Source organism: Astatotilapia calliptera, chromosome 5, assembly GCF_964374335.1.
Source record: "Astatotilapia calliptera chromosome 5, fAstCal68.1, whole genome shotgun sequence".
In the NCBI taxonomy this organism is placed as follows: Eukaryota; Metazoa; Chordata; class Actinopteri; order Cichliformes; family Cichlidae; genus Astatotilapia; species Astatotilapia calliptera.
In genome coordinates, this window is record NC_137426.1 from 8,568,941 (window position 1) to 8,692,213 (window position 123,273).

Genomic DNA, 123,273 nt, shown 5'->3' on the forward strand with positions numbered 1-123,273 from the left:
CTGAATGGAAACTTTCAGATTTGCATGAGATTTATGAAAGAAGAAGAACAGGTCTCAGTCTCTTTTTTCCTTTTATATTTGACTGGGTATTTATTTATTTGCTTAATCTAACCTGCAGTTGGTTCAGGAATGTTTGAATGTTTCTTTTTAATATTTTTACTCTTAACTTTCATATTATGAACAGGGAATGTATTTAATAATTAAACCTTTCCCTTTAATAACTGTTGCTTTTTAACAGAGTCAAAATCTCTGGACTTCACTAATTAGGTTACACGACCTGTTCAAGACTACTAAGAAAACTATAGACACACACACATATATATCTCAGATATACAGCTTATGTCCTATAAATAATGGGCCTATAATAAGATTGTGCTACAGAAACATCCAAGACCCTGTTTAACAGAGAGCAACGTCTTACCCCAGCAATGATGCTCTGATGTTCTTGAGTCAATGACTTGACTGGATGCTGGCAGATGCAGTGTTGTTTCCAGCCAGTGGCCGGTTGCTGCCTGAAGGTGAGGCGCAACAGGCAGCGGGCAACCTTCAGTCGGCTTCTTGCTGGTGACTGTCACTGAGCCCCAAACCCAGGTCTCCTCAAATCTTCTCAGGCTTTTTTGTTTGTTTGGTTGGTTGGTTTTTGGTTTTGGCAGAATTATACTTAACCTGAAAGTCACAGACTAAAACACAACTGCACACTTAGTTCAAGTGGAAGCACCTGCTACGGGTGTGTTCAAAGTGAAGCCAAGAGGACTAGTGGCTGGGTGAGTGAGTGCAAAGGAATTCCACCTCCATTGACTGCAATTTATATTTATAAGGCAGCCATGTTTACTTATGCAGACAACTCTCTCTCTCTCTCTCGCTCTCCCTCTCTCTCTCTCTCTCTCTGTGTGTGTGTGTGTGCGTGTGTGTGTGTGTGTGTGTGTGTGTGTGTGTGTGTCTTTGCTGATTAGCTCAGACCTCCTCAAACACTGCAAGCCAACCTTAGTGTTTAGGTGAGAGAGAATTCAAAGCGATCAGATTAAATAAATAAAAATTGCTGTTTAAAGTAAGTGATTATGTAGCCAAATACAAAATTTTAGTTAGGAATACTTTTCTTATCACGTTTCCATGTGTTGCTGGTTTTTGTTTGTACTCCTACTTTTTACTTCACTACCATTTGAAGACTATAATTACAAACGTACCATTTTTATGCCGTTTATGTTAAAAATAGGAAACATATTATTATTGATCTCTGAGCTGTGAGTAGTAACTTCTCACATAGTGCTAAAAAAAAGTGGATGTAACAGATCAAATGTATCCCTCAAACTCACAGAGTTTAAATGATAAATGTAGCTTCAAAACATGTCCATTTGTAGTGAAGTCTATAAATATAAACAGTCATTGGCTTCTGTTACCCATGACTTTAATGAGCACTTTCCTGAATGCAAGCTCAAAGGCTGACTGAAAACAACATGCTGTTCATTTTGTACATTGTAGTCCTGATTGTCATCACAAGGAAGTTAGAGTTGGAGGTAAGTGATAAGTCGCCAACATAAGTGCACCATGCAGATTCACGCCTCACTTGTGACATCTAGTTTTAAACAGCAATGACAATGAGAGGAAAAATACTGGGCTCTAGGTTTCAAAACCAGACTTTGCAGAACATGGTAGCTATGCCGATCTTTGATATAAAGTATATTAGCAAACCCCTGTCCCCAGTATGGATGATAATAAACAGCTGCTTCTTCTCAAAAATCTAATAATGCCATACTTAATGACTCATTGTTTTCTACAGCACTGCTGTTATTGGTTATGCTGTAAGAACATTTTTAATCTAATATGTTAGTCACCACGAATTAAGTGAGATTTTAAATGTGTGTCACTTTAACGTAAACCACTAATCTGCGTATTTCCATCACTGTCTACTCAAGAACATGGAAGGAGATGCTGTTTAAACAAAAACATTAATTACTAAACACTTAAGATAATAATGTTTGTATATACCATTAAAGTCACAGTTTGATGTTAACATGTTAGCGTTCCGGTGTGCTCACATACAAAGCTGGTGTAATATTTCATTTTGCTTCTAAAAGGATTTCCGTGTAAGAACCCCAAGAGAAACCATAGACTCTTTTCTGTGTTAAGAATATTTGCACAGGCATCCACTGAAGTAATATGATGCTTCAGCAGAATGAAATTTAATATTACCTACAGTTAGTGTTTGCTTGTGTTTCTCCACTGAGCTGCAAAAAGGGAGATATTGAATAGTAAAATAATTCTGGCTTACGCATTTGTCTAACTCAGACTGCTCTTCACTACATGTCTGGTTTTTCCATTTGAATAACTATTTGCAAAAAATTACTGATGCTTTCCTCCCAAAACCTACTTTCTTTGAGACAGGGTCTTCTTGTGGCTTGTTTAAAAGGAATGAATAATTAAAGTGGTTTTAGCTGTCATATGGGAGGGTTGCACCTAAAAAATACGAACCTGTTGAGAATTAGCTGAATAACCTCTCAAAAGCAGATTTACTTTGTATTATTATTACTGCCCCCATAAGCAGCAATTTAAAGATTCTGCACATTAACACCATTGTTGCGTGGACATGACATCACTCTTACTCACCCGAGTTTATTTGCAAGTCATTCTTCTTCTTTAATGCCATGTTGTAATTTATAATCCAGTTAAACTTTGTTTTTCTTAACAATTTACTTATTATTCCTTTGTGATAATGTGCTTAGTTTCAACAGTGGTTTCTCAGCTTAGATATCATGAAACCCAAATAATTCATAACACCTGTGTGGGTGTGCCGGGCTTTCACAATATAACCGACAGAGCTGGAGGTCATTTTTTAACTGCTGAACACTGTTTATCATTACCATCACGTTTTTTCCCCTTATTATTATATTATTAAATGGCAATCACCAAAGTACAGTCACTTGAAAAAGAAGGTACACCTGTTTTATTTCTTACATTAGGTAAAACCTTAGAGGAACTACGACATATGACATACTAAACTGTCTTATTTAACAAAGACTAAGCTAAAATACAAAAGCAGTTAGTAAAAGCCTCAGTAAAGCCTTACTGCTTCCATTAGAATTAAGAGGGTAAGTAGCAGCCAGTTGCTGATAATCACATTCACATGATTAACTGACGATCAGCAAGTGTGAGCACCTCCATAAAAGCAGAAATGTTGGCAGTTTGCTGGTGTGGGACATTCAGATGTCTGTTAACACAGTGCTGAGGGGGAAAGGTTTTAGCAGTGAGCATAAACAAACATCTGTTACTTCCCATCAATCCAAGAAGGTAATTTCCAAACAATTTGACCTCCGTCATTCTGCACTGAGAGAGATTATTCGCAAGTGGAAAAGAATCAAATCACATGACTCTCTTCCCAGGTTTGGACGTAAAAGCAAATTTAACTCAAGATCAGATCATGCAACAATCAGAGAAACTGCAAAAAGCCCAAGAGCTATATCTCAGAATCTGCAGGACTCACTTGCTAAATGTTAAAGACAGTAAAATCAGAAAAAGACTGAACAAGTATGAGTTGTTTGGAGAGGCTGTCAGAAGAAAGCGTTTTCTCTCTCTAAAGAACATGACAGCACAGCTTTGGTGTGCATAGTTGCATCAGAATAAACTACAAGGTTTCTGTAAAATGTCCTTTGGGTAGAAATAACCAAAATGCAGATGAAAATGCACCACAAAGAGCTCATACCAAGTAGGGATGGTAATTAATAAGAATTTAGCAATTTCAATTCTATTATCAATATCACTTATCGATTCTCATTGGGTTTGCATTGCCTCCACTTTGAAAGCCACCACCATCGCTAAGGAGCATGTCAGACATTACATTCATGCAAATTAACTGCATGTACAAAGTAATGCATTGCACATACTACACAGAACAGTTTTCTTAAAAGTACTGGAGTAATTAATTACTCCCAGGAGAAAGTAACTACTCTTTACATTAATTGACAATGTATTGTCTCATTATTACCATTAAACAATATAAACATATAAGCTACAATCCCACTGGTCAACACAAATTCCTATCCTAATGAGGTACACATATGATCTTTCTCTTAGTATTTAGGGATGAAGCCGACAGCACAAAGCAAAGATGGAAACCAGCACAAAGAGGCTTCTAGGCGCTCACCACAGTGATTCTGCTTTAGAAACATGAACAGGTAGAAAAAGCGGCTGCAGCCTGACTGCTTATCAATTTGTTACCTGTTGAGGTTCAGGGTCTGGCTGCTGGGCAGGGGTCGGCATTCACTCAGGTTTGGCATTACTTTGGCTTCTTGGATGGCTTAACATTAGCATGCTGTCTGTGCAGGTGCTTGCAAAGAGCTGAAGTTGTGTTAGCAACATAAAGTGATTGTTTCTGTCCTGGATGCAGTTTGCACTTAACCACCCCACTCTCTTCCTTTTGTGCAATAAAAATAAAAGTAATAAAAGTGTCCATATCCACTCTGCAGACTGCCACAAGAACTGAAATCAGCTGTGCGCAGGTGCAAGTGGAACCGATAAGCGGGATCAATGACAGACTAACAATTCCAAGTAATTGAACTACTGCTGGCCCAGAGTAGTGCAGGCCTTAAAATTCACTAAGTAGCTACATATGGAGCAATCATATTTTTGTATTTTATGACAGTCCCAGATGTAAATCATGACCCAGGGAACTCCATAAACACTATATTTAAGTTCAAACTGAGATCTTTTTTTTTTCATGAACACAAATCAGTGCATTAAATTATCCATTTCACAATTTGAAGTGACACTACATTGCATTCACTACATACTGCTGAATAGCAACATCAACAACTTCTCTGAACAAATAAATAACCTGGTGAAGTTAGTCCACTTTTGTTTCCTACTGCACAGACAAGATAAACAAATAAAAAATAAATAAAATGTTTTCATATGGATGACTGCATGGACTCTGTTTTTATAGTTCATGCATAGAAAAAACACAAGGTGAAACAATCCCCCAAATAATTCCTATTTTGATTACTTGACAGCTATGTGTTAAGTGTTAACATTGCACAGGTTTTATTAAGCTTTTACATAATACTTTGCACTAATATGAGTATTTTATGATTTCTTATGCAAATCCTGGCTTGAAAATAATATTAGCACACTTGTTGTACCTTGACCCGAAAAGGCTCCCAAAATATTGTCAGAGAAATATGAAATATAGAATCAGAATCAGAATCAGGTTTATTGCCAGATGTTGAGGTTTACAACATTAGGAAATTGCTGCGGTGCTTCAGTGCAAACAGTGTCATAAATAGCACTTAAATTTCACACAGAAAAGGGTTTGCAGCAACATAGACAACAAAGTGATATTATGAACATCGATAACAATTGCAGAAAACAAACATATATTCCCAAACTGTACTTACCTGAAGCACCATATCGCTGCTTTTAAACATGCACTTAATTTATTTAGAATCTGTGAATCTCAACCAAAATTCAGAAAACTCTTTGTGTAATTGTGTTTGCTTTAACTGCAAAGTGACTGTAATTAAAAATAAAACCTCTTTCTGCTGGAGGAGTGTTTTGTGTAATTTTAGCCTGTTTGAACAATGTGGATCTGTCAAAACCATAGAAACAGGTGTTTGTGAAAGGGCATTCAATGAAAGCTTGTTATTAGCAGAACAGTGGTAACCCACAACAATAAAAGTACTACTTTATATCTAATCTTTCCCAACTAATCTTGCTTTTAATTTATCGTCGCTAAATGGCCCGTCCTCTGATAGCACCCAGGAAATTCTAAAGATTCCTGTTCTTTTTCAATCCCCGAACACATTTTCTATTCTTTGATTCAGAATGCAAGAGCTCTGAGTTTGATATGGTGAGCCAAACAGTTTGAATGGATTGATTGTGAGATATGGAGAGGGTGTGCACAAACTGCGTCAAGGCTTCTCAGCAACCAAGTGTTTGTAGACACACCAAATCAAACTGTGAGAGATGACAGCCACCATTCATAAGACAGCTCACTTTGAAACTAAATAAGAACGTGTGCATTTGTGCATGGGCATAAATGTGCAAACGTGCATTTAATTACCTAGTATACGAGTGCAAACCTGTGTATGCACACGATAATACAAAGCTGCATTTTACTAATTAAAAACTGGCTTATAGTTGAAGTTAAATTTGCAACATTATTCTAAAAGATAACATTTTAAAAAAATTCTTTCATTAAATGGAAATGATTGGAGATTTGCAGGAAGAAAAATATTTGTTTGCTTTTGGCTTTGCCCACATCCATTCCATGAGCAAAATTTGCATGGCAGTTTCTCTAGCTAGCGTTTGCTTTTTTCCTTGGCTCTAGAACAATATTCTCATGGTTGAAAGACAATGAGCTAAAAGAAACTAACAGACTAAATGTCAAACACAAAGCCACAATCGGTCCATGATGATCTTGATATGACTAATGATTGTGCAGGTGTCCTTACTGTAAACAGGTGCCAATGACCCACCTAAGTTGTCTTAGCAGTGTCAATAAACCCCTGTAGTTGGCCTCAGTGTAATTTTTGTTGCATGAATTTGCTTCATACTGTCATGAATACAAAGTCAGTTGTCTTTCAACTGTGTGGGAGCTTAGTAAGCTGAAAAACGAATTTCACATTGGAAAAATGAAGCATCCCGAAGCCTCATTATTAGTGTATGGGCTTATTTAGTGACTACTTCTTAAAAATAGAGAGATTTATTCACCGAGCTACGCAGTAGATCTGTAGACACTTCCTAGAGATCTACTGCAAACTGGCAGCCTGCCAAGGTGCTGTGCAGCCTGTAAATTACTTGGACCTGCAGGGACATGCCTGATGCTGACTTTGTCCCTAAGTTGGCCCTGTGCACACTGTCTAGCACTGTGGAACCCAACTGGCATTGCCATAGAATACCAGAATTGGCAGGTTCACCAATGGTACCATGTGCTTTTCATAGTTCAGAGATGCCAGTAACATTGCTCATCACATTTGGGGGTGGATCAATGATAATCTGATGAGACATTACCATGAACAGAGACATAGGCCTCTATGTGCTAGGCAACAAAACCCTGACTGCCATTAGGTATCACAATTTAATCCTTAGACCCATTGTCTGGCCCTACAGTGCTGCAGTGGGTCCTTGGTTCTTCCTAGTGTGCAACAATACCCAGCCTCTTGTGGCGAGAGTATGGGGACCGTTCCTGGAGAATGAAGAAATTGATACCACATCTCAGACGTGTTGTATTGGATTTAGGCCACCACGCTTTCCTGACCTAAATCCAGTACAACACCTCTGGGATGATTCCGTCTATGCTGTAAGGTTAGACTGTCCAGAAGCTCAGTCCAGAAGTGGGAGGCAATCCCCCAGGACACCTTCCATTGTCTCATAAGGACATTTATCAGGAATGCATACAAGCAGGCATGAGCCATGCAAACTACTGAATACAATTTTGAATTGCTGCAATAAAATGTCAGCAAAGCATTTACCATCTTGTCTGGTTTTCACTTTCGTTTTCAGGGTGTCTTTGAGTTCAGCCCTCTGTTAGTTGATCAAACAACTTCAAACAATTTCTTTCATAACCAACACCGTAAAAGAGCAATTCTTAATTATACATTTCATTTTAAACCTTCATAATCACACTGACCCTTTGCTCATCAAAACACCAATGTGACAGTATATAAAATGTTCAGGTGTAGGCTTCATAATGGTATGGTGATGGGGTTGTTCGTTTAAAAAGTTGTGTATTAGCCATTACTTTTTTCCTTAAAAGTATCACTTACATGACAGTACATTACATTACTATCAAAGTGTTTTGATAGTAATGGATAGTAAAGTGATTTGTTACACTACTTGATACATTGCTTTCTCATTACTCCGTAGAATAAACTGAAATGCAAATCCATATCATAATGAGGACATACATGCAATCTTTCTATGGTGTTAAAACACAAAACAAAGTTGATAACCAGCCTAAAAGGACTTCACAATGATTCTTCTGCACAAACATGTATTAGTAGAAATGCAAACCTAACCTCTCATCACTTACTCCGTTACCTGTTGAACATCATGCTCTGGCTGCTGGGCTAGGGCCAGCATGAACTCAGCTTTCTAGCTTTGGGTTAGCATGCTGTCTGTTCTGTCTGACCTGTCTCTGCAGATGCTTGCAAAAACTGGATTTCAGAGGCAACAATTAATCTATTTTTTAAGTTGAATAACAGTCAGCTGTTAGTGGTAATATAACAAAGTGGATTCTATTGAGAACAGCAGCAACTCAGTCAGGAAATGGCCACAAAAAATCACAGCGCTGATGCTCCGGCATCAATTTCCTACCAAGTCAATTGCTACAGACCTCCAAACTTTGTGTGGCCTTCAGATTAGTTTAAGAACAGTGTGCAGAACTCTATATAGAATGGGTTTCCTAATTTAATGTGTTTACTAGAAAGAGATAGCATATTTCTCCTAATTTGGCTTCTCTTGATTGGCTCAATGCAGAATCTAATTTAAAATCCTGCTCCTCACATACAAGGTCTTGAATAACCAGGCCCCATCTTACCTTAATGACCTTATAGTACCACATCACCTCATTAGAGCTCTTACACTGCAGGCTTACTTGTGGTTCCTAGCATATTTAAAAGTCGAATAGCATAGCATAGCATCTTTATTTATAACGCAGTTTACATCCAACAATGTTGGCCAAAGTGCTACAAATATAAAACAAGAGAAAACAGTTAAATTACATATAGAATACCTTAAAAAGAAAAAATTAATATGATTAATAACAAACAGATTAAGAGACATCAACAAGTCCTGCTGTGCTGAAAGCCAAGGTAAATAAAGATGCTTTAAGACATGATTTAAAAACAGATAAGGAAGGTGCCTGTCTAACATGTAAAGCCAACTCATTCCACAATTTTGGTGCTGCCACAGCAAATGCCCGATCCCCTCTGAGCTTACGATTAGTCCTGGGCACACTCAGGAGGAGCTGGTCTGCCGACCTGAGGGACCGGGAAGGTATGTATGGATGAAGAAGCTCAGAGAGGTACAGAGGGGCAGCATTGGACAAACATTTAAAAACAAATAAAAGCAGCTTAAAATGGATCCTAAAATGCATGGGGAGCCAATGAAGTGAATATATAACTGGGGTGATATGCTCGCATCTACGAGTGCCAGTTAAAAGACGTGCAGCAGCATTCTGAACTAGCTGCAGTCGAAAAGCAGAAGATCGCCTCACCCCATAATAAAGAGAATTACAGTAATCCAGCCGAACAGTTAGAAAGGCATGGATTACTGTTTCAAACTGCTGTCATGCAAGAAAGTGCTTAATTTTGGCCAGCTGCCTCAGATGAAAGAAACTAGACCTTACAACCGACCAGATCTGGCTTTCAAGCTTAAGTTCAAGATCCATTTTAAAACCCAGATTTACAATCTCTGGTTTACAGAATGATTTCAGGGATTGCAAATCAACACATGGAACACCAGTGGTGGCAGGTCTGAACACCATTACTTCAGCTTTAGAATCATTAAAACAAAGAAAGTTTAGCGCCAACCACGACTTGATGTCCTCCAGACATGTTTGCAGGCGATTTACAGACAACCCATCTTTCTTTTTAAGAGGAACATAAAACTGGCAGTTATCCGCATAACGGTGAAAAGAGAGTCCATGTCTCCTAATAATTGAGCCCAAGGAAAGTAAATAAAGCGAAAACAGGATAGGGCCCAGAATGGAATCCTGTTGTACTCCATGACACAACGGAGCACAGGAGGACTCACTAAGCGAGCTAAAAAGGTTCAATCTGTTAAGTAAGACCTGAACCATTTCAGAGCCACACCTGTTATACACACTGCTCCAAACGTGAGATTGAAATTTCCTGGTTTACGGTGTCAGATGCAGCAGTTAAATCGAGTAAGATAAGAATGACACTTTCACCAGAATCACATGATAAAAATATATAATTAAAAATTCTTAAAAGTGCTGATTCAGTGCTATGCATTGCTTTAAAACCAGATTGGAAAATCTCCTGGACATTTTGTGAATTCAAGTACGGGATCAATTGGTTACATACTACTTTTTCCAAGACTTTAGATTAAAAGGGCAGCTTAGATATTGGTCTAAAGTTTTCAACAGCCTTTGTATCTAGCCCAGGTTTCTTAAGAAGTGGTTGCACAATTGCATCTTTCAAATTCTTTGGAACCACACCTGAGGTAAGGCTGCTATTTAAAATGGTTAAAATAGTTGAACTTATGGTAGAAAAAAAGCACGGGTTTCATCGTTCAACCAGGGTTCAAACTTAGTCTTAGGATGCCTGATTTTTATAGGGGCAACAATATCCAAGGCAGTCTGGCAAGTGGTATGAAACCAAGAAGTGAGTTCCTCTACGTTTTGGAGTGTCTCAGGAATGGAGATTTGATTATAGGTGGAGAACCGTGCTGCAGTGAAAGAATTTAACAAACGAGATGGCTGAGCAGGGACGTGCCCCCTGAATTAATTTCTAGATAAAGAAATGTCAAACAGAACCGGCATATGATTAGAGAAAACAGGGTCAGAGACTTTCAGATTAGAAACAGGCAATGCGTGCACTAAAACCAGATCGACAGTGTGGCCACACTGTTGTGTGGGTGCAGACACACATCGAACTAAATTAAAAGAATCAGTAAGATTCAAAAAGTCTTTAACCAGGGGCTTTTCTGGACAGCATAAGTGAATATTAAGATCCCTGACAATACAAAAGGAGTCATAGTTTATCGTGACTGCAGCAAATTCCTTTATAAAGTCCTTACTGTATTTTGGGGCCCTGTATATTATTGTGCACAGAATGGGAGGCAAATACTTTCCTCCCATGATGCATTGAGTGTTTCTTCTTTATTCACCTTTTTCACTTTTTCACATGTGTTTATACACATCTTTGCATTTAATTCTGAGTTATTGATAATCTCTGGCTCTCTTCCATAGCATGTCTTTGTCTTCATCCACTCACCCCCAAATGGTTGCAGCAAATGGCCACCCCTCCCTGAGCCTGGTTGTGTTGGAGGTTTCCTGTTAAGAGGGAGGTTTCCCTTCCCACTGTCACCAAAACACTTGCACACAAAGGGTCATATGATTGTCGGGGTTTTCTCTCTTTTCTTTTTATTATTGCAGGGTCTTTAACTTACAATATAATGCGCAAAAGGAGAACAGTACTTGTCTGACTGCATTGTGCCAAGTGCAAATTTTGGTGGAGGGTGCACTTATAGAATGTGGTTATTTTTCAGGACTTGAATCCACCCCCTTAGTACTAGTGAAAGGAACTTTTAATGCTTCACCGTACCAAGACATTTTGGACAACTTCATGCTCCAAATTTTGTGAAAAAATTAGGGATGGCCCCTTTGTTTAGAATGAAGAAAAATAACAAATTAGCAGCCTAGCAGTTCATCACTTCAAGCAACAGTAATCATGTCATGGAGTAATCATGGTTTCATAATATCAATAAGATTGAGAACAAAGATAAGTAGTTTCAGTATATCAGCCCTTCTCTTTTCCCTCACCCCAATTAATCAGGGTGAGGGAGGGCAAATTGACAGGTTTTGCCGTCTTTGTTGTGAAAATGTTTAAATAATTACATTCTGATGAATTCCAAACTGAAAACAATTTTGTTTCTGTCAGCGTTAGAACTGTAATGACTATCACTGATGGAGACGAGAGCAGGATCACTTCCTGCTTCAGGGAAAAAAAATTTGCATTAGTATACATATATCCGTGTTTGAAGGCGAATTGTGCTAAGGGGATGTTTACTTAAAAGGACTTATTTTGACTTGTTTTCGTTTTGTTTTGTTTTTTAAGCAGAAACTGAGGGCGAAAAGAGGCATTCAGGAAGTTATAACTGTTTGCGGATCAGGACATGTAACATAAAGTTTATGTATATAAGATGCCCAGGTGCTGTCTTCTTGTTAAACACACTCGCTGCTCTCTGGTTCTCTTCTGTCTCAGGCTTGGAATTTATTAGCTGTTCTTCATATGAGATTGAAGAGCCTTTCAGCCTGTTGCAGCAATGCTTTGAAATACTCTACCACTCCAGCTCTGTTTATAATGATTAATCCGAGTTTTCGTTTTACAGGCTTTGTGACAAGATGTCTGTGAAAAGCGCTTGTAATTAAACGTTACTTACATGATATTTACTTCCTTGGTGCTGAAATACTGTGTTTGGTTTTCACCAAACGTGATGCTGTGCATTATGGCCAAACATCTCCACTTTGGACTCATCTATCTAAACGACATTGTTCCAGAAATCTTGTGGTTCATGTGAAAAACAAAGATGTGTTGCTCTTTTTAGAGAGAAAAGGTCAAGTCTTCCAAACAAGCCGTGCTGGTTCAGTGTTTTTCTAATTGCATTGTCATGAACTTTAACTTTTAACATGCTTAATGACGCCTTAGTATTGCTAGGTCTTGTTTTTTTGTTTGTTTGTTTGTTTGTTTGTTTTTTAAATATATTGTATTTTCTCTGAGCATTGCTGTGTCTGACCTTTAGGAGAATTTTCTGGAACTTCCAGTTCGCCTTGTAATCGGAAGGTTGCCGGTTCGAGCCCCGGCTTGGACAGTCTCGGTCGTTGTGTCCTTGGGCAAGACACTTCACCCATTGCCTACTGGTGGTAGTCAGAGGGCCCGGTGCGCCAGTGTCCGGCAGCCTCGCCTCTGTCAGTGCGCCCCAGGGTGGCTGTGGTTGCAATGTAGCTGCCATCACCAGTGTGTGAATGTGTGTGTGAATGGGTGGATGACTGGATATGTAAAGCGCTTTGGGGTCCTTAGGGACTAGTAAAGCGCTATATAAATACAGGCCATTTACCATTTCCACCCCTAAAGATTATCATCTAAACTGAACATTTTTCACAATTGAATAAATCTTTGTTATTCTGGAATGACAGACCAAATTGTTTAGGAATGGTCTTACGTTTGTAAGACTGTAAGACCATTAGTAAGTCCTGATTATTTGGCAGCAACAACTGTGTTAACACACACCTGAATGTCAGCAAAGCTGCAAATTTCTCCTGTTATAGAGGTGGTCTTCTGGATGTTCACAGTGGGATGCAAAAGTTTGGGAAACCTTGTTAATAGTCATTATTTTCCTGTATAAATCGTTGGTTGTTACAATAAAAAAAATGTCAGTTAAATATATCATATAGGAGACACACACAGTGAAATGAAGTTTGTTGGATTTACAGAAAGTGTCCAATAATTGTTTAAACAAAATCAGGCAGGTGGATAAATTTGGGCACCACAAAAAAAGAAATGAAATCAATTTGTAGTAGATCCGCTTTTTGCAGAAATTACAGCCTCTAAACGCCTGCTGTAGGTTCCAATGAGAGCCTGGATTGTGGTTGAAGGTATTTTGGACCATTTCTCTTTACAAAACATCTCTAGTTCATTCAGGTTTGATGGCTTCTGAGCATGGACAGCTCTCTTTAACTCACCTCACAGATTTTCAATAATATTCAGGTCTGGGGACTGAGATGGCTGTTCCAGAACGTTGTACTTGTTCCTCTGCATGAATGCCTTAGTGGATTTTGAGCAGTGTTTCGTGTCATTGTCTTGAAAGATCCAGCCCCAGCGCAGCTTCAGCTTTGTCACTGATTCCTGGACATTGGTCTCCAGAATCTGCTGATACTGAGTGGAATCCATGTGTCCCTCAACTTTGACAAGATTCCCAGTCCCTGCACTGGCCACACAGCCCCACAGCATGATGGAACCACCACCGTATTTTACTGTAAGTAGCAGGTGTTTTTCTTGGGATGCTGTGTTCTTTTTCCTCCATGCATAACGCCCCTTGTTATGCCCAAATAACTCAATTTTCGTTTCTTCAGTCCACAGCATCTTATTCCAGAATGAAGCTGACTTGTCCAAATGTGCTTTAGCAAACCTCAAGCGGCTCTGTTTGTGCTGGAGAAAAGGCTTCTCTGCATCACTCTCACATACAGCATCTCCTTGTGTAAAGTGCGCCGAATGGTTGAACGATGCACAGTGACTCCATATGCTGCAAGATGATGTTGTAGGTCTTTGGTGCTGGTCTGTGGGTTGACTGACTGTTCTCACCATTTGTCGCTTCTGTCTATCCGAGATTTTTATTCGAGCCTTAACTTGAACTGAGCCTGTGGTCTTCCATTTTCTCAATATGTTCTTAACTGTGGAAACAGACAGCTTAAATCTCCGAGACATCTTTCTGTATCCTTCCCCTAAACCATGATGGTGAACAATCTTTGTCCTCAGGTCATTTGAGAGTTGTTTTGAGACCCCCATGTTGCTACTCTTCAGAAAAAATGTAGGTCAGGTGTTACTGAGCTTACCAAGCCAATTTGAGTTCCAATAATTAGTTCTAAAGGTTTTTGAATCAATAAAATGATAACAGTGCCCAAATTTATGCACCTGCTTGATTTTGTTTAAACAATTATTGCACACCTTCTGTAAATCCAACAAACTTCATTTCACTTCTCAAATATCACTGTGTGTGTCTCCTATATGATATATTTAACTGACATTTTTTATTGTAACAACCAACGATTTATACAGGAAAATAATGACTATTAACAAGGTTGCCCAAACTTTTGCATCCCACTGTATGTAACACCTGGGTTTTACTTGCCTTCTTTAGTCCTATGGAATCAGTACTGGTTTGTCTAGGTTTTAACTCACTGCTGCTTCATTTTAGCTTAATTTTTGTTAAATAAATAAAGACAAGATCTAATGTGTTATGCGTTGTTGTTCATCTGAGGTTGTATTTTCCTTATTCTTGACAATTTTTATTCTGTCCTGACACCTTGTTAAAATAACTGACGTTACTCACTGTGCCCGTTTGTACACTGCTCAAAAAATAAAGGGAACACAAAAACAAGACATCCCAGATCTGAATTATTGAAATATTCTTATTAAATACTCTGGTCTTTACATACTTGAATGTACTGACAGCAAATCACACAACAATTATCAATGGAAATCAAATTTAGCAACCCACAGAGGTCTGGATTTGGAGTCACACTCAAAATTAAAGTGGAAAAAACACACTACATGTGCATCCAAATTTGATGTAATGTCCTTAAAACAAGTCAAAATGAGGCTCAGTAGTGTGTGTGGTCTCCACGTGCCTGTTTGACCTCCATAAAATGCCTGGGCATGCTCTTGATGAGATCGCAGATGGTCTTCTGAGGGATCTCCTCCCAGAAATGGACTAAAGCATCCGCCAACTCCTGGACAGTCTGTGGTGCAACGTGGAGTTGGTGGATGGAGCCAGACATGATGTCCCAGATGTGCCTAATTGGACTCAGGTCTGCAGGGTCAGGTCAGTCCATAGCATCAATGCCTTCGTCTTGCAGGAACTGCTGACACACTCCAGCCACATGAGATCTAGCATTGTCCTGGATTAGAAGGAACCCTGGGCCAACCGCACAAACATATGAGCTGTGTCCAAATTCATGGGCTGCATCCTCCTGAGGACCCGGCCTTCGCGGTCTACGTGGGCCGGGTCCTCAGAAGGTCGGGTAGGCCGGAAGTAAACGGCTGGGGAAATTGGACGATCTAGCCTTCTGATTAGCGTCACCGCTGTCTCGGCCGAGTTTAATAAACTCGGCCGTCTGCTCCTTGCTATCTAAAATATAACAGGACACTGGCGTAAATTCTCGACCATCTCACACTTCTGTTTATTCAGTTTTCTGTTTGACGTATATTCAACTGTGTAAAAACCAAAGAAGAACCCACCCGGGGGATTAATAAAGTTTTATTTTATCTAATCTAATAACTTTAATCTCAGCCAAACCGATTTACTCACGAACAAATAAAACACTGAAAAAAAGACAAACAATAACATTTTTAGGTTGTCTAAGTGACTTATTTATTACATTTAACCTGAGTAGCAAAAGTCCGATGTGATCTGAAAATGATGTGCCGAGAGTTGGCCCGTTCTCGGCGGCTTCAGTAACCCTCGAGCTCTCGGCTAGCTATCGAGCTGGTGGGTAACAGACGTCTCCGAAAACGTCGAAGCACTTTTGCAAATATGCGATATCTTGATAAGCCGAGCAGATATTTGAAGTTTACATACCCACATTCTCGCCTGAAAATATGTTAAAAGTTTATTTTGTGACCCAGAAAGACTAGTAAGAGTAATTTTAAAACTTAGTTGCGGCCGCCATTGCCAGAAACTGGAGTTTGGCTGGGCCGCGCTATGAATTCTGGGATATGGTGGGCCACGAAGGACACACCCGACCCATCCTTCAAATTCGGGGAAAAGGAGGACGCATTTGTCGGCTGCATTTGGAGGAGTCTACAAATTTGGACAGCCTTCGGCGTGTTGCTGTGACGTAATCGGTCTACAAATGCGTCCTCAGGAGGATGCAGCCCATGAATTTGGACACAGCTATGGTCTCACAAGGGGTCTAAGGATCTTATCTCAGTACCTAATGGCAGTCAATCTACCTCTGGCGAGCACATGGAGGGCTGTGTGGCCCCCCCAGAGAAATGCCACTCCACACCATTACTGACCCACTGCCAAACCGGTCATGCTGGAGGATGTTGCAGGCAGCAGAACATTCTCCGCAGTGTCTCCAGACTCTGTCACATGTGCTCAGTGTGAACCTGTTTTCATGTGTGAAGAGCACTGGGCGCCAGTGGCAAAGCTGCCAATTTTGGTATTCTCTGGCAAATGCCAAACATCCTGCAGGGTGTTGGGACGTAAGCACAACCCCCACCTGTGGACATCGGGCCCTCATGCCACCCTAATGGATTCTGTTTCTGACCGTTTGAGCAGACACATACATATTTGTGGCCTGCTGGAGGTCATTTTGCAGGGCTCTGGCAGTACTCTTCCTGTTCCTCCTTGCACAAAGGTAGCAGTCCTACTGCTGGGTTGTTGCCCTCCTACGGCCTCCTTCACATCTCCTGATGTACCAACCTGTCTCCTGGTAGTGCCTCCATGCTCTGGAAACTACGCTGACAGACACAGGAAACGTTCTTGCCACAGCTCGCATTCATGTGCCATCCTGGATGAGCTGCACTACCTGAGCCATGTGTGTGGGTTGTAGTCTGTCTCAAGCTACCACTAGAGTGAAATCACCCCAGCATTCAAAAGTGACCAAAACATCAGCCAGAAAGCACAGGTACTGAAAAGTGGTCTGTGGTCACCAGTCCTTGATTGGGGATGTCTCGCTAATTGCCTATAATTTCCACCTGTTGTCTATTCCATTTGCACAACAGCATGTGAAACTGATTGTTAATCAGTGTTGCTTCCTAAGTGGACAGTTTGATTTCACAGAAGTGTGATTGACTTTGAGTTACATTGCGTTATTTAAGTGTTCCCTTTATTTTTTGAGCAGTGTATTTTGGCAGAGCATGTGCAATCAGTTTATCAGAGCTGAAAACAGGAGAAGTGACCCAACACAGAAAAGTTAGCACTGGAAAAATAAAACAATTATTTTAAAGAGATTTCAAATGTTCTCCTTCTCATAAAGTGTCCTTTGTTATAAAGTCCATCTTATAAAAATGCTGATTTCAGTACAGTACCTGAGACACAACGCCTGGTTTCTCATGTATTTAAAAATTATATGTTTAAATCTGCAGCTGCAGGATAATAAGAGGCTACATGACATTTTTCAAGTGAGCAAATTTTCTTGTAAGGCAGTACTATTTAACTTCAGGAAATGCTTTCCCACTATTTACTTTTCGTAGTTCCCGATGCTCAAGACTTACCATCATTTAAAGTTGCCTGTCATTTATAACGCCTGCAGTGCTCCCCACCCACACAAATAAAATCCATAATCTAATCACATTGATAGCTCCAAAGGCAGCAAATTCCCCATTAACCAGATGGTGTTTGAAAACATATGGCAGCTTCCTGTCCCTAACGCTGACTCTCTCTCTCTCTCTTTTTATTGTACTAAAAATGCAAGAGTTGTACTTTAAACCTTTATTTTACATTAAATGGCTGACTTTGAGGACTCTCGTCACATGTCACATGTCACTGACAAGAGATCCCCAGGAAAAACTGCAGCAAGCTATTCTTCTTTAAACATTTTATATAAATTTGAGTTGTAAACATACCATCCTAAACATAAATATGACAAATTAAAACATTATCTATAAACACAGACATTTTTTCAACATTAACTTAAAACCAAGTCAGTAAAATGTATTCCATTTTAATTACTTTAATATTAAAGTAAAGTTTTCAAGACAAAAACATTATCTGTCACATCTGACTTTCATTCTTTCACTAAAACAGTTGAAGCCTCACATTAAAGACCTCATTAACCTAATAGAAATGACAGAAAAAAGGAAAATAGAAAAACAGTGACTCAAGCGCAATGAGAGATGATAGACATGATGGGATGTTTGCTGAATTAACGCTGCAAAAGTCAATATTTGTCCTCAGTCACCCTGGCACACAAGACACATTCAAACAATTGCCTCAGTGCTGGCTTGCCTGAATGCACATGGACATCTCGCCTTCCCACACATAAACACACACACCTTGATATACTGCCAAAATAATAGATACAGACATAGACATATCACACCTTATCAACATATCTTATCACCATAAGACTAGCTGCTGTCATATGAGGCTTTCGTGCAAAAAGACTTACTGCTTCCACAGGAATTAAGATGATATCAGTAGTCATGTGCTGCTAGCTGATGAACGGCAAGTGTGAGCAAGACCTGCAAGACTTCTATTAAAAAAAGCAATGTTGGCAATTCACATGTCTTAAGCATTCACATATATGATAACACAATGTCACATTCACAGCAAATTTATCCCAAGATCAGACCGTGCGCATTTAGAGAAAATGCAAAAAGATCCAAGAGCTGCATGCAGACTCCAGTTATGTTAACTGTTAGAGTTCATGACAGTACAACGAGAAAAAAACCCTGAACAATTATGGCTTGTTTGGAAGTTTTGCCTTCTCTCTAAAAATAACACGACAGCACAGGTCAAAATTAAAAATAAAAATAAAAAACAATGAAAAAAATAGAACACCTAATAACTCTGCCAATACATGCACACCATCTATCTTGAAGATAGGTGTGGCCCCAAAATACACTGGCATCAAAGCCTGACAGCTCAACCACGATGACTGACAGATGTGCTGACATTGGCAGCTGTAGGTGCTGGCGCATCCCTGGTGCTAATTAGAATCACTGATCTGCACCTGTTTACCATGTGCATGCTAATGGTGCCTTTTATAGAACTTTTAATGAAACACAATGTGGCTCTGTGTGTGACACAGATCATCCAAGAGGCTTTGGTTTTGTGGTTGAAATTTTATTACTATTTAATAATTTGCTTGGCATTAATTAAAGAACGCGTGTCTATGTGTTGTACTTTTTGTGTTAATGGATGCAGCTTGCTACCTTAAAACTCCACACGTTCATCCAAGTACAGAAAGCTGTGGCTAAAACTCATTTTGAAGATCTGAAGTGGGACTTTGCGTGATGTTACTGTGGCTACACAATGCATCTTTTGTGCTGTCGATGGATGTGAAACTGTAGCTCAACGATTACATGATACTGTTTGTGTTGGGTGTAGCTTAAGGTTAAAGCGCAGCTGGAGTATAGAGTGATTTTATGCAAAGATGGCATTTACTTTGACCCCATGAAAAAAACAAACACTGAAGTCATTGTTTCAGTGTTAATTTAATCATACAAATGCTTAATTATAGTTACAGGAGGAAAAAAAAAAACAACTTAATTTTGACAATTTCTCTTCAGATAAATGTGCTATCTTAGGACTATGTAAACTTTCATCTCATCCACTCACTCTGCCACCCATCTCAAGTCCAAACATAGTCACAAACTAAAACTAAAGAATGGATCCAGCAGTATTTTCTCACCATTTTTCTCTTCCTCACACACACACAAGCAAGCCAACAAGAAGGAAGCTCACGCATGCACGCACACATGCACGCACACATGCACGCACACACGAAAAGAAGGAAAAGACAGACGTGAATAATCGAAGCAGTGCAGAACAGTGTATACTGTTTGGGAGGAGGACTGTCAGATGACTCAATACAAACAGAGAAGAGCTGCAACACAGAATGCTGGTGAATTTTAAAGATAAACATACATTATAATAGAAGAAACAATCCCCTTGATAATTAACCATCAAAAGTTGTTTCTAATAATCCTGTTTGAACACTTCCTTATAAAAACTGTAACACTATAATGGCGTTCTATGGACCACCCATTTTATTTTTAGGCCAAAAAGATACACAGAAAAAAAACCAAACAAACAAACAAAAAAAAAACCATGGACATAATGAAGGCAGCAAAGCTGAAGTAGAAATTCAGGTGTAACAGCAGACAAACTCATTCATGTGATCAGAAGAGAAAAACAAACAAACCCAAAAAACATACAATAACCTTCACAGTCAACATCAGACACTGGTGTAGGAATGAAACTAGTGTTTAACATTGAAACCTTTCATTTCAGGATATATAAAAAAAAAAACCTGAAGCTGTGAGGAATACACAAATCAATATTTTGAGGAGGGGGGAATGCTGGTGTCACGATCCACAATAAGCCAAAGAAAACCTTAACTGACCCTCAGTGCTAACAATGCTGATAACAAACATCTACATTCTTCAGACAATCTGCTAGGCTCACACTACAACTCATCACCTTTCCCCCCTCATTCAGTATACTCAGCACTCATGACAAGTCTGGTGTAGTTTGGTCTTCTGATTTTTAGCACCACCTGCTGGCTATGAATGGGAATTATTAAATCTGCAGCACAGACAAAAAGACAAAATAAATAACATCTGGGACATTTTTGATGCGTGAATTTTTGGTGCAGAATCACTCAAAAATACTTCTGAGGTACACACTTATTAAAGCTCTCTCAGTAATGATGTGCATGTGTCAAGTCATCCTTTCCCCAAGTAGTATACACCATTTATGTCAGTTCAATCCAAAGAGAAACCATTAACATTTACACGCACACACGCACCAGGCAGGCACATACATACATACATAGACATGGACTCAGTCATTCATCATGCAAAATAGATTTAGATGGCTTTATCAACCTTTCCTCACAACTCACATATTCAAGCTTACTCACATCCATTTGCGCTTCAGCCTCCATTAAAAGCGAAACCCACCCTAAACAAAACAAAACAAAAATAATAATAATAAAATAAACTCCACCCTTGTCCCATGCAGTTTCAATTATGCACCTGCAGACTATGCAGCGGATGATGCCACCCGTTAGTGTCTGGTCTCTCTGGATTTTGTCTTTGGAAGAAACTGGGTTCCTACACAAGAATGACAAATATTTATATGCAGAAGGGCAGGAAGTCTTAGCTTTTAATAGTCTATGTAAACTTGGATAATAAGACTTGTTTCTTTAGATATTTTGTCAGACGACACAAGTCAAATGCATGTTGTCTGACTTGAATTGAATGGCATCCTGGATTCACAAAGTCCAACCCTGCTTAGTTTGAAGTTAACTGCAGTAACGAGAGAAAACGGCTTCTGTTGGAAGCATCCAAGCCATCTTACAGTGCAAATCTGTATGACAGCAGAACATAAAATCTCCAAATTATCAAGGATGAGTGCTAAACTCAAATCAAGGACTGCAAAGAAAAGGGGAAAAAAAAGTGACTGAATGTGGAGCAATCAGTCTAACAAGCCAAGTCGTAGCAGGGGGGAAAGTGTGTTGCTGCAATGCAGTAACTGCTGGAGTCATATTGAAGTTTTGAGAATTTCAAGTTTCCAGCTTGTGAATTTCTTAAAATTTGAATTACAAATGGAAATGTGTGATTTTTCTGGAGCTTTAACCAAACAAATGCGGACGACTCACTTTAGCCAAAGTCAGATATTCAATGTTGCCAAAGCCAAAATTAAAGTGCCCCTATTGTGCTTTCTCCTTCCCTCCAGTGTGTTACATATCTTCTGCGCATGGAAATAGTTTGCAGAGTTAAAAAGGCCAAACTGAATTATTCCAACTCCAAAAAAAAAGCTGTCCTCATTTACACATTTCACACATGTAATAGTGACACAAACACAGCACAGTACAGGACTAATCAGCCATTTTCACAAGGCTAAAAATCCTTGTGTTTTAACAGTAACGATCAACATTATCATAGCTAGCAGACAACAGCTGTGCTGATGAGTCAAAGTAAAAGGCAGAAGCGATACAATGTATTTCTAACAGTTTTAAAAACCTTTTGTTAGCAGTCAACAGCTTTCAGACGGTTTCCTCACTTGTCATGAGAGGGGCCTCAAAAAGCTGTGAGCGTGCCAAAAATGTGAACATTATTTTGAACACTGAAATCATGTAAAACAATTCAGGCTGTAAATGAGCATAACAGGGGCACTTTAGACATAGTGTTACATTTTAAACATGGCATCACCATATCCATTACGACCAGTTGTCTGGTGATGCAAAATTGGTTGATGATGGGAAAGATTCCCATCTCTCTCATACATGAATGCAACTTTGAGGCTTACATTTTTATACGCACTTAAGTGATGATTTTCCAGAGCTGGCAAAGACCTGTGCATGTTTTCTTTCTTTCCTTTCTTATGTGTAGTTTTCTGCTTCTGTGTTTTACCTAAAGGAGTTTGAAACTTCTGCACATTTAGATTTTTTACATTTTTTTGAGGGGGATGGTGAATAAAAGATAACACCTTTTTTGAAATACTGTGTAAAACCTCAACATGAATGACCACTAGAATTTCCTGTACTACTCTAACATATTTAAAAAAATAAATAAAAAAATTTCTAGACCTGGGTAGGAACCCAAAAGAGAGAAAGCATTCAACTGCCCACGGGAATACCAAACTGTTTAGGGTGACTTTCACTTTAATTAGGCACGTTTTTACCACGTAAATAAAAAATAGTCAGGTGTATCTATTCGTAAAGGTTTATAGCTCTCTTAAATGAAGCATTCACACATGCGAGTCCAGGTGTTGATGTCAGGTGGGATGTTTCACGGCAGCTGATGTAATCCATCACCTCACTGTCCTCTGTGTTTCTGTGGAAAGGGTCACGGGTTGTTTTTGGAAGAGGGTTGTCATGAGTCAATATAAAACAACTGTTCCTCTCCCCCTCCAACTCCTCTGTGTTTAAGGACTCCCAGGGTGCTAAGCTCTTCATTCACCGTGGGGGAGAGGGGTCTTTGTCATTCTAGCTCTGTCCAAATGGGTAGGGTCCCTGTGGGGGAAGACAAAAAAAAAAATGAGAGAAAGCCTTTTGGTTTAGTTTCTATTACAACACAAAGGGGAAAGAAAAGCATAAGCTCCACCATGTCTGTGTTTATCTTCAGTTTCAGGGCGGTAATAAAAGGTGACAAAACCAAACCGCCCAGGCAGTCTTCTTTCGAATTAATGCATCGCTTAAAAAGCCACAAAAGATTCACACAGCTAGTTGACTCTAATTATTCCAGTGTAACAAACCCTGAAAAGGTTGAGAGGTCAAACTGTGAACAAAGCTTTGCCTATGAAAAGTACTGGACCACACCTCTTAACCTTTGAATTCTGATATTTGCATTTCTACAGGTGTATAAGATGATGGACGTAGCCATGCAGTGTGCCTTTACAAGCATATATAAAATAATGGGTTGTTCTAAAGAGCTTACTAAATTTGAGTGTGGTACTGTAACAGGATGCCACCACTGCAACAAGTCGGCTCATGCAAATTTCTTCCCTCCTAGAGAGTCCACGATCGGCTTTAAGTGGAAAGTGGAAGCATTGCGGAACCACAGCGCTTCAGCCATGTGCATAAAAGTCGCCAGCTCTCTGCTGACCCAGAAAGTGCAGACGCCAAAACTTCCACTGGCATAAACATCAGCATAATAACTGCATGCATGGAGCTCCGTGGCATGGGCGATCAGCTCCTCCAGGTGTAATGTGTAGGTGGTTCAGTCCATACAGTGTTTGAGGAGAGAATACCATAGAACAAAAAGGTCTCATCTAAAAGATTTAACTGTAATTTTTTTCTTCAACAAAGACCACTGAGGGAGTTTAACAACGCTGTAACATAGAGGTTTACACGTGTCACAAATAATTACCTGTCAGCCAAACTGTAGCAACAATCCATATCATCTCTGATTTTAACAGGCTGTTTAGCCACACTAGAATTGCAATTACAGTAATTAAGAATAAAAGTAAGAACTTAACAAGAAATGAGGAGCTCGCTTTGCTTTTCTCTGATACTTACCACCAACACTGCAAGAAAATACAAAACCTGGCCAAAACTAAAACTCTATAGCATTCCCAGTTGAAAAAGTGGGGCTTTTCATTCCTTTGGAATGTTCAGGCCTTCCACTGTAATTAAAAAATATATATTTAAGTGAGGTTTATTTACTCAAACTTACAAAAGAAAAAAAAAAAAAAAAGGGAAAGCGGTTTTGGCTTTGACCATTTGCAGACCAACCGCTGATTTGAATGTAGCTACCGCCAAAGCGCGCGCACGCACACACACACACACACACACACACACACACACACACACACACACACACACACACACACACACACACACACACACACACACACACACACACACACACACACACACACACCTACTTTGTCTGTAAAATTAGAACATTTTTTTTTTAATATTCAAACTTTGTTCTGCATCATCAGACGATTGCGCAATATGCTTCGCCAAACTGTACCGTAAGACTAAAATGGATTAAGTCACAGAAACTCTTTTCTGTTTTAAGTAATCCATCTCAAGTTACAACTAATTAGAATAAAGTTTTAAACCCTGAGGCTCGTCTAACTGTCCACAACCTGATATGCCGACAGCTGCAGAGCAGACTGCCAAGAAGACGGTTAGTGTCTAACCACAATCCCCCGAGTAAAGATATCTAATCATCTAATTACTCACGTGAACTTTCCTTTGGCAACATTTTACTCAGTGCGAAGTATATGTAGGTGAATTGAATATATTAAATTTGTGTTAAAATGTGTGCAAATATGTGTAGTCCCAAGAGGAAGAAAATGATAAATGCAATTATCACATTCATGCCCATAAAAAGAGAGAGAGGAAAAAAAGACATCTGATACTTGGGACCAGCTTCACAGGTTAAGTGGAACTAAACTAAACACTGATAATGTAATAGAATTTAATTTTACAGAGAAATAATGATCATTATCGCTTCTTCTTTTTTTTTGTATAAAGAAAAAAATCCACGTAGCATTGCTGAAAGAAGGTTTCAGTCTCACAATTCAGCACTGATATGATTTCCACATCTCCTTCTTGGTGGGACAGCGTCAGAGCTGAAAGCAGCACGTAAAGGTTACTTAGTGCTTTGTTTAAATGGATCAAGTTTAAGAGCTCTAATGTGCAGCTGTCACGTTATAAATAAACAGCGACATGGAGGGTACACGAGTGGTAAAATACAGTGGGGCAAAAAAGTATTTAGTCAGCCACCGATTGTGCAAGTTCCCCCACCTAAAATGATGACAGAGGTCAGTAATTTGCACCAGAGGTACACTTCAACTGTGAGAGACAGAATGTGAAAAAAAAAAATCCATGAATCCACATGGTAGGATTTGTAAAGAATTTATTCGTAAATCAGGGTGGAAAATAAGTATTTGGTCAATAACAAAAATATAACTCAATACTTTGTAACATAACCTTTGTTGGCAATAACAGAGGTCAAACGTTTACTATAGGTCTTTACCAGGTTTGCACACACAGTAGCTGGTATTTTGGCCCATTCCTCCATGCAGATCTTCTCGAGAGCAGTGATGTTTTGGGGCTGTCGCCGAGCAACACGGACTTTCAACTCCCGCCACAGATTTTCTATGGGGTTGAGGTCTGGAGACTGGCTAGGCCACTCCAGGACTTTCAAATGCTTCTTACGGAGCCACTCCTTTGTTGCCCGGGCGGTGTGTTTTGGATCATTGTCATGTTGGAAGACCCAGCCTCGTTTCATCTTCAAAGTTCTCACTGATGGAAGGAGGTTTTGGCTCAAAATCTCACGATACATGGCCCCATTCATTCTGTCCTTAACACGGATCAGTCGTCCTGTCCCCTTGGCAGAAAAACAGCCCCATAGCATGATGTTTCCACCCCCATGCTTCACAGTAGGTATGGTGTTCTTGGGATGCAACTCAGTATTCTTCTTCCTCCAAACACGACGAGTTGAGTTTATACCAAAAAGTTCTACTTTGGTTTCATCTGACCACATGACATTCTCCCAATCCTCTGCTGTATCATCCATGTGCTCTCTGGCAAACTTCAGACGGGCCTGGACATGCGCTGGCTTCAGCAGCGGAACACGTCTGGCACTGCGGGATTTGATTCCCTGCCGTTGTAGTGTGTTACTGATGGTGACCTTTGTTACTTTGGTCCCAGCTCTCTGCAGGTCATTCACCAGGTCCCCCCGTGTGGTTCTGGGATCTTTGCTCACCGTTCTCATGATCATTTTGACCCCACGGGATGAGATCTTGCGTGGAGCCCCAGATCGAGGGAGATTATCAGTGGTCTTGTATGTCTTCCATTTTCTGATGATTGCTCCCACAGTTGATTTTTTCACACCAAGCTGCTTGCCTATTGTAGATTCACTCTTCCCAGTCTGGTGCAGGTCTACAATACTTTTCCTGGTGTCCTTCGAAAGCTCTTTGGTCTTGGCCATGGCGGCGTTTGGAGTCTGACTGTTTGAGGCTGTGGACAGGTGTCTTTATACAGATGATGAGTTCAAACAGGTGCCATTCATACAGGTAACGAGTGGGGGACAGAAAAGCTTCTTACAGAAGACGTTACAGATCTGTGAGAGCCAGAGATTTTCCTTGTTTGAGGTGACCAAATACTTATTTTCCACCCTGATTTACGAATAAATTCTTTACAAATCCTACCATGTGGATTCATGGATTTTTTTTCACATTCTGTCTCTCACAGTTGAAGTGTACCTCTGGTGCAAATTACTGACCTCTGTCATCATTTTAAGTGGGGGAACTTGCACAATCGGTGGCTGACTAAATACTTTTTTGCCCCACTGTAAATAACTTACAAATTCCAGAGATTAATCTTTTTCTTGCCAGCACTGCTCTCTTATTTGCAACGCCAGTGTTGCATTTTTCCATTATATTCTTTGTTATAATCTCTAGTGAACACAGGCAGAATCCAAACATGTGTTAACAAAGAAAGCTGATAACTGCCACTGTGATACCTGTCAGGGGTTTGAGGTTTATGTGAAACACACAGATGCAAAGACATCCTGGCAATGTCGAACACTTCGTAAGCTACACCCTATAGAGCCATAGAACTGCATAAAGCTCAATATTTAAACATTTTGTACAAGTCAAAACAACTGCTCATCTGCTGCCCATCACCTGTAGAACAGAGTATATAGTTTTTACAAAAACTTGCATATGGTACTTAAAAGTATAAAGGAGTGAATGTAGTGATGTAGGCTTAAAGGTGAGAGCAGATCTGTGATGAGTTCATTTTTACATATACATACCTGTCCATAAGTTACCACAGAAAGATTAGTTTGGAGACCATTTGACGCCCTATTTACAGCATTATGAGACAGTCCATTCTGATCTTGCTGGATTGGCTCTTGCGTGCGTTCCCAGGCTCCACCTGGATCTCTGAAACTGTTGTCAGTGGCATCATGCTTGTTCTTCTGTGGTGAGGCAAAAGGGTTGAAGTCTCCCTGCACATTGCGCTGGGGCTGAGTGTTGAATTCTGTCTCGAAGGAAGATAGCTGCTGGGTCACTCCAAGAAGACCTCCAACTTCTACACTAAGAATCACCCATATTACATCTGTGGAGATAACAAACAAGCACAAAAGTGACCTGACTGTGTAAGACTCAAATGTTTTGCCAGTTTGACAACTTTCTTAGTGTTAAATTGCCATTAAGAGAATATGTAGAATCACAATTGCTTTTATTACCAAGCTTGTACACAAACAGGAATTTGTTGCTGTATGTTGGTGCCAAAAAAACAAAAAAAAGAGTATGCAGCTAGTAAGGTTTTTAACGGGTAACTTTTCTGCTCTTTTCCAACTGTTTATATGGATTTATATGTACTCTTTTAGAGCATTTTTGCATGCTTTACAGCTGGTGAAACACTGGTTTTTGGAGGTTATCCCCTAAAGCATGCACTGCATTGCTGTTTTGAAGCTTTTAGAAAATAATTACTGAAACTATTATCTTCCACTTTGTATTGTGACCTCTTCCAACACTAACACTGTTACCAGCAATGTAACTAATGGTGCTGACATAATTGCATAATTTCCTTAGGGATTAATAAAGTTTTCTGATTCTGATAACAACAACAAGGGAGAGGTAGATGTAAGCACAGGAGTGCATGATGAGGAAGGAGATAAGAGACTGCTGTGAACAGGTTTCACAGGCTAAGGTGTGAATATCTACAGCTGAGGGTGATGTTGATTCTCTGCTGGGCATTTGTGGAGCTCCCCAGGTGACCTTCTGTCAGAAACATGCAGATTTCACTCCCTTCCCCCTTCACTTTAAACCAGCTTTCTTCTGATTGTCTGTCCCTCTAAAATAAAAGACTGAGATAGCGGGTGGGACCTCTGTGCTCACAGCCAGAGCTACATGCTTGAGACAACAATATGAAGTAGGTTTGTTACAAGTCTCAAATGAAGGCTTAAACCACGGGCATCCTCAACATTGTCTGGTGTCTGGTTAAAGCCTGACAGTCTGATGAAATTTTGTTGTTCGTCTTATTTTATGAGAAACTGAAGTATGCGCCAACCAGCGTGCAGCCTGTTACAGTCGCTCCTGCTTTTCTCTTAGTTTAGCTTTTTTTTTCTTACGTATTCTTTTTTTTTTCTGACTTGTATTTTCATCCGTTTATTATCTTTTACTCAATCATGTGGATTGAGAGAGTTTTTGTTCTTCTGGTGGCCGTGGAACTGTTACTTTTATCAAGGAATGGGACCGCGGCACATCTCTTACACTCACGGACTGTTTACTCCAGAGATCAGCTGATCGCCCTGATGCCGGCCGGTTCGCTGGCCAGGCCCGCAGAAGTACCAGCTGAAATTTGGAGGAAAACACATCGGGGATGCAGAGGTCAAGGACAGAAGAGAAGAAAGAAGGAGACGGTGAGACAGCGGAGGCTCGAAGCGAGGAGGAGGTATAAACCATGTCTGCAGTCTATCATGATGGGAAATGTGCGATCGTTGGCAAATAAAATCGACGAGCTCTCAACACTGGTACGGAGTCAGAGGGAATACCGAGAGTGTAGCCTGATGTGTTTCACCGAATCATGGATGCACCAGGACATTCCCGATGAGAATGCTTCCGTGGAAGGCTTCCACACTGTTCGGGCGGACAGGGACAGCATCGCTAGCGGTAAGCGTAAAGGAGGTGGGCTTGCTGTTTTAGTTAACAACCGGTGGTGTAACCCTGCCAACATAACAATCAAAGAAAAGATTTGTTGCCCGGACATTGAACTGTGTGCTGTTGGACTCAGGCCGTATTATTTACCCAGGGAATTCTCTCACGTCATCTTGGTGGCTGTCTATGTTCCCCCCTCTGCTAACCCCACAGCTGCATGTGACACTATCCACTCTGCCATAGCTCGGTTACAGACTCAGCACCCGAGTGCCTTTATTGTGATCTCGGGTGACTTCAACCATGTATCACTGGACAATACACTAACAACATTCAAACAATATGTGGACTGTCCCACCAGGGGAGAGAAAATCTTAGACTTACTGTATGCTAACGTCAAGGATGCATACAGCTCCTCCTCCCTCCCCCCACTTGGTAGGTCAGATCATAACCTGATTCACCTCACCCCCCGCTATGTGCCAATTGTGAGGAGGGAACCTGTGACCACCAGGACTGTCAGGAGGTGGTCAGAGGAGGCCTTAGCAGAACTACAGGGCTGTTTCGAGGTGACCAACTGGGAAACACTCTGTGAGCCTCACGCCGAGGACATCAATGAGCTTACTGAATGTATCACAGACTACATAACTTTCTGCACCGACTCCATTGTTCCAGCTCAGACTGTTCATTGTTACCCAAATAACAAGCCGTGGGTGACTAAGGACATCAAAGCCCTCCTCAACAACAAGAAGAGGGCTTTCAGAGGGGGCAACAAAGAGGAGGTGAGGAAGATCCAGGTGTTACTAAAGGACAAGATCAGAGAGGCTAAGGACAATTACAGGAGGAAGCTGGAGTGGAAACTCCAGCAGAACAGCATGAGAGAGGTGTGGAGGGGCATGAAGACCATCACTGGATTCAGGCCAACCAACAGCAGGGGAACTGAGGGAGGTGAGAATAGAGCCGACGAGTTGAATCTGTTTTTCAATAGATTCGACACCACAGTGTCTGCTCCCACCCCCACAACCTCACCTGTAGTTAGCCTGGAATCCAGAGCCACACCACTGTGCCAGCCTCTCTCTTCACATGTTGCCTCCTGTGAGATTCCTGACACCCCTCCCCCACCCATCACCTTCACTCAATACCAGGTTGAGATGCAAATGAGGAGACTTCACTCAGGCAAGTCTGCTGGACCAGACGGAGTGAGTCCCCTTGTCCTCAAGACCTGTGCCCCCCAGCTGTGTGGAGTCTTTCATAAACTGTTTATGCTGAGTCTGAGTCTGCAGAGGGTCCCGGTGATGTGGAAGACATCATGCCTCGTCCCTGTACCAAAGACGCCACGTCCCAGTGGCCCCCAGGATTACAGGCCCGTGGCACTGACCTCCCACATCATGAAGACCCTGGAAAGGCTCATCCTGGACCAGCTGCGACCCATAGTAAGACCACATCTGGATCCCCTTCAGTTCGCTTATCAGCCTCGTCTCGGAACTGAGGACGCCATCATCTACCTGCTCAATCGTGTCTACACCCATCTGGACCAGCCGGCGAGCACTGTGAGGGTCATGTTTTTTGACTTTTCTAGTGCTTTCAATACCATCAGGCCGACCCTCCTGGGTGATAAGTTAGCAGCGATGCAGGTGGATGCTTCTCTGGTGTCCTGGATTGTTGATTACCTGACAGGAAGACCACAATATGTACGTCTCCCACAGTGTGTGTCTGACAAGGTGATCAGCAACACAGGGGCACCACAGGGGACTGTCCTCTCCCCCTTCCTCTTCACCCTCTACACCACAGACTTCAGCCACTGCACAGAGACCTGCCATCTTCAGAAGTTTTCTGATGACTCTGCGGTGGTTGGATGCATCAGCAGGGATGATGAGACAGAGTACCGGGCTGTGGTCGACTCCTTTGTCACGTGGTGTGAGCAGAATCATCTGCATCTCAATGTGGCAAAGACCAAGGAACTGATCGTGGACTTCAGGAAGACCAGGAAACACTTGACCCCTGTTTCAATCCAGGGGGTCAGTGTTGACATTGTGGAGGACTATAAATACCTTGGAGTACACATTGACAATAAACTGGACTGGGCTAAAAACACCACAGCACTTTACAGGAAGGGCCAGAGTCGTCTCTATTTTTTGAGGCGACTGAGGTCCTTCTGCCAGAAAATGCTGAGGATTTTCTATGAGTCTGTTGTGGCCAGTGCGATCCTCTATGCTGTTGCATGCTGGGGGAGCAGGCTGAGGGTCGCAGATGCCAACAGACTTAATAAAGTAATCCGTAAGGCCAGTAATGTCGTGGGGATGGAGCTGGACTCCCTCAAGGTGGTGTCGGAGAGGCGGATGCTGTCCAAGATAAAGACAATGTTGGATAACACCTCCCACCCACTCCATGACATGCTGGTCAGTCACAGGAGCACGTTCAGTGAGAGACTGAGATTACCGAAAAGCACCACTGAACGACACAGGAAATCTTTCCTGCCTGTGGCTCCCTGTACAACGCATCCACTTAACACACTGGTTACTGCTACAACTACACGTTTCTTTTCCAGCTATTTATTTATGAGTGACTTATGTATATATATATATATATGTATATATTGTACTATTCTTAGTTAGCGTATTGTCTGTCTTGTCTTACTGTTGGTTTATGTTGGTTTATAATGGAGCACTGTAACAAAAAAATAATTTCCCCCAAGGATCAATAAAGTATTCTGATTCTGATTACAGACTAAGGCAGTTCAATTATGGCAAAAGTCATAATCATGGGGGGTGAGGAACAGTGTTAGGCCTTGACCAGGGGGCAATTTTTTGTCTCCGGTAGCTATTGGTTCCTGCCAACCTGCCTCCGCTGTGGGAAGTCTGCCGGCACAGATGGAGGCCAAGAGGGCACAGAGTGACAGTGAGCTCAAGTGGCTCAGAGACCTGCAAAGCAGTCACAGAGGCGAGAAAAAAACCAAAGCCGACAGCAAATTGTCGCACACTGTTGAAAGTGGGCTGAGTGAAAGACCGTCGGATCTGCAGAAACAGGGAGCCACACACAACTGATAATCCTGCAGTTTTTGACTACAAAAACTTGAGTCTTACTTTCTCTAGATCAGGGCTGCCCAATCCCAGTCCTCGAGAGCTACTATCCTGCAGCTTTTAGATGCATCCCTACTCCAACACAGCTGAATCAAATGGTTTGATTACCTCTTCAGCATGCCATCGTGTTTGGCAAAGGCCTGATAACAAGCCATTCATTTGATTCGGGTGTGTGGGAACAAGGATGCATCTAAAAGCTGCAGGACGGTAGCTCTCGAGGACCAGGATTGGGCACCCCTGCTCTAGATTGATGTCTCTTAATGAGCTTTTCTGAAGCTGCAGTAAAAAGCGACTGACTTTAAGTTATTAGGATGAGCAAAGAACACAGCTATGAAGAAAAGGGGAGCCTAATGTATTACAGAGTACCTAAACAAGACCTTTGTTCTGAACATGAAAGCAAAATACTAACAGTTGTATTATAATGTTGTTTTTAATCATCACGGGAACCGAAAATTGTAAATGAGATATAAATCTGATTAATTATCTTGGCTTAGTATGAACTGAAATTATTATTTACTATTATTAGTCATAGGTCTCATAAATGTACTTGATAGTTAATCAAAGTAGTAGTGGTTCTTACCTCCATAAAATAATCCAGTGGCAGTACACATCCTCCACTGGCCCTGGTACATGCCAGGAGTTGTGGGACTTCGCATCTGCACACTCACATCTGATATTTCCTGGGGATCTAGCGACTTCACAATAACTGTGTTTACATGCCCAAACTGATCGCCTCCAATGTACTTGAGACAAACGCCCGGTGGCCATGACTCTGCACCTACAAGACACCAAGAAGAATTCATTCAAAATACATCTCAACAAAATCCATGAACACGTTACAGATTTATAAAGACTATCTACATGTATACAATGTGAAGGTGTAAATGTAAAGCCCATATACCTGTGTTTTGTATCCTCCAGGTCTTAGTGAACAGCGTATCTGGAGGGACAGACTCTCCTTCCCCAATTGTCACATCCTCAACAAAGGACATAGATGGGGTGTTGACATTGGGACTTTCAAAGTCATAATATGCACCAATAGCAGCCTGCAGATTCCTGTTCCAATGCAAAAGAAGCGAGCATAGAGTTAATACACATCAGCAATACCTATCGATCCTGGTTATTAAACTTGAAATCATAGTGCTGAAGTATAAAGTAAAATCTGTCCAAGTGTTTTTGTTTGTCTTTGCAAAGCCTGCCCTACTTTTACAATTAGCATTATTTGTAACATATTTGCCAGATCAGCTTGTCCTCATAACATATTTGACTACTTCAACATGCACCTCCTGAGTACAGTACTGTTAAAAAGTATCTGCCTTTTCTGATTTCTTACATTTTGGATATTACACTTACATGTTTTCAGATCAAACAAATTTTAATTAGTCAAAAAGAACAAATACATTTTAAATGATGATTTCATGTATTAAGGGGGGGGGGGGGGGGGGGGCTATCCAAACTAAAATCCCTCCAAGAACATCATCTAAGGAACTGCAGGCCACACTTGGCTCACGTAATGTCAGAGTGTATGACTCAACAAAAAACAGAGACTGGGCAAAAACACTTCTGACCAAAAATGGATTCTTATATGGCACTTTTCTACTCTTCCACAGCACAAAGCGTTTTGTATAACATGCCTCATTCACACACTCCTATTCATTTTTCTATGCTTAAGTGCTTTCTATCTAAATTTTACACACATTCATACTCTGATGCATCCATTCTAGTATGCATAGTTAGTATCTTGCCCACAGATATCTGGCATGCAGACTGGAGCTGCCAGGGACCAAACCACCAACTTTCCAATTATTAGATGACCTGCTCTACCTACTGAGCTACCAAAAAAATCCCCACAAAGGCTTGCCAAATGCACCTGATGATCCCCAAAACAGAAAATATTCAGTGGAATGATGAGACTGGTTCAGTTTTTTGGAAAGTTTATATCTGGCATAAACTAACACAATATTTGATAAGAAATAACATCACACCAATAGTCAATCATGGTGGTGGTAGTATAATAATGGCCTTGGGCTGCTTTGCTGCTTTAGGAGCTGGACGACTTGCCATTATTGATGGAATCGTGAATTCCAATCTATACTAGAAAAACCTGAAGCCATCGGTTTTTTGTCCTGAAGCAGAAGCACACCCAGGTTATGCAGCAGGACAACAACAAAATATCAGAAAGATCAAAATAAATAAGATAAAAAGAAAACAAATGTTTTGGAGTGGCTTAGTTAAAGTCTGAATTTAAATCTGATTAAGATGCTTTGGCATAACCTTAAACAGGCTGCTCATGATCGAAAAGCCTCTAATGTGGCTGAATTAAAGAGTGGGCCATAATTCCTCCACAGCTGTGTAAAAGACTCATTGCCAGTTACTGCAGACTCTTAATTGTAGTTCTTACTGCCAAGGGTGGCAAAACTAGTTATTAGGTTTGTCTCAGATAGGTTTGGATAACTTTTCCCCCCTTAATTAAATTGTCATATAAAAACTGTATTTTGTATTAACTCTGATTATCTTTGTCTACTCACATTTTTTGCTGATCTGAAGCATGTAAGTGTGAAAAATACACAACAAAAAGAAGTAAAAACAAAGTTGTACAGTCCTACATAGTCATCTTAGTGGCACTTCTCTTAGTTTAGCTTTGCCAGTAAGAGAGAAATAAGGCTGCCTGGTTTAGTGGTTTGCTACCTCTGAGCCATTGCTCATATACTAGCCATAAATTCATGTTTACTTAGAACTTCCAAATCTTGGATTCAGGGGACAGATTCAAACAACTGCCGCGCAATGATGCCTTCTTTCCATTATGACCTCCTAAGCTCCATTCCCCTATACAGAAGCTATGTGAAATCAAGTTTTATCTTTCAAAATTGATCCAATAAAGGGCATGAATCGCTGACAAACTAAAGAACGTGAGCATAGCTGGCCAGGAGCACAAAGGCGTTGTGATCAAGACCACTTGTTGTCGGCCGCTGATAGATCACGACTGGTTACGTCATCAGAATAACGTGAAGTGAGCGACGCTGCCTTGAGTTTTGGCTTCCCGATGAGCACGGTTTAACTGGCTCTGTGCGCTGTTATGTAACATGGCTGACGATCCGGGAGGGAGAGTTCCCTGTGCTTAAATTAGCCTGCTAGCTATTTGGTTCCTCGGTGACTTCACCTTACTGTTTCCTCTGCGGTCACGGCAAACTTTACCGTTTCACTTCCGTTTGCCAGTGATGATAGCTTGGAGTTAACAGTCATCCCATAGAATGGGAATGGTGATATGATTACCTTCAGGGTTCAACATCACCTCCATAGCGCTCTATTTTGAACATTTTTTTATCTATGTAGGCTAACAAGCTAATTATAAAGCTAGGTTAGCGTCATACTCCTGTCCTCCCCACAGCGGGCCCTCCAATCCCCGCACTCACCAGTTGGTCATGTCCAGGAAGAAGGCGCAGCCGGCAGGGTTGAGCTGAAAGCCCAGCAGCCTCTGGAACTCCGAAATAAGGACGTCCTTGTCCGTGGTGCCCATGCAGCTGAACTTCTGCATGAGCTCCGCGTCCACGTCCATGTCCGTGCCCTCCATGGGTGCCAGGTGTCCCGTGGCGGAGACGGGGGTGGTACGGGGGTCCTCTCTCAATTGAGTCCGAGGCCTTGTTCAGCCATAACAACCAGTTCAACAACAACAACCGTTAATGCGCATGGCACAACTAGGGGGACGATGTTTGACGTTGCAACAGCGCGCTCGTCGCCCTCCGCCAATCACTTGGTGGGCGTCGACGTCATCTGTTGCTATTTGTAGCCACCTTTTCATTGGTTTATCAATGAAATCTGTTTCCCATCTATCTGTTCAATGTAAAATATGGACAGTATGACTACCGATGTACATGAAAACTGAATATATTAATTATATAAAATTTGAATTAGAATTAGAATTTAATTACACATATAAAGTTTTTCAGAATTATAAAAACTCACTTTTTTAAAGATGTCACCTTTCTCACTCACTATGTATTAATAGACCTCTCTGCATTGAATCATATCTGTTATTAACCTCTGTCTCTCTTCCACAGCATGTCTTTATCCTGTCTTCCTTCTCTCACCCCAACCGGTCGCAGCAGATGGCCGCCCCTCCCTGAGCCTGGTTCTGCCGGAGGTTTCTTCCTGTTAAAAGGGAGTTTTTCCTTCCCACTGTCGCCAAAGTGCTTGCTCATAGGGGGTCATATGATTGTTGGGTTTTTCTCTGTATCTATGAAGCGCCTTGAGGCGACTTTTGTTGTGATTTGGCGCTATATAAATAAAATTGAATTGAATTGAATGTACTTTTCCTTAACCTTTCTATGAAGTGATTATGCTTGAAAGCAAAATTCAACATACAGGAAAGAAATATATAAATCAATAACGATCTGTATATATCATTTACATATATCAAATTTTCACAGTTTAACATTATACCTCATGTACCTAATCTTTTATCTATTCACATAATCATATTTTATGTATCAATGTCATGCTTCAAAATCCCCATTTTTCAATTTTATAAATGATAAATGAATACAAAGTTTTAAAAAACTTGTGTTGTTCATTATCAATATAAGGGGTTATATGAATATAGTGCTTTTGACAACATTTCCTGTCCAGTGTCTTGGGAGAAATGAACACATTTATTTTATTTATGTTGGGGTTTTTTTTGTTTTTGTTTTGAACAACACTGAATCTACTACATACATGTAAATGGTGCCCTTTATCTGCACCACCTTCTTTTTTTTAACTGGATTGCAAAATATAATTGTTTTATTATTGGTACAAATAATATGGTGGGTTTAAAAAATGTAATTAGTTTGTTTGTTTGAAAGTTGCTGATTTTGGTTGCACTTACGAATGTAATTACGTCATTTACATGCAGGGGTAGTATGTACTGCCTAATAGTAATGGAAATCACTAAATGTCAAAAAATTATTATTATTATTATTATTATTATCATTGTACTTTTCATCTACTGTATTTAAATCACAACTAACTTGTGAGTTCATCAATAACTAAAGAAAAAGCACATACAACACATACAAAATTCAATTCATGTCATTTGCAGTTAACAAACTACTAAATCTAATATATGGTTTTAGAAACTGGGTTAACAAGTTAAAGCCAATACATGCCACATACATGCTAATTTGTGACTTAAGCCATGGCTGTGATAACAACTAAATACCAACAGAAGAAAGAAAACCATGTAATTTTCCATAGCACGATTTTAGGCGGAACTAAATTTGTGTAGGTCTCCATATCTTGTCGGAACGCTTATTGGGAGCACCGGCGTCGCGCTTTCTGGTGGAGGTTCCTGTGAAACATGCCGAAGTAAGTTCACATAAAATTTGTTTTTACTGATAAGTCTTCTACCTATTTCGTTTAACAGCATTGGTGTGCGTTTGTATTTAAATTAAGTAAGAAATGGTGGTAAGAAAAACCCTGGAGACTAATAACCGGGGTATGCTCAGACCGAGGCTGTAAGCTGTGTCTGGGCTCTGGCTATTTGCTGGAGCGAAAGCCAACATAAACGTTTACCAGCAAATATCGACAGATAGTGAAGTCATGGGTCTGTGATATTGAACAGATCAGTCTCTCAATGGTTTCTATTGAGGCTTACGTAATTTGTGTAATACGCTTAACAAATATCTAAACTACAGAGCAATTCACTGTTTTGTTCGAGTTTTCTCGCGGTTCCTAATGGTCCAACAAACAAATGTGTATTTAGTTCAAACTTTTCATTGTTTTTTCCCGCAGAATTACAGTGGCGTTTGCCTTTTTTTTAAAAGTCTTTTTAAGCTAAAATTAGTGAGTCATCTGGCCCGAGAATATCTTATCTATTTCTGAAAAATAAGAATAATGTAAACATTTCTTGCATGACCACAGAAGTATACATGCTATCCTTTGTGAAAGGTAAATATTTCCAGCCGGGAGGGACTTCTAGGTGGACATTTTCTAACACCTGCATGGAGCATATGTTACTTAAAAAATGCATTCTCCTTTACAACACACTTCTAATATACAAAAGGATATATTAGAGGGAATATTTTGTGTAGTGGTGATTTGAGCTGACATGTGACATGGTGTTACCCTGTTGGAAAACTGTGGTTTCTAAAGGGCTGGACATTACTCAGGTTCACCATGTTGTTTAAAAGTTGATTCATTTTATTTGGATGCAGCATTTTCAGTGGGTGAATAGTTTAATTTCTCATCCATACTTTTCCCACTGAAAAATGTTATTTACAGATGAACTCAATAAACCTTATGGGATTTCCTTACCTGGATTATTGACCATCAAACCGTGAACCATTGATACAAGGCAGGATGGATCCAGCATTTTATGCTGCTTCCACCAGTCTCTGACCGTTCAAATATCACAACAGAAGTAGCGACTCGTCAGACCAGAAAACATATTTTCAATCTTTTGTCTGCCAAGGCAACGATTTGGTGTGAATTGTTGCCTCATTTTCCTGTTCTTAGCAGACTTTAGTGACACCCAGTATGGTCTTCTTTTGCTGTAGTCCATTTGCTTCAAGGTTTGATGTGCTGAGCATCCCAAGAAAATCAAACCAGCGTGCCTGTGTAGAATATCCACAAAACTTAAAAAGAGGTTATACACACACAATACGGTAATATCAGAATCAGAATCAGAATACTTTATTGATCCCTGGGGGAAATTATTTTTTGTTACAGTGCTCCATTTTAAACCAACATTAAGACAAGACAGACAATACACTAACTAAGAATAGTACAATACATACATACATACATACATACATACATACATACATACATACATACATACATACATACATACATAAGTCACTCATAAATAAATAGTTGGAAAAGAAACATGTGTAGTTGTAGCAGTAACCAGTGTGTTAAGTGGATGCGTTGTACAGGGAGATGGCCACAGGCAGGAAAGATTCCCTGTGTCGTTCAGTGGTGCTTTTCGGTAATCTCAGTCTCTCACTGAACGTGCTCCTGTGACTGACCAGCATGTCATGGAGTGGGTGGGAGGTGTTATCCAACATTGTCTTTATCTTGGACAGCATCCGCCTCTCCGACACCACCTTGAGGGAGTCCAGCTCCATCCCCACAACATTGCTGGCCTTACGGATTAGTTTATTAAGTCTGTTGGCATCTGCAACCCTCAGCCTGCTCCCCCAGCATGCAACAGCATAGAGGATCGCACTGGCCACAACAGACTCATAGAAAATCCTGAGCATTTTCTGGCAGAAGGACCTCAGTCGCCTCAAAAAATAGAGACGACTCTGGCCCTTCCTGTAAAGTGCTGTGGTGTTTTTAGCCCAGTCCAGTTTATTGTCAATGTGTACTCCAAGGTATTTATAGTCCTCCACAATGTCAACACTGACCCCCTGGATTGAAACAGGGGTCAAGTGTTTCCTGGTCTTCCTGAAGTCCACGATCAGTTCCTTGGTCTTTGCCACGTTGAGCTGCAGATGATTCTGCTCACACCACGTGACAAAGGAGTCGACCACAGCCCGGTACTCTGTCACATCATCCCTGCTGATGCATCCAACCACCGCAGAGTCATCAGAAAACTTCTGAAGATGGCAGGTCTCTGTGCAGTGGCTGAAGTCTGTGGTGTAGAGGGTGAAGAGGAAGGGGGAGAGGACAGTCCCCTGTGGTGCCCCTGTGTTGCTGATCACCTTGTCAGACACACACTGTGGGAGACGTACATATTGTGGTCTTCCTGTCAGGTAATCAACAATCCAGGACACCAGAGAAGCATCCACCTGCATCGCTGCTAACTTATCACCCAGGAGGGTCGGCCTGATGGTGTTGAAAGCACTAGAAAAGTAAAAAAACATGACCCTCACAGTGCTCGCCGGCTGGTCCAGATGGGTGTAGACACGATTGAGCAGGTAGATGATGGCGTCCTCAGTTCCGAGACGAGGCTGATAAGCGAACTGAAGGGGATCCAGATGTGGTCTTACTATGGGTCGCAGCTGGTCCAGGATGAGCCTTTCCAGGGTCTTCATGATGTGGGAGGTCAATGCCACGGGCCTGTAATCCTGGGGGCCACTGGGACGTGGCGTCTTTGGTACAGGGACGAGGCATGATGTCTTCCACATCACTGGGACCCTCTGCAGACTCAGACTCAGCATAAACAGTTTATGAAAGACTCCACACAGCTGGGGGGCACAGGTCTTGAGGACAAGGGGACTCACTCAGTCTGGTCCAGCAGACTTGCCTGAGTGAAGTCTCCTCATTTGCATCTCAACCTGGTATTGAGTGAAGGTGATGGGTGGGGGAGGGGTGTCAGGAATCTCACAGGAGGCAACAGCGCCATGTGAAGAGAGAGGCTGGCACAGTGGTGTGGCTCTGGATTCCAGGCTGACTACAGGTGAGGTTGTGGGGGTAGGAGCAGACACTGTGGTGTCGAATCTATTGAAAAACAGATTCAACTCATTGGCTCTATTCTCACCTCCCTCAGCTCCCCTGCTGTTGGTTGGCCTGAATCCAGTGATGGTCTTCATGCCCCTCCACACCTCTCTCATGCTGTTCTGCTGGAGTTTCCACTCCAGCTTCCTCCTGTAATTGTCCTTAGCCTCTCTGATCTTGTCCTTTAGTAACACCTGGATCTTCCTCACCTCCTCTTTGTTGCCCCCTCTGAAAGCCCTCTTCTTGTTGTTGAGGGGGGCTTTGATGTCCTTAGTCACCCACGGCTTGTTATTTGGGTAACAATGAACAGTCTGAGCTGGAACAATGGAGTCGGTGCAGAAAGTTATGTAGTCTGTGATACACTCAGTAAGCTCATTGATGTCCTCGGCGTGAGGCTCACAGAGTGTTTCCCAGTCGGTCACCTCGAAACAGCCCTGTAGTTCTGCTAAGGCCTCCTCTGACCACCTCCTGACAGTCCTGGTGGTCACAGGTTCCCTCCTCACAATTGGCACATAGCGGGGGGTGAGGTGAATCAGGTTATGATCTGACCTACCAAGTGGGGGGAGGGAGGAGGAGCTGTATGCATCCTTGACGTTAGCATACAGTAAGTCTAAAGTTTTCTCTCCCCTGGTGGGACAGTCCACATATTGTTTGAATGTTGGTAGTGTATTGTCCAGTGATACATGGTTGAAGTCACCCGAGATCACAATAAAGGCACTCGGGTGCTGAGTCTGTAGCCGAGCTATGGCAGAGTGGATAGTGTCACATGCAGCTGTGGGGTTAGCAGAGGGGGGTACATAAACAGCCACCAAGATGACGTGAGAGAATTCCCTGGGTAAATAATACGGCCTGAGTCCAACAGCACACAGTTCAGTGTCCGGGCAACAAATCCTTTCTTTGATTGTTATGTTGGCAGGGTTACACCACCGGTTAACTAAAACAGCAAGCCCACCTCCTTTCCGCTTACCGCTAGCGATGCTGTCCCTGTCCGCCCAAACAGTGTGGAAGCCTTCCACGGAAGCATTCTCATCGGGAATGTCCTGGTGCATCCATGATTCGGTGAAACACATCAGGCTACACTCTCGGTATTCCCTCTGACTCCGTACCAGTGCTGAGAGCTCGTCGATTTTAATTGCCAACGATCGCACATTACCCATCACGATAGACGGCAGACATGGTTTAAACCTCCTCCTCGCTTCGAGCCTCCGCTGTCTCACCGTCTCCTTCTTTCTTCTCTTCTGTCCTTGACCTCTGCATCCCCGATGTGTTTTCCTCCAAATTTCAGCTGGTACTTCTGCGGGCCTGGCCAGCGGGCCTGGCCAGCGAACCGGCCGGCATCAGGGCGATCAGCTGATCTCTGGAGTAAACAGTCCGTGCGTGTAGGAGATGTGCCGCGGTCCCGTTCCTTGATAAAAGTAACAGTTCCACGGCCACCAGAAGAACAAAAACTCTCTCAATCCACATGATTGATTAAGAGATAGAAAACGGAGGAAAATACAAGTCAGGAAAAAAAAGAATACGTAAGAAAAAAAAAAGCTAAACTAAGAGAAAAGCAGGAGCGACTGTAACAGGCTGCACGCTGGTTGGCGCATGCGCACTAAAAGATATTGTGTGTGTATACCACATAAAATCGTTTTGAGGTCAGTAAACACAACCAGAATTCATACATAAGGCACACGGGATTTTATTAGGGGCACTGCCGATTTTCAGAAAAATCAAAGGATTTATTTTAAGTGTGTCATATTTTCCAAAAAACACAGTAATAACGACAGCCCGCTAGCACGCGCTACCAAATACAGAGCTTTGTTGTGTATCTGACGGGCGAAAGCTAAACCAGTTCCACACCACTGAAGTTGCAGCATTTTTACAAACCAATTCTGGTTCATCCGTTTCAACGATCCGCGTTCGCCCTTCTCATTCGCTGTCACCGGCACTCTTTTTCCTCCATGTGCATATGTAAAGAAAGGCACTGCGCATGTGCGTTTTACCCATATTCTATTGCAATATTTCATTTTCTTATCATTGCCCGAAATTATACCGGTATTACTGTGAATGGTATGATATGGCCCAGTCCTATTTTAAATATACATGTATTTTGCCAGAAACACCAGGATTTCAGGTTAAAGCTCAACAAACTATTAAAAAAAAAAAAAAAACGCCAAACAGCTAAAACGGCAAATGAGAGCAGGTAAACTGATTCAGCAAAAAGATGTAAACACAAAGCGCGTTTGTTTGTTTTTATTTTATTTATTGACCTCTGGCAAGAAAGCCAAATTTTTGCTCTTCAGTACTGAAGAAATTAAACCTTTACAAATTATGCAAAATTTCAAAACGCTTAGCTGCGTCTCTAATAAAACCGCTGTAACTTTACCTTCAAAAGCATAAGGTAATATTCATATGTTGATTCATGGTATTTGTCTGTTGTTGATCTACTGCAGAATATTTTTAAAGGTGTCATCTGCTATAAAATGCCAGGACAGGAAAATCTCCTTCATGTTCTTCTGTATTGTATCCTCAGTTACTTTGACACAAAGGCAAGTCTCACAAGTGTCAGCTTTAGTTTTTATACATAGATATAGAAATATGGATATGTACTGATAAATGATCAGAATTATAATATCTCCGATTGGTCATATTTAAAAGGTCTGGATTTAAAAAAACAAAAAAAAACAACACAAATACTAAAAAGTTAACCTCTGGGTTTTTTGGTTTTGTTTTTTTAATCCTCAGGTTTTACTGTGACTACTGTGATACCTACCTTACACATGATTCGGTAAGTTTTGTTTGTATCATATCAAATTGTTGAAAGGCATTAGCGTGTGCGTGCGTGCGCGCGTGTGTGTGTGTGTCTTTTCTGTTCCAGTTAAATATCTCATGGTTTTACTCTGTTTCTGTTTAAGCCGTCAGTGAGGAAAACCCACTGCAGTGGCCGAAAGCACAAAGAAAATGTGAAAGATTACTACCAGAAATGGATGGAGGAGCAAGCACAGAGTCTGATTGATAAAACAAGTAAGAATATTATTGTCTGAATGTCTTGTGTCAAGAATAAAATTACTATAGGCTTTGGTTTGAGGTAAGATTAGGAAGCTTGAGTCATAGTCTCCTGATGACAAAACATGTTTTGATCAGGGGAGAAACTCTGTTCTGACTCTGAGCTCTTCTGGATACAGATCACTTGTCCAACAAGCCTATCGTAAATGTGAAAGTGCCCTCTAGTGGCAGTATCAGTGATGTTTTTATTTGCTTGTACAGTGGTCCGTCGTTTATCGCGGGAGTTGCGTTCTAAAAATAACCTGCGATAGGTGAAATCCGCGAAGTAGCCAACTTTATTTTTTACTGTTATTATAGATGTTTTAAGGCTGTAAAACCCCTCACTACACACACTTTTCTCAGACAGGCAAGAAGATTTTCACACTTTTCTCTCTTGTTTAAACACCCTCAAAGTTCAAATCTTCGTAGAAAAATAAGTCCAGTATTATATTATAATCCGAAAAATACGGTAACTTCTACCTTCCTTTAGCATGTCCAGAAGTCCAACTTTTTGTGCGATGGTGAGCATCTTCCTCTGCCTTTTGGGTGCTACTGCAGGTGCCGTTGACGGTGCAAAACGTTTCGTCGACATTGTTGTGCTTGTTGGGGAGAAAACTTACAAACATATAGTACAGCACTTCAGAGTCACACTGCTAGCGATCGAAGATTTATTTAAATTTGACAAGCTGAACACATTCTGTACTGGACAGGTGACACGGCATGGCGGAGATTGTTTGACGATTGTCTACAACCGATCAGGACGCAGAACACAATGCACTGTAATTTAAAAAAAAAAAAGCATGCAAAATTGCACAAAAAAAATCCGCGAAACGTGAACCACGTTATAACGAGGGACCACTGTACAGCAAACCGTCTATATGCTTAATGTAGGCACCGCATGCTCTTTTCCATATTTAGTAAGCTGGTTTAGAGGCAGACAGTAAAAGCCTGTTACATATCCCACACGGGCATGCTTTTGCACTCATGTAGGATATCCAAGTTCCCTGCTTAACCAGTGGGCTCTATACACCAGCTTACTTGGGCCTATGAGATTACATACCACTAATCCATATATAAAATGCAAAGCTCATGAGTGTTTTTGTCCACTGTGGAGGAATCTGTTGTTTTACAGACTAAGTTCTTCTTTGTGGCTTTTAAACATGACACATGATTTAGTTTTTTGAAGTCACTTTTATGTTACTTCCTCTCCCATTTAAAAAGATCCCATTTGTTGGACTCCATATGTAGAGCATTGCACTGAAGTTAGATTGGGATCTGTACAGGATTCATAATCTTCATGAAAAATGTCTTTTTTTTTTTGTGTGTGTGTGTGTTTTTAATTTTGTCTTTTCTGCCAACAGCGGCCGCATTTCAACAGGGAAAGATTCCTCCCACACCGTTCCCAGGTGGCCCTCCCCCAGGTGAGTCCATCTTTACACTTGGTACTAATCTAATTTAATTAACCAACCATAACATGGACACTGGCTTTTTATAAATTCATAACCATATGGGAAATTTTGTTAACATTTTCTTTTTAATTGGAATGAAGTGAATTTAACTAGACTAACAAGAAGCCATACATGTGGAGCTTTAGCAGTCATATCCACAGGATAACTAACAATTAATTTGCATGAATAAAGCATCTCATGACATGAAAAAAAAATATTCAGTATTTTTATATATATTTCCTGAAAGCTGGATTTATGACTCAGGTTGGGATTGCTTAAACGTGTATTAAGTCCAGACTATGTGCCAATTATTAGCGTTTTAAAGCTTTTAAATAAGAGCCTTTGTATTCAGCATCTAAACTTATTACATGCATCTAGCGTGTATGCTAGAGATGCATCTGACCCTGTGAGATCAGACAAAAGCACACATTCCTTAAGTAATGTCAGATTGAGTTCATATGTAACTAGTCCCTGTAAAGTTGAGTAAATTCACTTTAAGGTGCTTCTTGGGTAGCGCTTGCAGGAGACAGAACATGATGTGCCTCCTGCAAGTGCTATCCAAGAAGCACCTTTTGCTTATATTATTGTATTATTGCCAGTAGTGAGAATGCATTTGAAGCAGATTGTCTCTTGTTATGTGTTTATGTGCAAGGAAGGGCAACTACGAGCAATTTCTCAGTGTTGTGTGAAAATAAATTATTATATATATATATTTTTTTTGGTAAATAAAATGTTGTTTTGTTTGGTTTTTAAATTCCAAATTGTGGTAAAACTGTGACCACAAACCTGCACGACAAAGTTAATGGTAAACATATGTTGAGTTACCCCCACTCTAACTGACTGTGGCAACTCTAATCACATAAATTAATAAATAAATAGTTTATTAATGTTTATTAATCTTGTGGTTGCAAGATGTTAAGAGGCCGTACACCATCATCCACCACTGCAGCCCTAACAGACAGCAGCAGCTCTTTCTCTGTTAGTGTAGGTTGAAAACAAGCAAAGTGGGAGGTAAAAGAAATGATGGTTGAACATACTGGTGGGTGTGGTTCTACAGTACTTTAACCTAGAAATAAACAGTTGCATGTTTGGTTTACTTCCAACACGGCAGTGTGTAACCATATTCTGCACAGTTATGTGCAGATTAGCCTGCAAGGAAAGATGGCTACTGGTGCTAGCACTAACATTAGCATAGGCAAACTGTTAGGTGTTATGCAGTGTAAAGTACTGCACTTATCAGTGAGATTTAAAAACCCTGAATTTAATACTGAATAATGTAATTATTAGTTATTAAATGCTGCTTAAATACACATCCAGTATTTTTAACATGTTTAACCTCATCCATTCGCTGGTACTCTATTTTGGCTGTATGCTGAGTGTTGTCTTTTAGAAAAGTTGACTAATCTATTTTCCCCCCCCACCAGGAAGCACCTCGCTTCAATTATTTTATGATTTCCAGGAGTGAGAATGCATCTAAGTGAACGGTCGCCTGCTGTGGTGCTACAGGGAAACTCTTTAAAATTTCCCAACATTGAGCTCATGCGTGAAAATGAATTAAGGGGAACAACAAAACTGACAAGTTTGCAGATTTATTGATGAAAGAGAAGGAGGAAAAAAAAAAAAAACAAGGTCAAAGATAGTGATGATAAAACTGCAACCAATAAAACGATCCCTTAGAGCTGTAGTGAGCATAAGCTTTGTCTGTTGTTGGATATTTGTTTTCTCTTGTTGGTCAAATATCACTGTAAATGAGGCTCTTTGCATATACTGTGATTCACTCTATGGGATTTTGACATGTAAATTTCTGTGCACTTGTACAGAGTCTTAACATTAATTGTGCACTGGCATTTTTCTGTCTCAAATGCAGCTGGTCCTCCTCGTCCAGGCATGCTACCAACACCCCCAATGGGAGGTCCTCCAATGATGCCTATGATGGGGCCTCCACCACATGGCATGATGCCCGGTGGGCCTGGTAAGAAACATTTTTCCTTAATTTTTTTTTCTTTTCTTTTTTTAAACCCCAACAGTTGCTGTTGTTTTAACTTTTGTTTCTTTTAAATCTTACTGCCAATACTACAGCATTGTAAATAAGGATGTGCTATAAATGCCTCGCCGGTTAAGTAAAGGTGTCATTAAACTTGTTGCGCCATCTTGTGATAAAATTTGGTATTACCTGAAGGTGTGGCCTGGCCCTAGTTCCATTTTTAATTGATATTTATTCAACATGATACAGAAACATTTGAACATAGTCAAGTCATTTGAAAAGTTTGTTAAACAAGAGTGTGTTCATAAGCAATGACCACACATGCAGATGAAGCTGTTGACCACACAGGGTTATTTGAATATTTATTTATTATTCTATTGTGTGTGAATTCTCTTTCCTGATTGGCAGCCTTTCTTTTGCTTTTATATCACTGTAAAATCAATATCTTTTGAATCAGTTTTGGCAAAATTTAAATATCTTAAGCAATCACACATTTCTGTGCCTTGGTGGCCCGATGAGACAAAAGACAAGGAGGTTATTTAAAAAAGTCTGTCAGCGCACTGATGTGGGCGTTTGGGTAAACTGGTGTAATGAATAATACCTAAAGCTGTGTATGCCATCACCATTACATCTAGGAGGCATGAGGCCACCAATGGGAGGACCCATGCAGATGATGCCAGGACCACCAAACATGATGCGTCATCCTCGACCGATGATGATGCCGCCGGTGAGGCCGGGCATGATGAGACCAGACAGATAAGGCTGAGTGGACTTTGTGCTTTGTTTGTTTCCATCAAGAGCCGCTGTGTACGGAGGACACTTGGCTTAAACTCTTTTTATTTTTTTATTTTTTTTTTAAGCCTGCTCAGCCTGTCTTCAACCTTGAACATACATTTAAATTATGTCATTTCTGTATAAATACTTCATTTCCTGGTATTTGTGATAATATCCATACAAATCTTGTCATTTTGAAGTGTATGATTGGAAGAACTTTTTTTTTTTTTCCCCTGATATTCAACGAACACATAAGAGAAGCAGGTTTGATTTGACAATGTTCATCACTAAGGTTTTGCTTTGTTTTAGATTTTAAATGTTTTTGTACTTTGTTACAATGGTTGGAGGAATAAAATGTTGATTTAAAAACCTGTTTCCTTGTAATTATTTAAACCTTTATGTTCAGACTCTAAGCCAAGCCAGTATTAAAGCATTTACTTTATCAATCAAAAATTTTAATAAAACTCGTAATGTTGCCTCCGTACAACACCACTGTTGATTGTAAGTCAGTCACAATCTAACCATTTCTGTAGTATTAACTGATGTGACTTTAACTGATGTGTGATTTTCAGAGGCTCAATTTGATTGGACAAAACAATCATTTTTAATACTATGAAAATCATTTGCAGTCAGTAACTAGTTGAAATCCACAGCTCATGGACATCACTAAATGCTGTTACTTGCCAGGCCTGGCAGAGCATCACATTCAGTTGCTTCTTGCTTGTGATGTTTTCTCTGCCTTCAGTTTTGTTGTCAGTGAATGAAAGCCGTGCGCTACTGGGTTGAAATCAAGTGATGGATTTGGACATAGAACAATATCCAATTTCTTTGGGTTACTTTTGCAGTGCGCTTTGTGTCATACATGGGAGTGAAACGCTGGTTTGTTTGAATCAGGGTAGTAAGTATATCTCTGTACACTGCAGAATTCATCCTGCTGTGTCAATCAGCAGTCACAACATAAAACACTGGTAACTAGATGCTCATCTGTTTCACGGATGCAGCATGCTTCCGATAATGAGATGTTCCTTTTCCAGTCATTCTGAAAATTGCAAAGATTTTGGACATGATACACTTTCCTCCTCAAGAGTTTTCTTTACTTGCAAGATGTCACTAGATTAGATGTTGTGAAGTTGTTTTTATTAACCAAAGAATAAAACTTGCAATCATCCTTGTGGTCTTTCAAGCTTTTTGGTGGTCCTGAGCTGGCCAGTTCTTTCAGTCTTAAGACTATAACAGTCTGTGGATTTGACCGCTAATTTTCCTCTGATAGGTTTATATTGGATTATATTTGGTTTTTCAGCTTCACTTACATTGACATCTTTTTGGACATCGCGGTCAGAGTTGAATAGCTACCAAAAGCAAGTTGAACACTTGGAATCAAGATCCACATCTTTTATCTTCTTAATTCATCATAAAACAAGGGCACAGGCGTCACCTTGCTTTGAAACTGCTCTTGAGCCAATTGCCCAATTACTAATCAGAAATATTGCCTTAATATTTCAGCTTCAATATTTCAGACTCTGTGCTTATAATTTTAATTTGTACAGCATACTTTGTGCAGAAAATATTTAAAACTTTATACGACAGGAATCAAGGCGATTCACAGTATCTGTACACCATAACGCAACAAAGATAGTGAAGAATGTGGAGCATTTAGGAGCTAAAAAGTAGATCAATTCAGTTCAATATGTTTTTCTTTTTACTAAAGAGTTTTATTCACAACAGTCACCTCAAGGTGCTTAATAATGTGAGGAAAGACCCTACAATAACAGAAACCCCAACAATCATACCACCTCCTATGAACAAGCATGTTGGCGACAGTGGGAAGGATAAACTCTGTTTCAACAGGAAGAAACAAAGCCAGGCTCAGGGAGGGACAGCCACGGGGAGAGTTAGAGATTATTAGTAACTCACAATTAAATACAGAGATGTGTATAAACATACGCTACAAAGGGAGCGAGAGAAGAAAGAAAAGTGCATCACAGAAATTCCCCAGTTGCCTAAGTCTAATGCAGCGTAACTAAGAAAGGATTCCAGGTCCCCTGATCCAGATTTAACTATATGCTTTATCAAAAAGCAAAGTTTTGAGCCTAATCTTAAAAGTAGAGAAGGTCTGTCTCTTGAATCCAAGCTGGAAGGTGGAAGAGGAGCCTAAAAGCTGAAGGCTCTGCCTCCCATTCTACTTTTAAATACCATAGGAAACAGAGGTAAGCCCGCAGTCTGAGAGCAAAGTGCTCTATTGGGGTGATACGAAAGCAGCTGGGCAGCAGTGCAACTCAAATGTATTTTTAATGTTTATTTGAAAAGGGACAATGCACATTAATTAACGTGAGCACTTGGGTCCATCATTTAAATGCCCCAGATGTAGCCATACACAGTAATTATCATCTGCAGTCCCTGATGGGTTGATGGTATTTCTAAAAAGTAACAAAGCCAAAAATGCAAAAACATCTTTGCATAGATAAGTGCAGCTGAAGCATTTGGAATAAACAAAGATTAAAGACCACTAATATAGCTCACATGCCAAAACCCCCTGTAATTAAACACTAATGTAGACTATGGCAATGTTGTTTTATACATTTGGAAAAAGAGTTGACAGATTTTTATTTCCTGAATGTTTCAGTCAACCCTTTGCTAACGGGTTTGGCATATGAACTCAAGTAGGTGACACAGAGCCGGTATATCTGCCTAGATATTGCTTTTAAAATTAAACTGTGTCTTTGAAATTAAAGCTCATAGTTGGCAGCTGAATGTTGTTTTGAGCTGCTTACAGAATTACATGGTGTGGATTGTGTGTGTGTTCAAAAATGGATTTGACACAGCATCGCTCAAAAGAAAAAAAGTGTTTGCTTCTGCTCTCAAAAGAGGAAAAGCGGAAAACTAGAATGCAATTATTGCGACTGTAATACACTCTGAACTCTACCTGCTCGTGTCCCGGTTTGTTATTCGACGCAAACATTTAGAGAATTTTAAACCAGAAATTGTAGAAAGAAGTTTCAAGGTTTGCCCCTCCCGTACTTGGTTCATCCTACATGCGAGGGGCACGTTGTCTCCGCCTGCAGGTATTAATGTGTTGGTTAATGTGTTAGCCTCTCTCAGCATTGCAAGCAGAGAAACACAACAGATGGATATTTCTAATATTGTTTCACAAGACAAATGAGAAAGTTCACCCACCCTCATTAGTTTACCCAGTCAAGCATGTTTGAAGAATTACAGCTCTTACATAAGAATCTGCAGCAGATAGTGAATCATTATCTCAGCTGACATTTGTATCTTCCACGCCTTGCAAGAATTCACTTCTGTCCTCTAGCTGGGCTCTAACCTCCCTATCCGTTAACACAAACCTCTGCCCATAGTTATGAAATTTTCTCAACAGATGGAGCTAGAGAGTCGTAATGCTTTCCAATTAGAGCCAAGACACTGGAATGATGTGCAGTGACTGATTTTTGTGCTTCCATGGACTGTCAAATTTCTTTGTATCTCACACTCCCAGAGGACATTTATGTGGCTTTATGGTTTAGGAAATTTCTAGGCCACGTACAAAAAAGAAACAAATTTGTTGGGGGGCAATAGCCATATGCTTCACGCTGCGTTTGCCAATTTATAGACTTGCAGAGCAGAGGGAAGGCACTGCAAAGACAATCCAAACTGTTACAGTGCTGTGCACCACATCAGATAACTTTTGGGAGCTGTCAGTTATGCATGGTGTAAATTGTAATCTTCAAAGAGACTCCGATAGATTACATGCATTCTTTAGGACACTCTAAAGGATAGATTTCATTAAGTGTCACATAAACATTCACTCTCCACATCAGTGAGACAGAAATAAAACCATGTTAATGCACATTTTATGCATATGTCGAGCATAGGCGGATGCCCCTGTGTCATCTGAAATCCACAGACTCTTTATGAATATTCAATCCAGCCATGAAGTGGAGCGTTGCCCTGAAGGGGAGGAAGTGGAGTGGCGAAAAGTGTTTATGATTAGAGCTCAGGAGTTGAGGAAATCATGAGAAATATGTATTATAACGAAATCTACAGAAGCAAAGCAGCTCGTGAGCATCCACCGCATTGTCGGATTGAGTGAAATTAGGCCCTGAAAAAAACATTTATGCAGAGATATTTTCAACAATGCAGGCAAAGGGAGCTTTGGGAGAAAGTATTCCCTTGATGTTTCCATCACTGGAGCTCTGTTTTGCACTATAAAACACTATCATATACACTCACTGACCACTTTGTTCGGTACAACTTGCCAGCACCAGGTTGGACCCTTTTCGCCTTTAGAACATATGTCAGGGAGTGAATCTCCCAGGGTATCAGATTTCGCATTTTTAATTCATATATAACACACAACACTGCTCATTAAGAAATAAATCTGAAAGTAAAATTTTTACTTTGGTTTTAACAAATTCACCAATATCAGAGTTGCACATCGGCAAAACGTGAAACTGCATTACAAACATGGAAAACAAAACAGACCTCCTGAATTTATTTACTCAGCTGATATGCAACAGTGTGAAATAAATTCAATTTCTTTTCTTCTTCTTTTTTTTTTTATCTCACTAGAGAAATAAATGGTGCTTTAGCCACTAAATGCTCAACAAATGTCACCAGTTAGGAGCTAACACTACCAATTGAAGCTGCACAGCTAGTGTTGGGTGTTTTTGTGGAACACACTTTAAACACACAGTTTAAATCTATGTAGCTTTGGAGTTAGATTCCTATCTGCTCCATACCGCATGCCAAACTATCCTTAAGCCAGATACTGAACCCCAAGTTGCTCTCTCATGGGTTCATCGAAGTGTGAATGTTAGATTGAAAGCAAAAAGAAGTGCTTGTAAGAATGTGTGTGAATGAGGCCTGTTGTATAAAGACCTTTCAGTGCTGAAGTAGAGTAGAAAAGCACTATATGAGAACCAGTCCACTTTAAACCAAAACAATGAGCTGAAAGGTGCTGCAGAGCTCTGCAAAGCTTCACAGTGTTGGGTTATAGTTCTCTGTGGGTTCATTGCAACAAACTTATTAATGTAAGGATGTTTGATTTATCTTGGTTAAATGTAACTAACTTAACTTTATATTCTTTTGATGTTTGCTAACTCTTCTCATCTTTTTCCGTTTTTTACAGTGCAGCTCGCATTCACCTTTTTGATATTCCTGTCACAAGTCAACGCATTAATGTCACGAATATCAACACTCAGAGCTCACAGAGAGGCACTCGGAAAGCTATTCTCTGCAGACCCCCAGACCCATTGGCGAGGCCTCAGCACAGAGGGGCTTAAGCAGAACTGCTGATTGATTAACCGTTCATACCAAACAGGTTAGACTGCGGCAGACAGCCAGCTACCTCCGCCCAGATTTACGCTCTTTGCAAGATAGTTTGGCTTCTGTATTCATGATGGTGCATCTCCTTTCACTCCCAGCATGCACTTGGCACTCTTTCCATCCAGCAGCCTTGGCTGAATAGAAAATAATAATCCCCTGACCAGCAATTCCTCTAAAACCATTTGGCTCATAACTGCATGAAGACCAGGGTGATGCTTCAGTACGGCATGCAGGGGATGATTGCACAGAGCTACTGGGTGGACTATTGTTTAAAAGAATCAGGGAGAAAGAAAGCAGTCTGCAAGGCAAAGGTTTGGGTAGAGTTCTTTAATACCCCTTGTCTCTCCCTTTCCTCCTCCCTTTTGTCTCTTCCTCCAACTCTTCTACCTCCTCTCCTCCTCCTCCTCCTCTCTCTTGCCTCATTCTCTCTGCTGCCCTGCTACCAACACTACTCTGTAATTTAATCCATTTAGTCATGGCTCCAGATCAATATCCATTTTCCTTGGCCTTAGGGAGAGCCTCTTGAATCTGCTTGTTTCAAACAGTGGTTGTGTTGGCCAGCAGGGGCTCCCGTGGGCCTGCTGGCTGATACAGATGTACTACACAACAGTATCTGGGAAAACAAAGCTCGCTCTTTGAACTTGCATCTCATCTCTCACTTGCCTCACATTTTAACCTGTGTTTTGTTCCACAACCTACACTTCTTCTAAGATTTCCTTCTTGATTACTCTAAACAATACTCTTCCTGAGAGAGGATGAAATGCAACCCCTAGTTGGTTAGTAAATAAATGACACTGAATCAGATTCAATTAAAGCTAATTTGATGAGTGGACCGTGCCAGTGACCAGGAAGGAAGTTGGAATTATTATTTCTTCTCCCTCCAGGATTGATTTAGACCCACTGTCAGCACAGTGGAGCATACTGGGATGGGAAATGAAGAGTATTTACTATTACTATACTGCATTGAGGAGATTCAATCATGAACAGCCTGTTAAAGTGTCCTTGAGCAAAATGACGACACACCATCAGATAAATGTCTATATTTAGCTGAAGAACTAGTCATTCGCTGCCACTGGGCAAACATTTTGATCACACATAACATTGTTAGTTGCCCTGCTTCAGTATAAACTGTCTTAAGCCCACCCCACGGGTGCCACCGGCCAGCTGTACGCTCTGTGGACACTGACAGTGATTCTCCTTCACCTGCTCAACTGCGTTGTGCATTGCCATGTTTTATAAATAACTGTGTGTTAAATATTCATCTGTTAGCATTTGCATACAAGTATTTTGCACTTTACAGATGAGTTTCATAAAGTCAAAAGGACAGCCAAATAATTTACCCTCAACTACTGATATGGTTGGAACTGTCAGACCTTACTGCACTTTAAGTTAGTACAAAAAGGCCTGAATAAAACGCTACTCTCACCTGCCACTATGTTATTTATAGTTTAACTGCTCGTTACTAAAAAAAATCTAATCAGCCAGTCGCATGGCAACAACTTACTGCATTTAGGCATGTAGAAATGGTCAAGACAACCTGCTTGAAGTTCACTGAGTGAGGAAAAGTGATTTAGGGTAAGTGACTTTGAACGTGGCATGCTTGTTGGTGACAGATGGCTTGGTCTGAGTATTTCAGAAACTGATGATTTACTTGGATTTTCTCACACAACCATCTCGAGTGTTTACAGAGAATGGTCCAAAAAGAGATAATATCCAGTGAGCAGAAGTTCTTGGGTTGAAAATGCCTTGTTCATGGCAGAAGTCAAAGGAGAATAACCAGAAAGCTTTAAGCAGATAGGAAGGGATCGATTGTCAAATAAGCATTTGCAATACAATCAACAGTGTTGGGAAGGTTACTTTTAAAATGTATTCCATTACAGAATACATGCCCAAAAATGTATTCTGTAACGTATTCCGTTACGTTACTCGATGGGAGTAACGTATTCTGAATACTTTGGATTACTTAATATATGCTGCTTACAACTACGTGAATGTACTATTGCTGTGATTTATTACTGTTACTGAAGGTCCGCGGCTCCGAACCGTAGCAAAGGGACCTCTGGCTAATATGGTGAGTTCCATGTCGGGCTCATAGCTGAAAACTAGCTTTACTTTGTTGTCTGGGTCAACTTTGCAGCGAGAGACAGAGAGAGGCGTTGAAAGGCTGCTGCAACGAAACTTATTGTTTCAGAGGAAAACACGAACACAGTGTACAGTCGAGTCTTAATAACTTACTTACAACTGGGCTCGTCAGACTCTCTTCTTCTTGGCTGCAGTCATTATTATTACATGCTTCCAGCTCCCGTTTCTGCTCGGTGACAGCTCGTACTTTTCCTTTTTCTCCCTCCCTCGCTCACAGACACATAAGGGTATGGCAGTCCATTCTCCCAGCAGCACGGACTACATTCTTTAGAGCTATACCTGTAGCATTCTGCCTATTAGCTTAGCACAACAAAAACAACAACAAAAAGGCACTCTCTCACCCAGGAAACACGCAGAGAGAGCGTCACCCTGTAACCATGGCAACCGTAACGCTGCCGCCTGGAACAACAGAACATAGCTGTCAAACAAAACCCAAACAGTCCTGACCCGCCACAATATGAAACAGGAAAGTACCGCCGTGTAATCCATTTATTTCAACTAAGTAACTGTATTCTAAATACCACCTTTTTAAACGGTAACTGTAACGGAATACAGTTACTCATATTTTGTATTTTAAATACGTAACAGCGGTACATGTATTCCGTACGGAACACTCCCCAACACTGACAATCAAGGTATGCAGAAGAGCGTCTTTGAACATACACCATATTGATCCTCAAAGCAGATGCGCTACTGTAGCAAAAGAGCAAACTGGATGCCAGTGCTGTCAGCTAAGAACAGGAAACAGAGGCTAAAATTTGCGCAGGCTCACCACAATTTTGCAATAGAAGATCACATCATGTTAATAGGGAGCAAAACCTCTGAGGAATGTGTCCACCACCTTGTTGAATGTATACCATGAAGAATTCTAAATGCAAAAAGATGTCTGAGCTGGTACAGGCAAGGTGTACCTAATAAAATGACCAGTAAATATAAATGATCAGCTCCATGAATCAATATTTAAGTCAGAAATTCATTCATTCTTTCTCTTTTGTAAGGATTTGAAATTTACAACCATATTAAACTGTATGTTCAAACTTTGTACCATAAAAGTTTCATGCAAATTAGAGACTGTCAAGCAGGAAATGCTCTAAAAATACTATCTGACACGAATGGACCCAGTGATGCTTAGCAAGTGGTGTTGACTACGTTTACATTTGACTATGCAAGCATCTCCAAATGCATGTCAGCTGCTTAAAATACATAAAAACGATTTCCAACAACTTAAAAGCCTCATCTTTTTAAAAGCTTTTCTGAGTTTTCTTCCTAATACGGCAAGATTATAATGCCAACCGTTTAAATATATGAAGTATTCCTTTAAGATAACAGATCCTAATGAATTCAAATGAATGAATGAATGTTTAACCTTTAAAATCAAGTATCAAGTTATTCCTATTCTTATGATTGTTTACATGGATAGACACTTCATATCTAAGGCATGAACCTCTCTAACAGTCAAGCTGAATTTAAAAGCTACAGAAAAAGAAACATCCAGGAACATAGAGGCCGATCTTCTCTTCTGGAGTGTTTTTGTTTTCCCCAATTCCAAAAGTCTAAATTTGGAATAAAGTCACCTGATAAATTTTTCATATAACCTCACCTCCAACTAAAGGACTTGAATTTTTTATCAAGGTCCTCATCACCTCAAACATATGGTTCCCGTCCATACATGCATTTAAAAGCAGTTGCAAATTTCTGCCTTTTAAGAGTGTCCCAAGTCAATTGTTGATGTGGCATCACAAGATTATTTTTGTGCTTTTCTTAGGAAACCTCATTTTCTGGCTTTTTAAAGCACATCTGCCCCTCTGTTCATATGATGTTGCTCCAGCGTACTCAGAACATTTCTAGTTTGAGCATCAGAATGGGAGGAAAGGTGATTTAAGCGACTCTGTAAATGCACACAATTGTTGGTGACAGCTGGCTAGTCTGAGGTTTATAGAAACTTAATCTGCACAACAATCGCTAGGTGTACAGAGAAAGAGAAATCATGGTTGTTCTCTGATAGAAAAAGTTTGTTGAAACCACAAGTCATATTAAATTGGCCAGATTTCTTTGAGGTGATTGAAGGGAACAGTTTCTCAAATAACTAACTGTTACAACTGAGGTATTTAGAAGAGCATCTTTGAATGCAAAGCAGCAGAAAACCACACCAGGTGCCTCTCATGTAAGCTAAGTTGGGAAAAGGGGGGCTACAATTCACACAGGGTCACCAAAATTGGACAGTATCAGATTGCTGAAGCTCAGTTGGGCACCAGTTTGCCTTCAGAACTGCTTTAATTTGTCATAACACTGACAATACTGGATTTTAGTTCATACTGACATGATAGTATAATGATTGCATAATCTGTGTTTTCCTGTTCCACCAGCTCCCAAATTGGACAGATCTTGTTGGAGGCCATCTGAGTACAGTGAATTTACTGTCATGTTCAAGAAACCAGTTTGAGATCATTTGAACATTGTGACATGACACTTTATCCTCCTGGAAGCAGTCATCAGAAGATGGGTACAGTGTGGTTATGAAGGGATGAACATGATAAAGCAACACTTGTGAGGTAGTTGATTCTGTTCATCTGGCTGTACCGGGGTTTTTTTGTTTATAAAATCGTTCTCTGTAAACCATAGAGATGGTTGTGTGGGAAAATCCCAGTAAACTTGCAGCTATTGAATTACTCAGAGCAGCCCATCTGGCAACAGTAACCATGCCACATTCAGAATGTCTTAAATCACATTTCTTCACCTTTCTGACATTCAGTCTGAACATCAGCATTTTGTCTTGATCATATCTACATGCCCAAATGAACTGATTTTCTGCCATGCGACTGGCCGATTAGATGTGTGTTAATGCACAGTTGAATTCGTGTACCTAATAAAGTGTCCAATGACTGTTTTTGGCTATTCTGGATAAACTATGTAAATTATATAAAGGAACTTTTTCCAAATGCAGGATGTAGTATATTCATTTATATACATAATAACCTCAAAAGCCTAAAAAATAAGGCATTTTAAATGTTTGTCACCAAATGCTGAAAACGTTAAAATTTTTTCTCTCTTCTGTCTTCTCTTTTAAAAATAGAATGATAATACTCACTTGACTGACAGCAGCCCCACATGGTGCAGGCATTAAGGCTTTCCTGTTCATGTTCATTCTGTGTTCTTATCATCAGGATCATGAACAACTTAATGCCCTCCAGTACAGTCCTTTTCACTTGCTCATGCACACAGAAGATGAAACGAACAAAGCGAAGGTGCAAAATCTGCAGTTTTATCCATAATGGCTGTGGAAGATTAACAGCAGAAAAGAAAGAAGTCTGAAAAATCTTTGCCTCAGAGGCACATGTGAAACTGCCTCAAGTTTTGCAAATTGTTTCTGCTGGGTGCTGTCTTTGCAATCAAATAGCTTATCTCTCCTATAGAAATTTCTCTTGTTCTCTTCTGCCAGTCAATATGCACCGATGTGGAAATTGAAAAAGCCATCATCTGTTACTATCTCACTCATGCATGTGATGGTGTTTAATACAAGCACTTGGCTCTTGTTAGAAATTAGCTAAGGCCCATCTTTATCAAAGTGTACTTTAGACTGCTTGTCCACTCTGTGCTTTCTTTTCTCTCTCGTCTCTCATTTGCCAAAGATTTGTTGATCCGATAATCAGCTTTCTGCTAAATTAACATATTCAGTCCCTTAAAACAAAACTGAAACAATTTTCTAGGCACAATTTGTGAGAATTCAGAGTTTTTACTGTCATTAGTGTCTTCGAATTGCCAAGGCAAGCTTCTCTGAGGAGATACTAATTTGCACATTTGCAGCTATTACTGACTAAAAAAATGTGTTTTATACACATAAAACAACAGAGACATTTCTCCTTCTAAAAATAAGAACAAGCAGGTAAATCAAGGTTCAAACAAAACATTTCCTGTAATGTCACCTTTTAAATCTGAAGATGTCATCATCACAGCGAGGATGAATGCTAGAGTGCTGTGCCGCCTTTTACTCCAGCAACAAGTAAAGTTGTTTCTAAAAATGTGCTCAATATAGAGTCAAGGGCAGAGTCTATTTTTGTAGAAGGAGAGGATTCTTGCTCTCTTTGTTGTTGAGAAAGTTTGAAAAGGCTAAAAGCACTGGAGTTAGTGTTGCGTATCTAAAGATGAAGGCAGATTTAGCCAGGGTTTTGGACCAGAGTTTGTCCAACAAAGAGCTGACGATAGAAAGCAGCTCCTGTAGTATTTTGTACCTTAAACATGTGCAAACCTTTCTTTTATAAATGGATTTTTTTCTTCAGCTATCAACAGTGATTAATGTCTTTATTCTCAACTTGTGTTCTTAATCTATCTTAAAGTGCTGTGTGAGCCGGTTCATAATGGAAGTGCATTGTCTGACACTATCACATCGCTGAGAATAAATTTCTCGACTCTCTTGCTGAATATATTGAGCATGTCTCATTGATTCATGACTGCCAATATCATTACTATCATTTAGACATACATTTCCGGTGCTCAGTGAATATGGAGCTTGTCAAGGGCAGCTATTATGGTGATGTTACACTGAAAGTGACCTGGCTGTGAACCGTCAGCGTTATCTGTGGATTAATTACTCTGCCCTCTCATCCTCACTCTACCTGTGTAGGGTGAGGATGAGATTGCGTCTTCTCCCTTTGTCCCATCTTTCCTCTGAATATAAATGTGTTCCCCATTCAATGCCTCACCATGTACCTCCAGTAAGAAGCAGAAAATTGTTAGCACTTAAATACAATTGGAAAATCTGTGGTGTTCCTTTTTCTTCTCTTTAACCGTGATATTCTGAGCCAGCCGCAGTAAAAACAGTGAATGTGTGAGTCTGTCAGTGGTGATTGTCATCATCGTCCCCCTGATGGGAAATTCAGAAACATGGAGCTGTGCCCATTGTTTTCACTGAGAGCGGCACAGGGAGCATTAACCTAACACAGGAAGCTCTGCATGCCTCTGGCTCTCCAACACAAACATTTACCCTGCATGCATACATACGTACACGTGCGGCCATAAAATGCGTGCATTCATGCATGACGACACTGCAGGTAAACACCCACCCACCCGACACACACGCCAACATACTACTGTTTCTGTTCTTGCATGCAAATGACAGAGATACAGTTAGAATTCAGGTTGTGTTTTGATTCTGATCTTTCCGGCCTGTTATGTTTATCTGTTAATTTTATCTTTGTCCTTTTGTGGCCGGCAGCATTTACTGTTTCACACGACTCCTCGCAGTGTGAAAGCAAAGAATGAGCAATCCCTTATCACACCACACCGAAAAAGTATTTTATATCCTTTTGACAATGATGGCATATGAAACCTGTAATGGCATTGATCATATAAGCAGATTTCGCTGGTACATTTCTTGGAATCAATCCTTAAATGTCTGCTGAGGATACAGCTCTCACTGTTTCTCACCATCACAACAACTTGTTCAAAGGCATCTGCTGCCTATCAATCTGTCTGATAAAAACATAAATCTACTATTAAAAGAAGAAATACAGATATTTCAACAAACATCTGAAGGCAAGACAAAGCTTATCTAAATATGAATTCTCAAGAATCCCTCAAATGAATTATCCTTATTTGTCCTGTGATATAGAATACAGTTTTAATATCTTAAGTAATATAATTCATTTAAAATTGTTCTGCAACGAGACTATTTCCTTATGAACACACAAACACAGCATACTGTATATACTGACATACAGTATACTGCAAATAACCATTTCATCCAGTTTGGTTGTTAATCTTAACCTAATCAGACTAACACCCCCATATTTTTGATTAGTTTACTGAAGCCATATATTTAAAATGGCAAATCAAGTACGTGATTTCAGCATAGTATTCATGTATAAGTTACTGCATATCAATGCCACCATGCATTGCGTACAATATCCTCTAGTGGAGTCCAAGTATAATATTATGAAACTTACCCAAACCCCAAGTACATAAATGTCCATCTAATTAGAAATGTGTAAAAAACTTACCATGGATTAAAGAGCAGGAGCCCACGAGCAGATGAAAGGCTCGTTTATTTTGTGATGTACTTCTGGTAAAGTCAAGAATAATCAAATAAATTCTACTTACATTTCAACTGTAAAACACACACAAAGAACTCTCATTTCAACCTTGACACATCAGATGTTTAATGATTGTAATCAGTCAGAGGAGGGAAAATAGGAATATTTTCATGAATGGAAAGAAATTTGACACTGAGCAAGATATTAACTACCATTAAAGGTAATTAATAATTGTAAAATATCTACAGCGAGACCAGTAAGATCAGTAAGAGTAAAAACTTGCATGGAGTATACTGGAAAACAAAACAACACAGCATAGGGTTGAGGTATCATTGTTAACTCTTATAAAAGATTTACTCATCCCTCCTACAGAAATGAATATATCCAGGTCTATAATTATACATTACTTATGCATTATTTACCCTTGGTATTAAGGATGCAAAAAAGTAGTTCTGCAAATGGTATTTCTGAGGATGTGTTGCTTATTAAGTTTAATTTATACATTAGAATTGCCTAAATTTGGATATACGTTCTTAAGAAATATTTGATTTCTCTTTAATATAATGCACCCTAAATGGTACTTGCTTTGTGGTGCCCAAAGTGCCAAAAAATAAATAAATAAGTGAAAATAATAAATAAGTGAAAAGTCTCTTTCCATAAATCATGAACATGCTGTGAGCTGTTTCATGTATTCAAGTATTTTCTCTTTTACTACACCTGCCAACAACTTCACTCATTCTGCAGATTAAAGCCCCTGTAGACAGCAAAAACAAAATAATAAAGCATAAAATAAAAATAAAGCATAAAAATGCTCACAATAAGGTCTTTGGAAACATGTCATGATTTCTGGAAAGAGACATGCCTGCTGAGTTTTTCAATTGCATTTTTATGGTGTTTTGAAGACCACAAGGTCTGCCATCTAGTTCCATCTTAGAAGAGGCAGCTGTAGTTCAGGAATCACTGGAGTTCATTTCTTGGGTGTGGTCTGGCTGTACACATACCATGCGTGGAAAAACTTATTTAAGCAACTCAGGGTGCTGTACACTTAACCACGCCTGGACGTGGCATGCAGCAGCCATACTTGTCAAACAAACTGGACTTTGGGATTATACTCAGTTGCAGATACGGACTGCAGCGCACAGAGTCATCATTCCTGTAATGCTTCTTTAAAATCTGACTGAAGGGCACATGTTCAATCAGTAAAGTGTAGTATCACAATGTGTCACAAAAAACAGCAGGCACGCAGACATCTACACACAGATCCTAGCACTTGCTGTCCAATGATGAAATTTACATCTCAGATATAAAAGGATCCTTTTCCATGTGAAAACCAAAACACACATTCAACAGAAGGGCGATATCTCCAAAAACGGGAAACCTACGTCAAAAATAGTCTAAACAAGAAGCACTCCAAGACTGCAAACCTCCACTGGGGCAGCTCACTCTCTGGGCAGTATTTACTTTTAAGGGAATCGTATTGTTTTTTGTATATTCATTTTGTGTTCTTTATTATTTTTAAGCATAATTTAAGAGGTTTGTAGTGCAGTAAAAATAACATATTTGGGGGCCAACATGAAAGAAAGGCAGATGTAAAATGAAAAAATGAGGTCAGAGGTCAAATGTGACATGATATTTGGATACAAACTCTGACGGGATACTTAGAACCCCCATATATCATTCCCTATATGGCTACATGTTGTCAATACAAACATTGGATGTAAGAAACATCTTACTTATGATTGGTCTATTGACCTTGAAGGAGAGGTCAGAGGTCGCTTTATAAGGTACGTATTATTCGTTGACAATAGCACACTTGTAAAAATCATAGGTTCTAAGTTATAAGGCTTTTTGTCAGTTTTCGATGAATAAATCATTAAGCTGACTCTGAAGACCTTGAAGGACGTAAGCCAAGTTTAAAAGGATTGTTGACATGAGTCAAGTCTACACCTCTGCAAAGTGTTATCAGATTCCATTTAAAACTTTTTGAGCTATTGTGTTTACAGACAGAAAGAATGACATGTATATATGCATGCAAATGCTACCCCCTTGGCAGAGGTACAGTAATAAATTAATAGCTGCACATGTTCGGTAAAAAAAATGGACTTTTTTTGGAGTGGTGATCCACTCTTTTACCACACTTTACAAAATAGGTGAAAACTGTTAACCACCAAACTCTTTGGCTATCACCATTTCCAAGCTGTTTAATTAGAAACACACTAGCAGGTAGCCAACTGTTGCCTCCTTCAGTTTAGGAAACCTAATTTCCCATATCCTTCAAATATTTCAGATCTTACTGGTAAAAGAGAGTCTGATAAAATTCACAAAACAGCAAAGTGAGATTACTGACAAAACCCCACTAAACTCTGAGAAAAGATCGTATCTCTACCCTCTAGTCTCTCTTTCTCATGCCGTCCTCCTCTAACGCTGACGGATATCCAGCACTACGTCTTCACTCAGCCGTGCACACTTGCCCTCCCATTTCCCTGCTGAGAGGTCAGTGCTGTTCGTGTCTGCTGGAAAGCTTTCACAGGAGCCTCATCTTTAGCTACTCTGAGCTAACAGCAGGTAGTTTTGCTGTTGCCTCTATTTGAAGTGATTCATTTCATCCCTTGACTTTGAAGTGTACAATGAAGGAACATTTGTAGTGTTGCCGAGTGTTGATTCAGAGAGAAACACTTGTTCTCAGTAGCTCCAAAATGATGGCAAACGCATGACTTTTGCTGCTGAGGTCCCGAACGTGTTTCGGGGTTATTTCAGAATGTGTATCTGCTGCGTTGTTGCCCTCTAAATGACCTTTTTTCTAGTCTGCTAAGCACAACTGGATTGAGTATGATATCAATCCTTGGACTGCTCTGCTACACCAATGATAAATAGTAATAATTCCCACTTTTGGGGTATGTGAAAATGATAGCATGGATGAATGGCATCCCTGCTGCCTTTGGGAGCAGAGGACCTCAGAGGTTAGCATCAAAGCATTTGGGTCCATGACTCTCGGGTTAATGTACTCTAAATCTCTCCAAGGCAAACAAGTGAAAAAATGCCATTTGGATCTACGCATTCACAGGCATGCAGGGAGCTGTATTTCACTTTTTTACGATTTTCATCAGATGCTGATTTGCAGCACTTGTTTTGGAACTTATCTGAAGGTAATAGCGTCCTCGGTTGATTAACTTTATTAGATCTTTACCCAGTGGCCTCATTCTCTGTGCCTGTAATGCCGACTGATTAGGTGGGAACTGCAGGGCACCAAATTGCAGAGAAGGATAATGATTTACATGCGGGAGTGATGAGAAAATGGTATTAGAAGTTTTGAAATGTTATTAAAAATGTCAGTTGTAGACCTGGATACACATACAGCAGGTGCAGATAGAACAAGAAGAATCAGAGGAATCCTAAAGAGGCATTCATGTGTCACGGTGTGCAAACAATTTAGAAGCACAAAATCCACATTCACAGGCACAAACCCCGTGCACTTGAAAACACTGCACTTCAGCATGTGCGTTTACTGTATACACTGCCTCTCTGTGACTTGCACAGTGTGCATGTCTTTGTTAGAAGAGTGTTCATGAGTCACCACTGTCTTTACCCTAAGGCTCAGCATCCAGCCAGCTGAAGGAGGGGATGCATGTTTTATTTTTGTCTCTCTAATATGGCGTGAAGACATCATTATCTCGTAACGTTTTTTTTTTCCAGAGCTTTTATTGTTTAAAATGGCACTGAATACGTGTATAACTTAAACTGTTTCATCATTAGACGTTCAATCCAGCGTGCGTCATTAGGAAAGGGTTTTGTTATTGCGAGCCTAAGCAGCGTGTGGCTGTATGAACCCTCCTCGGAGAACGAAGGATGTTATCTTTTCTGTCATGCTCATACCAGCACTGCCCATGGGGAAGAGGTGAGCATGCAAGGAACTTGGCTGATTGAGGGCACAGGGCACAGAGGCGAGCTGTGCACTGCTATGGCTGCCTGTGAATACTAAGGATGTCTCACAAGAGAATCTTTTGTCAGCGTCAGCGCCCTTTGAGAAGAGTCATAAATAGCACAGGGGGTGTGAGATCTTGTCTACATTCCTGCCATATCATCAAGATTTCCTATTTCAGTGTTTAAAACCTTTGTACTTAACAAAAACTCATACATATAATCGATAAATTATGTAAAGCTAAAAATTTTCTAACTTTCTGACACGGTGAGGGGCGATCATATTAAAAATCGCCACATTTCGAAAGAATTTCTCATGAAGTCACAGTTCAGGTGACTATAAGCCCTCAATTTTAGCTACATTTTGATACATTTTTTCACCTTTTGGCTCTGTTCGATGAAAGAGCCTTCTTCTTTTGCCTGCTCTCTTTAGGGGTTGCCACAGTGGATCATCTGCCTCCCTCACCCTCACTCCCTCTAACCCTATCCCAGCCATCCTCCTCTGTCGCATCAACCCTCTGCATGTGTTATGGTCCTGGGTGTTTGACCCACCTCTTTGAGTTTGGGGCTTTCACGTTCTTTTGGAGATTATGTATCGGAATTTCAGGAGCAGGACCAAGCATCCAAACACACTCCTTCCGGTTGTCATCTATATAGGTTCGTGCCCCACCCTCCCTGCCTCCTTGTTCTCCATTCTTTAACTTCTTCACTTCTATTTAGTACATGGGGATCTGCCAGGCCCGGGAGCCATCGCCAGTCCTCTTCGATGCCTTCCCCAAACCGCAGCTCAATTCATGTCAAAGCATTCACTTTTACCTACTAAAACGCTGTTAAACCTAAAATGAGGACGTGGGCCCAGCTAGTGAATTTATTGTTAAATATTTTCTGTTTGTCAGTTAGTTTGCTCATTATTTATGCTGTCATCTTTGTGTTATTCCTTAGCATTTTCAGTCTTCAGTGTTTAGTTCCATTTACTTTCTCTGTTTCCTATCTTATTCATTGTTCCTGCATTCTCCATTTAGTTATGGTCCTCACTTCCTGTTTTATTTTTATAGTTTCTCATTTCTAGTGTCTTGAGTTTAATTCACTTCCTCTCCTGTGTAATTGTATTTGATTACTGTGACTCTTGACCCTCCTGTGTCCACTTCCCCATAACGACTTTGTATGTAGGTAAGTTTATTTAAATAGTGCTCTTCACAGACACAAAGGTCACAAAGTGAGACAATTAAAACACAACTAATATCAACGGAGAGCCTTTAAACCAGAAGACAAATAAATAAATGAATTTAAATAAGTTTTTCAAAGACTCCACAGAGTCAGCTAAACGAAGCTGGAGTGGTAAACCGTTCCCGAGGCTTGGAGCCACAGACTGAAAAGCTTTGTCCACCCAGTTTTTTTCTTGTGTGTACTCAAGCTCTTCCTTTGTCTTTTGTCGCAGCATCTGTTAACCTCCTCTCTCTGTTTCCAGACAGTTTGGGAGTTTGTTTAGTTTTCTGATAGACTTTGTTTATGAACTTTTCACCAGCCAAAATAAAGGCTCACTTTTGATTCTGCACTAGATCCATGAGCCTTCTCCATCTTTTATTTCTGAGCTTCATATTCACCATCTGTTGTCCAGAGCATCAACTACTGGTTCGAACCATCTCAACCCTGCCTCTTTAAGTCACCAAGTCCAAAGGGCTCAACCTGAGCTCCCTCTCTGATCTACGCATGTCTAATCTTCTCCTGTCTTTTTTTTGTCAGTGCCGCCGTCAACAAACCATACAGCGTGGTAGGTCTCACTACCATCTTGTAAATATTCCCTTTCACTCTTGCTGTTCTCTTTCTGTCACAAATCATCCCTGACGCTCATCTCTACCCTGTCTGAAGAGTGATATTTTCTAGCAGAAACACTGTCTGGTGTCATCTTAAACTCTCCTCACATGTAAAATGAAATCCACTCAGCTTTTTTTTTTAATCATTACTTTACATGGTTCTAAAATTGTGTTACTATCTCACTATGCCTCTACCTCTCTCTCTTCAAAGACTCACATTTACCAGTTAGCAAAATATCAAATGAAATTTGGTATTTATTTTAAATTCCTAGTCCTGCTTTCCTCTGAGGCCAAAAAAAGAGTTGTTCCCAGGGCTTTTATGTCTGTGCTGGATTATGTTGACGTTATTCGTCTGCAGGCATCCTCGCGGTGTTTACACAAGCTTGATGGATTCATCACAAAACTCAAAACTCTTGCTGTTGCACATTGTATGCTTGAAGTGGATGAACTGTTTTGTCCTCTTGTAAACTCATGAACAAGAACATTTGGTTTTGCAGAGCCTACAGAGTTATATCCTTCAAAAAAGTATACAAAAAATATGTTTTTGGTCTTATGGATGAATTACAAAAACGAAGGGGACTTTTAAAGATGCTGCTTGGGATCAGTAGCAAAAATCTGTTCAATCTTAGTGAGTTGGTCTCACCAAATGACTAGAAGAAGCAGTCACATCTGTCTGCAGCTGTATGCATGACCCTTATTACCCCTGTTTTATGCTTAGTTGATGTTTCAAATCCATTTGCATACGTGTTTAATGTGAATACCTGTGTGCACACTGGATGTGTATTGCACATAATCCTGATTGAGCTGCTGCCTACAACTTAGTGAGTGCTCTTGCAAAGAAGATTAGATTAAAAATATAATCATAAATGATAGTAACAATGAAAATGGCACCAAAATCAGTTTCACTGAACTGTGAATATTTGGGCCTCAAATGGATTTGTGATTATAATATATGAATATGTAAGCGTGTTAGCGATAAAGCTTCAGGTCAGGGAGAATTTGCAGAGGTAAGAAAATGGGAGAAGCTCCGGGAGGAGCATCCTTACTTTTTTGCCAAGATTTTAGGTCACAACATCAGAAAAGAGTTAGGCCAAGAAAAGAGTTTTAGATAGGAATACGCTGTGTATAAATAGGTATACTGCACAAAGGTACAACGCTAGAAATCTCATTGGTATTCCATACAGGTTCAGTAAAGGTTTGAAATACTTTTTAGACTCTTTCTGCTCTACAGTAACAAAGCTAAGTAACTCAATAACCTCAATCTCTTCCATGCACCCACACTGGTAGACACACATGAACGACAACGCAGGAATCCCGACTCTCCCTCCTTTTCTAATGGAGCAGCCACCCAGTGCGTCAGTAACCTGATTACCCCAGCTGTCAGTCTGAATAAGGCCAGGCTTCGGGATCCTCCCGTCGTCTGATCCTCACTACAGGATAGAAGCAGTCCTCCTTGAGATTTTGGAGCAGAGCAGGACGGACACAATCACAGGGAAGGGAAAGAACTGGTAGGACCAGAAAAAGCCAGCAGGTAAGATGCAGTAGTTAAAACTTTGATTCTGGCTTCTTTGGTTCTGGTAAGTCTAAGTTTCTTAAATATTTGGGAGAAGATTATATTTTAAGGTAGACACATTATGTTTTATATTTACAGTATAAACACATGTGCTTCTTGCTCTATCTAAACCTGAGTTACCCTTCCAGATTTCTTTGGGAGTATTCACTTTTAGGCTTTGCATAACTAAATAAATGACTTGAACTGATGATAAAAACGGAATTATTTATTTTTTAAAAAGGCTGCATGTGTGGATAAAAGCAAGTGTAGGAGTATCAAAGTGAGCAGCCAGTTAGTAAGGGGAGGGCTACAGGATACAACTAGTGGGTGGACCTTGATTATTGTTTCCGTGCACAACAAGTCTCTCATTTGTGCCGTCTTTACCTCAAAACAGGAGAACTTTGAATGACTTTGAATAAGCTGCTGCGCAGAAAGATTAACTGATCCTTCAACATCTATATTTTATTAATCTGCATCTTCCAGTACATCTGTTGGCTTTCCACAACTACAAGCTTAAAAACTCCACAAAGACTTTGGATCACTCTCTGGACTGACTGAACAAGTTAGAGTACGGCAGAAAAACAGTGAAGGCACTGAGCTGCACTTGGCAGCTCCAGGAGCAATGGCAGAGTGCACACCGGATGTAAACCCCACCAACGTAATCCAGAATCCAGAGGCTGACATAAAGGAGCTGAGTGAGGTTTCGGCTGAGTCTGCATCAGCAGGAGCAGCCAAAGTCAGACCTGCAGACGCGGGGCTGATTCGAAGTTTGTCCAAGTCAGACTCTGATTTGTTGGCATCGCCACTTGGAGAGGAGGATGGAGGTCTGGTTGGCCGAAGTGGGTCTGTGTCTAACTGCAGCTCTGGGCAGCCATCCATGGAGCGCATGCCTTCCTTTGCCTCTGAGTGGGATGAGGTAATACTCAAGTTCTAGGGATGGGGAAAAAGTGGGAGGGTGTAGAGGACAGAGGGAGTGGTACTGTCACTATTCAGGCATGGACAGGCTTTCGAATGGAGCGTGTTAATGTCTTTAAGAGAGAGTGTGTTAGCAAGTGTGAATGTGTGAGGGGGAAAACAGAAAACCAATAAGAGAAGTAACTCTGGATTAGTGTGAAAAAAGACAAATGAGAACGGGCGAGGCAGTGCATTTCATGCTAGAGGAAGGAAGGAAGGAAGGGAGAGGGGGAGAGCGGAGGCAGCGCAATGAGAGCGATCAGGAGTCCAGCAGAAGCAGTGATAGAGTAACTTTACCCAGGCTGTTGGCGGAGAATGCCTGCGGGCGAGTGCTTGAATGCATGAATGGCTTGATCACTTGCACCGACCTCCCTGTAGCAGCCCTGGCATCCAAGACTAATTGGGCTTGTGCTGTCATTCCATATCCACTCAGTACATGTCTCAAGGGCCGACCCACGCTTCCACTGTATCCGGCTCTCTTCTGGCTCCTTTTCTACGTCTTGCGCCATCTACTTTCAGCCCAATGTGAATGGTCCTCCACCCCCCCATTATCCCCAAAAGCCTTAACTTGTGATTTCTGAGCACTTTGGAGCATCAATGCAGTACACCCTAAAGCACTGCAAAAACCACGGAATGAATAATCATTTCTTAGCAGAACTTAAATGGTTGGAGACAACGAAGACAATGGCTGACGACTGATAATATATTATTAAATTATACAGCTTAGAGGCAGAGCAGTACAATTTTTTAAAATGTCCACAGCAAAGTAGAACATATCTGACGCTTCATGCCTGGTGATTATTCCCCATCACAATAATAACGTGAAGGATTTTAATCAGATTATCAGATTAAGTTTTGGCATAGTGCCATATGTCATCAAACCCAGCTGATATCTTGGCTAGCAAATGGTTTAAGTCGAACTGAAATGGCTCTTAAGAAAAGGCTTTAGTTGTCTGCAATTTATTTGGGGCACTCAGTTCTTCCTGCTTGCATGAATTTTTTGCTATCAGTGCTTAAGCAAAAGCTATTGGCTCCACTGATAATTACAACTTGACCGATTCGTTTCTTAAAAATCAATCTTTTTTATGCAAAACAGAAGAGAAACTACAATTGGGCAGCCAAATGAGCAATACGAAACCCTTTATTTTGTGGATACTCTTTCATTACATCCACTAAGACTTTATATAAAAGATGGATCTAAAAAGTCACTGTAATGCAAATGTGCATTCCTTAATGTCCAGCAGGGAAGAATGGTTGCAAAACAAGGTCACATTATACACATGTCTTTGAGGAAACACTGCTTCTGCTCTTTTACTCAATTTTATTTTTATTTACTCATTTGCTAGCTTCAAGTGTTATTGAATACATCATCATGCTCAAGTTGTAACTTGTGGGTCCAAAAAGAAGGTAAAGCAGGATATAGTATCCTGTAACTGTTAGATCTCGCTTGTTACATCCAGTTTAAAGCCCATAGATCAGCTAATGTTTCACAACAGGACTTCACTTAACATTGGGTCACATTGTGCTCACTACATCCATCTTTTATATTCAGTCTGTCATCCATTATTTTTGGTTAGGCTGGGACTATTCCAAAGTCCAGCATCTGAAGACACTGCTGTCAGGTTACAGTTATCCAAAAAGAAAGTTTTCCTCACATTCTGCTCTCTGTGATTGTAAACCAATGCCTGTGATTCTTGTTTTCCATATATTATCAGTTGTAAGTAAATCTAACACAAAACAAAGTAAAATTCATTTTTAAGATTTTAGAATTTGTAACGTGCACCAGAAGGACAGCACTTTTTAGTTTCTTTTAGATTTCACTGATTTCATAATTTTATATATCTAATTATTTAAGATTGCAAATTCAAAGAAGACTTATGTTTGTATGTATGACTTTTAAATGACAATTAAACACAAAATGCCTTCCCTTGATGTCAATGATGGCCCTACAGGCTCCAGAAATCACGACTGCTTCCTAAAAGTTTAAAAGCCTTTACTGTTATTTTAAGTGTATGTATACTGACTGCACTGGAAAGTGCCATATGCCTGTTGGGGAAATCAGTTTTCTTTTCATTTTTTCTTCTATATTTGTAATTAATTTACAGCACTTTAAGCTTTTCTTAAAGAATGCTCAGAGTGAGTTGTTACAGTAAACGTTGCCTAAATCTGTCTCACTGTGACCATCAGTAAGACAGCTGACTTGTTTGTCCTTTTCTTGACTCAGTTTCGAGCCTGTTTGGACTTGATTCAATTTTAAAAGATTTATCTTAAACTAATCTTGCCTCATGTTTTAATGAAAGCATTTAAAAAAAATATGTTCACATTAAAAACGTATGGTTTGTACCATATGTTACAACAAGGGCTGCAATGAAGCAGTTTAGGGGTCCGAGACATCTTGAACTTGGATCTCTCTCTTTGTCAGCCCTGCATGCCCTGTGCCTGTTCTCCACTCCACCCCTGTTCTCTGACAGGCCTGTTTACCCAGGCTATGTTGGGTGGGGTGTCCTGTTCTCAAGGGCATCCTGTTTTGCAGCTGTCCTGGAGTGTCTGTTTCTCTTCCACATGTCAAGGGATTTGTTTGGGTTGGGGATATGGGTGTGGGTGAGGCTCAGGGCAAAAGTTAAATCAGTTTGTGCATACATGTGTTTATATACACTATGTGTATATATACAATAGCACCAACACTTAGGGAGACTTACACCACATTTTTATTGCATTAGCAAATAAAAAACAGCTATCAAAGGCATTACATTAAGCACAAAATGTTTGTTATGCTTAAGTTCAAATAAGGACAAAAAAGTACTTGGATGCTCTCTGTTAGCATCAAAGTCATAATATTTTAGTCTTTGCTTTCTGTGTTTTTACTTGTAGATCAGCTTGACAGCTTTCTGTTAATAGCTATGGTGAAGTTTTTCCATCATGTTTCAGTCAGGAAAGCTTTCAGTTCATGCAGACAAGCATGTCAACAAGCTGGCTTTTTTCTCTCCCTTAGGTGCTCTAAGGACTCTTTAAGAGTCTCTTTTGAGTCATCATCTTGATAAAAAAAAAAAAAAAGAAGAAGAAGCTTATTTTGGTTGCTGCCCTTAAAATGCAGAGTTCATGATTCCTTCAGTGAATAGATACAAGTTCACCTGAACACTGCCTCAAACCTGCATGCATCCACCACCTTGCTTTGTCATAACGTGCCAAAGCAAGGTGGCCTGACTGAAGATTCCCCCCCTGGCTTTCTCCATACCAGCTTTCTAGCATTAGATCCTTGTAGGTTGAATTTAAAACCATCCAAAAATAACACAAGTTTTAAAAAGCCTTACTGTGCATGTTCTTTTGCAAATTTAATCCTTGCTGCCTTATTCTTTAGGCCTACAAACGGTTTCTGTCATATCACTCTCCCTCTGTGCTTGCTCTTTCTACTCAAATGGCCTGTGAGCTGAATTTGTCTTGTTATTCCTGTTGATGCGTGATATGATTCTTGTGTTTACCAAATTTGCAGTTGCTAGGCAAAGATCTTTTATAGTAAATGTACAAAACCAATGACCCTATGAAATTGCCTTATGGATCTTTCTGAAAGTCTGCTGATCCAATTATTGAGCCAATGTATGTCATAATGCAATCAACCACCACATTAAACATGAAAACATCAATGCAACGTACCAGGCCTAGAGGGGGACTGGGCTTCAGGTCATATAAATAAAATCACTTTTGTGGCAGTACATGCACACAAAGAAAGCCAAACTGTGTACACATACTGGCATTCAGATGATCTCATTAAAAAAAGAAACCTGATACATTTAAAACATTATTATATCTGGTATGTTATATAATTATAAAGCATTTTTTGTTCTCCTTTATTGTGAAAAGACTTGTTATTCTATGAAAGTTTTATTTAAACAAAGGCAGGCATTAGTTTTTGTGATGAGAAAGCTTTCCTTTCTGATACTGTGGATCAAAAATCTTCAGATTAGCCATTAGTTCAGCACTTAACGTTGTTGGTGTAGAGAGTGATACTACTGTGTAATGCTTTGACGCATACAAATCCTTGTGGATTTGTCTGTAGTGTGATTAAACTAAGCTTTAATTAAGGAAAATACTCAGCAGAAAACCTCAGAGCCCTGAAATGGCAGACATCTGCAGGGTGAGTGGTGCTGCTGCATCTGTTGTTTCACATTTATGACATGAATCATAATGTCCTGTGCTTGTCCTGTCAGCTGTTGCTCGATTACTAAATGATATTGCTGACATGTGCCTAGGACTTGCACCCTTCATCAGAATTTCTGCCTAAAGTAAGATTGTTTTGACTCCATATAATTTTATTTTATTGAAAATTCATAAAACAGATGAACAATTACATTTCCTGCATCCTTCATATTTTTGTAATTGTCCCAAATTCAGTTTAAATATGTAAACTGTATTAGTCGATATACCTTGGTTGTAAAGTTGTTTTATTTCCTTTCTGTCAAACACAATAACCACAGGTGAGGTTTTTTTTTTCAATGTTTAGAACAGGTTTCATGACTTTGTAATGAAGTATTTCCTTTTGATTTTCTAAAATATTTTTCCTTTGTGAATTTGACTCTGTTAGCCACTTCTCCATTTTAGTTCTTTCCCACTACAAATAAGCTGTAAGACCAGGAAATGCTGCCTGCTTCACTGTCACTCTGGAAAGCTGAGGAATATAACAGCCGGGTGTTCTGAGAAACCGTCCTACTTTGGCAAATTGTAGGCTACCTGTAGGCAAATTTGACTTCTGACAAACCCTAACCATAACCATAACAAATATTCACAATAGCTTAAAAAAATGAAGTAAATTTGGGTTTTGTGTTGTGCGCATATGCAGAGCATGCGCAGAAACAAGGGGTAGGATAGTTTGTAAGGTAGGATGGATTCCCTCACCTAGTGGGGGTGAGGGGTCATAGTTTGGTCCCGCCTTCACTGTTGTGATTGGTGTGGGGGTAGGGACAGGCTTAGGGAGTCGGGGGGTTCCCCGGAGGCATCTTCCTTGGGGGGCTCAACCCGGGGTAGCGGTCATGTCCGGTTAGGGGCTCTGTTGGTTCTCAGGTGACTGTTTCCTCGTGGCTGCGTGCAGCGGGGCTAGGGGAGGGTCTGTGCTGACGGACGTGGGTTACTGACCTGGTAGCCTGGCTGCCCCTGGGTGGGTCCGGGATGGGCGTGAGGTTCTGGGGGCGCTCCGTCTCTGGGCTGGGGCCCTGGCCAGGCCTCGGGGGATTGGGTCCTGGTTGGTGTGTTGCCAGGGTTGTGGGCGGGTGGGTGCATGGGGGCCCAGGTGCCGCCGGTGCGTCGAGCCACCTGGGGGGCACTTCAACTGGTGGGGGAGATTGTCACATCTTGCAGGAGCTTTCCTCTCTTCAGGAACTCTCTCTGCAGGAGGGGGAGATACAGGAGAGGTGGAGGAAGATCTCAGCCTGGGCATCTATTGTCTCATGTAGTCTGGAAGATGAGTGGATGGTGGGGTGGGTGAAATTTTCTCTGTGGTGGGGTTGGGTGGACTGTCCCGGGCCCTGTGGGGCCGGGAGGTGCTGCTGCACTGGGCCCCGGTCTGGATGGGCCTGGGCCCCCTTTCCCTGGCGGGTCGCGGAATATGGGGGTGCCTACTGGGAGGGGTCACTTGCCCCTCCCTTCCTTCCCTCCCCATCTCCAGCTGCCTCCCTCATCCTGCTCCACCACAACCACCCACACATGCAGGGCCTTGGAGTAGGGGTATGTCACCAGGGTGCAGAGGAGGCTATGCATTTTTTCCCTTTTTTTTCCTGCCCATTCTGTTGGTTTTTGTTTTTTGCCAAAAATAAATAAATAAATAAATAAAATAAATAAATAAATAAAAAGACTTAATTAACAAAAAAAAAAGAAAAGAAAAAAAAAGGATGGATTCCCAGGACACCGGCATTAACTTCAACACCACTGATGACAGCAAAGTTTGAACTACTTCTGATTTGTGGTGTCTTGTAAAACAAAATTCAAGTTCAAATTTGGTTTTAATTGTTTGTGTAAAACAAAATTACTTATGCATACATATCTAGGTTAAATCTTACAGCCCAAATTAGCTAAACTAGTAGCTAGCTAGCTTAAAACAGGTGCAGCTGAAGTTTGCTAACATTAAAAAACAAAATGTCTCATAAATCAAATAAAATTGTAGCAAGTGTTAATATTTTATGGTAAGGGTTATGGTAATTATTATTAATTGAGAATCATTTAAATGGCTTGTAAGTGGTGATATTTATTTTAAAACCTGATTTACACTTTTTTTTCAAGCACAACTATATGTTTTATGAACATCCCACCAAATCTAAATATTCCAGTACATGATTTTATGTCAGCATCCTGCACTATTTTCGTTTGAATGTATATTTTAATTATACAGGAACAAGCAAGTTTTTTCTTCTTTCTTTGAGGATAGGGAAAAAAGCACTAGCCTGTTAATAAAAAAAAAAAAAAGATTATCTGTCAGTGATGTGATTTGAGCGTCTACGTTAAGCTTCAAAAATGCATCTTAGACTACATCTTGCAGGCCTTAATAACATTTATTAATAACTACTCAAAGATAAACTACTATCCAGTTTTACCATTACTGTTCCTGTAAAATTAAACAACATTTTTAAATTGGTTTGATGGTTATTATCAGTAGCAGGCATTTAGCAAATTTCTCCCAGTAAACTGACTACTTTCACCTTTTACTACTTTTACATGTGGATTTAGTTGTGAATTTCTCCTTTTCCCTTTTTGACATAATGCTACAAATAACTTCAATTATAAAGTAATTTTCACTTCAGTCATCTTAATGTCGTTAAGGTGATTGGCATCGTCAGTACATGTGTTGAACGCTCAAAAGCCAAAGGTTAAGCAGCCACATATTGCAGATGCTTAATTGGGTTCATTTCTGCATGTACTCAAAGTTTCCCAGTGGTATTTCTGGGGTTTCAAATTATTCTGTGGTTATAAATCACACAAGCTGATGTGGCCCTCCAATATATTTTTATCTTGTTAATTTCGTTCTGTTAAATATTCACATGCTTTATGCATGTCATAAAAAAAATGAAAAGGGCACAAAAATATCTTAATGTTGTAGATTACAGCTGGTGCCAAGTTTTTTACAGTATGTGCAAGCTGGTTCATAATTTATACAGCGAGCTACAGCAGAGTGAACACATTCCAAGATCTGGTTTGACAGATGTGGTACATTAATATGAGAGTAATGGTGTTTTCAGGGGGCTTGGTGGGGTGAGGCACAGTCCTGCTTCTGATGCCGTGTTGTCTGTAACATTTCACAACAGGTGTATCAGAAGCAGGAGACTGCTTCCACACTGCTTCCAAACTGCTTTTAATGCAGTTTTTGCACATGTGCAAGAGCTGAAACTATAATTCCTTTCAAAAATGGGAGTTTAAAATTTTGAAAATAGAAATTTCAGATTGTACATTTTAAGATGTCCCAAACTGTCGAGCCTAATCAGCATCCTCTCCTATTACCTGATTCCACTCTTTCCAGGCCTCCTCTAGCATTAAGATCACCACAAAAACTGTGACCTATGATCTTCATGGCATGAGTTCAGCTCCATTAGCAGGTCCATGTAGCATAGTTTTAATTATAAAACTGCACCAATTTAACATCTATGATTTAGAGTAACAGAAAAAAAAACATATTAGCACCCTTTTGTATGTTTTCTGGTATTTCACTGGAGAAATCTGCATTTGCATAAAAGTGAACACCCTTTTTTCAAATTTGGTTGATTTTGTGACTTGGCACAGATATTTATTTGGAGGGTTTTTTTGACAAGCAGGATTGAATAAAACTTTATTATGAAAGTTACATTTAAGTGGCCCTTAAATTTATTGCAATGTGAGCTCAACCTAAGCTAGCAGCTTTCACAATAAATCTTAAAATATTTCTTCCTCAAAAGAATTTTAGAATCTTGTGAAAAAATAGTTTCAAACCTGTTCAATATAACTATATTTACATCATATGGATTCTTAAATGATACTTGAAAAGATGAATAAGCTGAACCATAAAGGCATTCTTGACTTTACTGTTACTATTCTCGCAGGCTTTATTTATGCTGTGTGGTTTCAGAGCTGTCAAATAAAATCCGGTGGATAGAATTATGTGTTGCTGGTCTTGTATACTGTGGAGCTGCTGGGCCATCTGTCTTTATTGACAGTGATACTGAGGCGCTAATCCTGTTTCCAGACAAGGGACAGTGAAGGAGGCAGCCTTTCTAAGTAGTCTTTTTAGTATTTCTATATTCAGCCATCTATTTCTTTGTCTTTTCTGTTCTGGATTTGCAGCCATCATTTATGCGCATTCAGACTCTGGCTCAGTGAACAATAATGCTCTCTAAAGGGCATTGTTTAGGATCATTTCACATTATCTCAAACATGTTAGCTAGTATGTAGTTTGTGGAATTTAAATGCCTACTGTTGTTACAAAACTAGCTGAACTGCAAATATTTGTATATTGTAGCATTTTTATACTTTTTTGTGTTCTTGCTGCACAGAAAAAGGGAAATTAAGAAAGGATGGTGCTGATCAAGTGTGTGACACTTGCCAAGCTTAGCTTGTCATCGGGTCTTTAATATAGCTTATACCTCTTCAGCAATGGCCCCATCTGATCAATCACAGTCATGAACAGTGTTGGTCAAGTTACTTGAAAAAAGTAATCAGTAACTAATTACTGATTACTTCCCCAAAAAAGTAATCCCGTTACTTTACTGATTACTTATTTTCAAAAGTAATTAGTTATTTAGTTACTTAGTTACTTTTTAAAAACACGATTTACAACCTGAACAGGTGATAAAGCGATAGATCTTTCAGCCCAATTCTACTTTTTCTACATAATCCATCATACAAAATGTAATCAAATGGAAAGGTCCCTTTTTAAAACTTGTTTTATTAGTTTTAATCTTTTAACTTTATGCATCAAGCAAAAATTTAATTATGCAACATTCTCTGACTGGAAGAGATTTGTTTAATATTTAAACCTATTTTCTGCACATTCCGGCACATAATTTTTCTTTTTTGTGTGTGTTTACACTCACTCTTTCAAATAGATGCAAGAAAACACAGCAAAAAAGAAATAAAGTCAAAAACTAGCGGTCCTTTTGCTCTATTTTCACCTGTAAAGCAGGAGCAGGGTAGGCGGAGGTTTACCCTGGTGCAGGTGTGCCGCATAGGTCAGTTGAAGAATCCGCGAGTTTCTCTGTGAATTTCCCATTACGTCGTTGCGCACTCGGTGCTTGTTTGGAAGTTTGGGGAGGGGGGTTTTCGCTGTAAAAAGAAGTTTTCTTCCCACGCACAACGGACGCTAATGTTTTTGTCACGTTTTATGGAATCAAACTTAAAGGAAGGTCAGTACTTCCACGCTTTAAACGCTGCACGCTCATACTCTCTCCCGGACTCCATGTATTATCCACTGTTGATTTTTTTTTTTTGAATACGTTTTATTGACAAAGCACAAAATACAGATATACAAATACAAAATAGCAAACACAATGTCAGGGGGTTCGTATAAAAAAGCAAAATAGACACAGTCTATTATAGAATCACATGATATTGAACAGGGAACATAGGTTTATGGTTTTGACAGCTTTTTGATTGAGAATGTTGTATGGTTTTAACATATTGTTTGGTTTCATTTAAAAAGCACCGAAAGGATGGTTTTTTGCTTTAGATTATCCACTGTTGATCTGCAGACAGCTGTTGTCACAAATGTCGCACTTGTTTACGTCACTGTCATGAGACATTCTTGCAAAAAAATCACGGTTTTAGTAAGGCAGTAACGCAGCGTTCCTACGGGAAAGTAACGGTAATCTAATTACCGTTTTTGCAATAGTAATCCCTTACTTTACTCGTTACTTGAAAAGTAATTGGATTACAGTAACGCGTTACAAGTAACAAGTATTCAATCAATCAATCAAATCAGTTTTATATTTCTATAAGCCTCAATATATAACCCGTTACAAGTAACGCGTTACTGCCCATCTCTGGTCATGAATAAGTCTGCTTACAACAGACTGATGCATGCTACAAAGAAAGATAAATCTAGAATGTTAGAAAAATATGAATATGTTAAATATGTAGAGCCAGCAAGTATTACATCTTCTGCAGACAAATTAGTGGTGTTTGTGTGTATAATTGAAATAGTGCTGTACAGTAGTTATTAATGTGTGTGTGTGTGTGTGTGTGTGTGTGTGTGTGTGTGTGTGTGTGTGTGTGTGTGTGTGTGTGTGTGTGTGCTTTACTATTTTGGCAAGTGAAAATGTGCTACTATATTAATGATTTTTGCCTTTTTGAGCCAGACAAAACCAAAAAATATAACTGTAAGTTAACAGACTGCTCTGTCAGTAAGACATACCACTTGCACAGGGAAAATATGATAGATTATAATTGTTATTCAGTTAAATTGATGCTCAGTTTGAGTTTTTATTCTTTCTTCTGCAGCGCTGGTGGTGTTTGATGGTCTCAGACCAAGTAAAGAGTATGTGTAAAAATAGAAAATGCAGGCTTAGTCTAATTTAGACTAATTAATTTAGGCAAATTTAGGGTCAACAAGTAAAAATAGGGTTCCTGTTTTAGGGTTATATATTGAGGCTTATAGAAATATAAAACTGATTTGATTGATTGATTGATTGAATGAACAGGAAAAAAAGGATTTTAAGGAATTAATTAAGGATTAAAGTTGAATTTTTATTTATTACTGATGTTTAGCAAAGATAGACAAAGATTTTAGACGTTCAAAAGAAATATGAGACTCATTCTTGGTATCTATGAGAGGTCAGAGGGATGTCGCAGGACTGTTGACACTATTTTCTAGAGAACTGATTGGTCAGAAGGTGATGATTTTGCAGCTTTTTGTTCTCTTTTCTTAAATATAACCTGCTCTAGACCGGCTTTTTTAATCATGCTTTTAAATCTAAGCCCTTTTCGTGGGACATTTTTTTAAGGGACATAAAACATAGTAAATACACACATCTATACTGTGATAAAGATGCAGTATGTCTGCCAGCACAAAACTGGAGCTGCCTTAGCTGTTTGCTGACTTGTACTTCCCACTTTGCCTGTTGATTGGTTTTTTTGGTGGAAGGGACAGGACAACCGAATAGAATATTAATTGTCACTTTGTGCATTTGACATGTTGCGTTTGTAATAATTTCAATTAAATATAGATTTTAAATGTTTTGAAATTAATTAATTGCATTCTGTTTTTATTTATGTTTGACACAGTGTCCCCAGACAAGCAGGTCCAACAGCAACTAAACCCTCTGTAATTTTTGCCGCTAGCTGAAGTTGGGGAATTTTCCATTTTTATTCTATAAACATTAAAATATTCCATCTCCTGGTTTCCAGCAGTACTTGAGGGTCTAGAATCTCTTGGAATGTCATCACACGTGTATTTATTTCTCATCTTGTGTGCACTAAAGCACCCATGATGAGAGTTAGTATCTAAAGACTGTAGAGTAACACTCACTCAGGCTGACTACCCCAGGATAAAATTGTCCAAACCCTGGCAAATAACAGGCCTGTCTTAAAGATAACAGGCTCAGTCACCAGCATGTTAAAGTGCCATTGATTTAAGTCAGCAATGTGTTATTTGTATTGATTTGTCAGTGATATAAAGGATACACAATACATCCCAGGCTGTAAAGCAACACAACTGAGTTATTGTTACAGTTCTGATAACTGACTTTCTGCTGATGATAAAATGTAGGCTGTTGCAGAGGTGTGGTCCCTGGGTTTCGGCACCACTTGTAAAATGCACTTCACGCACACACAGTTTGATATAGCGAGATATCACGTTTATTTCTGACTATGCTTTTTGTGACAGTTCACAGTCTGGTCAGCTCCGGTCTCAGCTGTTTCAAGCTTCTCTCCTCTCGTGTCCCGTCTCACTAAAAAAGGGGAAAAACTGTCATCAGACCAAACGCCACCAGCTGTGTTCTCACCTGCCTTCCCAGCACCGCCCCGTTGAGCTCACTGCACCACCCCTCCCCTGCAGCCAAGCCAGGGACCACACCTTCTCCACATAGGCAAACCTGATTTCTAACGTGATTTTTGTGTTTCTTTTCCTGCGTGCAAAACGTCTCACTCACGAGTAAAGCAGCACCAAGAGATCAAAAATGACTTGATGTTATGTCTTCCTAATTAGCTCACTTGAGTTGAGCATCATCCTCTGTAGTTAAAGCGCTGCTCCTTCCATATTTACAGCAGTTTTACTGTCCTCTTATATGAATAAACATCATATCACCTGGTTTCTAATTAAATAGCTTTGTAAGTGTCTTAAATAAACTTGCAGATGGGAGCAGGTAAAAAGTTGCTTTTCTTTGAAAGGATACTTTTGGCCTTTTACCAGCAGAGGTCTTGATTCTGATTACAGTAAGGGGCATTGTTCTTGTAACGACAGCAATGCCTCTTTGCTGTTTGCTGTGTCTGAGGGGCGAGGCTCCAGTTCCACCATAAACTACAACATCATCCCCACTGCTGCTGTGTTGTAAACCTTTTTGTTGAGAAAAACCAACCAGCTTGAGTGGAGTATATTACATTTTATTCACACCTATGCTTCTAAATACATTTTGCAGTATGCACACATCTAATTTTAGATGCATGCAAGAAAAATCCTCATGCTGTTGTGCCTTCCTCCTTAGTTTTCCGTGCAGCTAAGAACAGCCTCTTTATCTCAGTATCCCCAACTGCTTCCTTTAAAATGAAAATAGGCTACAGACAACAGGAAAATAAAAATTGCAAAGCATTTCTTAGTACTGTTATTGACAGAAAGCAATCATTGGCCTGAATGGGGAGAAAAATTGGGCAATCAAGTTGCCTGATATACTTTTTTACCCACAGTTGGTTGAGAATTGTCAAACAAACGTCTCTAAACCAACAAAACCTGCCTTTATATCACCCACACAGAGTGGGGGTGAGTTAAGGAGTTAAATTATTTAATCACCTTGGATTTGTGTTCAAGTCTTAATCTCCTAAATTAGATCAAGACCAGTCCTCCAAAAATTTGGTCTCTGAGACAAAGTGGAGAAAAACATTGTTGTGGCAAGTGTAATTCAAAAAATGTTGATCTTAACTTGTCCTTTTGGTCAATAATTAGGATTTAAAACCTCTTCAGAAAAAAGCTTGTTTCAAGATTGAGAGGAATAAGTCATGATATCTGGAGGTGTTACAGAGTAAGTGCCAAGGACTGAAGGAGTGATCACAGGAATTCAGCAGGGCAGTTGATTGCATTGGAAAGAAGCAAAATTATTTCACCTTTACCATCAGATCTTTTTCATTGAAGCACTCGAGCATGAAAAGGTGGCACAGAGTGGATAATTTTTTGCAATATGTGCATGAACTGAGGAGCGGCTTAAACTGTATTAACATCTAAATCACTTCAGGATTTAGTGCTATCATTCAGCTGAGCACCGATTTTTATGATACAGCCCACTCAAACCTCCAAGTGCTTCATAACAGCATTATCAGTAGCATTTCAGTGTGAATACATCTACTTGATCATATCCCTTCTGACTCCCAGACATTTTCTAGAAAATACGGTATGAGTTAAACTTAATACCATTGAGAAAAGGCTGGGTTAACTTCACCTTTCAGATATAATACTTAAGGAAAAAGCAGTGCTTAACTGGATTCAGAGAACAAACTGTGACTTTATAAATTGTTATTTTATACCTATTTGGTTAGGTTGATGCACGCTAGTTATACTGCTGTATTAGGCCAACAGAGCACTGCTTCCAAACTCCAGCATTACTTCAGGTCCCTGGAGTTTCCATTGTGGGTCAAAGCCTTTATCTTTATCAGGCTGGGTTCAGGTGTCAGACACTGTGTCTATTATAAATATTAGAATTCAAATATATAACTTTTTGATAAAGCTAGTAATTGACCTATTCCTTAGTTATGCTGCTGTAGGCTTAAGCTGTAGGCAGATCTCCCATAATGCACCGAGCACCTTTCCTCTCTTCCACTCCCCATGTATTTGTACACCGTTACTGCATGTAATTAGCTTTGTGTCTTCTCTCTCTTGTAGTTTGCGCTTTGTTCTGTGATTTGTTTGTTGTGTTTCTTCCTTCACCCCAGCCGGTCGTGGCAGATGGCTGCCCTCCCTTACCCTGGTTCTGCCGGAGGTTTCTTCCTGTTAAAATAGAGCTTTGTTTTTTTCTTTTCAGTAATGCAAAGCCCTTACTTCTAGGCTATTGTTGGGTTTCTGTGTCTCATGTTATGGTGCCTTTACCTTATACTATATAAAGCATCTTGAGATTGGTTTTTTTAATAATTAATTTTTTTGTGATTGGACACTGTATAAATAAACTGAATTAAAGTAGGTTTTGCTTTGTGTTGATGCAGAAAGTCTGTGAGGTGTGTCTTAATATGAGTTAGATTGGTGTTACACTGAGTGATAGAACAGCCTGCTGCTGGTTATCTTGGCATTAAACCTACAAACAGGTTTAATTGGCTATATTAGTTTTGTCTAAAACCAACAAAATATTCCATCGAGCAACTGTTATGCTTATTTTTATCACCAATTAATATATTATATAATAAAATCAGATATTTTATTCATGCAAAAACCAAAGTTTGGAAATAGAGACTATGTGTTTTGGCTGTTGGTGATTTCGTTGCTGACTTCTTGGGAGCTGTTCCTGGGAGTGTTCATTTTCTGTATGGAGTCGAGATTTAACAATTACTGAGAATTTGAGGTGCTGGTGGGCAGATTTTGTGGACTTTAGACAGAGCGAGGCTTATTTGTTCCCTGTGTCCCACCTTTATTCTAACCTGAAGAAGCCAAATTGTAGGTATAACTTCATATTTTGTGTGCAGATTTGAGCGTTTTATTGATCCTCTCTTCTAACTCACGGCAAGAAAGCCAACAAGCACATTTTCCCAAATGTAGAACTATTGCTTTAATTTTTCTTGTGGTGTAAAGATTCCTCTGTAACATCAGTCTTTCGTTACCACCATTTTTAGCTTTGGCTTAGGGATAAAGTAGACTTACTTGTTAGTGGATAAGTACATTTGGTACAGTTCACATGGTAACTGTTTCGTGAGAAATACCTTCAATATACATTACAGTGCAAAACATTTTGGGCACCAGGTAAGGGTACAAACAGTAAACACAGAGCCAGAATAAAAGCCAAAGAATAAAGCCCTGATTTTATGGCGCCTAAGTGTGGGAAGAAGAGATAGGACGAACTATGGCAAGCACTCCAAGATATTGGGAACATCCTACTCGCTCTATAAAACTATGTAAAAGTGTACCTGGGAGAATTAATGCAGTTTTAAAAGCAACAGATGGACTTTATATGAACTTAATCGACAAACTATTCATGCCTTTGTTTTTGAAAGCAATCTTTACTTCTGGTGGGTGCAATGTTTGCACAGTTCTGTGTGTTTTAACGTATATGATGGCAACTTTCTCTTTTTGAAATCACATAAAATACCCTAAAGGTTTTTTGCAACTATTGTTTGGGGAATTGTATGCACCGGATGAGGCCATATGCACATGAAGACATTTCAGCACTTTAGTTATTACGTAATTAATTTCCTCAGAAGCAGCATTTTTTGGTGACGGGTCTTAATAAAGGTGCACTTAAGCTTAGATGTAATGCACTCCTGATGAGTGTGTCTATGTGATATAGAATGTAACTGGGTTAATTCATAAAGTAATGTGCGGTCTGTATTGCTGGAGGCATATGCTGTGTGTCCCACGTGCCTGACTTCCAAATGAATCAAGGCAATCCACAGTGTTGATGCCACTAGCGAAGTGCATAGGGCTTTTTCAAACACTAAATATTACATCAAATAAGCCTGGCTGTGTCTCTGGTGTCACTAGTGGAAGCAGAATCAGTTTTTCAGGCTTGCAAAAATCTTCATGCTGATTATGAATAGACTACTCCAGTGTTTCTAAATATAGTCTCTAGCCTGATTCGCAATACTGTGTTCATACATTTTAAGGTGACCCCAGCCTGTTAATTGGCTTGCTTGAAGTTGTCAGAACTTGTAGCTGGATTTACACTTGTCTGTAATAGCTGAAGGATATTGAATGTTATTTTTGTAGTAGATTCTTTTATAACAGAGTGACTGGTACAGATCATTTGCCTTGTTGTTCTTGATGCATGACTATACACCTGGCCAGTGGTAGGGCTGCCACGATTAGTCGACTAGTCACGATAGTCGACGACTAATTTAATAGTCGACGCGTCGTTTGAAGCTTTGTAAGATCCCAAAAGACGCAGGAATAAGTAGTAGGATTTAAGAGTGTAATAACGGACTGAAACAGAAGATGGCAGCACTGCATGTACAAGGATGCCAGCTGCCGTTAAACCCCGAAGAAGAAGAAGAAGCTGTGTCCCAGAATTCATAGCGCGGCCCTGCTCAGTTTCCAACAATGGCAGCAGCTAGTTAGTTTTAATATTACTCTTATTATTCTTTCTGAGTCATAAAATAAACGTTTAACGTGTTTTCAGGCGAGAATGTAGCTGTGTAAACCTCAAATATATGTTCAGTTTATCAAGACACCACATATTTTCAAAAGCGCTCCGACGTTTTCAGAGACGTCTGTTACCCACCAGCTCGATAGCGAGCCAGGGTTCAAGCCTCACTAGAGCCCGTGAGAACACCGGACTCTGGGCAAATCGTTTTCAAACCCACCGCCGTCTTTCGCTACTCAGGTTAAACATGAAATATAAGTCACTTAGATAACTTAAAATTGTTATTGTTTGGCTTTTTTCAGTATTTTATTTGTTCCTGAGTAAATCGGCTGAGTTTATTGAACTCCACCGCAACAATCTGCACATTTCATTAAAATTTAATAAACTTCCATCTTGTCTTTAATTTTAGGCATACCTTAAACACTTCAAGCTGTAAGCTAGTGATAGTTATATAAGAGCAGATGCATGCTGGTGCAATAAGTCTGTTTAACTACAATAGATGCATGATCTGATTAGTCGACTAATTGCAAAAATAATCGGTGGACTAACAAAATAATCGTTTGTGGCAGCCCTAGATTACAGTGATTATTATTCATAGGAACGGGGAATAGGGTTGTAATAAATAAAATATAAGGATGTCCATTTGATGGCCCTGTAATGTACTGGCAGTCTGTCCAGGATGTACTTTTTCTTTTGTCCTCTGACCAGTGTCGCCAACTCCAGAGTAAGGAAAATCGCTATTGGCTGTCCTAAAAGTCGCTAGAAGTCGCTAAATTATGTCATCGCCTAATTTGCATAATTGGTCATGCTAATGTATTGTAACCTATGCAGTTGGAGAGAGAAATAACATCGAGGAAGAGAGATAAAGTCAGTAAAAACGTCTTAAATCCATTTATAATTTATATTTTTTGGCAATTATTGTTTTTTTAATGTCACAATTCCAAACCTGCTCCTTTATCCGGGCTTGGACCGTCAAAAGTGACCCGAAATAGGCACTCTGTTGGAGTTACTTTGTGTGTGTGTGTTTATAAGTATTTTAAAACCTTGTGGTCCACAAAACAACATAACAGTAAAAGAACTGACTGCGTTACAGTCAGTGCGGGAGCAGCGGCTTCGCTCATGCGCGATTCATTTGCAGTTTGGACGCATAGGTTTGAACGTCTCCTGCCCTGATAGCAGCTGGGGGTGAGCGCTTTGGCATGGGCGAGGTGCTCATGGCAGCACCCGCTGCTTATTGAGAGTAAGGGCGATATGCGTTTTCACGTCAAAAAGTCGTCATAAATAAGGCTCCAATAACACCAGAAGAAGTCGCCAGATTTGTCGCTAGTCGCTTTTTATAAAAAAAAAGTCGCAACACTGCCTGTGAAAGCTAAGATAGAACACATCCCGCCCACAGCCCTAGGTTGGAGAAGTAGTTAACAAAATGCAGAAGTAGACTAATAAAATTCACATCTATTTCATCTTTGGACGTCTATTTTTATTTTTTAAGCTTCAACCAAATTTCTTTAGCAGGTGAAGGCTCCAAATACACAGGTCTAGAAACCAGTTGGCGACCCAATGGCAAATCACTGGTCACTAGGAAAAATGTTTTTTCCCCGGCCATTTGGTGAGTGATTGTGCAAAATTAGCCTCACAGATTTGCTTTGATTGCTAGCAAATTTGCAAGGTTGTCTATAGTTTGTAATGAACCGACCCGTCAGCAAACAGATCAAACGTTTTCAAGTTTTACTTCCACTCAGCCAGTAGTATGCAAGTGTCTGCCGGCAAGTTGGTGTGGGTAAGTTGGTGTAAACTGTGGGTAACGGCAACAATCTGCTAGTGACCAATCACAATGAGGTGTTTGGTGCAAAACTTCCTTTGTAACTTTGTAACTCACCTACACATTTTTCCATAGCACCAGAGATTGTCAAGGTGTTGTCGACTGAGCGCTTAGCTTGGTGTTTAGGGTAGTTTAGGTAGTACCAAAACCATGACTGATTGAATAAAATTGATAGTGGACATAAGTGTATTTGGAACAACAGTAAGCTTCGGTTCAATAAGAAGCGATCATTAGAATGAACTGAACATGATTTATTGATGTACAAAATTCAATTTGAGGTATTTGGCGTTCAGACCCCGATGGCCTAGCACAGCAGAACATAATCCCAGCTGTGATAGGGATAAGGGCAGGACCCCCCCCCCCCCCAGAGTTTAGACGCTGGTGGTGGAGATGAAGATGGAGGCTTGAATGGAGCCTGAGTGATGAGAGGCGGTGATAGGGAGGAGGTGAGTTGCATGAAGGCGACTGCAAGGAAGAATAACAGATGCGCAGTGAGATTTAAAGTAGCCGAGTAAAGGCTGATCGGCCTGAAGGAGGCCAGCAGAAAACTGATTGGACTAGACATGTGATGTCATAATCAACTTGACAGCGTGGGAAAGTGGAATTGATGTAAAGCTTAGATTATCCGTCAACACCTGGGAAGCAGACAGATGGGTGACGACAGATCTTCCTTATTGAACTTACGCATAAGCTTCATTTAAATGTCAGTCTCATGAAGAGGATGTTTCAGAGCCATTTCAGCTTATTTCACCGGGCTAAAGTCCAAACTTTAGATATTTTTTTCTTTTTCACATTTCCTAAAATTGTAAAACTTCTAGATTAACATGCAAAAACAGATTTAATTTTATTAGTTTATTTTCTATGAATTTCAACTTGAAGATGTCAAACTGTTCCATTTTTGAATTATTGTGTTTAGTAACAATGCAATAGTCTCTCTCAGATAATTAAACTACTGATAAAAACAAGAAATCGCAGATAATCCACACAGGGTTATCACCTCTGGCTAAAGCTGGAAAAATCTCCAGCATCGCTAAGGCTGCAAATTTCACTAGCTGGCAGGCCAAGTTGCACCTCTAAACTACCTTTATGCCAGTGAAGATAAAAAAAAAACACTTGGAAAGTCCTGCTATTCTTGATTGCGTCATTTCTTGACTGTTTTTGTGCACAGCTGGGATGCTCTGTCTCGAGTATATAGCAAATGCTGTGTTTCAAACTTTGGAGTGTAGAGTGTAAAGCTTGTTTATTATCATTTTTATGCAATGAAAAATGTAGAAAGTAATTCTATCTTGCCTTTCTCAGTGCTTCAATTTTTGACAAACTTTAAATCAAGTCTATGAAGTGCAATAATAAAATACTGGAGTTTTCTTCAACTGCTGAAATGTATATTCCTATATATCTGTGCATATTCATTTCTATTGGGATGAAAAAAAATAATGTTCATAGCTTGTCTTCCTTGCCTTTCAAATATCAGCTGTGATACCTTTATCAGTCTCCAAAAGCATTTCACTAGAATCTGCACAAATGTTCTGTTACTCAGCAAAATAAACAAAAACAAACAACCTTAAAATATATTTTGGCTCTGGAAAATCAGAGTCCTCTTAAATAAACACGCTCAGCTCTAAGCCCCAGAACAACTCTTTTTTGAGTTGTTCTGTAATCTCCTGCATGCAGCATTGTGCACACTTAATCTTGCAGTAAGCTATTGCTTTATTCTCTGAAGCCTAAATAACACAGGTCTGAGGGGGCAATCAGTTACTCCCTGAAACAGTCAACAGCAGCTCTCATTCTCTTGGGGCTTAGTTTATGCATTTTGGACCTGGTTACAGAACTTCCTAGATATTCTTGCTTCACCTTAATCAACCGTCTGTGTTTTTGCTGAGTGAAGCATTAGTCATTGAATTGCTGTCCACGTTGGACTGTTGCTCGTAATCCATCAATGCAAAGTAGCCTGCCTTCTCTCCAACACTCCCAGCAGTAGCAGTGCACAGACCTAACTCTTCAGGCAGTCTCACTCCTTCCTGTTTTATAATTGGTTTGGCTCAGGTAGGATAAAGGAAGGTTGGATGTGTGTTTTACATTAATGCATTAAAGTCGATCCATTATGATTCTGTTTTAAAGTCATGAGTTAATATGTCAGTCTCGGGTAAGGTAATTTTTCACCAGTGTTTCACGTTTATTTCTCTTCAACAGATTGAGAAGATCATGAATTTAATTGGAGCAGGAATTGAAACATCCAAAAACAAGCAGCCCATACCAAGTTCAGGTAATCCATCAGTAACCAACTTGAATTTGGAGTCTTTTCTTCTCCACAGATTTGACTTTGTGGTGTAAATGCAAAATAACAACACTGTCTGAGGTATTAAGGAATGTTACTCATTTACCACTGATGAGTTAATTGAGCACGATTTATATAGAATATTATCTGCAACCAGTCATTTTACACCAGCAAGAGCTCCTTCATGGCATTTAAACACGCCTTCAGAAAGGACGAAGAGCTCTTTTATTGTTCTCACAAGTTACAGTGATTCATGCTGACTTTTGTTTGGCACATCATTGTTGTTATTTATTACTCACAAGGTTTCCACTTCATGGGAAATCAAATTCTAAATTCCCCTCAGTGTTGTAATTTTTTTTCTCGTGGTACTGTAGATCTCAATAGGGCTTGATTTGATAGTACGCTTCATCAACTGTCCTTCAGGCAGTACAGAGGGAGAAGCCAGCTGGCATCATCTCAGTTTGTTTAGATAACGCAACTGAGTTGATACAGTGTAAACCTACCCCCATTACATACTCTGTAGGAAAGGAGGCTTTGTCGTACAGGACTGTGTAAGGGTGTTTTTCTGCACAGGACTGCGTTTTACGTGTCTCATCAGATTTATTGGGATAACATTTTCATTAGTAATGTGCAGTATGCTTTATGGGCTGCAGTGTCTGCTAACGAGAGAGTTTCTTTCATCATATTTCTGATTCAATGCTGTCATTTCTTCCATAACATCTTCCTGTATTCCTCTTACAAATGTCCATTTGGTGTATTTATGTGATTGCTTTGACCACTTTTAATATAAAATAGTGAAGATTGTAAATTTTCTGTTTTGGATTTAGCATTAAATTTTATTTTCAGTCGTCATGTCAGGAAGACAATTGATTTCTGTTAGCCTTGAGAAGTAAAACCTATATTGTAAAAGTAAATAAACATTATACAGCTTTTTGAGTGGCAACAATATGGTGAAAATTCTCAATGTTTATGATTTCCCCTAAAGTAAAAAAATGCCGATCAAAGTGCTTTTAAGAAACTCACAATTTAGAAATGTACATTTTCAAAAGAAGAGGACGAAAGTATATCAAAAACAATAAAAATAAACTGTTCTTAGAAATCATTAAATGTACTTATTTCATCACAATTCAATTCTTATAAGGATAATTTCTGTTCATTCATTATCTTTAAGCTCAAATATATCTTTTTTTAAGGAAAGCTTGTTAATTTATCATTTTAATTTTGACTTAAATTCCAGCTCAGTGAGCAGTGTTGGATTAAATGCTATCTAAGCAATTAAGACCTGGAGTTATTCCACATTACGTAAGAGCAAATATGGTGTTTGTTTTCGCTACACTTATAGGTGTGTACTATTAATAGTCCTTGTTTGAAGAATGACATGCTGAAAGTGTCCCAGATTCAGCTGAGTCATACACTTGCTGCTCCGATTTAAATCGGAGATTGTGCACAACTAGTTCTGATGGTTGCCAGGATGCTTTTTTTGTGTCTCTCTTAATAAAAAGGTCATATTTCCTTTTTTCACTGCGTAAGGGAAGGATCGGCTACCCTTCAGAGTAATCACATGGGGAAGGAGGTACACATAGATAGGAGGGGAGAGATGTAGGAGGGATTATGCAAAGATGGAAACCTAAATTGTAAATCTTTATTCCACTTTTAGCTTTTGTTGTGACAGGATGAGGAAAAACTTATCCACTTCATAACACAAGTGAAGGATGGTCATTCATCTTCTCGAAGCAATTTCTGAAAAGAATCAGATTTTCTCGGCTAGCAAAATGTTAATGCAGTTTTGTACCATATAAATCCTCAAAGATAATGATGTTTGTGTTGTGTGCCCATCACAAGTGCCTTGATTGTATGAAAGAGTTCACTGAGTAAATGTGCTTAGAATAAGAGAGGGACTGGAGAGAGACCGCACAGCTAACAGCACACAGGAGGCATCGGCTTGGTTTGTGTACAGGCACACTCTGACGTTCAAAGGAAAAGAGTCCGCCTTCAGTTTCTCTGAATTAATTCAGCTTTGCGGCTCATTTTCTCCAGTGCTTGGGTGTGTTGACAAGGAGCTACTGCTTTTCTCCTGCTCTGATAAAAAGGCATGGCTTTATCTACACACAACCTCTACCTCTTCTTCGGTAAATAGGCCATTCGGGGTGTTCCGTGGAGCCAAGTCTAGACCTCGTAGTGCTCACACAGCACAGAAACCCACTTGGACAGATTTGACAGCTTGGGCTGTTTAACAGGGGATAAGACAGTGACCCATTTCCCCCCACCCCCCATAGGAGAATTGGATCCTCTGTCAGTCAGTAATTAGGTTTTACTATCGTGGGAGGTGTTCCTGTCCCAAAAGAATGAAAAAAATTGGGTGGGGTGGATGGTATTTTGAGCAGTTTTGTTGTATCGTAAAAGCTGAGATTGGTATGAGGCTTAGAAGAAAAGTGTAAAGTATGAGAAGGAGGAGTTGTGGGATCTTGTAGTGAATCATAATTAGTCCACTTCAATCCTTCTTACTTCCTATTACCATCTTATCTCACCCATATGTTTCATCGCCGCCTCCTCTATTAGTCTTTTTCCGTCTTATCTCTCTTGCACATTCTCTCCTTCTCCCTTCCTTTCTCCTTCCCCCTATCCATCATTCTTGTCCTCAGTCACAGAAAATTTAATAGCAGCCTCTTTTCCTGATAACGAATGATGAGCATCGGTCCTTGTGGATGACTGACAGGTCATTGAGACCTGACTTGGCCTTTCACCTAATTGTTAAGGGCGAAGAAACAAAGGTATACGTGGCCAATTAAAGAGAAGGTTCAATCAATAGCCCTTCACTTTGCCTCCCTGTGTTGTCATTGCTTCTCCTCGCCCTCTCTACCTTACTGACTGGCTGGCTACCCATTGGGGAATGTGTGAGGTGATTGCAGGCTGCTTGAAAGCCTGCATAATAATGCTTTGCCTGGAGCTGTACTGGGATAACACCACTGGACACCCTGCATAAGTGAGTGAGAGAGTCTTTCAAGCCTTGTTCACCTGTCATTAACATGCATTTTTGGTCAAGATCACAAGTGGACAGTTCTAATTACAGGTGTGAATATACTCAAGATGTACCGAGATCACATAGCTCAGACCTCCATTGAAGGTGGTTTGATTCACCTTTTTTGTATATAAAAGATGAACGTAACATTTGGGACATCAGGGATTGGTTTGTGTAGACTGCATTTCAAAGCTCAGGTGTTGGGTTAGTGGGTCCTGACATGTTGTGGAAAAAAGACAGAATAATGAAAGATGGACATATTTAGATGAAAAAATGAAGTGCTAAACTTGGTTAGCAAATGCTTCCATAAACCGTGGAGGTGCAAAGCACATACCACACATATTCACAATTTAGTTCTAATAGTACATAAAATAATAGATTTTTATGCAATAAAACTGAGGCACAGACTCTTGAACTGTTTAAATGTCAAAAGGTCACCAACACCACAAAGAAAGTTACAGTTCAATAACTATAAGCTATCCACTTCAGGTACTTTAGCATTGGCTTCATTTTTCAGCCACTTGACTGCAGAGTTGCACTTGTCAACTGAAGCTTTGCTAGTCACTAAAATACAGCTGTGCATCTGCCATTGGCTTTAGCAGTTTGAACACCTGTGGCTATTATTTATTATTACTTCTGCGAAAGACTGTTGGATGATTTTGTAATTTGTGAAAGGCACTTTAATGCAATTCAATTCAGTTCAGCTCAATTTTATTTACATAACACCAAATCACAACAGTAGTTGCGTCAAGGCACTTTATATTGTAAAGCCTACAATAATACAAAGAAAGAAAAAGCCCCTCTGAGAAAGTTCTTTGGTGACAGTGAAGGAAAAGCTCCCTTCTAACAAGAAGAAACCTCTGGCAGTACCTGGCTCAGGAAGGTACTGCCATCTACTTAGTGATAGCTTACAGTAATCTGCTGTTGTGTAGAGCAGTGAGATGCTGGTTTGAAAAATTAGACTGCAGCAGGAATCTGGTATTTGGTCTTATCATTAGTTTTTGTCATTGTCTCTCTTTTTCCCCTTATTCTCTTTCCCCTCAACCCCCAAACCAGTCGAGGCACATGCCTGCCCCTTCCTGATACTGGTTCTACAGTGTGTCTTTTCCAGTTAAACAAGGTTCCTTACTTCCCACCATCATGAAGAGTTAGCTCACAGGGGGCTCAATCATTGGGGTTATATTGTATTGTCTTTACCTCCAATTCAAATGTCTTGGGATGTTGCAAATGATTAAAAGTGATAGCTTGGCATTCAAATGCCAAGTGTGAACTTCTGCAGTTGTCCAGTTGTGATCAGATTACTAAAGACATGTTAATGCCACACATGACCTGATTTGTTTATTTTTAACCCCAATTCTAAAAATTTTATGTCATCTTACTTTCTTATGCCGGCTTTTTCCTGTAAGAAGCCTCTGTTGTGCTCTAAAAATGGTTGACATGACATGAGCATCTGGAAGTACATAATGGAATTTGCCTCTTTTCTGTCATGCTGGATGAGATGGAGAAGAGGCAGGTCTCGACATGTCCTCTTCTCTTCTCTTCTCTTCTCTTCTCTTCTCTTCTCTTCTCTTCTCTTCTCTTCTCTTCTCTTCTCTTCTCTTCTCTTCTCTTCTCTTCTCTTCTCTTCTCCAAGTGTATTAAAAACTCTGCTGACTTGAATCAATGCTGCCCCCCCTTGTCCTATCATCAAAGTAAGATGTAAATGAATTAAAGCCTTCTGGTAATAAGCAGGGATTTGAGCAGAGTCTTTGTTTCAATATCCCATGTTAGCCAAAAAAACTGGCGTGGCTCCTGCAGAACTGGATCGAGGTCCCATCATCCCTTTAAATTCTAGTCATTCTTAGCTGGAAAAGACTGTGATTTGGGGCTTTCGGAGCTTGTTCCTCGCCTCTGATGGTGGTGTCCTTTCTCCACTGGCAAGATCAGAGTGCTTCTGTGCAATTCTAATCAGTGCAGTGGAGGGGGAGAGAGGGGGAGAGGTACGTTAAGGTTAGAAAGGCACTGCCAGAAAAGAGTGAGTATGTGTGCATTTTATTGAGAGAGAAAGAGGAGCAAGATATAATGGGAAGGGGTAGACAGACAGACGATGAGTCGAGAGAGAAAGTGTGCGTGCGTTTGCATCTGTCTGTGTGTTTGAGAACGAGAGGCAAGGAGCAAGACAGAGTGAGGGAGAGTGCAAGCCAGAGAGGGAGAGAGAGGCAGAGGGAGGGGAAGTGATATAGTGGGAGAGAGGTGGTTACGTGGAGCAGCACCCCACTTCATCAGGCAGCATACGGCAGCCCTGCAGTGCGATCACACAGTATGGGTATGGGGCTATGAGATTGAGAGAAAGAAAGCTGAGAGAAGCGAGAGAGACAAGAGGGGGGGGGGGAGTTACAAAGAAGAGCTTGAGGGATTTGCTTGGATGAGAAGGGGGGGGGATGAACAGTGAGTCTGTTGGCTGTCGTGGATGTGAGAAGGACGTGGCGGCAGTGGCTGAGCTTAAGGCAGATCGTTGGTCTCCTGTGTAGAAGTAGCCAGCGTGAGGACGCTATGCCCTGTGAGCAGTGAGGGGTAGCGTGTGTGAGCCAGGAGCAGCTGCTGTGACTGCATCTGCGCTGCCTGCGTGTCTCCGACAGGCAGGGGATGCAGCAAACCTCTGCCCTGAGCACAGAGGCTGCTAGCTGCACCCAGCAAGGGGAAGAACCAGGTGGGCTGGGGAGGGAGTGGGGGGCGCCTGCCTCAGGAAGGAGCTACCTTAACCGGCACTGTGGTCCTGCAGTGATCCTCGCTTCAGAGTCAAGAGGCTCACCTGCCATCTGTTGGATCTGAACCTGGATTTACTGCTTTCAGAGATGAGAAGCACGTTCTTTGGCTTAGCCGCACATCCAGCAGCTTGCTGAAAAGTGTGAATGTGGGCAGCACAGGGAGCACTGGTACCACCAAGGACATTGAGCCTTTTTCCTTTGGCAGACAGCTTACCTGGAGCTTTATCAAGGAATCTAAACTTGGATTTTATTATGAATTGAGGAGTTTGGAATCAGCACACTGTGGAAAGCCTAAGCCAACGTTTCTTTGATGTAGGATTTACAATATGTCTACCTGACCGTACTCCGTGTGGCTGTGGAGTAAGGACGAAATATGATTTAAGCAAATGTCTATTCCTTGATCAAAAATTACACGCGTACCTCAACAGTACTTTAGAATGCTGCTACCTTCATTGTATGAGCCTTGTCCTAGCTCTCAAAGAGGTTGACCAATGAAGCCATGGGACTCAGCCAGAGCTTTACAAGTATGTGGTGAAAACCCTGACAGATTCATTTTGGGGGAGCTGAGTATTTCTGTGTTACATCCTGATGGAGTAGTTTCTGATTTTAGAATAAGTGACGGGGATATTTTTAACAGAGTAAATAATGTCAGGTATATGAAAATGTCTTATTTAGTGAAACATAATTTCCATTTCCACTCAGTCTGAAAATGATCTAGTCTCTTGACTTGTAGTGGTGTGTTGTAATGATTTTGGACGAACTAGGCACTTGTTTTTACACTTGCTCATCTGCTCACTAAAGGAATGCTTAGTGAGCTCGGTTTGTTGGAAGATGCTGTAGTGGCTCAGTCCAACATAACTTAACAATACAGAGCTTCAGATGGGCTCCCTTCCCCGCACTACCTCCACCCTTGCCTGACATATCTAGTCAGTCACACTAACACACAGTGGGTGTATATTAGCCTAGTCAGTCCCCTGCAGGGCTTGAGCGGTGCCTGCAGCACTTCCTTTCCTCCTCCTGTGTTTGAGTTTAGCCGGGCCCCCGCCTGTACTGTGGGAGCCCCTCACCCCCGGCCTGGACCCTGTCTCCCCCCTACCCTGCCTGGTGCTGCTGCACTCGGCTCTGCTTCTGCTGGCCGAGGATGATGTGGCAATGCCATGTGTCGTCCTCTGAGTGCCGCTGCTACCGGCTGAACGGCTTCTCCCTGCTGAAGCGCTTCCCTCTCTCGGCAGATGGGGCCTGTGGTAAAGCCCTGGACCAGCCGGTGGGAGAGTGGCTGGAGCACGTGGGGCTGCCGCAGTACGAGAGCAAGCTCCTGCTCAATGGCTTTGATGACCTACGATTCATGGTGAGTCACCTGCAGCATGTCATCTCAAGGGTCGGTTCCACTTTACATCACCCTGTCTCTCCACTGTCAAACAAGCTGCATTAGTCTTTTTATGTCACCACTCTGCTTGTCTCTTGGTAACTCCACGCCCCCTTATTTCTGTCTCTCACTCACCCTTCCACTCTCTCTCTTCCTTTATAACACTTTCCCATCTCCTCTCCATAACTCCTCCTCACCTCTGTGCAACGCATGACCCAGCTAAAATTTATGGCCTCTTCCTGAATCCCTATAAAGAGTATGAGCTGTCACCAGTGGGAACACACAGACAGCCAACATTCATTAACTTTTTCCCAGCATTCCCAGTCATCTCATTTACTGCAAAATTCAAATGTCTGTCTCCACATCGATTCCCTTGATTTACAGCCACTGTACTTGACCTCTGTTTAGGTATAGTCACTTAACCAGGACAAACAATTCTTAATATAAGCACAGCATGTTTTATCCTAGATACACTTTGCATGGTTGATTGCTAAATCTTATTAAATCCTCCACAGATTATTCTCTGTACTATCCATATGGTGGGCCTATCTTGCATTTACTGTACAAGAGATGATTACACTGCAGCAGCATGCTGTTGTGCTGTATTTTTTTTTACAATGATATGCTGCAATTGCATTACATATGTTTGCATGCATCTATTTTTCTATTTTCAAATTTTTTATTTATACTGTAAAAAATGATCAAAATCACAGTTTTTTCCACTGTGGTGGCTAAAAAATGATGCCAGAGATAAGTTTTCCTAAAACATAAAAAGTTATTGAAGAATTATATACAATTTAGCATTTTTTTTATGCAACAGTAAGAATCTAATATTAATATATTCATACTAAAGTGATGTCCACAATCTGTCTGAAAGCTTTATCATGTTTCCCGTAAAGAACATTGTGAGGAAACCTGATATTGCATTTGACAGGGATAGCCAAAAACACCACTTTCCATCTGATAGTCATGTTTCTCTGAAAACATGGCTATATGCTGTAAATAAGTAGGCCTTGGGGTAACATTTCTCAGGCCACAGAGTTGCAATAGCACCATGGGTTATATGATACAGTGCGTCTGATGTCACAGTGGAATTCAGTCAAGTGAGACCAGTGAGGTCAGAAAAAAAGAGTGGTTGTATTGACAAATCAGTATAGTTTATAAGTGCTACTGTCTTTTCTGGATTTCTTTTCCCATTTTGGGTAGAAATGAGATTGCAGTATAGTGGAAATTTGTAAGAATGTGACCATTCAGATGGACTCAGCTTTATATTTGTTTATGAGGCGATAACACAACTATAAGAGCATGGTTGTAAAAAATAAAGGAATACAGTATTTGGTAGGTGATTACAGCTACACTAATAAATCAGTTATCTCCAGAATAATACACTGGAGTTAATTAAGTTGGAAGTAATTTACACACTGAGAGATTTGGAAATGCTGTTATGTAATTAACACTAGTAACAAAAGGGCAAGTTGACTTTTTTCAGTCAGAAAATGTCCAGCAAAAAACACATTATGGATTCAGCCAGTTGTACTGTACTAGACAAAACTCAGGTCATCTGTATTAAATTCAGACTTCAGTGCATAAGATTTGAGGGGATGAGTCCTTTGGCACTAAAAAAGGATGATTTCTAACCTTGACTGATTAAATCTAATCTTTATATGTTTTTAGTCCTCTTGCAAATGACCATGTGGGAGCAGGTACTTCATTTAGTTGATGGAGAAATCTGTTCTTCTTATTGATTTGTTACATAGGCAACATAAGCCAACAAAAGCCAGATGCAACACCAGGTAGAATAACTGTCATCCTCAATTGACTAAGCAATATCTCTGCCTGTATTTTGTTATTTTGCCCAAAATGTAACATTCATCATTTAGTAGATATAGTAGACTTAGAGAACAAAAAGCGAGCTTTACCGTCTGATTGGGATTGAATGAATCCATGTAGATCAAGATTTCCAGGATACAGTGTGATGTGGACTTGGTTCATTAGCCTTTCTGATGTTCATGTTCATGCCACAGTTAATGTGTCTGCTAGACTTGATGCATCAAGGAAATAAATCATTAGCTTCACAAGGCAAATTAGCCATGGATATTTACAAGGATGTGGAGGTTGCAAACAAGAAGAAAGGTCAGAGTAGGCAGGCACTGTGAATGTTTAATATTGACCTTTTAGATTGTGCTAGGCTTGCTTCAGATGTCATCAATCTAACTGAACTAAAATATCAGAACTCATTTGTGGGATTCATTGCAAATTTGAGTAAAGTGATCAGTAGAGGGCAGTACTGTGGCTCCTTTTTAATTCCCCGTCATGTTTGATTTCATTTATGTATTAACACTGTATTTAGGAACAATGCAATGGAGCCCAGAGGAACATGTAGTAATATTTAACCATTTCTGGAAATCAGCTGACATAAAAACAGGGTAAACCCAGAGCAGATTTTACTTTAAACACTATATCGTTTGTGAGCCCAGAGGGGATTGAAAGCTCTTCCCAGTTTAATTCTGCAGTGACAGGAGTCTCAGCACGCAAGCCTTTCTGTGCCCACAACCCACTGCTGTCACAGCTTAAGATACACTGTATAGTCCTGCTTGGAAAGTTTCCTTGTGTCCGCCCGTCAGCGCACAAGAGCAGCCGCTCACATGAGTCGGCAAGGCTCTCTGCATGTGATGATTGCTCTGAGATGCAGCTTTTGAGGGATCATAAATTATGAACAGCTGTGTGCCCATTCTCATAATTTTTACACGATGATAATCATTTTTGCACTACCAAAAGTGGGGCACCCGTAGCTTTCACTCTCTTGGCCTTCATGGCCACACATTTCATTTGAGTGAAAAAATACACAAATTATTATTATTTTTTTTAGATAAACAATCTAGTGGAGGAGAACATCTTAGAAGTCTGTCCATCATCATCCACTTGTATTGCATCTCTTCTGCATTAATATTGCATCAGGCGCTACATTCCCCCCCATTTTCGAATATCGTAATATGGAGCTGAACATCAACATTCTGATCCGTAAACTCTTTATTCTTTATCATTTCCCTGTTACGTCTGCTTTAAAAATGGAAAATCTTTATGCTTCCAAACTATTCCTCTGTGGAGAAGGGGAATGGAGCAGTTCTAATTCACTGTTGCCTTAACTGAGTGCATTTAGTGAGATGAAGGACTTCTACCATGGCTACATCTGCAAGGCATATCAGATCAAATCACACTACCATAGCTTATAAGCTATGTAAGAACTGAACCATACATTCCTGTCACATGTTTCAAATGCGGCATGAAATAACAAGTTTGCAAAGTCTCCCGAGGCATCATCAAACTTCCAACCGTGTTAATAAAAGTGGAGGATCTATTTTTGGACCTCCCTTACATCAGGCCCGCTTCATTTTGACCTTTTATTCTTGCGATCAGTGAGTAATCTCCCAACTGCACCCTGATAGAGGCCTGTGAATACTGCTGCATTGTGCTCTGAAACCAATCCAGAGAGAGCAGATTGAGTAAAGACTACAGAACATTTTAACATTCTTGGCCAGAGAGAATCAATCTGCAGCAGTCCTCAGGGAAAAACGCTTAGCTCTTCATTTTCATGGTTCTCCTTGTATTTACATTCCTACCTATAAACCAGTAGAAGATGATGAAGCAAGTGGGGCTGTGATTTGAATAAGGGAAGAATTTTCTTTTTGAAGCTTTCAGGATGTGAGAAAAAAATCTATTGTTCATTGTTTCCACACCCTAAATTAACAAATAGTCTCAAATTGTTGTGGAATACTTCCTCTTGGACTGTTTGGTGTCCCTGGATGAAGCACAGCAGCACAGGGATCCTGGAGACGCAGCAGCAATTCTGAAGGCTTTGTTCCTGCTGAGTCGCACCAGATCAGATTGATTACTCTTGGCACGCACAATTTATTTGACTTCATTGTCCTCCCACTCTGCTGTTACTGCTTGTGTCAGAGATGTGCATATTCTGCGTGTTTGCGCATGCGGTGTGTGTTAAGAGCAAGTGTGTATTTTTTCAGTCACAGTTTTACCCTTGCAGTAAGGCTGTGGAGCAAGTCATGATACTTTTGAGTGGATTGTTTATTTCTGTGCAAATATGTACACGGTATTATAAATGATTTTTCTTGCATACTGTTGTTCTGTATATCCATTTTCATTCTGCGTACTGTCTATGTGCTTGTGTGTATGTGATTGTTTGCATGCACGTATGTCTGATGACTACGCCTTTGGGTGTGCCTGTGTGTGAATGTGTTTATTTGTGTGTCTCTCCTGTGTTTGTGCACATGCAGGGAAGTAACGTGATGGAGGACCAGGATCTCAGAGACATCGGGATCACTGATCCAGGACATCGAAAGAAAATCCTCCACGCGGCACGCAACTTGCCCAAGGTGCTTAATATCGTAGGTTATCTTCAGCACTAAGGAGACCAGCAACTGACAGGATCTCAAATAACAAAAAAACCCCAATAAGGACAAGTACTTCACTAACAATAGCAAATAAGCTAAAAATAGATAAATGGCACCCTGATATGTGTTATAGTGTTGAAGGAGTATTCATGCTGTCCATAGAGTGGGTTAAGCCTGAAGCAACAAAGCTGTCTAAGCAAACAAAATGACAGAGTGGGTTCATTTAAAACCTATTATCTTTCATTCAGGAATACACACTTTTCACTCTATGATAGCTGGGATGGGCTCCAGTTCAATGACCCTCAACTGGACAACTGATTAAGAGGATAGTTGAATGAATGAATGGATGGATGAGTGGCTTTATTTGTGTTTGTTATACTCTGATATCTGTTTGATATCACTGCAAATGAAAAAACGAGTCATAAAACACTAGTTATTACTTTTTTTTTAGACAACTATCCATTTTTAAAAGACAATTTTTCTCCTCATTTACAATAAAAAAAATAAATATAAGGTATGCTTGAGGGAATTATGTTTTATACTATGCTAGTATTATTTTAACATTAATCCACAAATTAACCGGTGACTCTGTTAAAAACATTAAAATGATAGCATTATGATGCAAGTCCTGTTTTAGTTCACAGATGCTTTCTGTGAGATTGAACTCTGGTTAATATGGAAATCATTACAGTTTAATGAACTCATTTGGCCTCTTTCACTACGATGTTTGTAGAAATGTTGTTAAACTGAACAAAAACCAACTGTGCATGCAAAATTACTGTTAAATTCATGTAACGGTTGCACTGGCCAATTTTGTTCTTACCATCGTGAGTACGATAGTGAATCATTCTGATCTTGCCTTCTACATTCTGCATACGGCGACACCTCCATTTCTCCAAGGTCCATTTCTTGCATATTTACTTTGAGGTGGACTATGAAGGAAGCTGATGAAGTTATTTTAAGAATGGAACAATATTATCCAAACTGCTTTATTAAAAGCAACTCTTTTCCATGTTCTTGGTTTGAACTTGGTTTGAGCAGATCTTGACTATGTCTACGTGCCACTGATTTACTGTTACAAATCTCTGTCTGTGTGTTTGTTTTTTTTGGCTGCTAACTCCTCCTACACAGTCAGGAGTTGAGCAACCAAACTTGGCACGCAGGTACATCATAGGCTCCTGAAGGTTATTATGTATATCAGGTTTCTGATGTCATCAGATTCCCTAGCAATTACTGTACTAAGCAACAGGCTAAAATGACTTGTTTTTAGTGTTTAACAATTATAACACCATCTAAAAGTATTGTATCTTTTTTTGTCATCATAGTAGCATCTCATTTATATCCACAAAAACTGAATTATACATGATCTATGGTATGTTGCCTAGCAACCACATAGCAGTTAGCTAAACTTACCTATTTACGTGCCTACAGCAAAGCATCATATCATTTTCATTTCATGGCCACCAGCATGAACAGGTCAAACAATGCTATAGCATGGGCATGTACTAGTTCCTTTAGACCACCACTTGAACAAGTGTACCTAAAGAAGTGGAAGCAGTTGTCACCTAAGATCATAAGCTTTGCAGTGTTGTACAAATTACATTTTTGTTCTGGAGATGAGAAAAGTTTAGATGGAATATGTAGGGATCAGCAAAGTCAGGAGTAACCTTCCCCGGGGATTATAAATGATGATTTCACAGCACTCCATCCGGCAATCGTTGATGTTCCAGTCAAGAGCTGAACTGACATTGCTGTTTTTTAAGCTACTTGCCTAGCATGGCCGCTGCAGCAGTCAGCTTTAGTTGGGTAGAAAACCCAAATTGTCCTTCCATAAAGTCACAGTTCTTGCTTACTTAGATGCATCTGTCTCCGTAGGTAAAAGCACTGGGGTGTGATGGCAGCACATCTCTTGCCACTTGGTTGGATGGCCTTGGTCTGCATGAATATCTGCCCAACTTTCTTGCCAGCGGCTACCGCACACTGGAGTGTGTTAAGAACCTGTGGGAACTGGAGATCATCAATGTAAGAGGCCACTGATTACTCAAATTATAAATGCATGCACTACGAGTAATTAAATGCATAAAGTAGCAAAAAAATTACTTTTACTTATTTTTTTCTACTAACATTTTGCAATGTTTTATGACATTTTTCCCTTTCTGAGTCCGAAAACATTTTTTTTCGATAAAATGAATGTTACCTAAAAATATAATTAAGTAAGTATTAAGTATTTAACTGTGTCTACAATAGTCAGTGCTCACCCATTAATATTGTATGCGCTACTCTCCTTAGTACTTCTATATTTGTACCATTATGTTTACAGTTCAGTTGCTTGGGTCGTGTTTTATTTACCTTCATGTTTGAATAACAAAGCTGTCATGGCTGAGGTGGGTAGGTGAGCTAGTGACTAACACTGTGGCACCGCAAGGAGTGAGCATGCTCTGCTCATTGTTAAGGAAGAAAATCTTTAAAGTTAATATTTTTAAGCTGTCTTGCTGATGTTCATCAAGAGCATGCAATCATACAGGTCATTGTATTATATAAAGCTATTCTTTAACCAGGAAGTTAAATTCTTCAGATTCTGATTATATCTTTCATAAGAGTGTTGTGGGCTGACATAAGCAGGATTAACATAGCGTGTTTTCTAATGTCAGGTAAAACCATAGATGCAAGAAAAAACACTCTGCACCAGGAAAACATGCACTCAGGGACACAGAAACTATATTTTATAGCTACAAAACTAATTTCAAAACGGTAGAGGAAATGTAGTTTGTTTTCGTTTGTCACTTGTCATTCTGGCAATTGTTTTTAACACAGCTAGCATGAAGTTTTTTTGAGACTGAGAGGTCTGTGTGAGTGTTTCTGGATTCATTCGGTACATTAGAGAGAGCAGTCTAAAGAAACTGAAAAAGGTAAGTTTGTATGATAATATATTATATTGCAATCATATTCTCAAATTATACATGCCCTGTCTGTAACATCTGAAAATAAAATATAATAAATAATTAAAACAAAGATCGACCAAATGGACCAATACGGCAATGCCACGATGATCCATTTGGCAAAGTAAATCCATTGGGTATCCTTGTTGGTCTTCAGACAACAATTCTGATGGCTAAAGAACCAAATGGGACAGGCGGAAAAAAAACAAAACAAAACAAAACAAAAAACAAATTATACATGCCCGTCATAACTAAGACTAAATGAAAGAAAACTAAAATAAATTGAGACATTTTTTAATAATAAATAATCACATAATCACTCACCATACCTTTTATACAAGACAAGAGTAATGAATATTGATTGTATTTAAATGTGACATTCAAAAATGGATATAGAATACAATTTAATAATCCTTTAGTTGTCCCACAGGGGGAAATTTGGTTGGAACAGCAGCAAAAAAAAAAACACATATACAAACAGAACAGGACACAGGACATAGAACAGAAACACACAAACATTTTTATATATTTACATCATGGACAATAGTTACCAAAGCAGTAGTGTACAGTTATTAAAATTAAAGTACAGATATATAGCATGTACTTGGAAAATAATTCAGAAAACATTTGATTTAAGTTTGCCTTAGTTGATAATTAGTTGCTTTTGTATTAAGCTCTATGAACTTTTGAGGGTTTACAGTCCAGCACTGATTAACTCTGTGGATGGATGAAGTCGAGCCAGTTCTCATAGCCTTAATAACAAGGCCATCCTAATATGTGGCTCCCAACGAAGTTAAGCAGTACTTTAAAATGCTGAGCCGAAATATCAGAAATGCTTCGTGATGGAAGCATTTGCATAAAACTACAGCAGAGACAAAATCACCACACAGTAATTAGTGGATAATTAACAGATGTGTGTAAATTAAGAGACAAAGTTGTGACTGATGACATGGAGAAATGTAATTTGGTTTTATCCGTATGGAAATAGTGTAACATTTTATGATAATTTGTAATTAGAGAGGCGGTCTTATTAATTTTGCCTAGAAACATGGGTGCAACATGTGTAGGAGGATTGATTTCTCAGATTGTGTGTACATGGAGAACAGTGTTTTTCTGACAGGTTTGAAACATTATTACTAGAATATGGAAGTAGAAAAACACATGATCATTAGTTAGAGATTTTTCAAGACGGTGCTCTTTTTAAAAAATAATTTATAATGAAATATTGATAATATTGGCTACATGTAAATTATCCAAATGGATTAATCTGCCTGTGATGACGATTTGCAAATAGCCATGGCCTTGTCTGCTGGAGTCACAAATCAAAGCGCTTAAGCAGTATTGAGCTGCAACAACTTTATAGGCATCCTTTTGATGTTTTTCCATTTGCCACTTGATACCTGGTTTATTCACATTGTATTCACATTTCACTTTTTATAACTGATGCTAGAGATCTTGCAAAGTGGAAGTTTATTGTTGATCAATTGCTTTAATATGAAAGCTGTGCAATGTCTGCAGCATTATCTCCTTTTTGCACTTTATAAGAAGGAGAAGCTTGTGTAAATTCAGTGTTATGATATCATCTTGCTCATGTGAAGAGCAAGAAACTCATAAAAAGGTAATTTACCATGAGAGAGTGGTGATCTCTTGCCTATATCATAGTGGATACATATATATATATATATAGTAAATGTCCAAACTAGAACATGTCTGAAGTGGGCTGTTTCCTTATGTATGCTGCATGTGAGAGATGACAACTGGAAAATATCCCAACTTGATTTTCCTAAAACTGTCCAAACTTCATATGTGAAAATAGGATAATCCAAACGTGTCATAGGGTTATGTTGCTGACATCGGAGCAGCAGAGACACAAGGGTTGTGAGAGTCAATACAAGCAAGTTTGTCAGACAGAATGTGATGAGACAGGAATGTGCGTTATATAAAGCAATACATAAATCCCATCTATATGCCAATACAATTTTTTGTGTTGTGCAGCTGTCTGAATGCAGCCATCTCATTTGACCAAATGGTTGTCAATCAATCAACAGTATTGTGCATTTCCTTTGTTCACTGCAATAATGTGATCAATATTTCTTACTCTGAGAAAGGGTCTGACTGGATCACTGATGTATATGGAATCAAAATCTGTCTGTCAGTTTTTAATGTGGTGATAATGTTTCCGTGTTTTCTAATTTATAACAGATTGTGTTGAAAATATTATTTATTTTTCTTGTTGTGACTCATAAAAAAATACCAGCAATGAGATGATCCAATATGGCTCATACGCAAAGACAGCACCGCAACAAAGCTGATACTGAGTCATCATTTTTCTTTTTGTTTTGTTTTTTTTTTGCACTTCTCACTCAGTTTGTTTGTGTGCATAGTTATGAAAAACACAAAAAACTGTGGCGGTAAATTAGCAGAAACCAGCAACAGCTGCAGTCACAGCAGCAGCAGCAGCAGCAGCAACAGTCGAGCAGCAGCCAAGCATACTGTCCATGCAGTGTGTGAGAGATGGTGTCCAGCAGACTGCGATGCAGAAGGATGGGGGTGTGAGTGCAGGGCACATTACTTTCAGTGTGCAGAGTAGCAGAACTGCCTCTCAGCATCTGAACTCACTTTGCCCATCACATCTCCGACATCCTCCTCAGCGTCTCACTGCAAACAGCATCGAGCACTGAGATGATCTATGAGCTGGTTCCCTGTATAATCCCAAGGTGTTCTTTATTACTATTTAAATTCCGTCTCATTTCACAGGCCTCGTGCACACTGGCCTCACTGGGATTCTGCACATAGTTTTGATGAAAACAGCACCAGAAATCCAGCACACAAACCAGTTGCCTCTTCTGCCTCCGACTCCCACTGAATAAATAATTGAAGCTTTAGACAAAGAATCATATGAGCCTGTTATGGAATATTTTGTACCCGTGACATAATTGCAAATGTAACATTAATCACTCAACATCCACCTTTACTGGATGAGCATGAATGTTAATAGCCGATTATGCAAATTGTCAGTTTTGGGGTGATGGGTTTTGACTATATAAAATTAGCTTATTGTTCCTTTTGTGATGATTTGAGTCTCACTAGCTGCAGCGGCCTTTGTAAAAAAAAAAAAAGTTTAGCGAGACAGATGCTGTGGATAGACGAGCAGTGTTTTTATACTGTGAATGGCAAACACAGTGTGTATTTACATAGTGACACTGTTATGCTTTATCCTTTTCATATGTCACATGTTATCCTACATAAATCAGTAAAGTCTTGTGTGTTTTTTAAGCACTATGTCCAAAAATGGGTCGTAAATTATAGAGCGTCCCGAGAAGGAGACAGTGCGGTACTTCAAGCTTACGGCAAAACAGATTGAGGTTGAATTATTGACGAGAGTCATTTCTGTTTGCCTGTGGATGCCTGCCAGTGAGGGGTGCTTGCCACCAACTCTGTGTCAGTTTATTTTGAATATAAAGTATCTATATTATTTTAGTCTAGATAAACTCCTGTATGTAAGATATGGATCTAAGAGTACAGGAAAGTCTCATGCTATGCCCTGATGTTGTCCTCTCTAGGTTATTAAGGTTGGTCCTCTGGGTCACAGGAAGAGGATCATTGCCTCTCTAGCAGAGAGACCCTACGAAGAGGCTCCATCTAAGTCCCGTCGTCTGTCCCCAATTATGGTAATGCATTTCATATTTTCTCACATTTTCTCTAGAATTCACAAAAATACGGTCAGCTCTAAAAGATGGAAGATGTTTTTATTTAAAGCACCAGCCAGACTGCAGCAGTGTTAGTGCTGCTATTTAACCACTGTCGACACTTATTCGATTAATAGATCAGATATGCTTAATGTGCTTAGTAAGAAGGATAGCTCTGCTCATACCCTCGGTATAACACACATATTGTGTCACTCTTGTCTGTTATGAGATTTTTTTTTCCCTCAGCATGTTTAGCCTCGTTCCTGTGTGCTGTTATATTTTAGTTTATTTTTTTCTTACTCTACAACAATCCAGACAGAGCTGAAGTGTAAAGCAGCATGGCACGGTTGAGCTGTTTTTCTATACCGACATCATTTTGTGAGAAAATGGATCCTTTTTCTTTCTGCAGCGGAAATCTAATTTTGGAATGAGATTCTTCAATATCATTATGTTCACAACAGTTAAATACTGAGGGCTGATTTCCCAGGCAGATTAAACTGGGCTAAAAAGAATTGAGAATCTCCATGGAAGAGGCTCTTTTTGTCGAGGATTAGGCTTGGATGTAGATCAGGAAAACCAGCCTGTGTAGACAGTGCTTTCAAATCATTAATCTGTGTGTGTGTGTGTGTGTGTGTGTGTGTGTGTGTGTGTGTGTGGATGCGTATGGCAGTTCCATGACCTCCTATCCCAGACCACATCTCCCCTGAGTCAGCTGGACCCCTACACCAGTCGCTCCATGGACATGCTCCTTCCCCTGACCGAGTCAGATCGGAGGCGAAGAGGAGTTGACCAAGACTGTAGTGTATCTCTGCGTTCTTATAGCGAGAGGCCACGTTCTGTAGTGAGTGCCACCTTCTTTTACCTAAATGCTTTTCTCCAACAATGTCTGTAGCTTTCAGCAGATGCAGGAGCACAATCAGGCACAAAGAAATGACAAAGATGCAAAGAAAACAGCCTGTTCTCTGTTTCCGCACACAGAAAACCATTGACAATAAGTCAGTCAGATTAATTGCAAGCCTTTTCTACAAACCCTTGTTTGACCTTCAATCTAACATACATAATATTTACAGTATATTTAGTCTTTCTAGCCATAGGTTTGACATCATTTGTCTTATCCAGTGTCTAACATTTGGGTTTTTCTTGGTACTGAGGCTCATATTGTTTCCTGCTTGTTATCAATTAGAAATAACTTTGGGGGTATTGGTATTCCGTTTTAAATAATCACATCACTCTGACCTCTTCTTTCTTTTTTAAATAAATAAAAGAAACAAATAAATAAATGCTGCCGAAAGTTAAATGTGTTGTGCTGGTCCGGATGTAAAACGAAGTTTTGCATTGAAGGGTGGATGTGCAGAGTGATTGATTAAAGCAAAATGTAACTAGAACCAGTGAAAAAAGCAGAGGTGCATTCAAGGTTGTTGGGTTTTTACATTGTATTTTTGCTGCGTAGCCAGGTCTAAGCAGAGATGTTCAGACATCCTTCCACTCAGCCACCTCCTACAGCTCTTGCTTAGTCCTTAATCTTGGAGATATATAAACTCTCCAGTATGTCCTGGGTCTGCCTGAGGCTCTCCTCTTGATTAGACATACCTGATAAACCTCAACTAGGAGATGTCCTGGAGATATCCTGATCAGCTCATACCACCTTGTGGCTCTAATCTTAAGGATGTGCTCAGATGTACGTAGAAAATACAGTCGATGGAAAGTTTTGGAAACCCACATTTTGGAGCTGACATTTTGAATCAATATAGTTGGAAAACTCAATGTCATATTTAATCATCTGTCTGCTATTTTCTCCCTGTCCAAATAAACATTTGAAGCACTGCTGATTCTTAATGAACAAAAACTTGAGTTTATTTCTTATATATAAATATGTGTAATTTTAGCTAATTAAGCTAATCTTAACTTCCATTAAGTCCCCAAACTGATAAATAGAATATAGAAAATATGTGTAAAATATAAAAAAAATAAATTGATGATCATTGTGATGAAGTAGTCTAAGGAAGAAAAAACAAAAAAGACATGAAGTGCCATTGAGCATTTTTTTTTTTTTGTAGACTATTGTTTCTTCTTTAAGAGAAGAAACCAAGAATAACACAGTGATCAAATCTTAGCATTTGTTAAAGGTCAAACTACAACACAAACAGTGAAGCTGGCATAGCTGCTTTCTGACTCACTGAGGCCAATCTGGAAGCACACGGGAGCATCCACAAATAAGGAAAGGGAATATGGTACCACTGCTGTATAAAAATCAATACTTACAATTTCCATAAAATCTTAGTGTGTAATGATCATCATAAGTATATTTTACTCTGACAGTGATTCATGAAAGCACTGAGCACAGCCTACACTGACCTTAAGGCCCAGCATGCATAATATTTATTCGTTTCCTAGCATAAAAGACTTGCATTAAACTGCTGACCAGACATCTGCCTTCACACTAATGTTCAGCGGTCAGAAACCCTTTACCTTGCCAACTTGATGGATGCACAAATTAGTATTTGAAATGAGTGTGGTTACAAAGATCCTGCAAAACATTGAAAAAATAGCATTTTATCCCCTTTAATATCTACAAAAATTGAACACAAGGCAGAGAATATTTTGTTCTTGGATCAGTCTCTTCTCTTCATTGCATTTAGCAGCCTGTTCATTTGCATTGCAGGACAGACACAGCGACCGGCATAAAGAGTCTCGTCTAAACCTCCGGCCGCCGAGCCACTCTGCTACCTATGCCACGGTCTCCGCCTGGCATCACCAGCCTGAGAAACTCATTCTGGACTCCTGCGGGTACGAGGCAACAGTAAGTCACTTTTACTGTCTTCAGCATAGATGCCAGAATATGCTGTAAATATGTTATAGATGGACTATTAAACACTATTAAACAAGAAATAGTGTAGAACACTTTTATTCAAATACATCCTGTGCTTGCGATGGCCCGTCTGTGTCTGTAGTTGACTTCGTTTGCCAGCACCAACTTTTAAATCATTTTTTAAATTGTGTTTTGACTCTTTCCTCTAGTATCTAGGATCATTGATAATCAGGGATCTACGAGGGATTGAGTCCACACAAGATGCCTGTGCAAAAATTAGGGTAAGTATTTGCCAATGTCCTTCTAAGAGCAAATGTAAAAGCCATCGTGGTAACACCCAACGCTGACGCGTGGTTGGGGAGAGAGCTATAACTTTATGTATAGAATAACCAGTTAAACATACTTTTTTTTTTTTAATTTGAAAAAATTGGTGGTATTTTCCCAAAATAAGGTTTAAAAAGCCTTTTTTTTTCTTACAGGTTCTTGCCGGTTGATTTTTTTTTTTTACTACTTTAATTTACATTGTGGGCACACACCATGCTAGTTCATGCCATCAATCCAATAATAAATAAATTTTTAAGTCCACTAAAATACAATAAAGTAACAACTAGATGTATCTGGCAGCAAACAGCTGAAACTAAACCTTTAACTTGCTTTCATGTGAGCAGCAATACTGTTGGTTCATGATCTGTGTTCAGGTTATTATAAAGGAGATGATCAGGCATATTGGTTCAAAAGAGCCGATGTTCGGGGGTTGGGAGGCAGTCGTCTGCTGCGACTGGTGAAAACATGAGGGGAAAGAAGAGAGAAAAAAGAAGTATGAAACAGGACAAAGCCTAAATTGTAATAACAATAACTGAAAAGTGTTTTTATCCGTCATAACAATTAATAAACTCCCCAAAACAGGCAGTGATTTTTTTTCTTTATTCTCACTTATTCTTTTTGTATCTATTCCAGAAATCCAAGGACTCCAAAAAGGGTCCAGTTGTCATACTGTCCATTACCTATAGAGGTGTTAAGTTCATCGATGCAGCCACAAAGGTAATGGGAATTATTGATTATTGACCTGTCCAATGCAAACACTGCTGTTGACTTTCTCACTGTCCATTAGTGGTTGATTCCCATTTAGCGCTCACTTCATTCCTGTCTTCATTAGACTATAGTAGCAGAACATGAGATCAGGAACATCTCATGTGCCGCGCAAGACCCAGATGACCTCTGCACATTTGCATACATTACCAAGGATCTGAAGAGCGGCCACCACTTCTGTCATGTCTTCAGCACTGTGGAAGTGGTGAGTAACATCAGCCCTGTGATTGATTTAATAGAATTAGAACTATAAGCATAATACACTGTAATTATGCTAATATATTAAAATAATCCACTACAGACAGCCCCATATTTTCATATCATTGTGGAACATTTTGCAAATTTTGGGGTAAATAAAGAAAGAAAACCAAAATGTCCCATTGTAGGACGTCATATATCCTGCAGTTAAACCTGCCTTGAGCATCCTATGGATTATTTTCTTGATTGGCTCATCAAATAGCTTGATTAAAGACCCACTCCTGCTATGCATGGCATTTCCATGCACAAGCACAAATTATGTTGTCATTTGAGTCGAAAGGTCTGTTAAAAGGTCAGCAGTGAGGTTTCATTTTTGGCAGCTCGACCACTGTGGGGGCACTTTAACTGCAGGGAAAAAATTTTTGTTTGTGGGTTTGTTTGTTTGTTTTTAATGAACTGCATTGAAAAAGATCTTTACAGGACCAAAAAAAACACTGCTGAGCCTCGATTATTTATACTTCACACAGTTCCTCCATGCACAGAATGTCAGATTAAAAACTGCTTTAGCTTTTCTCTGTAAATGCATCATATTTAAACAAGAGCCTGTGGATAATTATGCAAAGTAATTATCCTAAAAATGTGAAGAGCAGCGCTTTTGTGTGCTGCGAATTTGCTGAAAACAAGTGTTTGCTAACCAAATTGAATAGTGGTTAACTCAAAACAAATACTGTAACACGTTCAGAAGACTTTTTTAGTCCAAGCTTTGTAGCGTAACTAATACAAGGTGCTTAGTTGTGTTTTTTTATGGAAATTAAATGTTTACTGAGCACACAAGCAAAGTGCATAAAGATTTTGTCTTTGTTGTGTGCGGTCATTTAAAGTCAGCTGTTAAAAAGTTGTTTTTGCCTGCTTTGCTTTTCCTCACATATTTCAGTACAATGAATCTTTATTTTCCACTCACACAGACACAGACCTACGAGATCATCCTAACGCTGGGACAGGCATTTGAGGTGGCTTATCAGATGGCGATTCAGTCCAGGGCGAGACACTACATGCCTCCTTCATCTCTGGGCTCTGAGGTCATAGACACCAAAACCAGCCGTCCTGTATCTCAGTCCTGGAGCAGCATGCGAAGATCAGCAGTGAGTACCAGCCTATAAAACCTTAAGAAAATCGTGGCGAATGTGTGCATCTCTGAGTGCATTTGAGTGGTGAGGTTGCTCTACACGTTAAAAGGAAAGCGGGTGTGAAGGAACATATTGTGCAGTCATACTTCAAAATAGGTAGACAGACCCTGTGACCCACTTTTTCTCCACTGCTGAACCCCTAATGGGCCACCTACAAAGGAGGATTTGCTGTGCGTGTGGTAGAAAGTGATGAGTCATTACTTTGCTCTGTGAGTCACTCCAATCAGAGGAGACTTTCTTTTTGTGCATATGTGAAGCGTGATGAATGATTCCTTTTATTTGTTGCTAACAGTGGGGTGGGAGGAGGTGTGTGATTTCCTCTGGGATTTTTCTAAGCTTGTGCACAGCCTCGTTGGTCAGAACCACCCGCTGCTTCCTCACTTCTGATTGAGTGTGCTGCATAAATGTTCAGGTATACCCTGAGCATTGATGTATTGACCTTTCAGGCTGCATATAATAAGCACTCAGTGATCACTGTCACCTGAGAGCGCTGCACAGCCACCACTAGGAGCATGCACGCACACACACTGCTGGACCACTTGCTTATTCAGAGACACAAATCACATTGTTTTACTACCTGCCTGCAAGGATAATATATGGAGTGATCACAGAGCTGCATAATGAGCCTGCTGGTTGTTTAAGTTTTAGATGAGAAGAGTGGGGGGGGGGGGGGGGGGGGGGCTGATTTCTGTCAGCTGCGATTTGTTTTAATACACTTCGCTGCTACCAAGTGAAGTGAAACAAAAACTGTGACAATCATGAAGGTTTCTTATGTATTTTACCTAAGAAGAGATTGACTGTTTGCTAAGCCCTGTCCTCTGTAGTTTGCATAAAGACAATATTTCCTAAAACAAAAAATATTTATCAACTGTTACTGTCAGGTTTTTCCCCCCTCTGGTTTTAAAACAAAAATATTGTAAAGGAATCTTAAGTATGCATCTCAAAATGAAAAAAAAAAAAGTCCAGTGTATGCCCATTGGCCAGATTCGTTAATGGCTGTTTCCCTTAAAGAAATCCAGTTGCGATTGGTCGGTGTATTTCTTACGCCAGGAAAAGCCCCACCCTACTATTATCATTAAAATACATATTTTATCAGAAATAATGCAGTGACTAAAACATATGTCATTAGATGACATGTATACATTACTGTTATTGGGTTAAATAGTACTCAATCACATGACATATTAGGAAACCAAAATATTTGAGTGTTTGCCCATTTAGTGTCAGAGCTTTGAAATAAAGCAGAAAATGGTAAACATAAGTGAAAACAACTGTTAAACCAGTGTGCTAAGACAGATTCAAAAGCTGCACACCTCTGGCTCAATTTCACAAACTTCGCCAGCTCATCATCTATGCACAAATATTTTTTGTTGTCTCTAAAGCTAGCTAACCCTAGTATTTTATCTGTGCTGTGGATAGAATATTTCTAAAAATGCTTTACAAAGCTTCCACTGTTAATTAGCGTGATGATCAAATGTTGCTTACTTGAGTAACTTTAGCTGGAGTGTAAATGTGCCCATATTCAATAAAGAAAAGGGCCTAGCCAGTAATGTTAACCTTTGACAGACCCCAGGATGCACTCAGTAAAGGAACAGTGCAAAGTGGATTTCTTAATAATGATGTATGTTCTTGAGTTTCTTGGCTTTGGGAATAAGTTTGTAATCTTTGGTGTGTTTGTTTGCTTTTTAAATTGGAATATAGGAACAACACTGATGCAACCTTCATAGCTGTTTCCAGTATATAATCGCTTCACCGAGATCACTGACAAATATTGATATGTGAATTTGAACAATTTATAGAAATACTGTTACCCTGGACAGTTAATTTCTCAAATCAGATGCATGCACAGTTATTGTAGGTTTGTAGGTACTAAACTAGTCTTCTGGGCATGCTGCTGATTTCTTTAAACAGTAAAAACACTCGTAAATGAATTCCTCACACTTTGCTCCATCTTTACTATAGCCACATGCACGCCACTTGAGCAAGTGGAGAAATCCAACGCTTCACAGACCTGCCATATGGAGGGCCAAAAATGACACAAGTATAAATAAATACTGCCATGCCTAGCTGGAGCTACTAAGCTATAATTGGACCGTCAGTATTCATGGACAGGGTTAAGTAAACAGTCAATGACAAGAAAACTCAAAGATGCTGAGAAATTTGCCCTCTTGAGCTTTAAGGACAGATAATGAACTGCTCGTTCTGCTGCTTCTAGATTTCTACACTGTCTGTTTAGTGCATATAAATTCTCTGTCCCTCTGCGCTCTTCTTTTTTTTAACATGTCTTTATTCTTGTCTTCTTGGTCCTCCTGCTTCCCAGGGTGCCCCTCTGCTCGAATGCCGCTGCTGTCACTGTCACACGTGTACTACCCACCGTCCTTCCTTCCTCCCGTTGCACTCTGTTAGCCCTGGAGTCCAGGTCCTTCTCTTTCCTTTCCTCTATTCAATCCTTAATCATGCATCTTCTTACACACAATTCCCTCTCCTCTTTATTTTTCTTGCATCTGAGTGCTTCGGTGCACCTCGCCTCCACGTTGTGTGGTTATTAGTATTTCAACCATGAACCTCATCCTTTTATTTTCCCATCTCTCATCTTCATCTTACATTTTAGTGTTAAAATGCAATTAGCTCTGTGGTTGGAGCGACTCATTGATGTGATTTACCGTCTTTATATGAAGACTGTTGGCTAAATTATGCCAGTGTGGGTTTAGCCCATTGCGTCAATAACATGATGGCTGAAGTTGTTTCTGCTCGATGGTTTTAAACTGTTTTTAAGATATTTTCAACTGAAGGTGTCTTTCATAAGCAGGAAATTTCAGATTGCCAAACGCCTACGTTGAGATTTTTTTCAAGCTAATTAAAAGTCAAATGTATTTCTAAGTAAATTACTCAGCGTAATGCATGTAGAATTATGTGTCTTTGCCGTTTGTGCTATGACAGTAGCCAATGGTGTAGAGCATGGTGCTTTTGAACTACTAATCAGCGTATGTTTTAACTCCCAGAGGGTCGTATTGTTGGTTTTACTGCCGCTGCTTATACAGGCTGAGGGTCTTTTCTGTCAGACATCATCCATGTTGTGGATTGAGCCCTGAGTGTCTGTGATTATAACATGATCACTGGACTGTACCTCTAATCCACATGCACGTGTGTGAGCTGAGGACTTGTCAGTGTGGCGCAATGGCCTCCACTGCCACACGTCTCACGCCCTCCTCTCGTCCCTCCTCCCTCCCTCCCCCGGCAGATCGACCCCCTGGAGATGGACCCAGACATGCAGTCCCTGGGCAGCACCACCTGGCTCTTGGACCAGCGGGACGCCAACAGGCGCCCTGTCAGCACCAAGTACGAGACCACCATATTCTGAGGCCGGACTCCCACAGCCGCCCCTCTGCACCCCCCTGTATTTTCCTCTGCCCCTGCATCCGGTTCTCTATTTATCTCTCACACTCACACATATATACATGTGAGCCCCGTGCCTTCTCACTGTGATGGTATAGCATCCCTCAGGGCTGCCTACTCCTGCACCCTCCTTTGCCCTGCCCAGCGACCCAAACCAACCTCCTACCTGCCATGACAAACACTCCTGCGGCTCCCCCATGCCTCCCCAACACCCCCTGGCAGCCTCCGTCGCCTGTTGCTGCTACAGCCAATGGCGGAGCTCTGGAACGGATGATCCTGGACTGATCTCATTTTACAGTGGCCCCGCTCTCTCAACCAAACTGCCTCTTCCTCCTCATCCTCCTCTTCCTGACAACTTGCATCTGCCTCCAAATCCCCGATAGCTCCCAGAGGTTGCATCTTTATTATTCTTCCTCTTTCAAGCCATTTTTTTTTTTTTTAAAAGTGATTCTCCACAGACAAAACAGGCATGCTCATTTTTTCTCTTGCTCTGTCTAGACTTCACACTGGCTAAAGGCAAGTTGAAGTATTTCCAGAAGTGTTGAGTTTATATTATTTTAAAAATGGTTTTCTGTTAGACGTTTTGGGAAATATGTCTAGCAGAGAATTACGTGAGGATATTGACAGTCTCACAGGTGTATAGTTAATATAAAGCTGAAACAGAAATCACACAGGCTACATATCTCAATAAGCACATTCACCAAAGCATTCTCCCACTGATTATTGACAAATTTCAGCTATTTAACAAATAGCTAAAGAAACGGTCTAATATTATTAGATAGGTTAGATTATAAGTATACTGCACGTTTTAGTTTTCACACCAGCCTAGACACAGGCGACCCCTCCTCTCCCACCCTGGCAACCTCCAGTTACTAGGGGAAAAAAAGTGTAATGGTTGCTGAGGTTATTGGTTGTGAAATTGGTTGCTAAAGCCCATCGTGCAACTTTCCTTGCGATTGTTTTGGTTTCCAGCAGATTGCCACTGGTGCCCGTTGTTCACATGGAAGATGCCAACTCATCTGCAAACACTTGCTAATTATGCACAGAGTGACCATTCATTTTCAAAGTAAAAGGTGCTGTTGAAATGTGTTGCTTGGATGAAAAGAGCAATTTTTACTTTTGAAGGTGAACAGTCTCCAGTTTTAGTCTGCAGTGCACTTCCTAAGGTTTCACTACCACTCGGGAAGTAGCTGTGGCAAGTGTTTATAGACAAGTCACCCTCCTTGATGTAAAGTACAGGTGAACTTGCAGTCTTAACAACCAGTGCAATCACAAGCAAGTTTTTGATGCAGCTCCATTTTAGCAACCAAGTTCACCCAGCAGCAGCCAGAAATCTCCGCAACTAGTCGGGGATTAAATATTTTCCACTAACGACCCGTGGTTGCCAGGGGGACCAGTCTCTAGGCCTGTGTGACTGAGGCCTAACTGAGATGTGGGTTTTTTTTCCAACCTAGCTTTTGTTTTTCCATTCAGTTTAAGTTAACTATAACAACCTCAGTCCACATCCCAAATTTCAAAGTTCCTCCCATCAGGGTCCACAGATTAGGAACCGCTGGGTTAAACAAGCCACATCGTTAGGGAGCTTTAGTGGTGCTGATTGTGTTTCATTTTCTAAAGGCAGGTTAGCTAGTTATAAGATTGTATGCCAAACAGATTAAAGCATTTCTACTTAGTTTATCCCAAAAGTTGGTAAATGTCTGTGTTATAGCAACCAAAACAAAAAACACAACCAAAAAAAGAATGGCTTAAATAAATTCATACAATAAAAATAAAATAACAGCAAAAACTACTGAAAAGAAAGTTACATTTTCAGTTCAGTATCGGTTCTTGTGGCAGCTGAGCTTAATTAAGCAGGTGCTCTGCTACCTGTAAATCCAGTCAGCTCCATATTAAATGTACAGTTGTGTCCCCTTGCATAATTCCCAGCAAGCATATTCTCCAAAATGTTAACTTTTTCTTTATTGTGTCTTTTTGGTATCACACAGATAGATTTCGAGTCTGTAGCTTATATTTAGTTTTTTTTTTAATTATTATTATTAACATATCTTTTTCATTTACACAATTGTTTGGTTGTTTTGCCTCTCGACAGTTATAATTTTTTTTCTTTCTCCATCTGTAGCCTGTCCTGTCTTACCAGGCATCTACCACTGTGAAGCACTATGAGGAGGCTGCTTTGATAGCATGGGATGCAAGATGGACAATTAATCAATGAAAGACAAAACAGCAACATGCAGCAAACAACTTGTGTTTTCTTTTTGTTGTTGTTGGGGTTTTTTCTACGCATTTGTACAATACTCATAGAAAGACCACAAGGAATCGGTCACGAATCTAATCACTGATGTCTGGACTCAAAACGGACCAAAAACTGAGACCTCGTAAACTCACACAAATACACACATACACACCCAGAAGGACAATATCAAGGACAACAGCCTTACTTCATTACGGTTATCTATAATCAACTAAAATCCCCTAACCTGCCCGAACACCACCACCCAACAACTGCACGCCTCCACCCTGCTTCTAAAAGACTTTAAAGGCAAAAAAGAAAAGAAAAAAAGGCAACACTTCTTATTTCCTGCTGTATTTAAACTGACTGTGACTAGCTGGGATGACGTTGATGCAGAGATGGTACAGTTTTTGTCAGGATGAGTCTTTGCTCTGGCCTTGTACTGCCCAGTGCCTCTCAGCAGTCGTGGTAGCACTGAGAGCCTGAAAATCACAGCTTCTTCTTATTGTCAGTTTAAACAAAGAAAAAAAAATGAAAAGGAACACTGTGTTTAAAAACATGGCACTATCCCTTTTAAGACCTTGTTTTCTTTTTTTCTTATGGTGCAAATTTGACATTCGTGGATTTTTGTGATACTTTTTGATAGACGGGGCATAACTGAAATGTGGGTTGGGGGGAATGATTACGAAGGGATTGTAAAGAATCCCAACATTACTACCAGAGGCAAAAAAAAAAAACCATAAACAAAACGTAAACAAAGTTTAAAAAAGAATATTGGGTGTATTAATGAGCCTCTAGCACAATCTGATGCACATATCCCGTCATAGCATCTTATTATCATGATTACTTGAGTAGGTATCCATGCTGTTTCACTCCAGTTTAGAATTAGGTACAGTACATGCAAAGTGTGTTACTTTGAGGGGGTGAAAAGATTTTATTCCACTACATTAAAAGAGCCAAATCTAAATGTTGCTCTGGTGTCGTGTTAATGCGAGTGGATTTGTAATGCTGAGAGCGTGGTACCATTTTTTTTTTCTTAAAAGATTTTCCTCCTGCACTGTGACTGAAAAAAAAAGGTCGTCGTGAAGTCGACACATATCTGTGGGTTCTCCCCTGTGTGCACTACCTGCTGTGCGTGCTGTATGCCTTGTTTCTGTCTGTCCTCATGGGAGTTTGGACTCTTACATCACTGGCCACTGTCCTTGTTTTTTGTGTGCTGCGGGAGAAGTGAAGGATTGAGCTCGTGGAGGCTGACTGATTTTATTTTTTTTATTACGGTGTAACCGGCCTGCGTGCGGTACCGTGGCTGTGTCATTGCCACTCTGTTTCTGACTGTTAACTGTTAGCTTCCACTGACGATTGCATGTTGGCAGTGTGTTTGTGTTTTCGTACCCTTTGATGCACTTGGCCTGAGCAGTCTCTCTGTATGTACCGTAGCAGTGTCTCGTCTCCTCTCACTCACCTGCCATTCGCTTTTTACGTTCCCTCTCCCCGTCACACGCCAACTCAGCGCTTCACCCTCATTTCGTTTTGCCATCGTCGTCCAACATTTTGTCACGTATGTTCTCCCATTCTGTGTGTCACCGAAACAACCTGCTCTATTATGGATGCACAATATAAAAGCATTACACTTAAATGAGCAGCAAGCTATTTAAAGCAAGTTTTGGTGGCATGATATCGCTGTGCATGTAACCGCTCTTTTTAACATTGGTGTTTTCCTTGTGTAGCTCGCCCCAGCGTTCAAGTTTCCGGATACCAAGCTGTGAGTTGAAGGGGAGCAGCCGATGCGAGTGTGTTTGTGTGTGTTGAGTTATAGCGGGCAGAGCAGTGTGAAAGAGCTAGAGAGAAACTGAGAGGTAAGCCTTATGCAATGTGCAGGGCCAAACCAGCGCTTACTCTGACATTTAGATCTCACTCCGTATATCCCCTGCTCCTCCACTGCCCCTGAGATGAATCCCAACACAGACTAAAAGGTAAACCGGTAGTCCCACATCACTGGCTAAACAGGACCTGTGTATCACTCCTGTCTTGAGAAAGGTCACTCAGAAAGGTCAAGTCTATTTCCTGGCCTCCGTGTGACTTTCTGATCTTGTTATGTAGGTACTGTAATGTTTAGAGCACTGTAGACCATTAATGATATAGACCATTAATGAGCATTTCTATTGATTCAGGTCTATTGAAAATGTGGGAATTATTATTAAAGGGTAACAAAATGTAGAGGAAAAGAAAAAAAACTGTACCAGCATACAATGCTTTGCCCATGTTTCTGGACAGAGTATGGTTTGTCAATGAAAATGTGATACTGTTTCAAATTTCAAAGCAATATTATATTAATGACATTAAATAATACAAAGACTAAAGAATCCCTCTCACGTCTGTTGTCAGCATTGATTTCTTTTATATGGCTGAGTAGTTAAAAGCAGAAACATTACACCAGCTGTTTAAAATTTAAAGTGACAAATACAACAAACATGGTAATTAATGTACAATTATACTTTCACTCTTTCTCCTGCCAAAGAGATTAGTGGGTGGTGCAACTTTTTATTCTAAACAAACGATTAGCCCCCAGTCTCTGTTTCTCTCGTGTCTCCAACTGCATTCAAGTCAGAGCCAAGCATCCAGGTGCCTGGTGAAAACACACACACACACATCAGTATTCAACACAGTAAACGTAGCATTTGCACAACATGAAGAAACATTTTTCTGTCAGGTATATGTTTATCAGTTCTGTTGGGACGTATAGCAAAGTCAAAGTTAAATGAGAATTGCCTGTCCTTTTTTTGCATGTTTTTGCTAACCGTATGAATACAATTCTTCAAAACTGGCATTGTTTTAGAAATGTTTTATTTTAGCTACATTCCAGCTATGGGTATACATTTAATTTAAATAGAAAATGAAAAGCTGACTCTTTAAAATGCATGTTGGGTCATTCTGCATAGCTCTCGAACCTAACAGCTCAGTCACACTACAGTAAAAGCAGGGAAAAAAATTGCCCATTGCTTTGTGTTTGAATCCATTCGTTTATTCAGTTTTTGCAACTGGAGACCGATTGACTATAGTTGTGGCGACCAAGTGGTCAACCAGAGGTTGAGCGTGTAGCACCCTAAACCTCTGGACAAGCACACTGGACTGCAAGACGACTGCATTGGTCACCGATAATCCCCAGAAAGTCAAATAATTGCCATTTAATTTATAAACGCAGACAGACTGGCAAACAATCTGAGTTAGTCTACTCTGATGAGTACAACCTGCCTGCTGTCCTGCAGCAACTATGTAAGTATTTGAGGAGGAATTTCAAATCTATGAGGGGCTTGCTGGGCCCCACTGAATATAAGTTAATGTTGGTTTCTGTTTAATGAGAATTCCTGAAGCATTTGAGATTTTCACTCATTTATCACATTTAATTGCTGTATTTTCACAAACGCAATGTTACTGCGAACTTAACTCCAGTCAGCCACAAACTGATAGCAGACTGGCTGTGCTGCAGTCAGATTCCAACGTGATGCAATAATTTTGGTCGTGTCATGGTCTCCTACCACTGCTTTACCTAGTGTGACTGTAGCATGAAGTATTAGAAAGCAACAAAGCAACACTGGAAAAAGTTAATATAAACTTTATCTTTACTGAAATTGATTGACTGAATATAAAAGGTGGATGTAGATAGGGGTGGATGAATCTGATATTTGGATCTGCTACCAATGGGTCATTCTGTTCAATTTAAATCTAGATTTTACTGAATTAATTTCATTTCTGTGTTTCATGAGTCAAAAGCATGGAGGAAGCTAAAAGCAAAGAAATAGGAGTTTATTTATGACTTATAAGTTAACTTATTTGCTGAAAAGCTCAGACTCGGATGCTTTCTCTATCAGCTTCTCTCTCTTGTTTGCTCACTCTCACTGGTCCTCACTCTTGTTATGCTCAGTGTAACACTTGTTAAAAAGCTT

At 40.0% G+C, this 123,273-nt stretch overlaps 4 protein-coding genes across 7 annotated transcripts in view; 2 read left to right on the top strand and 2 right to left on the bottom strand.

Annotated features, from left to right (window-relative positions):
* Positions 1 to 787, bottom strand: part of spdef (SAM pointed domain containing ets transcription factor) — a 9,266-nt gene extending 8,479 nt beyond the window's left edge. Inside the window, exon 1 of the mRNA XM_026167038.2 lies at positions 422 to 787. The gene's annotated coding sequence lies outside the window, so the exon portion shown is untranslated. The remainder of the gene's footprint in view (positions 1 to 421) is intronic.
* Positions 788 to 22,780: 21,993 nt separating this feature from the next.
* On the bottom strand, positions 22,781 to 36,059 carry ilrun (inflammation and lipid regulator with UBA-like and NBR1-like domains). The gene is made up of 5 exons (XM_026167039.2): positions 35,750 to 36,059; positions 33,238 to 33,392; positions 32,917 to 33,114; positions 27,414 to 27,718; positions 22,781 to 23,149 (listed from the first exon to the last, which is right to left on the bottom strand). Exons 1-5 carry the CDS (start codon positions 35,905 to 35,907, stop codon positions 23,123 to 23,125), a joined length of 843 nt encoding a protein of 280 aa, XP_026022824.1. The 5' UTR covers positions 35,908 to 36,059; the 3' UTR covers positions 22,781 to 23,122.
* Positions 36,060 to 37,559: 1,500 nt separating this feature from the next.
* On the top strand, positions 37,560 to 48,362 carry snrpc (small nuclear ribonucleoprotein polypeptide C). Its single transcript, XM_026167040.2, has 6 exons — positions 37,560 to 37,679; positions 43,488 to 43,530; positions 43,658 to 43,766; positions 45,149 to 45,208; positions 47,103 to 47,207; positions 47,855 to 48,362. Exons 1-6 carry the CDS (start codon positions 37,672 to 37,674, stop codon positions 47,977 to 47,979), a joined length of 450 nt encoding a protein of 149 aa, XP_026022825.1. The 5' UTR covers positions 37,560 to 37,671; the 3' UTR covers positions 47,980 to 48,362.
* A 20,273-nt stretch (positions 48,363 to 68,635) lies between these two features.
* Positions 68,636 to 119,337, top strand: anks1ab (ankyrin repeat and sterile alpha motif domain containing 1Ab). Of its 4 annotated transcripts, XM_080301155.1 has the most exons (16): positions 68,636 to 68,749; positions 69,254 to 69,686; positions 90,167 to 90,239; positions 97,250 to 97,365; positions 101,676 to 101,774; positions 103,668 to 103,814; positions 108,295 to 108,402; positions 109,091 to 109,261; positions 111,083 to 111,220; positions 111,439 to 111,510; positions 112,187 to 112,270; positions 112,386 to 112,523; positions 113,482 to 113,658; positions 116,024 to 116,122; positions 116,945 to 117,042; positions 119,219 to 119,337. In XM_080301155.1, exons 2-16 carry the CDS (start codon positions 69,393 to 69,395, stop codon positions 119,250 to 119,252), a joined length of 1,848 nt encoding a protein of 615 aa, XP_080157281.1. In that variant the 5' UTR covers positions 68,636 to 68,749; positions 69,254 to 69,392; the 3' UTR covers positions 119,253 to 119,337. The 4 variants fall into 4 exon arrangements, with proteins under 4 accessions (XP_080157281.1, XP_026022830.2, XP_026022831.2 ...); XM_026167045.2 differs by lacking the exon at positions 68,636 to 68,749 and having other exon boundaries at positions 69,149 to 69,686; XM_026167046.2 differs by lacking the exons at positions 68,636 to 68,749; positions 116,024 to 116,122 and having other exon boundaries at positions 69,149 to 69,686.
* The last annotated feature ends 3,936 nt before the right edge of the window (positions 119,338 to 123,273 follow it).

Bases quoted from the DNA above. Each gene is read 5' to 3' on its own strand.
- anks1ab (XM_080301155.1), top strand. From the start codon at position 69,393: ATGGCAGAGTGCACACCGGATGTAAACCCCACCAACGTAATCCAGAAT. The intron at 103,815-108,294 runs GTAAGAGGCCAC...TGTCCTCTCTAG, and splicing joins GGGAACTGGAGATCATCAAT to GTTATTAAGGTTGGTCCTCT. The intron at 112,271-112,385 runs GTAATGGGAATT...TGTCTTCATTAG, and splicing joins TCATCGATGCAGCCACAAAG to ACTATAGTAGCAGAACATGA.
- snrpc (XM_026167040.2), top strand. The intron at 45,209-47,102 runs GTGAGTCCATCT...TCTCAAATGCAG, and splicing joins CCCAGGTGGCCCTCCCCCAG to CTGGTCCTCCTCGTCCAGGC. The intron at 47,208-47,854 runs GTAAGAAACATT...CATTACATCTAG, and splicing joins CATGATGCCCGGTGGGCCTG to GAGGCATGAGGCCACCAATG.
- ilrun (XM_026167039.2), bottom strand. From the start codon at position 35,907: ATGGAGGGCACGGACATGGACGTGGACGCGGAGCTCATGCAGAAGTTC. The intron at 33,393-35,749 runs GTGAGTGCGGGG...GCATTGGAACAG, and splicing joins TTCCTGGACATGACCAACTG to GAATCTGCAGGCTGCTATTG. The intron at 27,719-32,916 runs GTAAGAACCACT...TTATCTCCACAG, and splicing joins CACTGGATTATTTTATGGAG to ATGTAATATGGGTGATTCTT.